The sequence below is a fragment of the Amblyomma americanum genome, chromosome 1, assembly GCF_052857255.1.
Source record: "Amblyomma americanum isolate KBUSLIRL-KWMA chromosome 1, ASM5285725v1, whole genome shotgun sequence".
Taxonomy (NCBI): domain Eukaryota; kingdom Metazoa; phylum Arthropoda; class Arachnida; order Ixodida; family Ixodidae; genus Amblyomma; species Amblyomma americanum.
Window position 1 is genome coordinate 95,893,208 of NC_135497.1, and position 144,179 is coordinate 96,037,386.

Consider the following 144,179-nt stretch of genomic DNA (forward strand, 5'->3'; position numbering starts at 1 on the left):
GTTCTACTCTACATGTATGTTTGTTCAATATTTTTCATCTTAACCTGCCCGAGGCTATCCTGCTACATTGAAAACAGCATGGTGGAGGTAGCGGCTTAAGTACAGATGATGCTTGAACTTTGGGGGATGTATCTAGATTGGGCCCTTAAAAGAACTTTTCTGTCTCCCTCTGGATGAAGGAGTGGCAGTAAGAGCTGTACTACACCTGCAGCACCTTCAGTGCACCCACTCCCAAGCCCACCTGGCTCACATGACCACAGGTGGAAGCGTATTCCACAGAATGCCTGCATTCTCTTGATAGAGCAAAAGGCTTTATCTACAAAGAAAAATGTTCTGTTATGTGTCTCTTCTACAATGTACCAAACATTGCTGCACTGAGCAGTGACATAAGTACATTTTTTTTTTTTCACCTTTCTAAAAACTATACACAGAAATTTACAGACTGTTACTGGCTTGTCCTCTTTGCAGGTAACAGTGAGGTGGGGGAACTTGGGAAAGCTATACTCTACAGAACATGCAATATTCTACTGATTATTTATTGCATAACTGATAAAAAGTACATTGGCATTTTAAACATGGGTCTAAAATGTTGTTAAATGTTGCTACATTTGTACCATTGACTCTCGTGGTGATGAATCGCAGTGCATTGTCATGTTGCATTTTTAAACATGGGTAGCTGATATGTGGCAGCTGGTTATCAAGAAACGAAAGGCCTGTCTCGCTCTGGGTGGACACGTGAACAATGCCCTTGGCAGCACCAAAATGTCACAACCAGTTCTTAAAGTCTGGCTCTGTTGAAGGGGGGTCTCTAGTCATTCGAGCACAGGTGGAGAGGAAAATAAGAAGGGGGAGAGAAAGCAGCTGACGGCCTGTTTTACACATTATGTTATGCAAAGGGGAGAATCATTTTTAAAGGCCGTTGTTTGCTCAGTTTGTGCCACGGACCTGCAAAAATGATCCCCACGCTCTCCCAGTGTGCTCGTTGCTGTGTAGCCTTGGAGCTGAGTGGTCAGCTCTCGATTGACTCATGGTGTGAGGGCACGGGTTTTTTTTTTTACCCTTTGTGTAGGGCTGCCAACTTTGCATTTTTATCAGTCCCGTGTTTTAGAAAACACGTTAATGATTCTTAGTAAAAATCATTACAAAATTTTTGAAACGATAGAGAAGAAATGTTCCGGCCACCACTGACAAAAATAAAAATGGTTGCTTGCTTTCGATAGTCCAAAAATTCTTTCAATGAAACGTTATTTATCCAGAAGGTACAAGGCACTTGTTGGGAGAGCGTTTTTCAGGAGAACTGTCCTGACAGGGCGTACTCGATATTTTTATCAACAATAACAAATTATATCAATGAGTGCACAACTCATGTGTCCTTTCAGCAAAGATTCTCGTCTCCCAGAAATCCATGGATTACAAATGCGTTGCTGCGCTCTATAACAAAAAAGAATAATCTTCACAAAAAGGTGAGACTGCAGCCGTTCAACACAGCTTTGCGAACTAAATTTAAGAATTATAGCAATATCCTTTCTGGTATCCTTAAATGCGCAAAACGGGACTATTATGAAAGACGGATAATTCAGAACGGAATGAATACCAGACGTAATTGGGAGCTTATTAAAGAATTTCTTAATATTACAGAGTCTAACACGGGCATTAAGAAAATAATTTACGACAACGAGGAATGCATAACCGAGGCTGACATATAAAATGCTTTTAGTGATCATTTTGCCACTTCCCAGAACACGCTATCGCCTAGTGTTTTACGCCATCTCCCACGTTGCCCTCAGTCATTTTTCCTTCGACCGGTTTCTTCCGAAGAAGTTTTAAAGGTAATATCTTCTCTTAATGTCACTGGACCTGGCCTAGATTCTATTCCGCCTTCTAGAATAAAACTGGTTGCGGCAGACATATCATTTGTTTTTGCAGATATCGTTAACAAAACTTTTAGCACAGGCATATTTCCTGATTTGATGAAACATGGTAAAGTAATCCCTGTGTTCAAAAAGGGTTCTCGTGGAAACATTAATAACTACCGCCCAATTTGCGTTTTGCCGTTTTTTAGTTAGATTATTGAAAAACTTATTTACACTCGTCTAATGCACTATCTCAATAAATTTAATCTTCTTTCTCCACTACAATTTGGTTTTAGGCAGAATTATTCGACGGAATTGGCATTAATTAATTTCACGGGTAACATTAAACGCTTTATTGACGAAGGGTTTGTTGCAGGAGCCATATTCATCGATCTAACAAAAGCCTTTGACACTCTAGATCATTCTATTCTTCTGTATAAGCTCGAATCTTTCGGTATTACTGGCCCACCTTTAAATCTTATTCGCAGCTACTTGTCTAACAGGCCTCAAGTATTGTATCTTAATGACCAATTCTCTTCTACTAAAGTAATTAACTGTGGCATTCCCCAAGGCCCATTGTTGTTCTTATTATTTATAAATGATCTACCTAATGTACTTACCAATTGTAACTGTTTGTTATATGCTGATGACACGACCATCTACTGATCACAGAAATCGCTTAGCGCACTTCAAGACACACTTAACACTGATCTTAACAATGTGTATTCCTGGTGCACTGATAATAAACTTCAAATCAATCCCTTAAAAACAACCTTTGTACTATTTCATAATCCACAAACGTCGATTTCTTCTCCAATAACTGTCTCGTTAAATACTTATGTTATACCGATGTCTGATACTGTTAAATTTCTGGGTATTACTCTCGACAAGCACCTTAAGTTCAATAGCCATGCCAACTCGCTAATAAAAAAGGCTTCATTTGGCATCCGCATTATCATTAAAACGTGCGCATTCTTCCACCCTCATATTATTAGATCGTTGTATCATGCTTATATTAACAGTCATTTATCATATACTTTTATCTTCATGGGGTAATACATATGCCATTCATCTCAAACCACTTCAACGTCTTCAAAATCAGGCAATAAAATTAATGACCTTTAGCTCATTCCGCTGCCGTTCTTTACCTATCTATCAATGTCTTAACGCTTTACCCATTCAACAGCTGTTCTATCATAAGTTATCACTCATTACATTTCGTCTCGTTCATCGTGAAATAACCTTAGACAGTTTTTTTTTTGATAACCTCATGAACAAAAATAATACTAGGTTTTCAGAATGCTTCTATTACCTAAAATCAGATCTAACTATGGTAAATTTACACTTCGTTTCTATGGTATTTCACTTTGGAATCGCATCCCTGTTAATATTAAGTCATCTCTTTCATTGCAATTTTTTAAACACAATATGAAAAGAATACTGTTAGCAGAACTATTTTTTCATTTGTCATAAATACATTTATTAAATTTTCTTTACATTATTTCTGTTATTGTATCGTTAGGCTTCATGTTTCTGTAAAACAATTTGTATTTTTCTTTGTTTGTAATATGCAAAAGAGCCAAATTTTTATTACAGATTAGTAGATATTCCTGCTTATGATTATTTATTGTGATATTACTGTATAACGCTGTTTTTAGTATATATCTAATTGTCTTCTATTTATTTGCACTTGTTCCCTATGAATTGTATTTCTTGACGCGTTTATTTCTTTTTCTTTTGTTTCGTTTGTTTGTTCGCCCTATACTTGCTGCTCTAATACTCTTATGCACTCACTAATGATAGAAGGTCCCCCTGGCAGTTTCTCACTCTGGGACCTCCTGATGCTGTATATAATATGTAAGCCCGTTTCTTGTACATGCAATAACAATAAACTTGAACTTGATTCATGCAGTCTCTTCATTCTAGTACGGAGGTCTCAGATCCCTTGTCGACGTCAATATTCGTAAGGGTCTGAAACCTCTTGAAGACCCCTCTGACTTTAAACACTTGTCACAGCAGTTACTTTCTTGTTTAGGTCAAATGGTACTATATATTGTTCTTAATGTCCTTTTTGTCCAGCATTTGTGAAATGTTACAAGTAAGCTTTGAAATAAAATCACCGCTGTGGTTCAGTGGTTAAGGCGCTTGACTACTGATCCGGAGTGCCCGGGTTTGCACCCGACTGCGGCGGCAGCATTTCGCAAAGGCGCCCGCCCATGCGCGGTGTGATGTCAGTGCACGTTAAAGATCCCCAGGTGGTCAAAATTATTCTGGAGGCCTCCACTATGGCACTTACTTCTTCCTTTCTTCTCTCAGTCCCTCCTTTATCCCTTCCCTTACGGCCAGTTCAAGTGTCCCCTGATATGCGAGACAGATACTGCACCATTTCCTTTCCCTAAAAACCAATTTTCAATTTTCAAGCTTTGAAATTACATTTTCCTAACCTCACTTAAACATCTAAACAACATATAATCTAAACAACATATATGCAACATTTGCTATTTTGCTAAAATGAGAATAATAATAGTAATTGGTTTTGGGGGGAAAGGAAATGATGCAGTATCTGTCTCATATATCGTTGGACACCTGAACCGCGCCATAAGGGAAGGGATAAAGGAGGGAGTGAAAGAAGAAAGGAAGAAGAGGTGCCGTACTAGTGGAGGGCTCCGGAATAATTTCAACCACCTGGGGATCTTTAACGTGCACTGACATCGCACAGCACACGGGCGCCTTAGCGTTTTTCCTCCATAAAAACGCAGCCGCCGCAGTCGGGTTCGAACCCGGGAACTCCGGATGCTAAAATGAGAACAATCATTTTCTCTTTACAGACAAAGAAGGTTGTGAAAAATTTAGAGGAGCAGGCACCAAATAAGAGTCATTAAACTAATGATAATACTTGGTTCTTTGAAGGTGTGTAATTTTTTTTTCAGCTTTTATTTTTTTCCGGTCAGCTCGCAGTAGCCCTGCAAGACCAGACCCACCGATTGTGACCTACGCCACAACTTCAGTCAGCACTATGCCAGTATCATGATGCACACTACAAATACACCACAATTCTAATATGTGCATCTCACACACCACCTTCCAATGGATAGCCTCAAGCTTAAATGGCGAGCCATGAAGGCTGAAGAGTGCCATCAGTGACAGTGGCAGATGGATACTGCACTAAGTTTTGCAATTATTTGTCTGTGAATGCAATTTATCACAGGCATCATCTATGATATTTAACTACAATATTTTGCTAGTTAAAATCATCACTCTGCATGAACAGTGAGAAAATTTCTTAGATGCAATATATGCTTGAAAACACTGGCAATTCTCTATTATGACGTTGGTTTGAACATTACAATAACATTTTAATTTGCAGTCTTGGTTTAATGTTTCAAGCATTTAAATAGGATTTAATTCGGGCACAGCATTAGTAAAATGTTCAGATTGCATGTTAAAGTTTGGTTGATGGGGTTTAACGTCCTGAAGCGACTCGGGCTATGAGGAGGACTCCATTGTGGAGGACTCCGGTAATTTCGACCACCTGAGGTTCTACTGTGCGCTGACATCGCACTAATGTTTACAGTGTAACATATAACATTATATATTAATTTTTAACATTAGCATAACGTTTCAAAATAGCATGTAACGAACATTCATCAGCAACTTACATGACAATTTTATTACGATATTCTAATGTTTGGTGCTATATGAACTGTGGGGGATGAAGAAGGAATTGAAAGAGCTGAAGAAAGAAAGAATCACTGAACAAGAGGCATTCGAATACTTTGTTCTCTGTATGGGTGTATAATTTTTTTCTTCTACAGTTCAGCTCACAATGTTCCGCTCACGCAAACTTCATTAAAACTTGTTAACTTCACAATTAGCTGCCTAGCAAAAAAAGAAAATTATTTTTAGGAAAGGAAAGGTGCAGTAACTGTCGCATTTCTCGGTAGACACCTCAACCGCGCAGGTATAAGGAGTGAAAGAAGGTAAAATAAAAGAAGCACTGTTGTACTGTGGCGGAAGGGCTCGGAATAAATTTCGATCATGTCGGATTCTTCAACGTGCGCTGACATCGCGAAATACGCACGCGTCTTGCATTTCGCGTCTATTGAAATATGGCAGCCACGTCTGGGACTGAACCCGCATCCTCATGCTCTAGCCAAAGAGATCTGTGGCTCTGCTGCCTAGCAGTGACTGAGGAGGATATAGCATATGGTCATAGGTACCGTAAGCAGAGTGAGTGATTTTCTAGGATAGTTTTCGCGCTCTTCTTACTGTGCAGGGCAGTATACCTGTGCCAACTGCGCTCATTATCGCAGAACCTGCGGAAGAGTACTAGTACTAGTACAAGACTTTATTTAGGCAGGCGCCTAAGACGTGGATGGCCTACTGCACGAGCAGGCGCTGTTCTTCTTCCCCTTCAGCTCCAAGCCAGTCCAGCCAAGTCCCAACAGTATGGGAGGGGGTGGAAAAGAAACCCGGCCGATTGCAGAGCAACCGGGCAGGAGAATAAACAGTGCAAAGGTTGGCATAAGGGGCAGAGGGCGGGGCAGTACTTGGGACATGAAGGTTCGCGACGAAATTTGTACATATAAAGCCGCGCAGGTTAAGTGTGTTGAGTTGTATCTGTCGAAGGATGTGAGCCTCCCGCACAGGAAGACTAGGATGAGGGTCAGGTAGAGTTTATGGTCGAGGCGGAGAGCGTCGTAATACTCTTTGATGGGTGCAAGGGGACAGTCTTGGCCCGCCCTCCGAGGGCCTTGGCCAGGGGTTCAACGGTGCCCACATAAGTTTCACGGGCGAGCTGGTTAGCCAGCCCATTGCCGTCAATTCTCAAGTGCCCAGGGATCCATCGTAGGAAGACGGCCGGGCAGGGCTGCAGCGACGAAGTGCGGCCTCGAGTTCCGTGGACAGATGTGGTGGGAGTGTTTTTTTATTGTTATTATTATTGAATGACACGAATGGCTTCCTGGGAGTCAAGTGGGAGCGAATGAAAATGCTGAGTGACGTGGACGATGGAGAGGACCTCGAGCGAGAGAATGTCTCAGAGGGTTGTAAGAACGGGCCGCTAGTCTGAGTAAAAAGGGTAGAAAAAAAAAAAAAGGATGAAAGAGGAATTGGCGACTTGAACCGCGAGGAGCCACGTAAGAGGCATCCGTGTACACCACTCCATGATGATGAGAGGCAGCAGAGGTTTATCCATGATTCTAACTTTTGGTGCGCGTTTGAGAAGTGTGTAGGCGCGATTCTCAAAATTCCCGCGGTTATAGTGAACTTGAGGCGTTTTCCAACTCTGCGACATTATGCAACGGATTCGTCTGCATACTACATGATGCGTGTATGTGACACGCAGCAATGATTTTTTTTCTTTGAATAGGCTATCGAAACGTAAAAAAAAAACTAAAGTAACTAAAGCGCTAAAGCCGCTAAAGCGGCAACACTGTTCAGCGCCTTACCTTTTTGTTTATGTTGCTAAGGGCTGCAGCAGCGGCGCGCGGATAGCTAGTGTTTCCGTGCTCCGATCGAGTGTCCGAGAGTGGAGTTTCGATGTGGAGGAGACAGGAGACGCACGGTAACCTTTGTGTTAGGTTACTCGTGAAAGAATTTTGCAAGATGTAGTGCCGTAGTTGTGCGGATTTCGTATTTCGGTAATCTAGTCGAACTTGGGTGGGATCACCCACGGGCGTTCGCGAGAAACTGCGGCAATGCCATGACCAAGCCGGACGCAAAGACTAATCAAAATTCAAGGATCGTTGCCACAGAAATTTGTGAAAATTTTCAGTCGCGAACACAGTTGCCTTCTTATTTGAAGAGCCACTGCTCGTCGCAGCGTTGTTGCGTTGCAGGTGCAATCCTGCTCACTGGATAGTTCACGTAACTGTGTGCCACTGGCAGTGATGGCTGCGTCCGTTCATCAAAACGGCAGCGTACCTGTTGCGTTGTCATGTTTGCCCGAGATTGAACAGGTTATTCGTAAGTTGGAACACGGAACTTCACTCATAAAGTTCTACCAAAAGGGTCGGCCCGAGAAGAGGACTTTCTCGATTAAGCTGGAAACTCGGCAGGTCATTTGGTGGCGGCCAGTCACCGGGCGAACGGTGGAAGAAGGAGCGGGTGAGCAGCTTCTCTGTCATTCTTGTCGCTTTAGTTATTATTTTTACTGATGCGCTGATGCTCTTCCGTTTATGGTTGGCTAACATTGATTCTAAAAGATTGACACTTAGCTGTTCTCTAGTGTGTCAACGAAGACAACCGTTACGAACTTGATTCATAAGTTCAGAAGCCGGGTTCTTTGGAGCTAGTTGGAAGTGATTCGCTGCTACGCCGTCATTAATTTGTCGCCAAGAAATACGTCGATGAACGGAGTAAATGTAGCTACGGAAATGAAATTTCAACAATGTACCTTGGTCAAGTAACCCATTAATATTATATTTCAGTTGACCTGCGAGAAGTGAAAGAAGTGAGGCTGGGACGCAACTCGAAGATATTTGACCGGTGGCCAGAAGATGCTAGGAAATGGGACCCAGCCCAGTGCTTTGTTATATTTTACGGCAGTGCCTTTCGTCTCAAGACATTGTCTTGTGTTGGTAAGAAGTGAATGAAGTACTGTGGTTTGCAAGTGGTTTTCAGTCAGAGTGGTATTTGAAAGCTGTCTTTAGTTGAATTAATTGCTGCTTATGTTGATGGGCATCCAGTGCTATAGGCATTGCAGCTAGTAAAGTAGTTGACAAAGTGTTTCTTTGGTTAGCAAAGCCATTGATTCAGCTGAATGCTGGTGGCTTAGCTAGCATTACCCCCAAGCCTTCGTTCCTTTCTCCCATGAAAAGATTTGTGTTAAAAGGTAGGGAGCTGCGGGGAATGAGGCCAGCAAAAAGAGAAAAAAAAAAGAAATGTCAGTTTTATATGGAATTGATAATACTGCATCTTTACCATCGGTGCTTTGCACCAGTATATTGTTGCAGTAAACTGCTGTATAGTAAAGCACAGCTGGAGGTTAAAAAGATCTAAGTGGGCACAGCTGTTAAAGTGTTAGTTTTTTTAAAAAATTTTCTTCAGAGCTCTCTCACTCTGTTCTAGGCTTTGGACTTGTATTTTGTATTCGACAGGTGCTGTACACATGTTGGCGGACTTGCTATCTATGTTCTCATCAATGATTTGAATGGCTGACTTCAAGGGACAAGCCTATGCTATGGGAAAACTCAAACGATTTGTGTTGTGGATACTATAGTTGAAGGCACACAAGCAATGAGTGGCAGATAGACCGATCAGTATGCTAGACGCTGCTTCTCATAGCTTATGGAAAACAGCACTACATTTTGCTCACTTATTAGGCCAGTAGGGACAAATCTTGTTGATGCGAACAGTACTCACTGTAGTGTCTTGCTAGCTGATTAGAGAAGGTGAGCAGAACAGAGAGTAATCTCAAATACTCCAGGACAATCACGTAATTTCCGGTACGCAGTCCGTACTTGATATCTTTGTGCCAGTGCGGGTCCATCCAGCAAAAAAAAAATGCAGAAACGAAAAACTGGCCAGGGGGCAATCATAACTATAATTATATCACTACTCCCTGCCACCTTTAGATCATTAGAAGGTGGCAGCACCCTCAGATAGAAACTCAAATAGTAACCTTGGCTAGACTTTAGAAAGGGCTGTATATCAGTATCATCTTTGGCAGAAAAGTGATGTCTGGATCGTGGTGTTTGAATAGGTTCTAACACCATGGTCAGGACATTAACCCCAATATACCATATTTACCAGAAAAGTGATGTCACTCTCAAAAAGCAGTCACTCTCTAACCACTGCCAGCAGGGGTTCTGGCATGTAGAGAAATATCAGAGGTACAGCACCAGTATTGCAGGCAGTTATCAGGTGATGATGACACCTGGTTCATAATCTAAATACTGATTTTGTATTTTTTCTTGTTTTATGTGCACGTTTCTAGCAGTTGATACATTCTTTGTTTCAATAGCCAAGTGGCTTTGGCATTTGGCTGCTGATCCGAAGGTTGTGGGTTTGGCCCCAGCCACAGTGGCCGTATTTCAATGGAAGCAAAAAAAAACTAAAAAGCCTCTGTGCTGTGCGATGTCAGCCCTGGTGGTGTAAATTAATCCAGAGCCTTCCACTACGCTGTCCCCACAGCCTGTATGTCACTTTGGGAGGTTGAACAACACCATTTACAATTTTTGTTTTAAACCCAGCTACATCAGCCAAGGATTGTGAGCAGTGGATTCATGGGATTCGGTACTTGGTGGCTGATACGTTGTCTGCATCCTACCCACTTCAAGTTGAGCGATGGCTGCGTAAAGAATTTTACAGCATGCAGAATCCACGAAATGTGTAAGTTTGTAAATGTGTATTTGAACATACGAATGTCTGACCAGCATTTTTTGGCAAGAAATAATTGTGGAAAATGTGAAAACGAAAAGAAAGGGAGCTGTGAAGGGATAAACCAAGCTTTCTGTCTCTCTGTTAGTCATCTGATGCATTTTAATCAAGGTGTTTTTTTCTACCATGGGCATGTGTTATTGAAACTGAATTAACCTTCTTGCTTTCCAAAACTCACATTTCCTTAGAGTAGTTACCATGTAGAGCTTAGCTAGCAGTATCATTTAAATTGGTCTTGGATGAGCTTTGTGTAAATGATAGGCTGCATGGCTTGAAATGCGACGCTTGTGGCAAGAACCAAAATTTGCTTACCAGGTGGCAATCCTGGACTTGACTAGAGAAATTCCTTCCCATTTACCTCTTAAGCAACCAGCCTCATCCTGCGTAGCTGCTAGTGTACATTGGCTTCTGAGTTGGTTTAAGTACGTGTGAAGTTTTATGTTTCAATACTTTTGCCTTTAAACATTTATATAGGCATAGTAGTGCTGAAAATTAACTCTGAAAGCCAGAGCTCAGCATAGCTAATTGCAAGCCATTTTTTATTGTCAGTTTTGGTATTGGTAAACAGCAGCTTGCAGATCTTGTGGGTTGTCACCTCCGAGCTACTACAGCATAGATGATCACATGGGCTCTGCTATCTATGATTCAATGCGAAATTCATAGGCTCTTGCTATTACCACACTCCAGCAAGCAGGCCCTCAGGTTTTGCGTCACTGATCACAAAAAGATGTGCACAGAGACGCCATGATATCCGGCCCTGTTTAGAAAGCACCAGATGGAAGTGGTGAGGCTGTTTCCTAGCCAGTTTTGAAAATTGTATTAAACTATGTTCTGTTCAATGCCTACAGTTGAATCTGACTGAAAGGCATCCCTGTACACCAGTGAAACAAATGTCATTTGTTAACCTTTGAAATTTCGTGTCTGTACTTCTTTAGTGCTTGACCCAACTGGAAGTGAGCCTTCAATACCTTACATGTTATCTTGATTGTATATTTTCACTCTGGAACCACACATGAGCATGATGGCATTTATAAAAACTTTCAATGTCAGTAGCTTGTATTGCAGATGTAACTTGAAAAGAATCCAAATTATGGGTTATTTCCACAAAAGTCTAGTTTCTTCTAAATGTAATTTATTTTTTTATTTATTCTTACAATACCCGGAACGCCACTAGGGAATTGTAGCGGGGGGGCACAAAAAACTCCACAGTGTTGCTGCAAACCGGATCCTCTAGTAATACATTCCAGTCTCTAATGGTACGTGGAAAAAAATAGTGTTTAAACATATCTGTGTGGCTGTAGTATTTGTTGACTTTGGCTGGTGAACAATGGGCCAAAAAAAATGGAAGCATACTGCTGAGTATGCATCCTCTTTGTGAAATTTCAGGACAACCTTACACGTCGCGTCAGGATCTAAAAAATGAAATTTGCATCATGGTCGGGTTTAGTGTGAGCAGGCTTGACTGTGTGACTAGCAAAGCATAATGAATTTTGTACTTTGAAAATCATTTTTCTCTTTTCAGAATAACTTTGAAAGACCTCAAGGCATTTTTTCCCAAGGTCAACTGTAAACTGTCAACAAACAAATTGAAAGAGTACTTTCAGGCAAGTGTCTCTTGTTTTTGCTTTTTTTTTTTCTCTGAAGCTTACATAAGATAGTGTACTGAGCCTTATTACGTCTACTTTCCTCCATTAGCATATTCCTTTGGTTATTTTCTTGTGCAAATGAGAAATATCCTGTCACTCTTCAATGTGATTCCGCTACAGCTTCGTTGAGTGTAAATGGTTCTGCCTTCGAACAGAGTTGACAAAAAGTAGCGTTGAATGCTTAACAAGTTTTTTATTTTTTCACAGGAAGTTGACACTAACAGAGCTGGTGAAATTGGCTTTGAAGGTTTTGCATCGCTATATCACAGCTTGATACATGATGAAAAGGTAAGCTGCCTAAATGCTTTCAAGTTTTTGGTAGCTTGTTAGGGATTTCTGCATTTATTGCAAGTAATTAGTCTTGTTTAATAGAAATGTGAAGCACAAGCAGCATTCATAGCTGGCAGCATGAGAGCTAGGTGCTACATATGCGAATTATCAACTGAGATCTTAATCCATAGCCACACATTAGGGCATATCAGTATAGAGTTTCACATGTCTTAAAGGGTCCCCGACTTTCTTCCTGTCAAGAATTTCGTTATCCTGCATCAGTTGTGAGCTGTCATGCTGGGAACTCTCTTCTATGAAAATTATATGAAATGGCTGTTTATAGTGGAATTTGCAACTATTGCAATGAAGCAATTTCACTGCACTTCTTTGAGCTGTGCCATCTCTAAGATAGTTTGTCTTGCACATCAGGTATCTAGCCTCTGCAGATATTCTCTTACTGCCGCTGTCTGGGAAAGGGGTGAAGATGCATGTCAAGTCTGTCACGTAAGCCTCCATTTGCATTGTGCCAAGCATGCATTTTCACATGTTGCCCAGATGAGGTGGGTCATAGTGGCATAGTACATATTACACTGCATTAAACATGATTACGACAACAGCAGAGTGGTAGACTGTCAGGGGCAGATTTATGGATCATTCTTGGAGGGGATCTAAATTTAACGTGTTTTTCTCTGGCTTTTTTTTTTTTTTTTTGCCAAAAAGGGGGTGAAATGTCCCACCCTTAAATCCACCCTTGGACTGTGGTGATGTGCCGGTAGTGTATTTCAAGTGGCGATATGCCAGCACTCACCGGAGAGACTGTGCACCAGTGAGCACATGATAAAGCTGTGTCACAGAAAAATGCAGTGTGCACAGTACACACGCATGAAGCAAGCAAGCTCTGAAAGAAGTGAAGTGAAGGAATGACACAATATCTGCACTTCAAAGAAACCGATAGAGACTAGAAGGTAAAGATAAAGTGCTTCTTCCTTTGTGCGGAAAAAAATAACAGCAAATAAAGGGGAGAGGGCATGTATAGTGTGCAGGCAGCCAGGTGTGGGGAAAGCAGGTTACCTATTAGGATGATGGACCAACAAAATACTTGGGTGCCTTTTACATTCTGTTACGATGTACCCGGGCGGCGATGTACCCGGGCGGCGGCACCGCCGCTTTAGTAGTGAATGAGACGGTCGTGCCATGCAGAAGACACCAGGTTTATTCACACTCGTGAATATAAAGGAAAGTCAAGGGGAGAGGGAAAGCATGATAGCGATCAAGGAAAGAGTGCCACATGCGCACTAGAGGGAATGGCTTGGTCGTCCAGTTCATGGATTACAGCATTTCTTCACCCTTAGTAGCCAAAACGCAGGACAGGTTTCTTTGATCGCGTGGAGCGCCGTAGCTGTGGGGGTTGCGCTTCTGGTATTCTCTCGGATGTGTCGACCGGCCTGGGGTCCTTTATAACCGGGGAACCTGGTGTAGGAGGCCTCGACAGGTCGACGGCTGCAGGGGTCTCAGCTGTACTCCGTTTACGAACTTGATCCAAGTGGCGGCGGACAAGCCCGTCTGGAGTCTTAACATCCAGGAGGCGAGCGCCGGAAGTAGCTTCCACAGTGCCCGGGGAACACTTATCGCCGGCGCCGTAATTACGCACGTACACAGTCACCCAGTGCAAAATTCCAGCCCGAGTCATTCGCTGCTTTGACAGGGCCGGCTCTGGAATGAAAAGACTTCTCCAATCTTGTACGCAAACGGTACCCTAATAGCATCTCTGCAGGAGAAGGGCCTGCTTGGTGCGGTGCGTTTCGATAATTGCACAACAGCCGGGCCAACGACGTTACGAGGCAAACGCCTCCTATGTTCTTCAAACCTTCTTTGACTGTGCGCACGGCTCGCTCGGCTAGGCCATTACTCTGGGGGTGATAGGGAGGTGTTCGAATATCTGCGATTCCATTGCGCTGCATAAACTGCTCGAACTCCCATGCTGTGAATGGCGTCCCGTTGTCAGACACCACCGTGTGTGGTATGCCGAAACGGCTAAATATTGTCTTCAGGGCATTTATTGTGCTGTGAGAGTTCGCCTGCGACACTGGAACCGCCTCAATCCACTTTGTGTGGGAATCGACGACAACCAGTATCATTTTCCCCTTGATTGGTCCGGCATAGTCGATATGCAAACGCGACCACCTTTCTTGTGTATCGGGCCAATTTATTGGTTCTTTCGCCGGAGGCATCGGTGATGATTGCACGCAGTTGTGGCATATCGCAGCAACAGCAATGTGCTCGATGTCTTGCTCTAAGCCGGGCCACCAAAATAATGACCTGGCTTTTGCCTTCATAGCGGACACACCCTGGTGAGCTGCATGTAGTAGTCTTAGCAGCTTCCCTCGCGCATCTGTTGGCACTACAAAGCGATGACCCCAGTAGAGAATTTCCTCAGTAACAGACAGCTCATGCCACTTTTTGTAAAAATCTGCAATTTCTGTCGTTTCCATGTCAAAACTGTGCGGCCAACCTTCCCGTGTGTACTTGTGTACCTGTGCTAGTACCTCATCATTGACGGCGAGTGCTTGAAGTTCCTTTGATGGCACGGCTGGCTGATCCCACTGGTCCAGGGTCAGTACGATTTGGGCCTCGTCTTCCTGGTCCGCTTCCTTCTGCAATGGTTGAGGTAGACGGCTCAGAGCATCGGCATTGCACATGAATTTTCCAGGCTTATGTTGCAACCGATATCGGTAGGCCCCGAGTATGATGGCCCATCGCTGAATACGGGCAGCGGCCATAGCCGGCGCTTGCCGGTCTGCTCTTAGGAGACCCAACAATGGCTGATGGTCAGTTACCAGTGTGAATTGCCTGCCCAGCAGGTAATCTCGGAATCTCGTGACACCGTCGACAAGAACCAATGCCTCCCGTTCTATCTGTGAATAATTCTTTTCTGCGGCAGTCATCGTCCGAGATCGGTATCCTAAGAGCTGATACTGTCCTTCAGTTCGATGGAGTAGGGTTGCTCCCACACCGTAGGGTGACGCATCACACTCCAAAAATAGCTCTCTTTCAGGGTCGAAGTGAGTCAGTACCGGAGCGGAACATAAAGCGGCTTTAGCTTTCCGGAATGCATCATCTGCAGGCCCATCCCAAGACCATTTGGATTTCTTTTCCAGAAGTTGGTATAAGGGGCTGAGAAGCTTGGACAGATTAGGCAAGAATTTGTTATAAAACGTCAGCATGCCCAAAAAGGACCGCAGCTCCGTAACATTCCGAGGAGTCGGAGCCAGCTGAATTGCCTCGACGTTCTTCTCCGACGGGTGCAAACCTGCCGCGTCAATTCTATGTCCTAGATACGCAACGGACGCCTCGCCTAGTCGGCACTTGTCTGCCCGGAGCTTGATGCCGTATTCTCTGAAACGCTGCAGAACTGCTTGCAGGTTTGTATTCAGCTTGTCCTTCGCATCTGCTATTAGGACGTCGTCCAAGTAGGCTTGAACCACGGGAAGGCCTTGCAGGACATACTCAGTTGTTCTTTGAAAAATCGCAGGTGCGGATGCAATTCCAAATGGCAGTCTATTGTAACAGAAGAGGCCCTTGTGAGTGTTTATAACCACTAATTTACGTAAATCTTCGTCTAGAAGGATTTGGTTGTAGGCATTGCGTAAATCCAAGATGCTAAACTGCTGTCCTCTGCGAAGTGTAGCGAAAATGTCGTCTACTACGGGTAGCGGATACCTTTTCATTTCACAGACTGGGTTCAGGGTTACTTTAAAATCACCACAGATGCGAACTGTTCCATCGCTTTTCAATACGGGAGCCACCAGGGTTGCCCATTCTGCATAGGAAACAGGCGAAATGATGCCCCTGGCTACGAGTCGGTCTAACTCGGTGGAGACCTTATCTAGCAGAGTGAATGGAACGTTTCTTGCCTTGCAGAACCTTGGTGTTGCTCCGTCCTTGGTGTTGCTCCGTCCTTTATATGTAGCGGTGCGGGTGGCCCCTTGATAAGTCCCACGCCCTCCGTAAAAAGATCAGCATACTGGTCCATCACGGGTGCAGCTCCTTGACTTTCCAGCTTCAATTCGGCTGACTGCGACATGATGTGAAGAAGTGGTGCCCCTTGTATCTCGAGTTTCTGCAATAAGTCACGGCCGCAAAGGCTGGGACCTTCGCAGTTTAACACTACGAGCTTGCAGTCAACAGTCACTGACTTATAGGAAGCTCGCATTTGCAGAACGCCAAGCACTGGTAGTTTTCCAAGATAGCATGAAAGGGTCAACGCAGCCTCACAAAGCGGTGGCCATTTATGACGATGGGCTTCGTATATTGCTTTGGGCACCACGCAGACAAGCGAGCCTGTGTCGATTATCATCTTCAGTGAAATTCCATTCCACGTGACAAACTTCCGTAGGGGCGGAACCATACATTCATTACGTTTCACGGACCATATCTGCAATGCATTGCTGCCGCTATCTTCACTTTCTGCTGAACCTTCGGTTATCGCCAAGGATCGGTGGATGGAAACTGTTCGAGAGCATACTCGCGCCAAGTGACCTTTTCACCTGCATTTGTAACATCGGCGCATTCGCAGCGAGCACGCAATGGTCTGATGCCCTGGTCTGCCACAGCAGCTACATTGTTGTGACAACATGCTTGGCTTATTCCTTATTATTGTGGGCTCCCCTTTCCACTGAAAGTTGAGCCCACAGACGGCGTCACCTTGCCTGTCCATCTGTAGCGAACCAAGCTCTGCGCTTTCTGCTGCTAGAGCAAGTGCTTTGGCTTCCGAAAGAGTCAAGTCCTTCTTCGCTAGCAGCTGTTTCTGCAAGTTTTTCGACCGCACTCCGCAAACGATGCAACCCCTCAGCATTCGCTGCAACATCGACGAGAAGTTGCAGTTATGGGCTAGCCTACGAATCTCGACGATAAACGCCTGCATAGACTCTCCTTCTTGCTGGTTTCGGTGAAAGAACTTGAAACTTTCCGATATCTCGTTAGGTGACGGATCATAGTGCTCATTCAATGTTGAAACGACTTCATAGCTCAGCGAGCTCGGTTTCCTCAATGCTACTCTACCGCAAAGAATCTCAACGGTCCTTGATCCTAATGCTGCAACCAACAAGGCCCTCTTCTTGGCGTCGTCTGTAACCTCGTTTGCTTCAAAGTAAGCGTCGACTTTTACGAGATACACTTGCCACTTATCTGTGTCCTCTACGAAATCCGGAAGCTTGAGGGCCATGACTGAGGTTGGGCCGATGGGTGTCTTCGTTTCGTGGCTGGTACCCAGCAGCTGTAGCGTATCGGTGGGAATTCTCGTCGCCAATGTTACGATGTTCCCGGGTGGCGGCACCGCCGCTCTAGTAGTGAACGAGACTGTCGTGCCATGCAGAAGACACCAGCTTTATTCACACTCGTGAATATAAAGGAAAGTCAAGGGGAGAGGGAAAGCATGATAGCGATCAAGGAAAGTGTGCGCACTTGCGCACTAGAGGGAATGGCTTGGTCGTCCAGTTCATGGGTTACAGCACATTCCTAGTGGGCTCATTTTGCCACTGCCAAAAGATGGTGTGTATGTGGGGACTGCATGTGTATATAGGGCATGAGCAGGCTTTGGTTTTAATTTTTACTGTCTTTTGCAGTGCTCACGGCATAAATACTTTGGGAAAATGATCATGAGTGCCTGATCTAAGCATTTCGCTTGTGTATTCGAAGTATCTGAAGCAGGTCAGAGGTCCTTTAACGCAAATAGTTAATCTACAGTAAAACCTTGTTAATTTATAAATTCAGATAATTTGAACTGCAGGGCTCGCACCAGTTTATTTGGACAGGTTCCCAAATGGGAGGTTGTGTTGAGGAACAACTGGCACTGCATGCAATTGTTTAGCTATCCCTCCTCAACTCTGAATTGCTTGGTGCATGAAATTCACACACCTCTGATGTGCATGCAGCAGCAGGCGTGACAATGATTAGAGGGCTGTCATTGCTAGGCCAAGGAATAGTCCAGTCACAAAGTTTCATTTTGAGAGCCAGCCTGTGGCGACGATATCTATTGCATCAACGAACCAGCTGAATACATACATCTTCTTGTGTTTCGGACGCTGATTGACGTGTGTGTGGACTTCCCGCCACAGTGACTCAGTGGTTAGGGCGCTCGGCTGCTGATCCGGAGTTCCCGGGTTCGAACCCGACCGCGGCGGCTGCGTTTTTATGGAGGCCAAACTCTTAAGGCGCCCGTGTACTGTGCGATGTCAGTGCACGTTAAAGATCCCCAGCTGGTCGAAATTATTCCCGGAGACCTCCACTATAGCACTTCTTTCTTCCTTTCTTATTTCACTCCCTCCTTTATCCCGTCCCTTAGGTCCATGGATATGTGAGATAGATACTGCGCCATTTCCTTTCCCCAAAAACCAATATTCATTTCAGTTTTCTTTCCACTTAGCTTTTAGAAGGCGTCTCGCTGTTCTGAAGCTGAAGCACTTTTCCCTTACTTCCATTTGTGTGGATCTTTTAGTGCCCCAAAAGTACGCACTCATCAAGTGCTATTTGTTGTTTTTGTGGTGAAGCCTCCCCATATGTGACAGCGCCACTGAAGAGGCTTCACCTCCACTACATTACTCTGTGAAAAAACCGCGGAGGCTGGTGCCATTTTCGAGCTGTTCTGCTTTGACATTCCTGATAGTGTGCACGCAGTAAAGCATTTAATGGAACTGCTAAAAATTGTCGCTGCCATGCAGTTTTCGTTGCAGAAGCACGCAACTATTGCTCTGTTTCTCACCAAATAAGTTTACTGTGATGTGAACTGTTTGTGGCATTGGGGGGGGAGGCAATGATAATTGTCAAATAATTCAGACATGTCTTTTGAAGTCCAGAATAATGAGGTTTTACTGTATTTACCTGGAGCGATATTTTTGCCATGAGAGTATTGAAACAGACAAACAAACAAAAATGAACACAACTGAAACATGCAGTTGCTATGTTTGTGTATTGTATAAGTGCATCACTATGCATACATGTTTTTATAGATATAAATAGGCTAGTCTGTGCTTGGCTCTTTGGCTTGTATTTCACCACATGAAAACAGTGTTCGAAAGCCTTGTGAAAGTGAGCTTTTAAATTTTTTAGCCACCAATGTTTACATTTCTTGCAGCTTTTCAACGATTTTTTCAAACCGTATGCTGATGAAAGTGGAAAGGTCACTTTGAAAGCTTTTCAAAAGTTCCTCTCTCAGGAGCAAAAGGTAATGACACTTTTTATAAATTAGAGTTAATGAGCTTGGGTCTAGTATGTAAGGTAGTAAAAATATTTGGATGAGTAGTAATAAATTCTAAAACTGATTTGGTGCTCTTGTAAAGTGCAATTAGTTGCTGTATACTTTATCAATGGCTGCTGCTTTTGAACATGCATGGTATATGGTTTCATATCAGCTTTTCAATGCTCAGTACTCTGTTGCGTTAAATTTCACTTGCAACATTCTACCATTCTAAAATTTGTCAGTCGCCACATTACATTGCAGTCATGACAAAAGCTTAAAGAGAAACTTGATTCTCGCGCAAGTATCTTTTTCGAGTGTAGTGTCAAATTCTTATGATCTGAATTTTGAATATTTGAACGCTAGTTACCAAGAGACCTATACAGTATTGTGCATTATTATCGTGAAGACTTTTTAAAATATTGCCGCCTCAATCGCTGGCTTGTTTGCAATGAAACTGTGTGCAGAAATTGAGTATTGTGGAAACGTTTGTCTAGTAGTAAGTTTGACAGTGGTACTTACCTGGCTCAGCCACGCATGATGCAAATGCATAAATGTCTGCACCAAGATTGAGGAACCGAAGGCCGCCACTGCCGGGTTTTCACCGAAGGGCAGTGGTGACGCCTTCTGTTGCCTGCAGAGGAAAGCGCCACGACGCGAAAGGCGCAGAGGCGAGAGTTGCAATTTGCGCGGGTCCTTTGATGGCGCCACTGGCACCCTTGGGTGGCAACCTACCACTGGTGCTTTCAGTTCGTCAGTCTTGGAGGCGATTATGGGTCTGCATCATGCGTGGCTTAACCAGATAAGTACCGTTGTCAAACTTAATATGAGACAAAAGCTACTGCAATACCTAAGCTGTGTGTGCAGTTTCACCGCAAATGAGCCAGTGGTTGAGGTAAGAAAATTTAAGTCTTCGTGATGAAGATGCACAGTACTGTATATTTTAGATACTGAATCTTGATCTGACTTCTCTAATTATTATTGAAAAAGTGTCTGCTTTGTCGGCATTTATGGGGGGAGGGGGGAGAACAATTTTCTGCATTCAAATGCATTTTAAAGTGCATTGTTGTTCAGTAGTACTAGGTGAAATAAGCATCATGGTCTAAATGGCCTGTGCTTTGCAGTTTCCTGTTGTTTTTTTTCATCTTTCATTACTTGATGACCACATGAAATGTTTAGTCAGTTTGTAACTGGTTAGGTGTACAATGATTAAGAGCAGTAAGATGTTTCTGACTGGTATTGTAAAGCATCTCAAAGCATGCCTGCATCATTTCCATTGCCCTTTTAGTAATACTGGTGTGCACCAAATGTCTCATGTGTTACAGCATGGTTTCTGAAGCTGTTTTTTCTTTCTTAGGGCGCAGTGTTTGATGATGAGAGGGTAGTAAGCAAGTTTATGCGAGACTATCTGCAGGACCCTCTCCGGGATGCCCAAGAGCCATATTTCACTGTGCCTGAGGTTTGTCAGTCAAAGCATGTGAAATTTTATTTCGATATCCTGCTGGACAGCTGCCGTCTAGAGGGCTGTCAGAAAAAGACACAGGGTGCAGCCCATATATATGACCAGATGTGCACATTTGTGGGACTGGGTATATTTCATGTATGCAATCAGACTCGTGCATTCTGAAATAATTAGGGATTTTAGTTTATTTTCAGAATTGTGGCACTGTCACAATGACTTCTAGGAGACATGCTGAGTTTTCATCTAATACATTGTTAAAGCGCTTCCTACAAAACCACATTTTAGAATATTTCTCTGTTTGTTACGACCAGGCGATTTTTGCAGTGATTTTGTTTTTCTCGAGCAGTTTTGCATGTTTTTCTCAAGCAGCTCAGTGAGCGATTTTTTCTCTTGCTGTGGTACTCGTGTATAACAGTGGTTCTCTCTGCTCATTAGTCACGAAATTGCCAGTGCAGGAGAATAGGGTGGCCTCATTGATTGTCGTGGCATGCGTACCGGAGTAGCAAGGCTAATCGCAGTACTGAGAGAAAGGCATATGTTATGCTGTTGGGTTAGCAGAGCAACAAATAAGTATGTTTTTGCTGTGTATCAGATTCAGGGAAGTACAAAACATGACCTTTGGCCTTTACATGGGAAAGGCAGTGTTTAAAGGAATGTGGACATGCCAGCCCTCCACTCATGGTGTGGTGCGTTTCTGAGGCTGCCTTTTAAATTGAAGGCATCTATATTTTCTTCCTCTTTTTCTTTTTCCACTAAGCATGGTTATGCATTGCATGCTCCTGTAGGGAGCGGTTCCTGTGTCTGTGGCAGAGAATAGAAATATTTGGATAAGTTTATGGGAGTGGGATTCTGGAGTGTCTAAATTCAGTTGCATTTTTCAAAAAGTTTGATAGGCTGCTATTCACCATCATTTATTTCATGCACCAAATAGTAGTGATTTAATGTGTTATCTTGTGTACCAATGAATTATACAGCTGTTTTTTTTTTTGTTTTTTTTTTCTGTGTAGTTGTACACAGGACACTACAGACACTTTTATCAGTGTTTTGAAGCTATGTCCAGTAAGTGTACTGGATGTGTGTTAGTTGTGCCACCTGTTTGCCATTTCCCATTGGAAGCAGCTGTCATTCAACTGTGAGTTTGTGGCTGCCTCTCTATACAAGCAATCAAAGGCATTGATAGAGCTGTCATTTTAGCACCTGATTTACGGTTTGAAAAATATTGCTCTCATGCAATGAGACATGGTGCACTCTATCTTGTTTTTGATGCAGGTAAGGCATTACATTCTTTCTGAGGATGTGCATTCCAAATCTGCCTTGTACTCTTGGAAAACTTCTTTGGGTTAAGCTTTTATTTTATTCTGGGCTAATAGCAATATTTGGCAACCTGGAGTTATTTATGCACTCCAAAATCTCAGTACGCAATTGTTATTGCATTTCACCTACATCAAAAGGCAGCTGTCATGGGTAGGTGTCAGCCTGTAAACTTGTGCTCAGTAGCCAAACACCATAACCACTGAGTATTATGGTGTCAGGGTCACATTTAGCAGAACCTATGTTTTTTGGCCTTCGGTGAATGATTTAACAAAGTTTTGTAGTGTGACATCATGGTGCATAAAAGCACTGGCACAGTTATTTCGCACCTTGCACCACATTGATGACCATGTGAACCTATTGAGCAGATGAGGGAAGGGAAATGCGGGGATCATTATGACATACATATAAAGGAAGCCAACTGTCATCGAAACGAAGGAGCATAGGGAAATGTTTTCTCTTTTTTAATTTTTGGTGTTGATCAGTGGAAAATTAGCAGTGAAATTATTTTATAGCTCATTAGAAAGTAGAATTTTAAAAACAGCTGCATGCCACCGGTGGGATCCGAACCAACAGAGGTCGTGGATTCGGATCCCATCAGCGGCATGCTGCTGTTTTTTCTTCTACTTTCTGATCAATTACCTTTGAGCTATAATATATTACACTGTTAATTTCCTATTGATCAACATGAAAAAACTAGAAAAAGACATTTTCTTATGCTCCTTCATTTCGAGGACTGTTGGCTTCCTTCATACGCATGTTTGAACCTGTTAACCCTTATACCAGGATGTGCAATGCTATGACGCATAGTAGATCAATGCTGGATTTGGCATCAAGAGCTGTCAGTCATGTCAAATGTTTAAATAGTTAAGTTTTTGCAAACCAACTATGTCTCTTAGGCACTTGTTAACGAGGTGAATGTTAGCAGTTCTACTTTTTTTTCTAATATCATAGGTTTTGACCTATTGACGTTTTGCCACGTTTCAAAGCACATGAAGCTCAAGACCAGCACTGTGAGCTACCGTATTTACTCACATAATTTGCACACCGTTTTTCCTAAAATAAGGCTTTAAAAAGGGGATGCACAAATTGCGCAGAGATTTCGCGAACACGTCTTAAAAAACTACAAATGTCATAATGTGCAATGTATACAGTATATTGCCACATATAAGTTGACCCTGGACTCGTGCCCCTCACTGGCCAAAAAAAAAGTTGACCCAAATTTAAGTCGATCTATTCTTCTTCCGATCTTCTGAAGCCTGCCCTGCTGCTGGTGCATGCATGCTGGTGTGTTTGTGCACCAGGGAGCGCAGAATATGCGAGTAAAGGCTTTTTTTTTTTTTTTTTAAATGCGAGTAAAAACTTGTGGGTGCTCAAATTACGTGAGTAAATATGGTATTAACTATGAATAAGCAGCCTGTGAGCTATTGATGCAAAGCCCTTCATATCTCGGTGCTTGTTGCAGTGTTCTGATAATCTTTTGTTAATGGACATTCATGGACTTTATTATTGGCTTTTTTTATCCACTTTTAAGAAAAATCTGTTAATATGTGGCTTTTTGCAGGAGTACTGATGCTTTGGTCAGTGCTGAACCATGGAGTGGCAGTGTTTGGTTTTGTTTATGTAGTTCTTATGAGCTCACTCTGTCAGAGCCTACACAAGCAGAGTTGAGGATTTTTCACCTTACAACTGAATGTTCTGGGGGACAGCCAGGCTAACATGTTTCGGCATAGTGTTTATCAAATGTGTTAACAGTCTGTGTATGTGTTGGATATAACACTCAGTGAGGGCACAGTTTACACTTCTTGATGAGACCATTGCAGGAATGCATGTGCTTGACCTCTCCTCATTGCCACCTCCTCCTCACAGTGCTAAGTGCTGCCAAGTGAGGTGAGGCAGAGAGCTTTGTGCAGCAGTTACTGATCCTTTCCTCTGCGTGTGCAGCAGTTACTGATCCTTTCCTCTGCGCATAACCGCCTATCGCTGGCAGTGCTAAATATGAGAATGCTCAACTGCCTGAGTGCTACTGTGCCTTTCCTCTGCTTGTTACTCACCTTCAGAGGATGACCAACTTTTCTGCTCCATCTGAAGTCTCAATAACTGGCTGCCACCTGTTAAAAGCTCATCATCAATCATCATAACACCAAAAGCATGTGACCATCAGCTCAAGGGCCATTTTTTTTTTTTTTACTTAGGCCTTGTGGAACTTTTTTTTTTTTTTTACCGGACATAGAAGTTAGCCTGTGTTCAGAGAAAATTCCAGCCTTTACAGATTGGGCAGTGTTGTTAAAATCTTGTGATGGCATTCAAGGAACAAAAAGGCTGTGTACTAGCAGCTGTCTTATGCAAAATATTTGGTGTGACATTCGAAGCTTAAGTTCTTGTGCTAGTACAAAGAACAGCGGATGTAGACACCGTACCGCAGTTGATCACAAGTACTTGAGTGCACTAGCACCTGTAATTTGACAACATTAACGTTGGAGAATGAAGAAATAATATTGTGTGAGTTACGAGAAAAACAACCAATGCGGCAAGAGTTCTTTGTCTATTAATATGGGACTAAAGCCTGGGAAAGGAGAAGAGAAAGGCATCTGGCAGTTAAGGAACTCTTAAACTCTTGCTGTATGGGTGATCTTTCCAGCGACTTGTACATTGTCATTTGTTTATTGTCCAATGTTTATGTTGTGAAATTACAGCTGCTAGTGCACTCAGGTGCTTGTGTTTCGTGTGTCTGTGGGTCTGTACCTGCTGTGTTGTGTAGTTGTGCAAGGACTTTGGGCTTCAGGAAGCATGTACTATCTGTTACAAAAAGTAATGACAAGTGCAGTCATGGCTGGAGCTTGCCTATATCCTGGAAGTGATGCTGCACACATGTGCATGCAGGGGGCACTGTGTTTGGAGCAAATAAAACATTACCTTGTTCCTGTTTGGATTAAGGTTGCACAGAACAGAGCTGCATGTTGCTTTGCCGATGATGCTGTAGGATTCAACAGAGCGAGGGTGCATTGGGTGAATGAGAGCTGAAATCAGAGTAATATGCTTGGGAGGCGAAGTCACATTGCACAGGCAATTTAATGTCGGGTGGGACAAAGCTTATATGCATCTGAGGTGCTTTGTGGCTAGTTTTTCCCTTTCGTGTGCAACAGTTGTGCGAGAAATTCATTGTCTTGGACAGTGGTATTGTTGATTGCCATAGTTGTTTTTTTTTTTCCAATGTATCTGTTTCCAGACTCTCTTGCCACATTATGCTGGCAGTTTTTTGTTATCAGTTTTCTGTTTACCCATGTATTGTGCCCATTGACATTGGGTATAATAATGTGTTCGACTTGGCTCACTTTTGTTTATTGTGCTAATGGGCACACAGAAAGCACATTTGACACCTGAAACCCAGAAGCATAATGCTCTTAAAACTAAAGAAAACTGGTCACTGCAAATAGCTCTACTGTCGGCAAAGGTAACGTTTGCTAGGTTGATCTCAAGAATGGATGTTATGAGCCAGTGTAGAAGCTTGGGCATGTTGGTGGTAGGTCATTTTTAAAACAGTGCAAAAAAAATACACAGGTGCAGAGAAAAGACATACACACGAGCGCTGACTTAAACTGATGACTTATTGCGAAGGAGCCCACTTTTATAAGCAGGTGGCGCAACAAACAAGAAAACATTGACAAAAGGCACAAAAAAAGGAAAAAAAAAGAGTAATCAAAGAAAACTTATCGTCATAAAGGTTTCACCTCTTAGCAGAAAGAAACAATTTCTTTCTTGGAAAAAAGCACTGATGGCGCATTGACGCACATATCCTTATTTGATATTATGTTGTAGGCCCCAGTCACTTCTCTAGTGAGCTGATCAGCATGCGAACCTATGATGCCACATTGCTCAAAATCTGGATGACACAATGAGCAATGAGTGGTCAAAATGTGGCCCAATGTATGTTCGGCCATGTTTCAGTGGAATTTCAAAGAAGTGACTTATGAAAGTCCTCTGAAATGTGGCCGAACATATATTGAGCAAACCGGCAGGTGCCTAAATGACCATATGTGTGAGCACGAAAATGATGGGAAGAATGGTGTGAAAGGCCATCTAGCCTCTCATTGCGAAACATGTAGCAAGTGTCATCCTGATTTTGAGCACTGTGACATCATAGGTTCGCATGCTGATCAGCTCACTAGAGAAGAGATTGAGGCCTACAACATATCGAATAAGGACACGTGTGTCAGTGTGCAATCAGTTCTTTTATCCGAGAAAAAAATCTTTCTTTCTGCTACGAGATGAAACTGCTGTGATAAGTTTTCTTTGATTATTCCTTTTTTACTTTTTGTGCCTTTTGTCAATGTTTTCTTGTTTGTTAAGCTCAACCTACCTATAGAAGTATACCTATATATATATATACAATAAATCACGAGTTTTATATCAGCATTTGTGTGTGCATCTCTTCCCTGCGTTCGTGTCTTTTTTTCACACTATTTCAAGAAGGAATAGTGATTGGGCTTTGTGCTGCATGGCTTTGAAGCTGCAGCAATGCAGTAAGACACAGGCGCATGGACAATTCACTGCCATGTTAATGCTTTGTTAGCATTTGCAGCATCTCATACACCCAACAAGCATTGCGTTGAGGCTATTGATAAGGTTTAGTGTCAGCCTGAAGTGGTTCATATTCCTGCTTTTATGGTACTTTCTGGATATAAGACAAGTCAAACACCACATAGACGAGGTTAGGTTTGAGTTATTCTGCACCCTGGAAATTTCCTGTACTTTGGGAGAAATTGAGTAACTAGTTTTATTAGATGACAGCCTGCTAGCCTCTGTTAATTATTCCTTTGAAGGAGCAAATCATAATCCAAATGATGCCCCACATGCACTTAATATTAATTCCTGCCCTATTACAGGAGCACATAATGTTTTCCTGGCCTCTTGCATGCTGCCACTGTACAGGTTTACTTTTTTTTTTTTTACTAGTGAAAGGAGTACGCTAAGTTCGACTTGTAGCAGATGTGATTCAGAGTGCCTTTGTTGTGCAGTGTGAACCTTTCCTGCTTGCCCTTGAATAGCTTGCACAGGAGAGCACAGAAGCAGTACCACACTTGTACGGAAGCGCTGACAAAACTTAGTCAGTTCCTTAGCACTTCGCTCATTTTACCTCTTGTTCATATGGTGTATTCTCGCTCTGTAGAGTCCTACAACGCTGTCAGTGAAGAAAGTGACCAACTTTGTTTTGCATGGCCTTGTTATGAGCTGGAACAAAAGAACAAGCTGAATGTACTTCTCACTTTGAAAAGCTACATCACAAGAAGCACTGGCAAGTACAGGGCTAACACCCACCCAAGTTGTGATCAAGTTAGCTTTTACATCTCATTTAGGCTTCAGCTTGTGGTGCTTACAAGGTACTTAGTGCTGTTTTTGATCACCACTCTCACACTTAATAGAATCCTTCTTGCTGTGCTCATGGTTGACAGGAAAAACAGTAAGATAGTTAATCGATTCTTGTTTATCCACTAAAAAACAAATGCTAGGGTAGTTGTGGCTACTTAAATTTACAGGTACCTTTTAACACTAAATGCACTCTAAAAGCTTCTGTACACACACCACTTTGTGTTATTTGGTCTCTCTGGCTCCTCAGCACTTGAATATATAGTACTGCTAGTTGTCAATCCCTCGGATGCCTTGCTTAAGGCTTGCTCTCTTGACTCAGTAGCATATTCTAAAGTCATGATTACTTGATAAGGCTGTAAAAGCGTCTTGTGTTCAGTGGGGTGTAGTTTGCTAAAAAGCATCTTTCCTCTCTGGCAAAAGCCTCTTCTTCAGGCATGGCATCAGGGTAGTCTATAACAAAGTGCAGTTCACAGACAATACGTCTGATGTGACTGTGGAAAGGTTTTTTTTTTTTTCTGCTTGTTTAGTGCAAGCAGCCACTTGCCAACTCCCTGTGGCCTACCACTGCACTTTCTGGCTTTTGACCCACATCTTACTACATCACACCTGATGTCAAGAGTTCAGGTTCTATGGTGGAAATAACAAATTGGTTGATTTAACCCTTTGGCTCGCCATCTACGATTGTGCACGCCACTTTGCAGACTTCTTTTTTTTTTTTTGAGAATTTAGAGCTGTTTTCACAAAATCAGTGATGCAGGCTACATTTGAAATTCCTGCCATACAGAATGGTAGGGCCATTTCGTGCCTAGAAAGGATTGCTTTTCAAAAACAAGGAATAATGATAGACGTCATGAAGTTCTATGGTGCACCTGAGAAGTGATGTGTCGTGCTGTAACTTTTTTATTCTCTGATGCCGGGGAATGCTTTACCAAAATATACAGTAGTTGAGTTGTTGTTGCGGGACAGGTTCGAATGGTAAAGAAAATAATTAATTGGGCATAAATGTATTTTGTGAAAAATAGGGCTGCAATTCTGTGGGAGTAGAAGTGTGCAACATGCGTGAATTCCTGAAGTTTTTGAGCCATATTGTGGGTGCCAAATATATGCAGGCCAATTTTCAGATATTTCTCAATAGTGCAATGTAGTGCATGTCTGAACGAAAGGGTTAAGTTTGGCTCTTTGGTTTAGAAAATGCTTTTCCACACAGAAAATGTGTGTAAGCCATTACTAAGTAAGCAGTTATGTGTTAGCACTAAAGAAATTAAAATTTTCAGGAGTTAAGTTGGTTCTTTTAGGGGAGCTGATTGACATGCTTATCAGTGGCATGTTTCCATGTGCTCATCGTTTTGAGTGATGTATTGCTGTCCACTACTTAGATATACATGGTTGGAGCCATTTCTGAGCAGGTGGCCTTGTGCGCAATAACGTGTCCATAGATCTGCTTGTGAGCAGCTATGTGGTAGTAGCCTGATCGTGTTACCTTATTGGTCTTAACTGTGTACGTAATGTTCATAGTACTTATGTTACATGCATTTTGATGAAGCTGAAAATTTGAAAGTGCAGCCAGTCTAAAACTTCACTTAGCGGTCATGAATGCAGGCACTGCAAGGAATTAGTCACTTCTGATTATTTATTTTTAAAGTGAGGTAATTATCTCTATTAGTGCATCACAGTTATCTTAATAAACAAACACTTAACACCAGTAACGTAAGTTGTCAGCTTAAACTGATTGGAAATAGCAGACTTGCTAAATTTCGTTTAGGCTGCCTTTGAGTGTTTATAGTGATTTCTGATTATGAAAATGATGTGTACTGTTCTGATAGTCTTCTGCACATGCTCTCAGTTGTTTGGTAAATTATAAGGATAGTGAGACACTTGGCTGGGTTTCTTGACATATTACATATTTCAATTTGCACTCTTGTTTGTTTAAATGAGGTATTTTTGTGGGTTGCTAAACTGGAAGCTATGTCTTTAGGCTTTGTGGGAAGTGACTGGGGCTTCTTATGGCTTAGACAAAAAAAGTTTTTTGGGAAGGCTTACATAACATGGAGTAATCTCTTCATTTTCTTCGGATGGCCCAGAGTAGTTACAAAAACTTCACATGCTAGGCTTGAACGCTAATTGCTTCTCTCTTGACTGTTCCAGTTCCTGGATTACTTGTTTTCCAAGCAGAATGAGTTGTGGGATAGCCAGCATAACAAAGTCAATCAAGACATGACGCGACCACTGACACACTACTGGGTAGCCTCCTCACACAACACGTAAGATTTATCTTACATTCTCTCTGCTCTTTTGGCATGTGCTCAAGGGTGGCAAAGAATAAATTGCATGGTTTGCAAATTTGTACCTAGGTACCTCACGGGAGACCAAGTGAAGAGCGAGTCTTCAGTTGAAGCTTATGCAAGGTGTCTGACAATGAGTTGCCGATGCATTGAATGTAAGTAGTGATACTGCGTATACGCTTCCTTCATACCAGAGAGACCTTTGTTATTTTGCTGGGGGCTTTTTTTTCTTCTAAGTAATGTTTAAAATAGCCAAGTTATTTGTTGTTTTGTTTGATACCAGTGGATTCATTGCAGGTTAAGAACACTTCTGCATGCCTTTTTTTTTTTGTGTGGAATCGTGTACAAAAAGGATAGGGCTAACCGCCTCGGAAACATCCACTTATTATTGATGTCCTGTTTAAGTTTTATAGCAAAATCTCTGAGGAAGTGAGCAGTCTGCAGTAATGTTGTACTTGATCTTGCCATGTGGTGATTGCTCACTTTTAATGTTGCTCTCTTCCTTCAGTGGACTGCTGGGACGGACCGGATGGTATGCCTTATGTCTACCATGGCCACACTTTGACAACAAAAATCAGGTTTATTGACGTCATCAAGACAATCAAAGACCATGCATTTGTCGCTTCTGAGTAAGTAGTTTTCTGTTTCCTAAGGGGAAGAGTGCGTTACTAGTGCTACTGCATCTGATTTGCTGAAATACAGTAGAACATAGTTGAGACCTTTATATGGCTTCTAATGGTGTCAATAGTCAGGATTTAATTCGAAAGTGGATGTAGTTTCATGAACAGCATGTTTTGCCGATGCCTTTAGGATATGCGGTGGGGGCCTTTGCAAATGTCTGCATTTTCTTAAAAAAGCTTTCTTAAGTGAGAAATTACCATAAAAGTGCATAAGAAATGATCTAATTAGGATATGTTATCTTACCATATACTTTCTTCGAGGTTGCGTACTTGAAATGTGAATTCATATTTGAAATTAGCATTCTACGATATACCTACTTGCTAAGTTCCAGCAAGCTGTGTTGACAAATAAAAAATGTTTTTAAGACCCTCGTCCTCTCTTAAGTGGAAACTTACATGTAGTCGGGGGGCTATATTTCATTAAGTAAGAAGAGAGGGCGTATTTTGGCTGCCTAGGTTTCGCTCTTTTGCAAAATTTGTTGCGGAGTATAGGCAGAGGTGGAGCTCAGCCAGGGTAGTCTGTGGTAAGCAGAATGAAAATCCTTATTCTCCATGCACGAAAGGATTGATCTGCGAGACCCTCTTTTCTTGTGGCCAGTTTTATGTTCGACAAATCGGCAGTGCATCAATGACCGGTTAAGAGAGCACGCCACTTCTTTTGCTGTTGGTGGCAGAGCACACGTGTGAGCGCATCGGAAAACTTGAGTCTACGCTTCAATCTCTGGTGACACAGATTTTAGGAAAGAAGAAGACTGATTAGAAACAGGGATATTTGAGGGTGCTGTCATACCTCGCACAGGATCTGATGCATGTGGGAGTGTGCCATCTTTCGGGCTGCCTGGCACAGATGTAGTTCCTTTTTGACATCCAGGGTTTTTTTTTCCCCTGATTTTTTTTTTTTACATGCCTTGCTTTCGCTATCATTTGCATAATTTTTTTTTCTTGTTCCAGCATCTTTGTTTGCCTTGGCACACATATAAAAGCATATATTTGGGGAAAATATCAGGAAAAAGAAAGGTGCTCTGTGCTCTGTTCTCAGTCTTGTCCTGTGTTGTGATACCAAAGCACTCATTCATGAATACTCTGAATTTAGTCTGCAAGGTATGAATTCCATTGCACATGTGTGCTGCAAAGGACACAAGCGACACACACTACTGGCGCTGGTGGTGTGCATTTCTGTTCTTCATCCCTTGTGTCCTTTGCGCTATGCGTATGTCATGGAATACTGACATGCCCAAGCATCCATCCTTGGTATGAATTTTACGTGCTGAATTCATTATGTGAATTTTCTGCAGGTATCCAGTAATTTTATCTATTGAAAATCACTGCACCTTGCCGCAACAAAGAAAAATGGCAAACTTGTTTCAAGAGGTGTTTGGAGGTAAGCAGAATGCTAACGTTTGCATAGTGCTTTTAAATGTGGTAAGGACATGTAGACTGGTGCTGCTAAAATTAAAGTAGGCTCAAGATTGCAGGTTTTTCCACTGGGTATAACCTAGATGGCATTTTTATTCATTGAAGTCTTTATAAGATTACCTGTGCCTTGTGGCATTTATTAAAAAGTAAAATGTCAAGCAAAATCCAGACTGCACCAACTAATTTTGAACCCTGCTAAAGTTGAGATTATTTGAGCTTTCTGCTTTGTTCTGGCATTCATTATGTACATTATTTATTTTTAATGCACCTCTTAAATTGCAGAGATGCTTCTGACTCAGCCTATTGAACGAGAAGGCACGAAGATGCCTTCTCCTGAGCAGCTCAAATGGAAAGTTATCATCAAGGTAGGAATTCTGTTGGTATGGGTGCTGGAACTAAATGATAAAACCAAACACAGCTTGCCCTGTAGTAACAAAGGTTTTTCTTTTTATTTTATTTTTTATTTGTTTGTTTCTCTTATGATATAGCATAAAAAGCTTCCAGAAGGAACTGATGACAAAGTCATTGTCAACAGGAGTGATGAAGGTAAGTGGCAGATGTCTATGGCAGCCCACAACTGCTTGTCTTTGTTCAGCTTAGCAAATTTAAAGGGAAATTACTTTATTTATACCTGTGCAATATTCTTAACAGGTAGCCAAGAAACTGATGTCAGCAATGCTGTGAAGAATGGCATTCTTTATCTTGAAGATCCAGTTGATAAAGTAAGTAGGGTAATTTAATGTTTTAAATGCTGTGTACTGTAAAGGATATTTATATCATTTTTTGAGTGTGGGAAGTGAGCACATCCAGCTGGTGGAGCACATGCCTATAAACATTTTAGCTAAGTTGTATTGTGCTTTGTAGTGCAGACGCTCACAAACATAATACAAAGTTTTCCTTTGTTCTTTATAGTGATAACCTTCCCTGGGCTCGTGCTCCTTTTTCTTTTTTGATACCACTATTGCTGCTGTGGCGGTTAAATGTGTTTGGACATGACATTGCTGTTTATTCCGGATGTGGCTCCCAGAGGTGCATTCAAGAGAGAAGGGAAGAGAGATTTAAGCTGAGGAAAGTGGTAAAGGCCAAGTGTTTCTCCAATTGTCACCACGGCTTAAGCACTGTTCTTTTGGGAAGACATGGCTTCTAATACATAGTACTGCTTTTAAGTCATTCCTTAAAATAAAGATAAGTTGCGGAAGATGTATTGCAGACTTGGTCCACATGGTGTGGACTTGCCCTAGCCTTTGAGAGCCAAACAGAACTAGAGATTCCTAGGAGGCACTGCTGCTCAACCGGGAACAAGACTGGTGTCATATCATCTGGCCAGGTCTGGCCATGGCTGCCGCCGCGATCCAAGAGATCCTGGCCGGCGGCTAGGGAGGAATGATTGGGAATTAGAGTGACTTGACTCCCCATCAAATTCTCAGACGAGTGCCAATAAAGTTACTTCATTTCTCTCTCTCTCCACACGAATTTTGTTCGTTTTGGATGGTACAAATACTTTTTGTGGCCCCGTGAGGTTTGTATGGTCAAGATTCTACTGTATCTATATGATACGGGGCCAGCAGCTACTGTCGCTGCAGGCTTGCGACAAAGCTTGTAAACCGAAACTATGCTGCTGAACTTTTTTTCAGCCTAATGATGGTGTCCCTTCGGTATTTGTCCTGCCTATCATTGCACGCACCAGGCGATTCAGGCTTGAGTTCCAGTAGTTAGACCAGTGCCTGCTGTGCTGGTCATAACTCGACACGGTCCCACTTTAAGAGCCAGTCCAAAATAACCAGTATGAACCCAGCAGTGTCCAAATTGACGAGCGTCTGACGCCATACGCTTACATGGCATTGGCTGGGACCATGCTGGAATTTTGATTGTACAGGCTTCCAAATTAATTCCATTTGAATTAATGAGGTTTTAGGTTAACATGGCTGATAGAAAATTAACGGAGCTACCGTATTTACCCGAACATAATGCTACCACGATTGCAACGCAAGGGCTGGCTTTGTGGGCTTGAAGTGGGGGGGGACAATTGTAACATTAGGGGGTGTGTAAAGGAAAAAAATACAAAAGAACATGAATGTAACTTTGGAAACGATGCTGCAGTATATGGAAAGATGAATGGAAGGTTACAAACAAAAGTACCTCAACAAACGGTTTTCATGCACCTCCTCTGTCTCAGGAGAGCTGCACGAAAAATTAAGTACGAAGATAAGTTCCCGCCGTGCCATCGCCTCATCAACTGTGTGTTTTAGATGCCTCGCCGTAAAAACCAAACTTTGCTAGTTGCTTAACCGAGCGGCGACTCGTGCCTCCCAAACGTTGGTGGCTGCTCTTGGCAACATTGAATTGAACCGTCAACTTGCACGGAGCCATCAGAAAATTTGAGAGTTCAGTGTTGCTGAAAAGTAGTGCAAATGCCTTTTTGCGTGCAATAGCAATGGCAAGCTTTCTGTGCACCTGGATCGGTTTAATGCCATTAGCGTGCGACTTCAGCAGCATTCCGAATGTTGAGGTTCGTCTGCCGAACTTGCAGAGAATGGAATGAAATTCAGCCTTTTACGATGCCTTGAAGTAGCTTGTATTCTATCGCATTCCCTCGGGACAATGTGTCGAGTCCGTGCTCAATACGCAAGTGTGCAGTCTCTGGCAAGGAGTTTGACTGCTCGGCCGCTGCTCCGATATGTGTGGATCAGTATTCGTGGCTCAGACCTTCTGTATTCGACCGATGTGGCATTCTAACTTTTTTTTCCCCCCCATTTCCCTAACTTGGGGGCTGACCTGCATTGCGTATCAACGAGTATGTGAGTAAATACGGCATAGTTTGCTTTTGTCTCCTTGTAATATTTAATTTTAATGCGAATATAAGTTTTTTTACCAATAAAAACGCGCACTTATATTTTTGGTTAAAAAAAAATCTTGTCGCATTTAAGTAAATACGGTAATATTATGTCTAAAATCTAGCATTGTAACAGTTGCATAGGTTACATGCTTTTTTTGTGAAGAAAGAATAAAGTAGCTTTCTGCATGAGAACCATGGCAGAAAGCTCTCATAGAACTGTTTGCTTTGATGTGACCAGAGCTGATCTGGTGAAGCACTAAGTTGTAATGGTAGAGATTTGAGCAGTCAGTCTTGAATGCAACAGCTCCTCGTTGCACACTTCATTCATTCTTTCTTTTTCTTCATTTTCTCTATTGAAGAACTGGCCAATTTTTTTTTCTCTGTCAACAGCACTCCACGTTGAGGTGGATTCATGATGGAAGTGGCATGAACAACGAGGACACGAGAAGGGTGACATGACACAAGCGTCGTCCGTATTCTTGTGGCCTCGTTCTTTGCACTACTTCCATCATGAGTCAGTTCAGTTTATTACCTTAAAGGCCCCCATTTTTCTTGGGTATTACCAATCTGACTAGCCCAGCTTTCCACATTGGGGTGGTACAGGTTTCTTGAACCTTTGTTAAAATTCAAGATTGCTTGCAGGACAGTGGACAGTATATGTGTGTGTGTCTGTGTGTGTCTTCCAGGAGTGGCGGGCACATTTCTTTATGCTGACACAAAATCGGATGTATTACGCTGAAGAACAGCAAATGCAGGATGAGGAGGAGGAAGGAGATGGTACTGAGCTGCAGGAGCAGCGGGAGGTAAGTTCCAGGTGTATGGTCATTAGATTTGCACCATGAGATACTGTAGAGTAGTTATCTGAGATACAGTATAGAATACATGAGATACAGTAGAGTAGCCTCATTGGTGACAGCACCTGCCATCACAGGGCAGTGGTGCATACCTTAACTGCCGCACCACTGCACCAGGAATGGTATGAGGACTCGCAGGGATCTGTGGATGTAAAGTATAGAATTACCAGTTCCGCATATATGGGCGTTATTATCGCGTCATACCCTCTAGGAGAAGCATAAGTGACCCCTGAAGTTTCATTCAGATTTTTTTATGTATGCATAACATTTTCATTACTAAGTGTAATTCTTTGCAAAATCATCCTCATTTCGACTAATGTTGTTATTCATGTTAAAGATGGTCCTCTTGGTAGCATGGTTTTGATCAATTATTTGGGTCTCAATGCATGATATTTTGAGTGCATCATTTCTTAAACAAATAAAGGTGCCTATTAGAATTGGGTAAATGCAGCAGGGTATGAATGTTTTAAAAAATTTTCATTTCAATTTTAAATCACGTAATTGATACTGACTTATAATAAGGCCTTTTGGAGCTTTTCTACCATTTGAGTGGTGTTACTTGTATATTGCAGGCAAATGAGATTAGGAAGTTTTTGGGGACAAGGTGGTTGCAGGTGATGTGGGACAGGGTTCACTGGATGTCGTTGGGAGAGGCCTTCGTCTTGCTGTGTACATAGTGAGGTAGCTGCTGCTGGTGATGATGCTTGTATATTTTGAGATGAAAAAAAAAAATTATTTCTACACATGAGCGTCAGTCATTAGCATTTCTGTTGCTGTTTTTGATCGGTCAAGCTACGTGGCAGTAAAATTGCACAGAACCAGAATTTAATTAGTATATTTGATTTTGTTGTATCATTAGAAGTGTTTTTCTTTTTTTTTTTTTTTTACTGGTGAGAATGATACCTTCTTTTCATTTGGTCAGGGTGTGCCCAGTGAAGAGCTGCACTTTGGAGAGAAATGGTTCCATGGCAAGTTGGCTGGTGGTCGTCTCAAGGCCCAGGAACTGCTCCAGCAGCATGCTCACTTGGGTGACGGCACATTTTTGGTGCGCGAGAGTGACACCTTCGTTGGTGACTACTCCCTCTCTTTCTGGTTAGTCATTCTGCTGTCTTTCTAGGCTATCCCAAGGATTGTCTTGGTGCAGTGTGCACTCGCTGTAGAGTTAATTCTGCCTCTAGTGAGTTTGTGCCACATTTTCCTATTCATTCTATTCCTCTGTCATGCAGCAGATTTAATGCAGTTTTCAGTTAAGGATATCGTTATGTTGTTTGTTTACCATCACAGTGTATTTAATGTCAATTTTCAGAAACTGCATTCATAGCACATGTGTTTGAGAAAGCCATTTTATTCTTGCTTGAGAAAATTGCTTGAGAAAGCCATTTTTGAGAAAAGTCATGATTATTTTGAGACAGGATGTGCTGTCTCAACGGAAAAGCTAAAGCGGTACTCAAAAATATAAGAATTTTTTATTTGCGGTTGAATATTTCAGTTTTAAATAATTCAGTAATAGGCAGCCACATATGTAAACCAGATTTGTTAATGGCTGGTATTGGATTAGTGAGTAACCCAAATTGCATATAGTTATTGCACAAGCATAACCTCGAAGGTAAATGTTAACCATGTGGCAAATCTCCGAGGTCATTAGCTTGCTTTGATTTTAATCTGCCTGAAGGGGTGCCATGTATTTTACCTCTTTTCTGAAACCGTGGCAAACGCAATGTTCCTTAATGTAAGGTAGTCAACTCCAGAGTCTGCCTTTATAATGCATTGTGCATCTTGCAAGTTGCATTACGATTGGTGCGCCCAAAGCATCTGTTTCCTTGTGGCCATCACAGAGCAGAAAAGACATTCCGAGAGGAATCAAGTCACTGAAGGCACTAATGGCCCATTTTGTGGGCAAAAATGCCAAAATACGTGTCTTTTCCTGCATTTGATACTGATTTTTAAGAACTTGTGCAAATGATAAGCTTCAAAAAACCTTTGCAACCTGGCTCTGAAGCCCTCCAGGAGTGCAGCACCTAATTAATTAGCCTGTGGATCTCCATGTGTGCACATCACACATACTTTTCTCATTTTTGTTGTCTCAGAAGCTAGCCAAGAGGCTAGAAAAAATTTTGGTAGGTCAATATGTGCTTTATCAGCAGAATGTACTATGTAGGCAATCATTGTTTTATCTTACAAAATATATTTGGATCTGTGCATGAATCACTATATAGTATTCCACAGTACTTATTATGCAGCAGTAGTAAGAGTATGACTCCTTACAGCCAAGAGATGTAGGGCTTTTTTCTATACAAGCTTTCTTATGCTTCTACTTGATCCTGTGCTAGCATGGTCATGTCGTTGGCTGTTTATTTCTGCTAATTATGTTGTCTGGTGGTTTCAGTTGTCAGATCCATTGGGTTAGGCTTATTTCTCTGCTTGTGTGGTTTGCAGTGAATGGAGATGTACATTTGTTTCCAAGTACCCGCTTTGTACGAATCCTGACGTAGCGGATATGTCTTGTGTGGGCTTTACCTGCCAAAACCTGATGTACCTAGACTCCAGACTGCACAGATGTATTCAAAAGGGCTGGTTCCCAGAACTGAAAATTTTTAGTGTGGAAGCCGCACTCCCTGGGTTTCAGTGTGTGTGTAAAGCCTCTGAGTAGCAAGTGAAACTGGCTCACTGGGTCAGTGGACATGACAATCGCGCTGTGAGTAGGTGGTTGTGTCCTACAAATTGAGGCAGTTATGCACCTTTCCTTTTCTTAAAGTCAGCGGAAGGTTTAGACTTCCTTAATTTTGAGGAAAGGAAAGGAGAGGCACATAACTGGCTCCCTTGGTCAGTTGACACCACAATCGCATTTAGAGGTGCGTAGGGGCGATGGCCACCTGCAAAAAAAACCTTGCTTTCGCATAATATTTTGTGCTTAGCAATGCTAAACTGCCAGCCATTTTTTTTTTATGACAGCAGAGGACAGAAGTTCATACTGTATTCTTGAAGTGCGATAATTGCTATGACATTTCTTCTGTTTTGGTTGTGGCAGTGTCCAGCAAGTGTGTGTGTTGGCGGCGGGGTTTTGTTGACTGTTGGCTTCGTTCTTACAACCTTTGTCCGTAAAGTTCTGAGACTGAGTCCATTAAAAAAAAATGTGTAACTTTGAAATCATTTACGCAGCACCCCTTCAAAATAGTCTCCCTTGCAGTCTATACACAGCTTCCAACGCTTCTTGAGGTCTTGGAAACAGTTGGAAAATGCTTCTTTTGGCAGGGCTGTCAGCTCCTTTGTAGTGGCGTCTTGAATGGCCTCCATGCTCCCCATCCAGCGACTCTCTTCACATGAGGAAATGAGAAAACATTGCATGGGGAGAGGTCAGGCGAGTATGGCGGATGGGGAAGTACAGTAATGCTGTGCTTGGCAAGAAATTTTGTCACGCTGAGAGCAGTGTGCGGCCTTGCGTTATCGTGGAGAAGGCTCCTTTGTCCAGACGCCCATAAGTCAGGGGGACGGCGTCGCAGTGCATCACGCATGTGTTGGAGCACGTGGATATAAAACTCCTGATTCACTGTCTGCCCTTGTGGGACGAACCCGTGGTGTATGACACCTCTGGCATCGAAAAAAGCTATCAGCATCGTCTTTGATTTGCTCTTCTGCCGCCACACCTTTCTCAATGCCGGACAGCTTGTGGACCGCCATTCGGCACTCTGCCTCTTTGTTTGAGGATCGTATTGAAAACACCATGTTTTGTCTTCAGCAATGATGCTTTCGACAAATGCAGCATCCTTCCCTGCCTCGGAGAGCAAATTAGCGCTCACAGATGTCTGTGTGTCCTTCTGGTTCTGTTTGAGGAAATGCGGCACAAGTCTGGCATTCAGCTTTCGTTTCCCCAAGTTCTCACGCAAAATTTGGCGGCATGTTGTCTTACTAATGTTGAGAGCATCTGATAGCATGCGGACTGTAATGGTGCTGTCTTGCTGTACGATTTCCCTGATCTGAGCCATGTTAATTTCATTCCGTGAGATTGAAGGGCGCCCGTGCCTTGTATCGTCTTCCACCGACGTTCTACCTGAAACGAACCTCTTGTGCCACTTGAAAACTCACGCCCGCGATAATGTCTCGTTGCCGTAAGCGTCACGAAGGGGCTCATATGTCCTTGTGGCTGTCTTTCCAAGCTTCACACAGAATTTTATGTTTACACACTGTTCGAGGCGGACGTCCTTTTCTTCACATTCACTCACACTGGAATGCGTAGACGACTAGTGGCAACGTATTCTTCTACATGTAGTGCCATCTAGCGGCTGCCACAGCAATTAACATAAATAGCTTAGGTTAGCCCGAAAAGATGGCGCTACACATATGCAGCAACATTTGTTTTGGGGATTCATTTCTAGAGAAGAAAATAAATCAGTCTCGAAACTTTATGGTCAAAGGTTGTATGTGTTCACAGTGCATGCGGCTTCACAGTGGTCAACAAGCTAATGAGCATGCAATAAAAAAAAAATGGGGCAGCTGTGTTAATGGATGACAGTTGCCCTTATAGCTTGACACTATATATTTGAACATTGAAACATGTCTTTATTAAAAGGAAAATGAGAGGGCATCTTTGGGGGTGTAAGCTGCTTTAGTTGTTGAAAACCTCATTGAGCTCTTTGCGGTCGCTAGTCGGGCCTCTCCTGACAAAACAACATGGTCTTGTTTTTCCGGGGTTGAATACTGCGAGTTTTTCTCAGTACGGATGATGCACCATCTCTTAAATCAAACACTGCCTGAATATAGTTGAAAGACTTTGGCACATAAAGAAACACCAAAAATAAACTTTCCATGAGCTGTTCTTTCACAGTTGTCGTTTTCTTTCACAGTGCCCAAAACTGGCGAAATAGTCTCGGACCGCAGAGGGTAAACAAATGTTGCAAACCTTCAGTTGAAAGATCTGGTGAACTGGTTCTGATGCTGGAAGATTGAAGGTGGGAAAGGGCATTGACGGTGCAGGAGTAGTGTGAGTTGTAAAGGCTAGTGTGCTTAAGTAACCACAAAGATCAGTCTCGATGTGTTATTAAGTTATTTCACAGCAAGTGAAGTGATGTACAAAGGAAGAGTAAACGGATACAGCCATGGACAAAAGTTTAGGGATGTGGGTGTGCTATAAAAAAAGAAAATTTCTGTGTTGTCAGGCAAACGACCAAAAAGCTTGGAAGCATACGGGGACATGCATTCTCCATCCTTTGGACCAAATACCAGCTACTGGGTGGTGAGGCAATGCTGAAATAGTTCTTTTTCCATGCAACCGCATCTTGTAAAATTTTGTCCATGACTGGGTATTTCACTGGGCTGAAATGCGTGGCTGAAATTTATCAAACATTTTGTTACTTAATGAATGCACTTGATTTGCTAAAAATGTATGGGTTGCTGTGCTTCCAATGTTTTTCAGGCGCCAGGGCAAGGTGAACCATTGCAGGATAAAATCCAAACAAGAACGAGGCCAGACCAAGTACTATCTTATTGACACAGTGGCATTTGACACCTTGTACAATCTCATCAGCCACTACCAAACGCACCCACTACGCAGCCAAGAGTTCTACATGTACCTCAATGAGCCTGTTCCCCAGCCCAACAAGCATGAGGGGAAAGAGTGCGTTACCTTGCTTTTTCTCTAATGCCTATTTCAGTAAATCCTTGTTAAAAACCTACCTGCTGAAACAGTAGTTTTGTTTTAAGAGTAGTAAAGCCAAATCCCTGACTCGACTCCCATTGAACATAATGCATTTTGTATCTGCATAAATCGCGCCAGCTATCGCATACGTATTGCTTAACACTACTGTTTCCATACTTTCCGGCGAAATCGCGCGCGACAAAATCACGGCAGTTGCGTTGTCCCCAAGGGCGGACAACAACTATAGTGGCGCAACAAAAGTTTATTGTTTATGGTTTATGAGGGTTTAACGTCCCAAAGCAACTCAGGCTATGAGGGACGCCATAATGAAGGGCTCCGGAAATTTCAACCACCTGGGGTTCAATCGGCCAGTCAAATTGTAGTCAATGGGAAATTGTAGCCAAGCATAGCCAAGTGGAGCCGCAACAGCAATGACGAGCGCCATCCCTTTAGCTCTCTTTGCAAGAACTAACTGCAGTGGGCCGATGGTCGTGTCTTGCCAAAGCTGGGACAGAAACACCAGGTGCTCAGCATAAGAGAAAAGTTGGAAGATCGTGTTATCAAACGTGGCACGAGGAAATTGGTGTTGGCACACGAGAGAGATCCTTCCCTTAGGTATTAAAAGGGCATAACAGTGTATATTTCCATGTATAAGTTGACCTTTTTTTTTTTACATAAACATAAACAACCGTTCGAAATTGAAGGATCGACGTAACGCGGCGCCGGCCTATGCGCGGGGTCGAACGTAGCTTCGCCCGATGCCCATTCCCGGCTCGATAGATGGAGCTCTTTGTTTAAAAAAGGGCATTAATTCATTGATAAATTGGTTTCGCTAAAAAAAAAAGTTCTAATTGCATGCCGTTTAACACACTTGCTTGCGTTGGCGGTCACTTTACAGAATGAACTGTTGCACTTGCCTGAATCTGAAACTACCAAACCATTGGCTGTTCGGTTTGCCTCTAGTCAGCCGGGCTGCACAGGAGGGCACCGTTTTATTGTCTTTTATCTCCGTTGCCTCTGGCTGCCAGCTTTGCGATTGTATCGTTGCAAGTTTATTTTTTCAAGCTGCGCGTGCACAGTCATGCCATCCTGTGGGGAGCTATTTAATGTGCGGCGAGACGGGAGGTTGGGGCTAATGCATCAGCTCATATTTGGAGTCAAGTTTATTTATAGTACATATTGCACATTATGACCTTTGTAGAGTTTTTTTATGACGTGTTTTTAAAAATTGCACACCCCCTTTTTGAAGCTCTAACTGCGCGAGTTACGCGAGTGAGTAAATACGATGAGTGGGCGATCTTATGCCATCGCGGTTAAGCTGTACAACTATTTAGCACATACTTTTTCCGGGCTCCGGCCAACTACTGTTTAATGAGGTTTTACTGTACGTTGATTCTTTGTGCTTGAGCAAGAACATAAGTTCTATGAGAGATGGTTGTTCGTATCCACTGTGGAAGCTTCCTGCTTCTGTGACATTCGGGAGTAGGTGGCATAGGCCAAGAGGTATTCGATATACAGTTGAGCCTGCTTATAATTGCCATAGTTAATAATGAACACTTGCTTATTACAAATGAGGGCGGCGCCACCGTCAAAATATGCATTAGGACAATGGGAATGCGTCTCAGATACAACAAACAAGTGTGGCAGCGTAACTCGGTTGCAATGAACGAACAGAAGCTGTAAATTCGGCCCTGCAGTCAAAAAACTCGTGCATCTGGTAAGTGTGGATTCGAAGAGTGCCTCGAGCTCCCGTGACACCTCCCCTGGGAAAGAATGTGGGGGCCTAAAAAGGAAATAGGAATGGCGAGACACTGCCGTCAAAATGCCACAGTTTTACCAAAGGGTGCCATCAAAAATATGAATGCAATTGAAAGGCGACACCTGCACTGGTGGAAGGCACCGCAGACTTTCCCGTTAACGAGCTTCTGTGCATGAGGATGAGCAGCTTCGACAGGCAGGTGCCCTTTCTCATCGGCAAGTCTAGCAAACTGTGATGCTTTGAGAGGTACACTATTATACGATACAGGCCAAACACAAAGGACTGCATAATGCCTCACTTTTTGTTGTTATTTGGGGTGCATGCGGAAGTCTCAAAAGAGCAAGGCACTTTTTTCTGGTCGAGTGGCTTGTTGAGTTTAGCCATGACATAGCGGAAAAAACAGGCGCACCTGCTCGTGCTTGACAACTTTGTGACGCACCATGTGTTGCCTTCTCTGACTGTGGTGTGGTGTGGTGGCTCAAGATGTCCCAACATCAGCGCTACAATACAGTGCATGCTGATAGCAATTGATGGGGGTGTTCCGGTTCGGATATCTTTGTTCGCCGCTGTGGAAATGATTAAGGCCGTTTGGATGGTACTGAAGGCGGAGTGCTTGGGAAATTGCTTCCGTAAAGCATGGTTTATGGGCTAAGAAATGACTGAAAATGCTGTTGAACATCCGCATGATTAGACACATGTCAATTTGTAACAATGCATTGTTGATGCACAGATGGACAGACATGTTTTCGCCTGGGATGACTTCTTGACGTGCAGATCATGACGGTGGCATTGAAAAGTGATACACTGACTAAGCCATTGTACACGATATACGAGCACTCCCCAACTGCCAAGAATCTGATGACAAGGAGGCCGACCTGCCAACGATTGCCGTGAATGCTTTAACCGCAGTTAGTTAAATCGTGTACTGTAGCCTGCTTGTTGCTTGGCCTCGGCGAGAAACGTACGTCTGACTGCTCTGCAGAGCTTGGAAAGCACCGTGAAATGGTCTCCCTCAAAGAAGCCGACATGCATAACGAACTTTTCTGAAAAACAAATGCCAATTTCATCAGACTTCATATTTCTGGTTGTAAAATGAAAAGTCCACGTACTACAAATCTCGAATACATCTAACGCAATTCGCTTGACTGTCAGGTTCGTTAGGAGTGGGCTCAACTGCTTTGTATTCTGAATGGGATTGAGGTTGGAAGTGCTGAAACTTATGCCCTGTGTGCTGCAAACCGTATGCTTGTGCATGGGCTATGTGACACATGCACAGAATGACATCTGGTGTGATTATTGCATGGTGAGTTGGTGCTTGCAAGTTATTGTTTGTGAAAACCTAGTGCACAAACTTTACTAAAGCTGAACAGGTGCCTTATATAATTATATGCCTTACATATTTCTTGCCTGCATTGATCGAGAAACATGCAGACAAGGTGGAAAAATTGTCATTGTGTCTACCTTTGACCAGGATGCAAACAGAATCTCAATTGCTGCAGTACCATGGCAGTGACCGACTGGTTGAGCATCCGCCTTGCATGCGGGAGGTGCGGGATTCGATCCCCAGTGCTGTGCTATCCACCAGTGATACACTAAGTACTACAAGGTTTTCGCTGGCCTGGTTGGTGCTCTGTTTCGTTGGGGTGATATGCTCGGAAAATGGGTCTATGATCCATCCCACCTTGCGTAAAGAAAAATACCTTGTGCCATGGCACTCATTGGCCAAAGCTGTCTTGCACCATTAAAATTCATAGTAATAATCATCAAAAGCTGCTGCAGTATGTTAGTCTAGTGTTGAGTGTAGTAATACTTTCATGTTGAGCTTCTGAGCAGTGTTCTACAGTTGCGGCATATTTACTTGCTCTTGTTTGCTGATAAAAGAAGCAACTAGACAGACAACAGCTTTTTTTTTGTTACTGGAAGACATTAGCAGTTAAGTGCATTGGAATGTACTGCCTTGTGCTTTACTTGCACACATTACTCTGAACTGTTTTACATGCAGGTGGTACCATGCTAACATGACACGTACTCATGCGGAAGAACTATTGAAGCGTGTGAAGTATGATGGTACATTTTTGGTACGCCCAAGTGAAAAGGAGGACAACTGCTTTGCCATATCCTTCAGGTGTGCTTTGAAGCTTGCTTTTAACGTTATAATTGAAGTTGGGCATGCACTGCTGCACAGCACTGCATTATAATCTATATTTATATTTCGGCTGATTTTGGTTGGTTACATTAGAAGACAGTGGTAATTTCTGTGGTACCCTACCATAAGGTGCGAGCAGAAAGACAAATTCGAGTTTTATTTTTTCTGCCGCTGCTCTGAAGTAGCCTCGCCCTAGTTATCAGCGCACATCTCTTCAGGAGTGGAAAGTTTCTGTATCATGAAATGCACTTACTTTGCTGATAGCTTCAACAGAGTGGACTTCTGTGTACATTGAATATAATTTTTGAGAATTTACTCTGACTTTCAGGAATAGTGTTGAGGTTGCAGCTGCCGTGCAGTTTCAAGGTATATATTCCGTGAAAACAGGTGGAGATAAGAATAGCCACTGGTTGGGGACCTTAGTCAAGCTTATTTTGTCTCTGCAGTATGGTCATTTGAACAGACTTGGACATGCTTGTCATTCCGGTAAACAGCTGAAAATTGTTGTGTTGGCCCAGTGGATCATTCTTTTAATTAACGATAACAAGAATACTCAGAGGCTACCTTACCAGTAGAAAATGGAGTAGATAAATTTTTTTTAAAGAGAAATTACAAAAGATGCAGAGAATGCATTTTAACGCAAAACTTACATTCTTATTGTTCTGACTTCCGCTGGTTGGCTTTTCACTGCAGTTTATCTCAGGTGCCAACAGTAATAAAAGTTCTTTTTCTACACAGGGCGGAGAACAAGTTGAAACATTGTCGCATCAAGCAAGAAGGACGCCTTTTCGTCATTGGTACAGCACAGTTTGAGAGCCTTGTTGAGCTTGTAAATTATTATGAAAAACACCCACTTTACCGTAAAGTCAAGCTCAAGTACCCAATCAATGAAGACATTATTCGAAGAATTGGAACGGTAGGTTTCATTTCTGTTCTGTTAGCATTGTGGTTTAATATTTATGTTGGCTGCAACTTGCACTGCTTTGTGCTTACTATTGATGTGTGGCCCATCACTTAGCAAGCACACTGGATATTTTTCTTTGGCTTTTGCTCTTACCAGAAGCTTTCAGTGATGGCTTCACACTAAATATAATTTTAAGGTACTTTGTTTCAACCAGATTCACTCATAATAGACAGTTTTAGCTGTGCGTAAACAAGTACTTGCGTACTCAAAGCGCTACGGTGCTGCGTGCGTTACGGTGTCCGCTACGGTATCCGCTCCGAAGTATAGTTTTAGTTGGCCGAGCTGTAGCGTCCCTCAGGCGCACATAGCGCCATCTAGTGACAAGACGTCAAAGCACATCAACGCTCGGTTGAAGAAAATTTCATCCATTTCATCCGTAATTACTTATAACTAGTGTGAGTGCATTGGGAGCCTTTTTTTTTTTTGTTCCAGAAAAACTATGCAAACCGAAGAAAATGTAAGAACTGGCTAAAAGCTAGAAAACTGCTTCACCAGGTGGTTGCTACGAGGAAAACACACTGCATTTAGTTAGTTAGGCCTACGAGCTTGAAAATCGCCAAGTTATCTGAAAAACAGGGGTTAGTTATGGCTTATACTGCTACGTGTGGGCAAGAGTAGGCGAAATAAAAGCGAACCGCTACCATTTGAGTGAGCTATTGTGTCGGAGAATCCAACGGTGACATGTATTTATTCCGAAGCGGGTGAGCAGGGCGCCGCCATCTTGTCAACGTTAGTGTACACAAGCCACGCATGCGCCGCAACGCTAACTCCGCTGGCCAGCGTACGCACACAAGACGCAGGGCTTGCGCTTACGTTCTGCGCATGCGCACTACCGTCCCCGCAAACTCCTTGCATACGCTAAGCCGTTGCTTACGCACAGCTAAAACTGTCTAATGTTAACCTTAGACCCTGTCACCTTTCTGCAATGCGTTAACACGTCGAAGGTTTTGTGGCACTTGGTAGTGTCATGTGCATTTCTGAAATGTTGCCTCTCAAATACTATCAATGTATCCGTTGCCTTCATATTTTTGTGTGTGTCTGTTTTTTCCGAGCCCTCAGCTACAGCTTGCTTGAATAGGATGAGATTGTGTTCTAATCGTAATATTTTTTTTATTTTTCATATTGATGAGGTCTCAGACTCCCCCCTCGTTATATTTTTGTTCGCAATGTATATGTGTAAATACAGTATTGGATTGTTTTCTGTTAAATTAACTAGAAATTTCCTAGGCTTATTTTGTGAACGTCTTATATAGTGAAGGCTTTTGAGTATTTTAATTTGGATTTATTTTTTAGGCTTCGGCACTTTTCTTGGGAGGCATTTTTATGTTGTGGTGTGTAGCTCTATTATTTCATGATTCAGGATCCTGAGGACAGTCCACTGCATGTGGGAGGCCCAGCAGGGACTTATATGGATCCAGACAGCTTTTCGGGTGCTTTCCGTGCCACAGTGAAGGCTCTGTATGACTACCGGGCTCAACGAGACGATGAACTTTCGTTCTGCAAGCATGCCATCATCACTAATGTGGTGCGCCTGGACGGAGGATGGTGGCGGGGCAACTATGGTGGCAAGAGGCAGCACTGGTTCCCTGCAAACTTTGTTGAAGTGCTTGAAACGCAGGATGCATCCGACGATGGGGTGAGCCTGTGTGCTATGCGACATTTTGTATTGGAGATGAATATGGTGTTTATTCTTGCCTTTAAGATGCTTGCTTGTGATGTTTACTTCTTTTTCACTTGCTTTCTAGTCTGGAGATGCAATGCCTTTGGGTACATTGCAGAAGGGCAGTATTGACATTGCAGGTTGTACTGTAGGTGAGTACTTTGCATTGTACAGTGCCCTTTTTTTTTTGTTTACATATGCACTTCTACATGTACTACATTCAAAGATGTGCAGCTCTTGACTGAGGCATATAAAGGCAGGAATGGAATACGCTAAAAAAGCCGGAAATTCTGGGCTGTTATGTTATCTGATGTCTTAACATGCAGTTACACATGGGAAATAAGAAATTGAAATGAGTTGATGGGCTACTGAGCTAAATTGGGCCTTGAGTACATTTAGAAGGATATCTGTATGACAGGCTTTCTCAAGGGTAAGTCTTGTCACGGTCTGTTAGTGCCAGCTATGGTGTCACGGTATGTTATAACCAAAAACTACCATATTCACTAGCTGCTTAAAAATGGAATCATTGTAGTTCTCCGTTTCTTAAAATAAAATTATATTGGAATTGATGCCCGCGCACCAAAAACCTGTTTCTGACTCTGATCCCATAGTGGCCAGCCAGAAGGGACATTCCCACTCACGTCTCTCTCACAGGAATGCAAGTTTCACATTTTTGCGCTGCATCTTTTGTGTACCATAAATGACTTAATTTTTGTGAAGGAAATTTTTGTGCTTCCCATGAATCACGCACAGTTTGTGGAAAACTAGTCCTGCAAATAATTTGGGAGAATACCTACTTATAATTGTACAAAAAAAGCCTCTGAGATAAGCACGTCGTTCCTAACCGTAGCTAAAAGTGGAAAATGCGGTGGTAATTCTTGTGCGTTTCCTTCCTGAAGATTATGCTCTGCTGGTTCTAGAAAAATTTTATTTGGTCATCATGGCAGACCCATTCGGTGGGAGCTGAAATGGAAGTGTTTAAAGGTTATCTTCCTAATCTGCTGCACAAGTTTGGCTGCGTTATGTTTATTTGCTTCTTCATGTTGAGCCCCTTCTCTCTGTGTGAAATGTTTGGACACTGACTATGAGCAGAAATGCCATTACAAATTTTGAGATTTTGTGTTGAATGATGTGAATTTCCGAAGAAAAATATATTTAGGTCCTGGCTGATGCTGCAGAACTTGGAAGGTGGTCAAATTGCTACCAAATAAGTCCTTTGACAGGAATGGCAGTCATTAGTGTCATTGTTACGAGAGTTCAGTACAGTGTGGCACTGAACCATGTTCCTGCTTTTGCAGTTTCTGAAAGCTTGCTCACCTGCAGGGAAGAGGGAAGCACTATGGGGCCTATGGCTACCTTTTTGTGAAATTGAGTGCCTGCAAAATACGTTCCAACCCGCATATATCAAACTTGCGAAAAAAACGCCCACGAGTTCGATGCAATGTTTAATTTGATATAAAGTTAGCAGTAAACAACACACAAACTCATTGATATGTAAAAAAAATTATTTCTGTGATAGCCACTTACTGCACGCAGATTATCGGGTGAGATAGTCGTGAATTTTTTGTTTCATCTTTGTTGCTTCTGAGCAAACGCATTTTTCAGTGTTATTGATGGACTCCTAACAGCTGAGACCGCAGCCTTCTATCAATGCGCAACAGCTACGAACCAGGCTGAGTGCACAGAGCACGTCGAAGCACGTGGGCACAGGTTCTATCAAGTCGTCACAATTCGCATCAGTGGTATCCAGGTTATCCTCGATGTCAGCGATGTCGCCTTCGTTCGTAAGCTCTCCCGCAGTATCAACATTGTCATCCATGGACACCAAATCACTTACAGCTGCCCCTTCAGAAATAGCACCAAGAAATTCTGACAATTGGTTCCACAAATCATCAAGACCCGCGACGGCTCCGTGGAGCTCACCCGAACTTTAAGTTGCTCTATCTTCTTCAGGAAAGCAGAGACGAGAATGTCGGGAGCTGTTCTGTGTAGTTTCATTTTTGAAATTATCCCATGACCCACTCAGCATAGACAGGACACCTAAGAGGTTGATTTTTACGTCTGTTCCAGTCTTCAGGTTATGCAGGAGCCGTTGAGGCAGATGTTTTCTACAATCAACTTTCACCACGCGGATTATCCCCTTGTGCACCAAAGTAGCATTTGACCTATGTTGGTCTGCGTGCACTACGTAGCACATTAGCATCAGCAGCAACCGGAGGGCCATGTGGAAAATCTAACATCCGGAGATTTGCTGAGGGAAAGCCAGCTTCTTGAGCCGCCTGGTGTTGCCCGAAGTTCTCTGTATGACGGCAAATTTTTGTGCTATATAGCGGCACATTTTCATATATATTCAAGTTGTAGCTTTATGGTGCTCAGAAATTATTTAATCTAACCGAGTTCGATATAATCGGGTTTCACTGGACTCTCCCAGAGCTTAGCACTGTAAGCTTGTGATTATGAAATGAAGCAAGAACTGGCTCTAATGGGTCTTTGTTTCACTTTCTGTTTGTGCAGTATACAGAAAATATGCAAGCTTCACGTGAAAATATTTTTTTGCAGATATCCTGCAAAATTGGCCAGGCAGGGGACAGGACTCGGTGTTTCGCATAGTGTCACCCACCCAGCTAGTGCCCATTGAGATTGCTGCTCCCTCTAGGGAGGAGATGCAAGATTGGGTGCTCAAGATCCGAGAGACTGCCCAGTCTGCTAATGACATGGTCAGTGCCATAGTGTTAATGTTTGTAATATTCTTGTTTGATGTGCATTTAACTATGTTTATTAGATGAAGTGTTCTTACTGGCTTGAATAACTATTGCTTTGCTATGAAGCATTTACCACAGTCTTATGAGAAGCCCTGTTTCCTGAGAAACGCATGTTCAGTGTTGCATGGTCTTCGTTGGTAAAAGTCTCTCAAGCAGCTTCCACGGTGGCTCACTGGTTATGGTACTCGGCTGCTGACCCAAAAGACACGGGTTTGATCCCGGCCGCGGTGGTGTCATTACGATAGAGGCCAAATGCTACAGGCCCATGTACTGTGCGATGTCGGTGCATGTTAAAGAACCCAAGTAGTTAAAATTATCCAGAGCCCTCCACTACGGTGTCCCTCATAGCCTGTGTCATTTTGGGGCATTAAACCCAGTAAAACCAAACCAAAAGTTCCTCAAGGTTTAGGCTGTTATTTTAAAGGGACTTTGAGGACAATGCTATCAAATTTTTTTCATTTTGTGGCTTTGTTGCTGCTTGTCCGGCAGCGAAAGGTGCATTTATTGCTAAGAGATTCGGATTGGAAGTTGAAAACTTCTTCCCGCCGCTACGATTCAAACTCCGGACTCTGTGATGACAAAATAGAAGAAGCGTGCGAGGAGAATAGGAGAGGCGGCGGAAACGGAAACGAAGACTACGTGATTGATGGCGGTGAGCGCTGCACTCCTGCTGCTGCTGGCTAGCAGCAGCCGAAATAAAAACAACTGCCAGCCGGACGTTGAAGGCCTCTATCAGCCATCGTTGCTTCGTTCCCATTCCCGATTCCGACAGTGAAGTTCTCGCAAAGAACTGCTGCCTGCATTCAGTGACTTCAATCCCACACAACATGTGATGCTTTTGAGGGCTGAGGCGACGGGTCTAGGAAGAAAGTCGTAGTGCCGAGGAGTCGGCAGCGTCGCTGTCGTCGTCACGCCACCGTCACGATTGATGGGTAGCGACTAGTACATGCTGGCATATTTAAATTTTGTAGTAATCGTCCTCGTAGGGCTGGTTATGCAGCCCAGTATCTTGGTACGTTGACGAAGTGAACACGCCGAGCGGTGCGTTTGCCAACGTGTAGGCATGTTGAACATTGACTATACACAGCTCTATTTCCTTGTTGCAGTTACGTGCCGTTACACGAACTTCGTTCGAGGAGCACTTAGAGAGGTACTTGGAGGTCCTCTGCTGCTCCGCCTTTGTAAATCAAAGCACATAAAGAAAACCTGTGGGAACGCAGAACACATAGCTGCAAAGCACCCCTAAACATACTGAAACTCAGCTGGCCGCCTGTTGCGCTGCCAGTCGCAGGTTTTCTTTGACTTCCAATATTCAGGCTGTCTTTTTTCCGTCTCCCTCATGTGATAAAAGTGCACTGGTGGCTTCAAAACAACACATATATTCAGTATCGATCAAACACGTAACCTTCATGCACGTTTGTCAGCCTCAGAGATCTGTGTTTTTTTTCTTCTCCTATATCATCATCACGCTTGCACTTGTGACATTGGCCTCTGGCGGCAATACATGCATTTTAGTCCTTGCTCTTTTCTACCTTACAAGAGCGTTGTTTTCAGGAAGAGTGGTGTTTTTGTGTTTAGGAGCTGATATTTTATCGATACAAACCAACTTCAATTTCTACTCGGTGTTCCTTTAAACTCTTCACTTGAATGATGTGTAGTACACCTAAAAGAAATGTATTGTTTGTGCAGATCCAGCAAAGAAGAGAAATGGAGCGAAGCTTGAGGCTTGCTAAGGAATTATCCAATCTCATCATCTATTGCAGATCTGTTCAATTCTGCCCTGAAAGTAAGTAACTTAGGTGATGTCACCAATGATGCTTTGTTGTATACATTAATTCCTGTTAAAGGTGCACTAGAGAGGATCCTGAGCTCCTCTTTTTACTGTGGGAACTCGACCTACACGCTCCAAGCATTCTTAGCAACTTCGAATTATTGTCCTATGCGGCCGATTTCACTATTAAAATCGAATTAAATGTCCCGACTCCCGCCTTTTTTTTTTAACTCGCCTCCGAAAGTAGGAGGAGTCAGCCAACGCGTGGAGTGCCTTTCAGCCAGTCGCATGGCGGCTTGCCGCTCTGCCATCAACGGAGTGATACGTAAAGCAAAGAGTCTACTCTTATTTTTATTTCCGTGGGCCTAATTTGCGGCTATGTTGTCTGCAACTGAAACTATTTATTCATGGAAATCTAAAAAACTAAATAAAAGCAAAAGTGAAGTCACCACGCGACTTGCTGAAAGGCACTTCATGTGTTTGTCGACTCCTCCTAATTTCGCAGGTGAATTGAAAAAAAAAAAAAAAGGCGGGAGCCGGGACGTTTAATTAAGTAGGGAAATTGGCCACACAGAACAATAATTAGATGTTTCTAAGAATGCTCGGAGCGTGTAGATTGTGTTCCCGTCATAAAAAGACAAGCTTAGAATCCTCTTTAGTGCACCTTTAAAGCGAACTTATTTCCTCTGATTTCTCGGATATAACCAACAATGTGAGTTTATTTGATTAGTTTTCTACGTACTCTCATAAAATAAACCACTTCATATGTGCTTCTCAGTTAAGATGAACTTTTACAGTTACCATGAACCACAGCCACTCTAAGCAGGGATGCTCGAGCGCATCCTTGTGCCACTCTTGAATGAAGAAAGCACAGAGTAAAAAAAACAATTCCCCCTTTTTTTTTTGTGCTATTGATGTGTGCTTGTCACCTGCTGTGCGTTGCCTCCACCACACGAAAAAGCATGTAGGCTATGTTGCATCTGCCTGTGGACTTGGAATTGGAAAGGTTAAAGCATATATGAGAGTCTAATTTTCAGCTAGTATGCATCACAGTATGCACTTTCACATCTGCCTAAGGCAGATGCAGAAGATGTAGATCATGTCGCACAAAACAAAGAAAAAATAAACAGTCGCTGCTAAAGAAAGGGAGCAAAAAAAGAGATGGTGAAAAGAAGAAAAGGAGAGCAATGCTGTTTTCAAGTAGGATAACATCACTTTTGTTTCATGCCCTCAATGTTCAACTCACTTCGTGCGTAATGCCATGTGCGATATGTACTTGCGTAATGAACCCATGCACATGATAAACCCACCCCCGACTTTTGTCATTGAGAATTTGTTTTTTGGAACCTTTAGCGTTTTTTACTGCGTTTATCAGTTTTCACTCCATCCGCACCAGCTCAGACCTTGGCAGTGTGCCAAGATGCTGCATGCCGATAACATCACTGTGTGTTTGTAACGAGAGCTTGGGGGTGGTGGATAGAGTACTAAGGTGTATGCCTTTGACAGAAGCGCCGGTGGTGCTGGCTTGCTCAGTATGCTGCTGCACCCGGCTGCTCTACTGTATGCTTAGAAAGCACTAGAGATTTGAAAAGGAGCATAGCAGTTTAAACCAGAATCCTATAAAACATTCTCTATACTGAAATGCTGTGAAGAAAGCAGGACCTTCAGACCCCCAGGGGCCTTGGCGAGCTTGAGATCTGGAGCAAAAATGCCGAACCCCTCACCACAGCTCACCACATATATCATCATCATCATCGTGTTGTGTTTCCATAATTCAGTGCATGTATATACATAAAATTGGTATTACAGGAGGAGGTCCTGAAGTAAACACTATCCAGGGGACCTCCTGTGAGAAATTGCTTAAGTTTAGTGTTAACCTACAAGACAGTTAAATAACAGAGGAGCAATCAGGAGTGCAAAACTGGAAACTTATAATACAATGCTAACGAGAAAAAAGATAGAATAGAAATTCAAAATACACAACGCTGCAACAACATTGTTTTGAGACATTCTCGTTACACACTCGTAACTATCCTGTTTTTTTTTTTTAACTTCACATAAAAACACACTTGACCTTCAGTGCCGGTGTTCAGTATGTTCGCTATATTTCATGCCGTCGGCTACTATCAGAAAATAGTCGGATCGCACTGTAATACAGCAAACACCTTTTGAAGTGAACAATGCTAAACACTGGCGAAAAAAAAAAATGTGTCTGACTGGATGCTTTTCTTGGTGTGCATGCGGATGGACGTATGGTATGAAATTTTGACTCTGCTAAAAAAAATCTGTTTCAACTTTCTTTCCCGTGTATTGAACCCTCCCCCCAAATTGATGTTTCTGGAAAGAATTGGGTTCGTTGCGCGGTTATATATGGTGTATGATCCATTTGCAATCATCTTCTCGCTGCAAGGTCATTTCATTTATTGTTTTTATGTCACATATATTTGGACATGCATAGCATGCTTGCATATCTTTTTTGGAGGAACTTCTGATAAGACAAACAAATTTTCTGGTCTCTTCAAGTTTACCTCAAAGGTAGTCTACTGTATTGCCTTTTTTCATGTGTAGTAGTGCAGTAAAAGCTCTTTTTTACTGCCGCCTTCTCATTGCAAGGCTATTTCGCTCCTTGTTTTTATGTAATTGATATTTGCGTGCACCAGGAGTGCTTGCACATCTTTTTTGGGACACCTCTGATGAGGCATGCAACTCTTTGCAGTTTCTTCAGTTGATTTGAGGGGAGGGAGAGAGAGAACGAACTTTATTTAATAGCAAAGATAAAAACCCTACTGGGAGTGCTGCTCACTCCAAGAGCCACCTGGCCTTCCCCTCCATGGAGCCTGGCCCAGTCAATCAGCTTGGGCTTTCCACCAGTTCATGTGGCCAGAAGGGCCTAGGAGGTTGGGGTGGGTGAGTGAATGGGTGGGACACGGATTGGGTGTAGGCATTCCCAGATTAGCGATAGAGGATTGACTGTAATAATACAGGTCATTCATTTAATGTTTCATTACACTTCTCATTTAGGGATTGGGAACTTCACAGAAATGTCATCATTTCCGGAGACCAAGGTTGAGAAATGGATGAGTCCTCAGCATTGCTCTTTCTTCCTCAAATATCCTTTCTCCTCAAGGGATTATGTCATGTTGTGTGCTGGTAAAACTGGTTCCATTTTTCTTTATGTATTCTGTACAGAATAATTACCCATTAACTATTGATCGACTGATTTTTATCATTGGGCTATGGAAAGGAATGCTCAAGCCTGTAAAGTGCATATAGTCTAGAGTTGTCGCTAAAGGCTAACCCTTTGCTGGTTTTTGCCATTCTTGTACACTGGCGGATTTCTGTCCCGCAGGGTTTTTGCCATGCAATGGGACATTATTAAAAGCAGAAGAAAAAACAGCCACATGTGGTTGTTTTTTATTCTGCTTTTATTAATCTCCCATTAATAAAAAACTACACAATTAAAAAAAAGAAAGACATCCGCTATGCTCCCTGGTTTCGGTGACTGCTGGCTTCGGTCGTTTATGTCAAAACGAGCACCTCTTTCCATTCCCATGTCTGCTGAATTATTTTTAGTTGGTTTGTCCATTTTAAATTTTATGCCATGACCTTTCAATAATTTCTTTGCCAAAATTGTATAAAAAAATGTCATGGTACTACTATGACATATCGAATTGGACCTGGTAGTCTCTGAATAGCAGTGCTATGAATGGGGTGATACCAGAAAATGCAACCACTGGGAAAATTCCAGTGGTTCTGTGTTCCTTTCACATGCAATGAAGGAAAATTTTCTTAAATTTGTCTGCAGTCATAACCTGGGAGTAGGTAAATTCTCACATGAAACTGCCATATTTTTTTGGTGTTACTGTTTCCTTCAAGATGTGACCGCACATAGCTGCCTGGCTTTTTATGTGTGCTGGGTTGAGTGCAAATTGATGTAAAATTTTCTTAACAAAGCTTCACATACCACCGGCTACAGTTCAGTCGTGTGTATCCAAAGGGCAGTCGCATTGACTCCTCAAACTATGATCCTGTGCACTTGTGGAATTGTGGCTGCCAGATGGTGGCCCTCAACTACCAGACACCAGGTGAGGTACATTTTCAGTATTGAGAAATTGCTCTGAAATATATGAATGTTTTACAAAAACTGCTGTTGCATAGTACTATTTTCTTCATAGGGGCACTCCTTTCTTAGTTCAGGCTTTATTATCTCCTGTTGACCTTACTTTTCATGTCACATTATCAGCCGTGGGAGGCTATCACTTGCAGGTACTGAATAAAACAAGACAGTGAAAAGAAACAGTGAAGCCGTGTTTGAATTAATGAAAGAAACCGGTTAAATACTGGCCAAATAAAAAATGAGTGAAGAATTAAACCACAACATGCACACAACACAACAAGTGAGAATAAAGCGCACCAGTCACTGAGCATCCCTGGCAAAGCGGAGATCCAACTGTGGCTGGGTAGGACACAGGTCAATGACCTGCAGAGCATCTCTGGAGAAACCTCGAAAGGCCAAAGGGCATGGCACCGAAGGACCCAAGCGGCAGGTGGAGTGGAGGAGGAACAAAGAGAAGCCCCATAGATGAAGGCGGTCATACACCAATGTCCACAGGAGGTCGGTGGCTGGTGAAAAGGCATTGAACGATCTGGGAACACGAGCAGGGCATGGCAGCGCTGGACGCAAGAGGCCTTGCATTAAAGATCCAGTAGAGGCCCACGGCAGCACGGACCCGCTGTCCGTCAGCTGCCTCCTCCACTCTTGAATGCCATGTCCCTTGCTGCGCTGCCTTCCTCAGTGCCTCGTATTTGCAACACATCAGGCCTCCGCTCCTTATGCCACACCACGCTTCTTCCTCTGCACCTTTTTGGATGCCATTTGCATGTGCGCTGCGCAGCATAGCCGTCAGGTGTGACACTCGGACACTGTTGCACCACACAACGCTTTTCTTGTGCTTGCGCACGTCACATCACACTACAGATTGGTTTTATGCTGACCAACATTTGCAAGGATAGGACAAAGGATGCTGTCTCTTTCTTGAGGAACTCCTCTTAGTTGACAAGGGAAGTGCCAAGGGAGACGCTCACCCTTACCATATTAGCCAAAAGGGCTGCAAGCCTTGTCCTATAGAACTTTGCTTCCAGACACCTTACTTTGCAAAGTAGTTGTCATTGAAAGATACCATATGGTAGGACACAGAGTGTAGAACTTCATTGTCACAAAGGTGTAATAAGTAGACAAAAGACATCAATGTGGCTTTTAATATGTACACGCCCGGGAAAAAAACATCAACAAAAAACATTGGGTCTGGTCGGGCATTCCAATTGCACGCAATTGGAATCAAATGGACAGCCATTTGCACTCCTGAATCTAATTGGGCAGTCCATTTGGTTCTATGATTTGAATTGCATCGTCCAATTTGGAGATCCAATTTGAGCTTCCAAATGGCTCCAATTGATCCTCAAGATGAAAACAGTTCAGCAGATTAAGCTGCTAATATCTTCTTTCTAAGAACCCCGTCATCTAGCTGTTCTTTGCTTGCACAGAGCAGTATGCTGGTTTTAGTCACGGAAATCATTGGCTTCCAATTGGAGCTTCCAATTGGTTCCCATTGGAAAGCCGAATTGGAAGCCAGTGATTTCCGTTACTGAGACAAACTGTTTTTATCTTTCCATCATCTTAGCAGTCATGGTGAAATATAATAACTTCACTCAATGGACCAGCGCCACTGGCTTCATGAGGAGGGTCCAATGAAGGTGTTAATAAGACTGAAGAAAAAAATTTTTCAGTGGACATATATTGAACACTCTGGTTTTGTATCACCTGTGCAGGATTTTAGTGTTCCTTTGGTTTATGTGTCATGCGTTATTGCCTGTGACATACTTCGAGCTGCCACTCCACTTGGGAGCCAACAGTTAATAAGCAGTCCTTATAGACTCCAATTGGTTGCAAATACACAATTTGGCATTCCGGTTGGCTCCAATTGGTCTCAATCATATACAATTGAAGCCTGTTGTATGCAGCTGGAACCAATTGGAATGTCGAATAGGAATATTCGATTGCAATGCTCCAGGCATTCCCGAAAGACGTGGGTTTGATCCCGGCCGCAGCAGTCAAATTTCGATGGAGGCGAAATTCTAGAGGCCCGTGTGCTGTGCGATGTAAGTGCACGTTAAAGAACCCCAGATGGTTGAAATTTTCGGAGTCCTTCACTACGGCATCCCTCATAGCCTGAGTTGCTTTGGGACATTAAGCTCCCATACTCCTATTGAACCCAATGGTTTTTTTCACCCAGTCAAACCCGGATATAGGAAAATTAAGAAAAGTCCACTATTTTTCTTTACATGCAGGTTTTCATTACTGCATTGACGTAAAGACTTGGAAGGACAAAGCAGGAACTAAAGCAAAATTTGAAACAAGTACAGTTGATCCCGGATATATCGAATTATTGCTTAAGTCGAACGGTGAAAGCATTCCCTAGAAAACCTTGTACAAAAGGATAGCACTTAGCACTACTGCAAGCATTTATCGAACTCCCGTCAACGGAGCATACGTATTGAACGGCTTGCCACACCCTTGCATGCACGGAGCCGCTGCGGCTACGGGGCTATGTGTTGTCCTTTTCGGCGCTACAATCCTTTTCTGGAAAGATGCACCAACTAGCCCCCCAACAAATATTACTCAGTTGCATATCACTTGGTGTGACGCTACAAATGTGAAATCTATGGGGACTACTTCATGTATCATGAAGTGACGCCAACAGTGCTGGAACATGGTACGGTGTGTCAACTACATTCACTCACTGTTATAGTAGACATTCTTGTCGTGGCAATTTCTTTTATTGTTGTGAACCTTTCGCGTGGTTTGGCCGAATGTCAGATAACACTGCACTAGCTAATAGATACTAGTTTGTTTTATCAAAATGAACCTCTGCAACACCTTCATTACATTATGTTCACCAGTACACGCTCTTGAATGGGAATAGTTCTGGAGAACTGGGAAACTTAGTCATGGTTTATGGTTTATGGGGGTTTAACGTCCCAAAGCGACTCAGGCTGTGAGAGACGCCGTAGCGAAGGGCTCCGGGAATTTCGACCACCTGGGGTTCTTTAACGTGCACTGACATCGTTATATTGAGGAATTCACTACATGGTGGTTCATTACATCCAGGTTTAACTGTATTTGAAATTGCTAATTTTCGCATTACAGATGACAACAGTAGAAAGAAAGGGGGCAATGCCATGCACAAATGGTGCAACAGCATGTGCTGTTTGTTTATATGTTCTATAAATTTTTTTTTTTTTTTTGGGAGGGGGGGGGGGGGGGGGGCTTTATTAGAAAGCTGCTTTCTTTCATGTTTCTTACTGAACAGTCATTCACATAAAAGCATACCTTTGTCTTTCTGAACTTGGGTATGCTTTCATGAGAATTTAGAACAGTTTGCTGACTCTGTGTAGCTTTTGTGGGCATTACATAGGAGGACGAAAGAGAACCGTAATACATAACATAGCGAATCATACGTGATTAATCACATGACTACAACATTAGCAGCCAACGCGTGCCGGGAACTGGAACGGCAGGGAGCGCTGGCAATGTGAGTCCATATCAAGAGTCCGTTTTCGAAGGTAATGATGCCTAACTAGACCAAGAGAGGGGAGACTCGCAGGGAGAGGCTGGTGCTGATTTTCAGTAATATGTTATGTAAGTCTTTTGCCAAGAGCCTATAAGAAATTTTGCTGCGGGGAATTTGGTAAAATTCACGCCATTGGTTTACCTTGACATCAAGGAATGCAGTGAGGGTAGAATGATCAACCTGCCTATCATGGGTATTGAGTTCTGGGGTTTTGAAGTTGCAGCTTCAGAAATGGCAAGAAAAACTTTTACCCAAATATGTGCTGTAGGGAGTAGAAGTGGTGTATACCAGCAAAGCTTTGATTAAACTGTATCACACCTCCAAATTTTTGGTGTTTTCGATAAGAAGTCTGACTGGTCCAAAGCAGGAAACTGACATACCTGCAGATAAAAATAATCCTCCTTTCAGGTGTCTCAATACCAGGTGCAGTCAGCACATGGCAGTACTATGCAGTGCAATTGAACCTCATGGGGTAGGCACCATTTCTCCTTATAGTCCTTTAAGGACAACTTTGGGGGTCTTTCGAACATTTTGAGCTGATAGTCGCATCACGTTCCTTAGAGTCCCCCTTCTCCACCACAACAAACCGTTTTTCCAAGTAGTGAGAGTTGATCTGTTTTAAAACACCAAAACCATAAAATGAAAATAAAACTCAATCCATGGCTAGGAACGATGCTTACCGTGACACACCATGGTGTCGGAAAGATTAGTAGAAAAACACTCGTAAGTACATTGAATGGCCGAAGTATTGACTACAAACAAAGAGTCTTACCATAGAATGCCCAAGATGATTTAATACACACCTGAAATGCCCCGAGATGATTTAATACACACCTGAAAAGTTTGCTAGTGAATCAAAGAGCTGGTATTAACGTGCGGGGAATGTTTGTGACGTTTAAAATACAGTGCTGCCCCATAGAAACCATCTGAACTGAGGACACGACACGGCAAATGTTAAAATCGATTTGCACCGGTATTAAATGTTTCATGGTAGCAAAACTTCGTGGAAGTAAACAGGAATGAGAGAAAAGCCTAAAGTACAAGTTTCATTAGAATATGGTAGCTTCGAAAAATTTCTGTAGTTGCCCTTGAAGAGGGTCCTTGAACTACACATGTACTTCATCAATTCTAAGCTAAGAAGGTTTGCAGTCTTGTAGTTAGGGATAATTTTTCTAACTACCATTCTAACTATGGGAGGCTCATGGCTCTTTTTGCATTATTAGTCAGTTGCAATAATTTTGAAATGAACTTCACATAGTCTCGGTCATTGGTTGTTTGCAAGCAAACGCTGTTATCTGAATTGTGATCATACGACTACGCTTATATATTTCCTTGTTGTTTATTCTCTTTTTTTTGTGATTTTGTTTGTATTGCCAAATGCTGTCCTATGGCATCTCCACAGTATTTGTTCTTGTCATTGTCACAGAATCATTTTCCTTGAATGGCTCATTTCTTCTGTATATTGTGTACATTTTCTTAAGTTACCTTTGTTCTGCCATTATTATTAATATTATTATTTGCAAGGCAGTTAAGAACAAATCAAGTTACTGGCTAAAGTAGTAGTCCTATTTAATGAAAAGTGTTTATGCTAAATTTTTGTGTTTGTTTTGTGAGTTTCTGTATTTCCAGAAAACAGTGAATAGGATCTGCCCGTCACTCCTGGCGCTTTCATCTTTCAGATCGGCCAATGCAGCTGAATCAGGGCAGGTTCTTGCAGAATGGACGGTGCGTTTCAAAATTCGAAACTTTTGAAATTGTCCTTGCTTGCATGCTTTTTTTGGTTGAGAGCATGTTGTGAATCACTGTTGTAATGGGCCTCACATTTTTAAAATAGCTTTCTTCTTTTTTTTTTCTTTGACACAACTTTCTACAATTGCACATTTACAACCTGGAAAAATAATCTGTAATTTTAAGAATGTGTTTTGCAGGTGGCTAGCATGAATTTCAACCCTGTGCCCTAGTGTAGCCCTGATGGGAGATGCACCAGTTGCTTTTCCCATGCATCGAGATCTGTGCAATTATGCGACATGGCTAACCTTGTACTTTATACAAAAAAATTTATTGACGGTGCAGGCATCTGCCACCTTTTTTCTCACATGTCTGGTACACTACCCAATATTTCAAAACACTTTCAGCATGAGTTCATCCATCTTTGCTGTGTCAATGTATGGGGAAGAATTTCACACATGGTCTGTTCTAAGGGTGTTAAATAATATTCAAGAATTCATGGCAGGTAGGGACCCCTTAGATAAGGTTACAATGGATTGTATTGCCCTGGGCAATAAATTGTAAAGGAAACATTTAGTTGATTTCATTTTTTTATTTCATTGTACTTTATTATGAACCACTGCATGGGGAACTGAGGGAAAACTTAAATAAAAAAAATTGCATAGGAGCTGCATTAAAAGGTGGCAAAACAGAATTCTAAAGTGAAAAATGTTTGGTACTGAATGACATCTAAATGAAACTTAAAGGGAAAAGAAAATTCATCCTGGTTGAGAGAAATTTTTGTTCAGCAATATTTCCCATAATGTTGAATTGCTGCTTTGCTTTCACTTGAAAAGGATTGGGTGCAGTGGACGTGAAAGGAGTTAGGTGCATTTTAGTTCAATTTTCAATTATTGTGCATGATGTGTGTACCTGAAAGCTGATGCTGATGACTCAGTTTCACTTGACATATCCATTATCATTATGGCATTTATCATGGCATGTTGTTTTAACATTTTTTCCCGAAGACAATGAGCCGCCGCGGTGGCTGAGTGGTTATGGCGCTCGGCTGCCGGCCCGAAAGACGCAGGTTCGATCCCGGCCGTGGCGGTCGAATTTCGATGGAGGCGAAATTCTAGAGGCCCATGTGCTGTGCGTTGTCAGTGCATGTAAAAGAACCCCAGGTGGTCGAAATTTCCAGAGCCCTTCACTACGGCGTCCCTCATAGCCTGAGTCGCTTTGGGACGTTAAACCCCCATAAACCAAACCAAACCTAAGACAGTGGTACTGATGAAGGACATGGTTACAACATTTAAAGTGATTGTGTCATGTCCTTCAAACGAAAAGTTTTAATGTACTCAGGTAATCTAATATGATACCATAGTGGTCATTCTGCACTTACTGCTGCGTACTATTATGGAGTTGATTTGCAAAAGCTCGGACACTGTCACGGAGCTAAGCCCACTTTATTTAACATAGAGCACTGAGCATTCTAGTGATAATGCAGTGACTAACTTTTATTTAATATTTGTATATTCAAGAAACTGTGCCACATTGCACAGACAGATTAAAGATTCCATGGACCATAGAAAATTCAGTTTCTCTTTGCCACAGGTGGGACAGATGTGTCTGTGTGACATTCACATTAAGTAAGGTCACCTTTGCTTTCCTGGCATGTTTTTTTGATGATCTCTGTATGTTTCTTATTTCAACCTCTAGCGAAATGAGGGTTAAGCACCAAAAAATTGACAGCTTGTGCCATGTTTTCTTTGTTTTTTTTTCTCTTGTCACCCTCAACTGTTTGATGCAGATGGACACCACTTGTGGACGAGAGACTCATTTCTCTTATAGTCAGGAAACCACTATAGTTTTGACCACTGCATTTAATTCACTTCCGCACTTATGGCAGCTTATCTCAAGGAAGGCACCTTTTTTTGGTAGTTATAAGGGAATGATGCCTGGATAAGAACCATTCAAAGGCAGTTCAGTAAGCACACGAGTGTGAATAGGAGTGGGGACCAAAAATTAGCCTATTGTTGCTTGTAGTCTCTGAAAGATCTAACACACATTCTTCTTTTCTTCTTTTTCTAGGTGTGGTTATGTCCTTCGGCCTGATTTCATGCATGATGATGATTATGACCCCTATGACAGGACAACACTGAAGTCTGTCCATCCAATCACACTGTCAATCAAGGTGACTTAATAATATAATAATAATAGTAATATTTTATTTAATTCAGGGACATAATACAAGATGCGGACACACCAAAGCCATAGTTGGGATTGTAGGGTACCGTTCGGCAGCGGCACCCTTTGTTTCTGTCACACTTAGTTTTTGTTGAGCACTTACCACATTGATTCACAATAGTTCGAGCGTAGCAGTGGCATCACATAACTGACTGCGAGTTGAAAACATCATTGGGCAACTCATTAAATATATATGGTATATAATATGACTTTATGTATTCATCAAAGTGGGTTAGCACTCTAGGGGCAACATATCGTCGAATTTTTCGCAGTGGGACTGATTTAATATTTTCCAATTTAAAATCACATTTCCAGAAATATCGTAGTGCAGTAATTTGTTTGAACAAGATGTGAGCTGCCGTGGTCGCTTAGTGGTTATGGTGCTCGGCTGCTGACCTGAAAGACGCCGGTTCGATCCCAGCTACGGTAGTCGCATTTCGATGGAGGCGAAATGCTAGAGGCCCATGTACTGTGCATTGTCAATGCACGTTAAGGTACCCCAGGTGGTCGAAATTTTCAGAGCACTTCACTACGGTGTCCCTCATTGCCTGAGTCACTTTGGGACATTAAACCCCATAAACTAATCCAACCATCAGAGGAAGGCAAACCAGAGGAGAGAAATACTATTTGTGAATTTCTTGGATGATGAGTATATAACACTTTTAGCCATGCTCAGAAGAGTACGGTTTATTCTGTTTTTCCACATAGCAGAACAGTTAAAGAAACACCACATGCCGTATCTAAGCAAAGAATATCCTAAAGATTGGGCTATTCAACTGCTTATTAGCTTCTTATTAAACGGCAGGTAGGCCTTCATAATATATAGAAAGTATGCGACATCTTTATGCTTCTTGCTCAAGTAAGCCATTTGTGTATTCCAGGATAAATTGATATATATATATATACCAATATATTTTATAGAAGGAACATAGGTAATGAGGTAGCAAGAACATAAGGTGCATCCAAAACTGTGCAAAAAAAAAAAAAAAATCTATTGTTCGGGATCAGTTTGTATGGATTTCTAAAGCACATTAGCTTAGTTTTCAGAGGATTAATCTCAATTAAGTTAGACTGGAACCAATCATACACCTCAATAACATCCTGTTGAAGTTCCTGGAGTGTGCATGAAAAATTGGAGTTAGTTGAGATGAGCTGGGTGTCATCTGCATAATGATAAATTTGCGATGAATTTATAACACCGGGAAGGTCAATAACATAGTGATTAAATAAGATAGGTGATAAGATGGATTCCCGGGGGACACCACAATGTAAATTTATAATTCTGCCTTGAACAGGTCTGAGTGCCACCATTTGCGATTGCTCAGACAGATAGTTTCTTGACTTCAGAAAAGGACCACGAAACTTGTAGCAAGACAGTTTTTTGCAGAGGATTTTATGCTGTACAGTATTAAACACCTTTTAATATCAAGAAAAGAACAAATGATACTTCATTTTTATCGATACTGGAATGAAGAGAATCCAACAGCTTTTCTAATAATGTTTGGGTACCAGAAACCGCAACAAATCCATATTTATGCTGGCTAAGCAGATTGTGCTTCAACAAAAGTGCTGCCATCAATAAAATGTGTTTTTCTAATTTTTGTGAAATTCATGGTACAATAGATATTGGGTGATATTTCAAATATAATTTCTTTTGCCACCCTTGTGAAGTGGTATATTATGCGCTTGTTTCAGGGAATATGGTATGCAGCCACTCTCAGTCATATTCCTTAGTCGTTATTCCTCTACACCTATTCATTTGATGGTTGTTAATTTTTCTGTGTTTTCTTATTGTGTTGTGCATATATGCTCAGTCCTGAGCTAGAAGTTGATGCCTATGACAGCCTTTCTTTTTAACATACCCAGCAATTCTGGACAAAAGCATTTTTCAATGAGAAAAAGTTCATGAATGCAATTTTTTTGTTAATTGTAACATTTCACTATAACAATTAATATATCTGCAAATCTCCCCTTGGCAGGCTTCCATTTTATCGCTATTAACTTTTTTGCTATTCATAAAAACATTCCCCGTAGATTTTCTATGGGAGTCTTAACTGCTCAATGCGAGCGAGGGAAAAAATTTAAAGGATTTTGCTGCATATCGGAAGAACAGACCATTACCTTCAATATTTCCATATCATAACCTTACAATATTCCATTATTTAAAATTTTTGACCAAGAATGTTGGACATGATGAAGACCATACTTACTAGCTTAACATTGTGTGACCCTTTTATCTGATGGTTTAGACATAATTGAAATTCAGCATAATAAATGCCAGGTTGAAGGGTTAAACTAGAGTGGTGTCTTGACGGGTTGGGTATGAATTTGATGTGAAGATGTATGCATTGCAAAAATGAGCTAGGAGGGCAGCAAGGACAGTGAAAACTTTTTACTCACTTGTGATGTGTGAAACTTTGTGCACTGTTTGTAGAAAGCATATTAATTACAGCACGGTGCATATTAGGCGTACAGTTGATCCCGGATATATAGAATTGTTTATATCAGACAGTGAGAACACCACTGAAAATCCTACGCAGCAGTATCACACTGATGTTCACGCTTATCGAATTCACTTCAGTGGAACATCTATTACATCAGAAGGCATGCTGCACCCCTGGAAGTGGCGCTTCACCTATTTACACTCGTGCGTTTGCGCTTCGAGTGCGGAACGGGTCAGCTGTGCAACGTTGGACGCCTGCTGACAAGGAGATTGTGTGGTGTGCTTGAGGGTAGCCGTTAGTCTCGTACTCTTTTCACACGACACCGCTATCATGCGAGGAAGCAGACACTCGGTACACTGCTTGTCATGCGGTGAAGCCAACCTAGCAGACCCAAGGCTAGTGGCGACTCTCGCCTAGCTAGTGCTTTGCTGCCAAAGCAGAAACCAACTGACCTTAATTTTAATGTGAGATTACTTTATTTATGGTGTACTGGTAACAGGATTTGATCTCTTGTGATAGGTGGTGGCTAGTTTCAAAGCACCATCCGTTGTAGCCTCCTTGCGAAGTAGGCTAGGCCTAGCGACACCTAGCAAGTAGTAGGCTGCTATTTGCTGCAAGAAGCGCGTCGCTTCTGTGAGTGCACTGCATTTTTGCATCTAGTTTACAGATAAACTAATATAGTGCCATGTTTTATATATTAAATTATTGATATATTGTACTATTTCATGATCCCCTTAGAGTTTGGTTTATCCATGATTGTGTTTATACTAATATTCTGTAATGTTTTACAAGGCAGCTGTATACTAAGTGAGTGCTTATGTTTACTTGTGCTATAATTTTTTGTTTGTCCTGATGTATTCCAGGTCATTGCGGCACGTCACCTAATGAAATCCGGTCGAGGCATTGTGAGCCCATTTGTGGAAATAGAGATTGTTGGAGCAGACTATGACAGCTGTAGATACAAAACAGGAACAATACGTAAGATATTGAGCATTTCATTATTGCTTAGAGTGTGTATTAGATTCTTCCATGCCCAAGCAGCACTGTGGGCTATGAAGCATGCCTTAGTGGAGGGCTGTGGATTGCTTTTGGCCACTAGGAATTCTTAACATGTGCCCATTATTTAGAGTGGCATTGCTTTGTGATGTTCGAAAGCGTGTTATAAAACAACTTATGCAGTTAGTCATATTGCTTTAGTGTAACAGATTTCTTTCTAAATTTGTCTTGACTAAATGGGCAAACAAAAAACACTAGGTGCAGATATATTTGGTTAAGTAATAGCTTTCAGAGCGGACGTGCAGAATAAATATGAAAGATTTTATGATTGCATGATCAAGCTGTAAAAATCATATCTTTGTGGCTTGATAGGAAAACCTGTACATAGAGTGATTTTAAGCATGTCTTACTTCGTAATGTAGTTTTGGCAAAAATATGGCTGTTCTAGTGATCTTTGTTTCACCTTGCTTTGCAGTTAAATATTCTGTTTTTGGTTGTATTAGTGGCAGTGATTAAAATTTTCAGCAGGATGGTCGTGTAGCATGTCGCACACATTTGTTCTAAGACCTTTCACTGGCTGGGTACTTGTTAATTGTTGTCCTGTGTCACTGCTAATATTCTGGGATGCTCACATCATTTGGTACAACCAGAGTTCTTCAGTACTCCTAATGGTCGTGAAACTCCCGCTGAAGTTTGGTTTGCGGACAAAAGCAGCTGCTTGGGACAGAACCGCTGATCGAGGAGCCGCGAGTGGTAGATTGTGCCAGCAGCTTATCATGTGGTTGCGTCAATAACCTTGCTTCTGCACTCAGGTTATTGTTACATCTTTTTGTAATATTTTGTGCTAAATTGAAGTAGAGCCTGTGACCGTTCCGTAACCCTAGCCCACTTTACGCTTATATGGAGAAGCAGTGCCATGGCTGGCTCTTTACCTGGGATCGTCTGGCTGCTGTGTGGAGACTTTTCATTCTTAATGGCACATTAAAACATTGCTTAAATGTGTGGTGTATTCATTAAGCTACACTATAAAGGTGATCACAACACAGTGTGTGATAAGGCAAAGTCCACATTAGCGACAGCACTCACTGGATTTGTGCTGCGCTTGTGTCGCTTCCCTGGCTTCACTGGGCACAACTGCAAGTTTAACAGTACGCTGCATATACTGGGCATTTATTACTATCTGGCATGGGATTTTAATGGAAGGTTTAATGCAAGGCTAAACCTTTGTGGCTTTATCCAACAAACGTGTCAAAACGTTGCGCTGTCTGTTGCTGTGCATGTCACCACGGCGTTCAACTTTTGGAAGTACAGTGCATTCAACCTTTCTCGCGATACTTGCGCAGCAGAGGGCACTTTCACTTTTTCATCTTTTGAGCTTATATATTGTTCGTTGCGGCTGGCGTAGCTTTGCAGTTTTGCCAGCAGAGTGCCACTATTTGTAAAGTGACAATGCTACGGCAAGGCTCCGCTAACCGCTCCGATCCTGATCGAGTAATGCTGTTCTGAATTGCAACATGCTCAAGTACGCATTACCACACTGTGCCGTGGTCTTGAACATACTGATATAAAATATTTCCGCAACTAACTCATTGTTGTCTTCACCGATGTACATACACTAAATGAACAAGTCAGCATCTTGTACAGACTGGAAAATTTATTTACATATACTACTAAGAGCAAAAAGGAAAGGCCATCATAGCAGCTCTTAGTGGCTCGACTTTTTGCCTCCATGGGCTAGGCATTTTGCACGTACAGTCGCAAAACTGCGATATAAATCTGTGCTTAGCTTGGGATTGCGCCACGGCTTTACATTTTGGCTAGCTAAATCCAAACAGGAACGTGTACTTCCTACTGCATCTGAAAAAACTGACACGACGGTTACTACTGTGTAACATGAGTTTCAGCAACAGCTGTTAAGGTATTTGTATTTTACGATATGTTCAGGTAGAGAATATGAAAGCAACTTCATATCTGTATAGTTCTGTAGTGCTCTTTTTAGTTTTCCACACATACTCGCTTTTTGACTAGCTCTCTTTGGGAGGCACGTTTCTCATGACTCACCCTTGGATCCTTCCACAGTAACCACCCTCCAGTTACGAATTCCTGCGCTTTTGCCATACCTTGCTCCTTCCATAGTCACCACCCTCCGTTGGGGGATTCCTTCGCTCTTGCCATACCCTCCTTCTTCCAGGGTAACTACTCTCCAGCTAGTTCCTGTGGCAACCACCCATCGGTTGCGCCTTTTCATGCTTTTGCCATACCCTCATCCTTCCATGGTAACTATTCTTCATTTGGGGTTTCCTCCACTGTCGCCATACCCTCCTCCTTCCAAGCTAACCCTCCTACTCTTTCCAGGGTAACTACCCTCCGGCTTGTTTCCGTGGCAACCACCTACCGATTGCGCCTTTTTATGCTCTCACCATACCCTCGTCCTTCCACCGTAACCACCCTATGGATGGTTCCATTGATAACCACCACCCACCAGTTATGCATTCCTCCGTGGTAACCACCCTTTGAGTGGTTTCCATGGCAATGCACCCACTGGTTACACTGACGACCACAACATACTACTACTATGACGCGGAACCCAGGAAGGGGCACTTAACAGCTGTCACTGTAAAAAAAAAAAAAAGGAAAGATGTCATTCCAGCCGGTGCCTTCTTTTAGCATTTCAACTTATGCTGCATTGACACTAGCAAGCTATCTGTGTTGACACCGATCCTCGCCATCATTAGTTGCTTCAGTAGCATTGTTGTTGGCCGGGTAATTCGGGAACAAGTTACCTGAACCATCCGCTGCTGTACAGCATCTGGTGCGATATGGTGTCGCTTTGTTGATGGCCGAGAAAATGAATTGGTCTTGTTTACTAATCATGGGAGCCCTTCTAGTAACCTAGGAACAGCCTGAGCCATAAGCTTGGGCAGCTCACTTCGCAGTGGCACAACGTCCCTATTCACTGCGAACTGGTTTACGGAATGATCTCCATCATTCGAGACTTCGAGCTTATTTTGTTATTTATTTAATGCTCATTTACATTTTCTTAATATTCTTTATTTTTCAATTTTCAAAGGTTGATGCAAACTGTCACGTTGTAGTGACGACACTCCAGCAGTCAGGAAGACAACGAAAAGGCTTCCAAAAGAAACTGTTACGTGGCCACTAAGAACTGAATAACTCTGCAGCGGCGATAGCCACAAGCATGCTCAGCGGTCATCGAACTGAATGCCTGCAGTTTTTGGCTGCACTCAATTTAAAGTTGGCAAGGAACCTTCGAGATAAAGAACCAAAAGCAACTACAACAATCTGGGAAAATGAAGCATTTGCATGTGATCAGTGGATAGGCCTGATCGCGTCTTTCATTACAAAACAAAAAGGATAAAAGCCCTCTGCCGGCGGTTTTGAATGCGATCAAATGGTGCAAAGATTCAAGGCGATATAAAACGAACTAAAATGGGCAGCTTTATAGATGTATGCACGAGGAGTGATCAATTGCGTAAAAAGTTTGTGCATAGTTTGTTTAAATTCTGCTAATCATGATCATGTACACGGGTCAGACAGTCGACTTCTGTTGGGGCATGACCGGTTCAGGCACCCTCTTTGCCCCCCCGCTCTGGGGTCCCTGCTTTCTTTTTTTTTTTTTTCAATATACCTCTAAAGCTCCTACTCAAGGGTATTACATGGGGGGCCCAGAAAAATTCGGAAAGCAGCTGAAGGAGCTGTGGGACCAGAGCCAGTGACGATGGCGAAATGGATGTTCCCTTGAAGCGTTTATTAAAAGAATGTTTCCTGAATCACCCCATAAATGGTCGAAAAACCACCGGCTACATTGATGCCACTGTGGGCGAAGCAATGTGCACACATACGCAGGGCATGCACTCATTCCTGGTGTTCAGCCCTTGTTGTAATGGACCGATGGGCGTGGCAAAATGGGGTAAGCTTCACAAGCTATGTGTAATATACCACTGAACTTGTGTCGTCAGTGTCATGATTGCTGGTCATCATTAAACAGAAATGTGTGCACAGATGCCAGGCCTAACTTCCAGAGCTGGTTGTGCATGAGAGATTCCGGTGAGCTGCCTGCTGGAGCATGTTTGTGTTTCGCTGGTCGATTAGGATTAGGTTGCCATGTGGCAGATTTCATCGCTCTAGTGCGGTTGCGGCACCCTGTTCCAATTCGACCAATGAAGATCGCTATAAGAAAGGTACATGTGCTTGTCAGCATGCCTAACAGCAACTTTGTCTATTTGTACATGAAACAAGAAAGCTGTCCAGGTGTGTAGTAAATCATCTTGCTTCAGATATTTTTTGCCATATTGTCCATATTACTGTTGCCATGCCAATTTTTCTGAGCTGCTGGTGAAATTGATTGTCACTTGTATGGTAGAACATTTTCACATGTATGACACATTCAGATTAATACTTTTTTCATTTCCTTTTTGTTTTTCAGCGGACAATGGTTTGAACCCCGTGTGGAATGAGGCATTTATGTTCGACATCTGCAATCCAAGTGTGGCACTTTTGCGTTTTGTAGTGCAAGATGAGGATATGTTTGGTGACCCCAATTTCCTTGGTCAGGTCACTTACCCAGTATGCTGCCTGAGAACAGGTAGGTCAAAGTGCACTATGTTGCCTTATTATAATGTGTAGAGGTGCAAATGGCGAGCAGGAAGCCATATACTCCTCTAGGATTTAGTCATAACAAGTCACCGTCTTGTAGCTGACATTGTTTCTAACCACAAACACTAACCATTACTGGATTCAGGATTCTTACGTGCAGGTGTTATTTGCTTCTTGTAGTGAGCACTGTGGCTTGTAACATGCGACACTTGTCTGTGCATTTATCTTCTTGAAGTAAGCCACGAGAGAGGAGACATTAAGGGGGACACAGCTTTGAACACAAACCTTATTCTTTGATGGACAATGTTTTATCAAACATTTTCTGCTCGTTAATAATGCTTTCACCCTTAAGTGCACAATATTTCAGCATTATATCTAAGGAACTTTTTTTTCTACACATTTTTTCCTTCCACACCTCGCGGAAAGCCTGCAGACTTGGCAAAATGCAGTAGAAGACTGGTTCAGCTTTCACTGATAACAATCTGACTTTTTTTCACAACACAAATATTTTTGTTTTCATTCTTTACAAAGCAGTTGGCATAGATGTCTAAACTGTAAACAACATGTCACACCAAAAAATCTGCAATTCATCAAAATGAAAAACCAAGATTGTCATCACATATCTGTGAGTGCAACAAAATGAACGGGGTCAAAATAGACGAAACAGTCTTGCAAGAAATCTGCTCCAGAAGGTGAGCATCTGGTCAGGAAACCAGAAGGGGACCCCTGGTTTACAAAATTTTTTTTAGAGTATGTCCTGGTGGATTTCAGCAATGAAACATTGGAACCTCAGAGACAACCAAGATTATGAGCGGATACAGTGATTTTCAAAGAATAGTGTTTTGATCAATTTTTGTAATTTGAAAGCCGCGTCCCCTTTAACCCTTTCTGCAGCAAGGGGGACACGTGTCCCACTTGCTTCAAGTGCTGGCAAACAGAAAACGATGCACCTGCATATCATATTTTTGCATGCGCAATACTAGTACTGAACTATCAAAGAAGCCAGTCAGAGTGTTTTTTATTTCACTAATAGGCCTTCCATGGTGTTACCGTATTTACACGATTGTAAGTTGCCTCGAATGTAAGTGAACCCAGCCCCATATCACATTTCAGAATAAAAACAAATAAAACTTGGAGGTCGTTTAAGCTTGGTCTTTAATAATCGTACGCGATAGCATTATCCTCGGGCTGCCGCTTATCGCCAGCCGCTATCGGCTGCCGTGTGCGGGCGTGCCGGGCACATTCCAAAACGAAAATGTATTAATCACTGGACTACTCGTCCACACTTGCGCCATCCTCCTCACTAGCGCTGCCATCGTGATCGCTGCTGTGGTCCCAAAGCACGTCGTTCTAACGTCACCGTGCAGCGAAATCCTGCACTTCACAAACAACCACATGACGACATCGCGTGGAACAGCTGAAAATTTTGCCTCGCTGCAGCTTCCACACCTGCATCACCCATTGCGAACATCGAACTTGCAGCATTGCTGCGGCTTAAAGAATGACAGTCGTCTTGAATGTAGCCGTGAACGAGCATGAATCGTTTACCGGACCAGGAGCACAAATGGCTGCTGACAAAGGAATACATTAAAACTTGTGAAATGCGGCTGGTAGTAGTCAAATGCATCATAGCCAAAGAGAAACTACACGTGAGCGGCGTTGGCTCTTCCGTTGGCTGCAGACACTCCCCGGCACCGCTGCCGTTCTGAGTGGCGGTGCCGCCGCAATTAGAACAGCAGCCCTTTCATCAACTATCAATGCTCCCTTGAGCGCCGAGTGCGCAGTTGAAATTAAAAAAAAAAGAGCTTGAAGAACGCCTATTATGAGCAGAACATGAATGTGTTATCGGCCGCCGCCGCTTATCAGAAGCCCAATCTGCAGCCACATATGGGGAGTGTGTGGGGTGCTGGTTTGCTGCTTATCGACAGCCGCCATGGGCCGCCACGCGCGGGTGGAGGGGATGCCGGTTCTGCGCTTTAACATAGCAGCTGCTCAAGGCCAGCGCCAAGAGCGATGTGACGGAGCCGCACAGCAGAAATGCAACCATGCTGTAGTATGTCGGATACCTCATTTGTCTCCCGCGGTAAAAAGACGAGTTCAGATTCCTCTTTAGTGCACCTTTAAGACAGCCAGGACACACAGTTGGCAGTGGTGCCATGTATTGCAGGCATTTATGATATAACTTCTGTCTTGGGGGATCTTGACGTTGCTGAATTGCTGGCATAGGGAGCCTGTGTGCTAGCACCTCCTGCTTCTAGAAATTTTTTGTGAAAGGACATTTTTTGTGCAGCACTTTGTAAGCATCAATGTGATAAACGGATTTGGCTCCAAATGATTATAATACAAGGAGTTTATCATAATTCAACTAGCAACACTGGAACTTTGTGTTTACTGTGCAGAAAGTGTGACATTCTAAATAGGAAGTTACCTCTGGTGGCTGAATGTTTCTATAGGTTACCGCAGCATTCCTCTGAAGAATGAGTACAGTGAAGAACTTGAGCTGGCATCTCTGCTGGTGCACCTTGAGACCCATGCAACCAAGGCAAGTGCTACTTTTAACAGTGACAGTATTTTTAAGAGCACGCCTCCTGGCTGTGACTTAGTCATCTTTGTGGCCTCAGTTTGCATGTTTACTCCAAGTAAAGGTCTCTGCTGCTCTTGTCCCTCCTTCTTGTGGGTGCACTTAGAATGGGGAGCTTCAAAGAATTGCCTAAAAGTAAATTACATAAGATGTAGACTTTACTTCACTGCAGTGATATAATCCAATGGTTCTTCGCACAGTTGCTACTACAGTTAAACATTAATTTAAATGGAAACAAACCTCAAAACTGCTGATTGACCATCTGGAATGCTAGTGAGCATGGGGTAGCTTGAGAAGTAAAAAATGTAATGGATTCAAAGGAAAGCTGTGACATTGTTGCAGTAAGGTAAAATGCTATTGGCGTAGCAGCTGGTTGTCAGACTGAACTGTTGCAGAATTCTTTTGCATGAGCTGGAACTGAACCAAACAAATAATTTCCTCACTGTTTGAACTGAACCAAATTAGAACAAATGAACTGTTCCAAACTCCTGCAGCACAGATTGCCAACTACACTCTTGAAAAGACATATATACTTGTTGACAAACTATGAAATGGCACCGTTGCTCTATGATCATGCACAAAATTGGCATTCAAACAGTCCAGACATGATGTTAGGAAGCCAGCTTGCTGAGTTCAGCATAGAATTTGACTTGCATGAATGAGGAAGTTTTTAGAAATGGGATTTTTATCATAATATTCTGCACTCCACTAGTAGTTCACTTACTCGGAATAACAAGATTGATTTGTCCTATGGAACATCAGTGTATATTTTAGGTGCTAGCAGAACTAGGACTCGTTGCATAAAAACCTGCATTTAATGTCAGCTGACTCACTGCTTGAGAAAGACCTCAACCAGTGCTCTGTGTTTACCGCTATCCTGTGCTAAAAGAACATGCCTAACTTATATCTGCAATTTTCTCAACTTGATCACTACATCTGATCTTTGCCACTCACAGCTGCATTTCTTTCCTTTGGTATGTACTGTGTAGCTTCAACGGGTGTCTCGTTATTTGGTTTCAATCTTTGTGCTCTGCACAAGACCACTAGTTTTCTTCAGTCTCAGCTAGAATATCATCAAAATGCGTTGCTTCTCTGAGCCTTGCTGTTCGTTTTACAGCGACAGCTGTTAAGCTCCTGTTCCTTGGTTTCGCGTTGTAGCTGTAGTAGTAGTATGTTGTTGTCGTCAGCGTAGCCAGTGGGTGCGTTGCCGTGGGATCCACCCTGTGGGTGGGTTACCATGGAAGGAGGAGGGTATGACGTGTGGAGGAACCTAACTGGTGGGTGGTTACCACTGGAACCATCCAGAAGGTGTTACCGTTGAGGGAGGAGGGTATGGCGAGAGCGCAAGAAGGTGCAATCGGGTGGTTGCCACGGGAACCATCCGGACAGTATACTCCGTTTCATACATCAGGTGCAACGCTATGAAAGGTGGAGAAGTCCGGGCAGGATCCGGGCAGGAAAATAAAGGGAGGTGTGTTACTCCGCTCTTGTTCTGTGCCCAATTGGTCTATGGCATGAGGAAGCGACAGCGTGTTGTCAGCAATAACAGTGCATTTAATCAAGATCATGACAAATGTGTCATGTGGTAAGCCTACAGGCAATACATTTACTATGTTCCGCTCACCACAAATAACGCACTACTATTTGGTCGCGGATGCAGGCAACGCAAACAAGAGTGCTAGCTTTGACAGCGTTGCACATGATGTTTGAAACGGAGCATAGTCTCCCTGAAAGGAGAAGGAGGTGTACCATGGAAGGAGGAGAGTAAGGCAAGAGTGTACGAAGGTGCAATTGGTGGGTGGTTGCCACAGAAACCACTCGGATGGTAGTCACCCTGAAAGGAAGAGGGGGCTTATCGTGGAAGGAGAAGGGCATGGTGATAGCATTAAACCACACACACACGCACAAGAAATGTGTGTGGTAGCAAGCCACCTTTGTCAATGCACATGAATGAGCACGCTTTTATTGATAGCCTCGCACATTAGATGTTCTATCTCCTGTTATTGCTGCTGTTTTCTTGTGGCATGCTTGGCCAGCTTTACATATTCCGTTTTCTTTTCAATAAAATCTTAGTTATGAGTGCAGCACTGTGTTTTCTTCCCTGTGTGTTCTTTTTTTCTGCATTCTTCAGGCACTGTTTATCCGCCATACCGAATTACCGCCAGCTAGCCCAGATTGCCATTCTCGGCTAGTCATAAAAGACTCCAAGAATCATATAGAATTTCTGAGGCGTAGTAAATTTGGGGTAGTTTTTTTTTTAACAAGGTAATCTGTACCAACAGGAAGAAGACGAAGCGTATGTGTGCATTCAGCGCCTGCGGGATGAGAGCCGTGAATTGGGCCGAGCTTTGGAAGAGAGCGAACGCCGAGGTGACATGCAGCAAGCGCAAGCTTTACGTCAACAGCTTACCACCACACAGGAACAACTGCGCACAAAACGTGAGGAACGCAGGTAAGGAAACACATTGGGTGACTTTTGTGCATTAGCTTGTACAGCCATGAACAAATATATATAATGTATCCGTCGCTTATGGATGACGATGGCGCTGGTGAACACTCTCATGGTTAGTAAGTAAGTAAGTAACTTTATTTGCAGGAAGTAATACAATTAATCCCTGCGGGTGGCGTAAGGCTAAAGGCTCGGAAGCCTGACGAGGCCTTAGCCCCCAATTGTGTACAGCCTGCAGCAGCAGAATCACATTTTCTTTACATAAAACACTTACGCACGTCACACGTAAACATAAATACCCCCGAAAAACAGAATTTGATAGCCGTCGCCGTAGCTCAGTTAGTAGAGCACCGGACGCATAATTCGCCAGTCGTGGGTTTGGTTCCCACCGGTGGTATATGGTTGTTTTTTCTTCTGTTTTCTAATCAGTTATCTTTAAGCGATAAAATATTCACTAATAATCTTCATTGATCAGCACCACAAATGTTTTTGAAAATTCCCGATGCTTCTTGGTTTCTGTGGCTGTTGGCTTTTTTCATATATACATATATGTGCACAGTGAGGTGAAGCAAGTCAGTGAAAGAGCACAGGAGCATAAAGGAGACATACGCATCCAGAAAACGTTTTTTCATGACTGTACAGACGAACGCAGCTAATCACATCATCATGGCTGTGGGGAATAATTGTCAGTTTTTGTTATTTCATGATTTTCACAGCTAAGTTTTTCGACAAAAATTGACCTTAGTGAACCATTTAGATCGCAAGCCTCTAGTATTGCAGACACACTTGCTACATCAGGCGGGCTGTTCCAGAAACTGCGCTGTGATCAGTGCTGCTCTTCACGCAAATGTTGGCTCTTTTCTTGCAGACCATTTGAATGTAATCACTGGTAATTAATAATCTTGGGTTCTTTTTGCCAAGATAAAAGCATTTTTTTTCTTTAGTTCTTTTGCTTATGCACAACATTAACGAGGTTTTACAAACCTTGTTGTGGTTTTTTTCAGCATGTGTCAGCCTACTCCAAAAGTATATAAAAATGCTCTTATATATAACTGTGCCATCTGGCAGGTAGCTGAGCCACCTTACTTTCATTTTTGGTTGCATTTTCTATTCTTCTGCGATGTGCCAATTCTTTAACAAATGTGCAGTTGCTGTGCAAATGTTATGGTGGGTCAAAAAGAAAAAGAATTAAAAATAAAGTCCAGTCAGAGAAGTCCTCTTATGTGGCGACTTCTTCAAATGGCATGCCTGCTCAGAAATATGCTTCTTCTCACAATTCCACTTTGTCCGCACTTAGTAAATACTTCACCACAGAGGCAGGTGAAAGTCACCAGATATTCTCTGTTCATAGTTTTCTGTTCCCTTAGCAGTAAGCTGTTTAATTTAAAAGCAGACACAAAACTAAAATTTTTGGAATTGTTTTTAAAGGGACATCTAAGCGTTTGAGTACTTTTTTTTTGTAGTAAAATAGTTGGGCCATTTATCATTACATTCATGTCTGTATGGTATGGAGAACCATCTTTTTTGGCCAGTAAACTTGTAGTTGCATGAACAAATCTGTGTTTCACATTTCAGCAATTGGCTTCATACCCTGAGAGGGGTGTCATCACACATGACTACTTGATTGGGGCTTCTTTTTAGTTGTTTCATGCTTGTGGTTTAAATGTAATTGTTCTTACTTCAAACATTCTGTCCAGTCGTTATGAATACCTGGTATTGCACCATTTCTTTCTTAACAGTGCTTTTTGTAAAATCTGCATATCTGATATTTTTATCAACCTGGACTCACTTGCATACATGGTGCTTATACCAGGTGTTTCAAGGAAGGTGATCACTAATTTTTAAAAATAGGGTTTTTGAAGTAAAGAGAAGTTTATTGCAGCATAGTAATACCAGTGATAGGCGGACGTCAAAAAACAGGCGAATCACGTTAACTAGTGAAGTGATTGATATAACCAGTGTTGGCGGACGTCAAAAAACAGGCGAATCACGTTAACTAGTGAAGTGATTGAATAAATTCTAATAGTTAACTATTACTCATAGGCCCCTGATTACAATTAGACATTGGTAGCTGGCCGTTAATAATAGCGATATCAGCTTTTAGAATTTATTACCCTAGAATTACCCTCGCCACTGTAGCTGGACAAGATCTGGCAGCATCGGGGCAAAATACATGCGCTTTCAAAAAGCATGCAGGCAATGTAACCCCTCCAATGCTTGTAACTAGTCGAAATATCCAAATTTTGTCAAGCTACAGCGCCGATGGTAATTGTGTTTTCGAAATTTTAAAAGCTGATATGGCTATTACTAATGGCCGGCTACAAATCTCTAATTGCAATGAAGTGCCTATCGATAATAGTTCAAAAATTAACTATTGGAATTTAGTTAATCGCATTACTAGTTAGCATGACTCGCTTGTTTCTTGACATCCGCCAACACTGGTATTACTGTGCCACAAAAAGCTTCTGTTTAATTGAAAAAACCTATTTTTTAAAATTGGTTATCACCTTCCCTGAAACACCTGGTATGCTCTATTTGAGACAAACCTTACTGGACCTTGTAGCACCTTGAGCTTATGGGCTCAGCTTAACAGAGGCTCTTGAAAATATACGAATGTATATAAGCAACTAAGCACTGTTTGTAAACAAAAAAAAACATGAGGGAAGCGTATATAAAGTTTGCAACAAAACTCTCAAGCACTGTGGAAATAAAAAATTTTCACAAATTTTAAACAGAGGCTGCAGTCATCCATCTGTTTTTGGTTGAGGTTTTAGCGGTTCTTTATGACAGCAGCCTATTTATTTAATTGTAGGGCACGTGCCCTATGTTTGCTGAAGGCTGCTTACAACCCTCATACCGATGAAATAATTTTTACTGTGGTTGAAGAGCAAAACATGCTTAATTATGTCTCTCTAAGCCCACCTGCAGTGTCACAATTTACCACAACCTCACTCGTGTGCGTGGGAAACTGCAAGCGTTTACCTACTGTGCACAACTCAGGGAGAAGATAAACAGTCTCTGAGGTCAGATATTTAGGGGAATTCCCCAAGGGGTAGTACACTTGTAATGAGGGAATAATTACTTCCTTATTACAGTCTCTGAGGTGTTCACTGTATCATATCATTCAGTTTAGCCAAGTTTTCCTTAAAGGACTCTAGTTCCTTTAAATATTATCTTACTGCTAGTTTTCTTTTTGTTTTTACAAATTGTTTGCAAATTTTTAGCGCCTTGTTTGTCTCTCCCTGTATCCTTCTTTGCTCAGGTGATCAAAACAGTTTTAGTGAAAACGAGATTAATAGTGGTTTCAATGCAAGATCTACTGAGTGAAATCAGAAAATGTGTTCATTCTTTGAAGCTTGTACCTGTTTAGAAGCTGCATTTCACAGGAAATTGGGAAATCATGGTCATGAAATGAAAAAAAAAGCTAGTGAGGAAAGCTGTGATTATTTATGAAAATAAACTTTTTGAAATATCATCTCTTTGCCAATATAAATATAACTGCCTATTAGTATGTTGTAATGGTTGTCAGAGAAAGATAAGTTCATGGGCCACTTACATACAGGGTGCAGCAGGTATTTGATGTCCACATGCAAGCAGGCACAGTGACTGCAGATAGATCATTTATGATCATTTAATGTTTTGTACAAGTTGCGTTGACATCATTCAATGAAACAGCCATCAGCTGCAGTAACAGCAATAACAGCTGTCGAAATCAAACACGGGCAGTGATGAGATGTGTCTTGGGAATGTTGAATGTTTCATCAACAACAGCTGCTCTGAGAGCCGCTATGGTGTTTTTTGGGTGCCTGTTGGACTCCCTCACAACCACGCTCCATGTGTATTAGTCCAGCGGGTTGACATCTGGGGAGCTAGGAGGCCACATGTATGGAGCAACATGGTCATGGAGATTTTCCGCCATCCATTCTGGAGTTGTATGGGCTGTGTGAGATGGTACGGAGTCTTGCTGAAAAACAATCATCCACGTGCTACAGCAGGGATTCACAACTGTGTTCAACACCTCAGTGTAACCAACGACACTGACGCTGAAGTTTGTTCAGGAGCACTTCGCTCTGGTTAGGCGGCTCTCCTTGGTTTTCTTGGACAAAAATTTTCCTCTCCGCCTAACATGAGGCTTGTAGTACCAGAGGTCCTCATAACCAGCATGTCTCCTAGTGGCCTCATTAACCTCTACCTCCCTGGCGTCCCCGCAGGGGGGCGTCTGCAGCTTGCAGGCGTTGGTGAGTGGCGACACCACGCGTTCCCGAGCATCCGCAGGGACATCCCCGCAGAGGGATGATGGTGAACGGTGCATCACCACGAACCCGAGCACCCGCGCCTCGCTGTGCGTGGCATCGCCGTGTACGGGGAAAGGGGGATCCTGGTGGTTGAGCCGATGCCGAGCGTTTGGACCTTTAAGGCCCTTCGGTGGAGGCAACACACCACTTTGGCCCCAGCTTCCTGTAGACGGCACCTCCGGCCTGACCCGACCGGGGGAAATCGGCAGTCGCCTTTTCCTGTCCTCCTCTCCATCTTTTACTTTCCTATCGTCTCTCTCACAACTCTCCTGTCTCCTCCTCTCTTCCCAGTTTTTTTCATTTCTTCATGGGCGGCTAGGGTTAACCTTGTGTGGCGAACTACCCTGGGTTTCATCATATTTGGTTATAGTTGAGGTGTACAGCTGGTATGGGCAGGACTTGCGTGCAAGTTGCTGTCCCGTCCCCTTGTTGGGCTCCGTGGTGGGTGGCTGGCACCGTGACTGAAAAACTAAATTTTTTTATGGCTCCCCTCCGTTCCCAACCTGATCGCTCTCTAAAGAGAGGGCGGAACGATGAAGATTTTTTTCAAAAAAGGAAAGTGTCATTCCCAAAATTTCATGTTATTCACAGCAAAGCTGAAGAACAACAAGCAAGACTGATTTCCCCATTCCTGGTAGCAAAGTGCCTGACAGATACCTTGGGCTTTGGGTACAAGGTATCAAAAATGGCTAGTGGCGACTTACTGCTCGAACCACGTGACACCGTCCAGCACTCGAAACTTGCAAACACTGTATCGATAGGGGAAATTCCTGTCTCCATCACGTCACACTGATCTTTGAACACAGTCCGAGCGGTCATATCAGAAATTGATTTTGTTCACCTCTCTGAAAAAGAAATGCTTGAAGGCCTTGCCGACCAAGATGTCATAAATGTTCAGCGGATAAAGATCCGGAAGGATAACAAGGAAATAGATACGAAACACATGATCCTCACTTTCAACACCAGCACACTACCTGAAAGCATTGAAGTCGGGTACCTGAAAATAAATGTAAGGCCATACTGTAAGGCCCTAACAAGCGTACTTGCCAAATCCTTCAAAAGCGTCGTTAACATTAAATTAATGTTTATATTACAATCCCGTGATCTTCTTGACATCCATCAGTGTGGGTTTAAAAAGGCGTGCTCTACAACCGACCATCTAGTCCGCCTAGAGAACACAGTCCGAGAAGCATTTATACACAAGCAACACTGCCTTGCAGTCTTTTTCGATTTAGACAAAGCCTATGACACCACATGGAGGTTTGGCATACTGCGGGACCTTGGAGACCTTGGAATCCGTGGTAGAATGCTATAATGCTTGAGTGACTTTTTGACCAACCGTTCATTTCAAGTACGCCTGGGTGCCACTCTTTCTAAGAATTTCATTCAAGAGAATGGCATGCCTCAGGGGTGCATTTTAAGCACCACGCTTTTTATAGTAAAAATGAATTCCCTAGCAAAAATAATTCCAAAGTCTATCATGTATTCTGTCTACGTCGACGATCTCCAGATTGCTTGCACATCCTCTAGCGTTACATCGTGTGAGAGGCAAATACAGATGACAGTAAATAAACTAACAACATGGGCAGACAAAAACGGTTTCAAGTTTTCTACGCAAAAGTCAGTAGCTGTTCTTTTTTCGCTTAGAAGAGGACTGCACACTGATCCCTCCCTATATTTAAGTGAAGTCCCACTACCAATTAAAGATGAGCACAAATTTCTAGGAATAACTTATGACAAAAAGCTCACATTCCTACCACACATAAACATACTCAAAAATAAAGCTTCTAAATCTCTGAATATACTAAAAGTACTTTCACGAAAACATTGGGGTTCCGATAGGACTTGTCTTTTACAGATTCGTCGCTCTGTTGTACATTCTACATTAGATTACGGATGCATAGTTTATGGATCAGCGAGGCAATCGTACCTTAAACGGCTAGACCCAGCACACAATTTAGGCTTGCGTCTTTCCACCGGTGCATACAGGACGTCACCGATAAACAGTCTTTATGTGGAAACCAACGAACCATTACTTACAGAGAGAAGAACCATGCTCACATGCTCGTACGTTTTAAAAATCCGTTCACTACCTAAACATATCTGTCACCAAATAGTCACAAAGTGCCCATCTAGAACACTATTTAACAACAAACCATTAGCTATGAGGCCACTTCTCCTGCGTTTTGAAGATATGTGCAAAAACCTCGGCGTAATGGATGCATTATACCTGGCGTTGCTCGAAGACATGGTCCACTGCCTCCATGGTTCAATTTTCCTGCAATCTGTGACCTCACTCTTGCACATTTCCGTAAAAAGCGAACTCCACAGCAACATATATTACAAGAATTCCATGCCCTTGAAGAAAAATTCAGTAGTTTTGCAGAATTTTATACTGATGGATCAAAAACAGATAGTTGCGTAGGAAGCGCAGTGGTGCGAGGAAATTCGGAGCAAATAGTAAGACTACCACAGTGTTCCTCCATCTTCACCGCGGAGTGCTACGCAGTATGTATGGCCATAGAAAAAATACTAAGTGAGAACCTCAAAAATGCTATTATTTACACAGACTCCTTAAGTGTACTTAGAGCTCTCCATTCTAAAAATGCAAGCTCCCCTCTGCTTGGCGACATCATACACAACGTAGTAACTGCCACAGCTCAAGGACAAAACCAGTTTTAGGTGAATTTAAGTCGTGTGTGCACCAAGAACGTTTCAAGGAAGTGATCTTATGCCGTCTCCGAATAGGCCACATGCACCTTACGCACAACTTCCTACTAACAAAACAAGAGAAACCTGTTTGCCAAGAATGCGGAGATGAACTCACGGTTAACCACATTTTATTCTCTTGTGTGGAACTGGAAGAACTAAGAAAAAAGCATTTCACTGAATTTTATAATAAATGCATTCCTTTTCATCCCGCACTGCTTTTAGGAGATGATGCTATTGTTGATATATCATGTGTTTTTAACTTTCTTAACGAAACAGGATTTCTCAAGAGACTAAATTTTTTACCCACTGGTTTGTTTGAATTTTAGTACACCTCAGCCACTTTCTCATGCCTGAGAAGAAAGCTGAGGCTTTTATTTTGATTGGTTGGGAGCCTCGATATCCTTCCGCAGCCAAGGAAAGCTACTGAGGTTACCCGGCCCTCTTTAAAGCTTTTATTTGTAGCCATTTATAAAATTTGTGTATGTGTTCACTGGGTAATATTAATGTTTGAGGGCCTCTAGAGTAGGGATGATTCTTACATTTCTATAATATTCAACAAAAGACTTTTCCTTTACCTTGTTCTTGGCGCACGATGGCCTCAGTTGCCTATGTGCCATAAAACACAACACAACACCTCCCTGGCGAGGGCCCTCATCATTTAATATCTGGAACATGACTGATTAATTCCGGCGGAATAAGAGCCGACAATGTCATTTCCTGTGGGAAGCAGCACCCAGGTCACCCTGGCAGCCTCTAATTCTTTCCATACTTAAAAGACAAATGACTGGGCAACCTTCAAGAATTTAAATCTCTAAATGGGAGTGGCCTGCAGTCACGGAGATGATGACTGCATGCCTCTTCATTTTCTGAGTTAGCCAAAGTTCTACACTGCTTACCTGCAGCAAAAAAGGATTTGTAACTATGATGTGTAGGATGGTGTGTCGCCTATAATGAGTGTTCTCAAATACCTGCCGCACCCTCTATGACAGGAGCATCTGTTTCAGCAACATTTACTGCATTTAGCGTTGTAATATTGCGTCAAATATCTTTCATTTGCATGTGGTTACCTTTGTTTATGCAAGATGCTTAGATGGCTTGATCATGTGAAAGCTTTGTTAAAAGCATATTTCTTTTATCATGTGTAGTGTAACGTTCTAGCAGACCTAGCAGTAAAGAAAGTTCTAGCTGGTTTCGCTTGTCACTTATATTCTTTTTCTTCTTCTCGGAACTTAAACGGCAATGTCTGGGCTAGTTGGTTGTGCATTATAGGATTGTAAAAGCATTCAAAAGACTAAGACATATGAAGACGGTGATACGAGTCAAAACGTTTTCTCTCATAACTGCGCGAAAAGCATGTATTCGTGAATAATACAACGAAACAAGCTGTTTTAGACGGAAACGAGCTAAATCTGAACAAATCGGTACGGACACACACTGTGTGTACTTTCTGCATCTTCATGTTTTGAACGCTTTTACAATCCTATGAAGAACTCAACCACTTCTCTTGCTGATTGGAAAGTTGGAAAGAGGGATGCAGTAAATGCAACAAACAAGGGAAGCATAACAGATATGGTACTCTGTGTTGTGCTGCTCTTGTTTGTTTTATTCAATTCAATATATTAAGATGCAGTAATTTCTTGCCCATGCATCACGACAGAGGGAAAAGCGTCTGTGCACAACTTTTTGAGTAACACTGAGAGTACCTTATATCTAAGTTAGCAGTGTGTCTGCAAATCACTGGCATTGGCCATGACTCCTTTGTATTGAAGAGCAATGTTTCATTGCTAGTCTGTTCGTGACTACTGCACCATGACTACCTGGTTACATAAATTATTTTTGAGATAGACTAATGCTCAAGCACATTTAGTTTTTTCTCTTATGAATACTGTTGGCCAAGAGGCCGTTACAGTGGTAAGAGACAACACAAAGAGTGATATAATCAGTTCCACATATTATCCAAAAGGTACTGAGTTGACGACATTCCACAAATTAATCTGATGGTCAGGCAGAGGCCTGAGGTTTCAGAGGTAGCTGTGTACACTATAAAATGTTGTAATGGCTTTTTCTGAATAGTATTCTAAACAGCATATAGTTTTTGTTATACCTCTTGAAAAAGCAAACCGAGTTTAGTTCTTCCTGTTGCCACATGTATATGTAGAAAGTGGCTTGGACACTATTCACATGCTATTATTGTTTGCCTTCTTGATGGTTTTAATAACTTTGTGTCGCATTTGTGGTGTCTGCTAGACTTGCAGGTGATTGCGCTGCCACAAAATGAGTAGTGATTCAGGGGAGATGCGGGTCTTGAAATGATAAAAAAAATTCTAAAATTTTGATTTTGCAAAAATGGCATATTTGCGATCAATATACACTTGTCAAGTTCCTGCCTAAAAAGTCTAAGGTCTCAATTCGACCTCCAACTACTAAAATATCTATATATTTCGTGCCTACGAAGCCTGGAAATGGCGATTTCGGAGCGAAATGCAGCAGGACTTCGCATCCGTCAGTTTTCACGACTGCGTCCACAATGGCTGCCATCTTTGTTTTTTTTTAAAGCTGGGCCCCTTCTCCACTACCTGGTATTACTCACTAGTGTGAAATATTTTTGGAATGTCCGCATTCTGCTGTTATTTGAGGCGTCTACAACGGCCTGTGAATGGTTGGCGCGTGCACTTCAAATGAGATTTTCTCAGCTTCGCATTTTTTGCCAGCATGACTATCCTTACAGAAATTTTTGTTCTGTTTTTATGGTGCAATTTTAGTTAACCTTATACCGTTGAATTCAGAAAGAACTAAACTTTGGAGCTATGCTGTTTTTGTTTAGCTGAGTCAAGCATTTGAAATTTTGTGAACCATATTGTCACCTAACTATACTTCATAATTATGGTGCTTAGACAAAATATAACACTTTTATATGATTATTACTTCAACAACAATAGAATTAACATAGCTCCAGATGGCTCCAATATAAATAGCATAGCTACAGTCCCATTTCAATCGAAAGCAAAAAATATAGAATAAAAGTGTCTTAACGGCTCGTGAGAATTTAACTAATTAGGCTTCAGTTATTTTCCTGTAGTATGGAAACTAATTGAGATATACTGGAACTAATTATTTTTGAAAACATGAAGAATAAACACATATACACACCAAATTTCATTACGGTATCTTTAATACTAAAAATATTCATTTAAAGACCCACGTCTCCCCTTTAAACGTTTGTTTGGTACCCATTGTGTAGTACCTTTTTTGTGATTTTGTGATGCAGCTGTCAGGTGCAGCATAGGGCATATTTTCAATATATATTGCATTCCCGCAGTAACCCTTGACAGAGATACAATTTTGCCTTGTACCAAACAGTGCAGAAAAGGATAATGGGCAGAAGAATGACTAGAATGCAGTTCTTCTGTCTGTGTCTTCTTTTCTGCTCTCTTAGGTGCCCCTATGCCCCTGCACATTTTTTTTTTTCTCTTTTAAATTATGTCGTTAATAATGTATATTATGTTTAGCTTCACTTCTCATTTCTATTTTTGTAGACATAATCCTTATGAGCATCTGAACTTGCATCATCTGTAACTAGTTGCAATAGAGTTGCAACAGCAGTTGCAGTAGAGGAGACATGTGTTTAATGCTAACAAGTTTTCATAGGCTGTATTCATGTGAAGGTATGTAGTGCATTTAGTTTAGTCGAAAGTATGAGTCAGTCACACTGACACACAGATCCACTGCACAATGGGTGCCTTGATGCACCTAAATGGCTCCAGCTTGTTCCAGTGGACCACATCTGCTCTAAAGCAATGGCTTTTCTTGAGCACATGCTTACATTGTCTTCAACTTACTGTTACCTAATAACCTACACAGTCTAATGTAGCTAATGTGAATGCACCCTTCATGTTTCAGCATGTTTTTTTTTTTTTTTTATGCAAGGTATTCATGTTCAATAGCACCGTTGTTTTCTTTTCTAAATTTTGTTTATGTACAAAGGCAAAGTGCAAGGTTGTTGTTCCTCTACATTTCTCAGTTTTCATTCATGTCTTTCTCTTTCTCTCTTCCTTCTGAAGGACCACATTCACTGCACTTTAATGACATCGATGCCAAAGGTTCGTGGCCTGTTGTGGTGCTCCAAATCTTTTTGTGTCTCTCTGTTGCATTGTGTAACTTTTTTTTTGAACTCGTATGGTTTCAGATGTAACAGTACCTGCAGAAATGTTTCCAGTTAACTCTGGTACCTCAGAGAAACAAAATTAAATTGGAGATAAAGAGGGAAGAATTTATTGAAAAAGGTCGGCTTGGGGGCCCAGCTAGGGTAAGGAAGGTAGAGTGGGTTCAATGTATCAAGACCTTCAAAATAATTTTGGTGCCTCCGCAAGTATTCATCTTTCTAACACTAACAATCTTGCAACTGCAATTACTGTGGTCATCATAAAGTTAAAAGGCATCTGCATCAGAAAATATATTGCAAGTAGTCACAATTAATGTTAGGTTGCACACAAGTACCATGTATGTCAACAAAACTTAGCAGTGCAATACACATTGTGGGTTAAAAGAGTAAGTGCATTAATTGGCGCACAATGGGTACTCTACTTAAAAGGGTCATTGCCTTAGATATTTCTCTAATTTTTTTTGCTTCATGCTTTTTAAAAAGCTATGTATACATTTGGTTTATTATCGTTTCACCCAAGGAAGAACCAACATCAAGGCATTGCTCATGTGCTTGAGGGGTGAAACTAATGCACAGTTTTTGGTGGCCATGTCATATAAGTAAAAGCAGCTTAATTTAGCACTTAACAAAACAATAAAAAAATTTCCCTTTTCGTTACTGGCGGTGTAGGAAAAAGTTCAGCTAGAATTCACTTAGTGCAAACGAAACATCTTATGGTGTTTCCTTAATAGCATTGTCTTTTTTTAAACAATTTTTTTCTTGGCACTAAAGAAATGGCTAGAAATTTAGATATTTGATGGCTTGAATGCCACATTTGAACTTGCCAGCTTGGTTATCAGTAGCCTGCGTTTAGCCATTACTATGTTGTACTTTGGCTGGCTCGGTAGCTTTTACATGCAACGCATCAACAAGGCCATATTCTTTTCTTCCTCCAGTTTTTCATATGCTTTGAGTGAATGGTGAACAAGATTTCGAGTAACGATATCTTTTTGGGAAATGTGCAACTTAGTACGTGTTTCGGCACTCTCATATTTTTAAACAAAAATGTGCATATGTATCTGTAGGTGGAAAATTTTGAAATATTGCAATATGACTCATAACAAAATAAGAACTGTGTAGTGGTGCTCCGTGGCATATGGCAATGCTGCCACATCTTTTTGTCACTCCAAGAATTTTGGCTGTAGTTAGTGGTGTCATGACAACGCTTCTAATAGTAATACTGCAGCAGAAGCAAGATGGCATAATTAATAATCTTGGTCACAGTTGGAAAAATATTGGATGTGAATGTTTACGCTTAATCATTTTGTAGTATTCATGTTCTGTAAAGTGTATTTTTGTTATAAAGTTTTGTATATCTGTGCTGTTTGGTGATACAAGAAGATTCCCACCCTAGTGGCATTAAATACAAGGTGACAGCAAAAAACCAGTGGCACATCCTCACTGGCTTGTCTGTTCTACCACTACTTGGAATGAGCACTAATTTTTTTCACTGCAAGTGCTGATGCATCCAGCCGTAGCACCTCACTTGGCACACTTGCCACTAACCTAGCGATCACGTGGATCACCAAGAGTTGCCTTTCATTTGTTGCTGAATGCGCAGCTATGTGGCCTTTTTTTTTAGGGCTTGTTTTTTATTTCCATAGCAGCAGCATATTTTAGTGAATGGCGCTCGGCATTTTGATTACATGTCTGATCTCAAAACCACACGGGATCACTTGATTGCCGTGTGTTTGAGTACATTTGGCTTGCAATCATCACAAAGCCTGGTTGTGGAGTGGAGCAATGTACAGATGCTGGCTTCCTTTCACATGATAACCTGATACAATGCCAGTGTGTGATTTTTGCTCTGTTTCATTAATGATCAATGGATGGTTGTTTTATTTTTATGAAGTAGGCTGAACAACTGTTGCTTGCATCGCTTGACTCTTACACAGTTTTGTACAAATGGCCCATGATGACAAGTGTCTTGTAAAGTAATGGCAGTCCCTGGTTCATCTCAAAATTCAAATGTGGGCTGCACTACTCATCAAGATAGGCAATAACAAGTTGCAGAGCATTTTTAGTGCATCTTGATGTACATTACTACTCTCTATTGATAACATCTCACCATGCCATATAATGGTTCTTTTATTTTTCTCTAAATTCACAAGTGACATTAAAACATTGATACATGCACTTATAGATGACAAAGTAAGCATGCAGTAGTAGAGGAAGAAGTTGGTTGCCTCTCATGGTGCACAAACCTGGGAACTCAGTAACGTCGTGGAGGAAGGCAACAGCTTTACCCTTGACACGGTGCTGAAATTTGTTTGCAAAGTTGGTCAGGAGGGCGTGGGTACGGCTGTCTTGTAGTTGGACGAGACCTCTAGTAATGGCAAGTCCCCCACTCAAGCAGGAGCAGAGTATGGCCGTCCACCAGGCCCTCGTAGCCGTGAAATAGGTCGGTCCACACGAGTACCAGTACACTGCACCATGACATCATTCTTAACAATGCATAGAGCATTGCTGCAGGGATCTGGGGAGTCAAAGCGGGCCATGGCCCTTTTGGTTGAGAACGTGGCACGTGCGTCCTGCAAATCAATCTCAGCGCCGTTCGCCTGCGGGAAGTCGATGCCCGGGATCGAGTCTCTGGGTCGTTCTGGAAGTGCGACAAATTCACCGACGTATGTGAAACCAGGAATGCCAACTCTAGCTGTGCTCGTGCCCACAGGGTGAATTAGGTGGCCGTCAGAAGTGCTGACATGGGTCCCCATCCACTGTGTCAGGACCTTCTCAAGTTCTCGAGCAAAGGCACTGCTCATTACATAAAATCAGCACCAGTATCAAGCAGCACGGTAACCTAAATGCCATCAATAGTTACGCACAAATCAGATGCAGCGTATCGGATACTGTCGCTGCCTGACTCTGTCCATGTATCGTCGGGTGGGAAGGTGGGTTGCGATGGAGATTCTTGACACGTCCTGACATCAGTGGTCTTGCCTCCAGAGGTCACTGGTGTCAGTTTTCCCGACGCTTACTCGGCGAACGATGGCCAGCAGAGTTGTTCTGGGGGCTGGGGCTGGAAGCGCGGTAGTGGAGAGGCAAAGGCGAATAGGCCTCACACCATCCAGAGTAGACGGGGTTCTGGCACGTCCAGAGATGCTGTTCAATCACATAAGGTCTTTTGCCATTTTGAGGACAGGATACATCGGGTCGGAAACCGCGAAAACCCATTTATCGGTACATACATATTCGGTAGAGAAGACCGGCCTCCCCACAGTGGTAGCAGAGAGGCCTGTGGTCCAGCATACGCCACAAATCCGAAATTCGAGGGTGTGACACAGCCGGAGCAAGTGCAGTAGCATGATATGGGCCGATGTTGCTCACAGCAGACGTCAGAGTAATGGAACCATAGCCAGACGTGCGGTGTACAGCAGATGTGTACATAGGTCTGTCGTCGCAATGGGGCGGCTTATCGGGGACATGAGGTTCCTGTGCAAGCTGCCGCACTTCGTCTCTGGTGACTTCGGTCAGCGCTGCCAGCAGCGCATCCTGAGGCAGACGGGACTGTTAGTTTTTCCCGGACAACAGACCGAATGAGTTTGTGCAAGGCGTCTGCACTGCCGCCGAGGCATGACGAAAAGGCTTCGGGCGCCATGCTGTTGATGTCCTGATTGTATTGCAGGGCCTGTTGTTGGAGTGTTGTCTTCATGGTGATTGCCTCTGTAAGAAATTCTGCAACAGTGAGGGGAGGGCTGCACACTAGTACCGCGAATAGCTCCTGCTTAGGTTCACGCATCAGATGGCGAAGCTTCTTTTTCTCCGCCATGTTGGGATCGGCACGCTTGAAGCCATGTCTTGAAATGCGTTGTGCAATGTTTGTGTGCTGGTTTCTGAAGTCCAGGGCAGCTTCAGCTTTCTCTCGGCAGTCGGCGTTGGAGAAGGTGGTCAGGAGATTGCAGCAAAACATCTCCCAGGTGGGAAGGGTACCCTCGTGGTTTTCTAGCCACTTCCCGGCAGTCTCTTGAAGTGCGAAGTACATGTTATTGAGCTTATGCTCATCACTCCAGCCGTCGTGGCAGGCGACCCACTCGAAGGTCTCCAGACAATATTCAGCGTCTTCAGACATGTCACAGTGAAAAGATGGTGGTGTTCGCGGCGGGTGGCAAAGGATTGTTGGCGGGGGCCTGGTGTCAGTGGCTATGGCAGTGGGACTTGACGGTCTAGGCTGTGTCGTCCTTGTGGGGGTGGGAAGCGGCCCGAATCCAGGCGACTCTTCCCATAGGCGGCGGACAAGTTGCTGGTGAACCTGTGTCGGTTCCATATTTATGCTAGAAGGCTTGCACTGGTCGGGAAACGTACCCAGCACTGCTCCACCAGAATGTAATGTACAGCACTGAAGCAGAGCAGAAAGAACTGCAGTGGTCCCTAAGTGATCCAAGAGCGCGAGCGAGAGGCAACCAACTTCTTCCTCTACTAACGCGTGCTTACTTCGTCGTCTATAAGTTCACATATCAATAGTATATAGATTTCTGCTGTAATGTCCATGCACATACAGTCGAACCCGGATATATTGAACTTGAAGTGGATCTCAAAATAGTTTGATATATCGATAATTCCGTATATAAAACACTGCAGTAGGCAAGCTTATCTTTAACCTAGAAGTAAAAATGCACTGCACCCACGCTAGTGGCAAGCTTCTTGCCATGGCATGCTGCCCGGTGGCATGCTAGCAGCCCACAAGCTGTGTTGCTAGTCCTAGCCTTCTTCGCATTGAAGCTTCAGCAGACAGTGGTTTGTAACTAGCCACTGCATAACTTATGGTGTCTAACCCTGCTATGAGTGCACTATAAATAGAACAATCGGTCATTAAAGTTAGGGTGCAGTTGATGTCTGCAACGCCTTCAGCAGCTAAGTGAGCAACGCATGCCAGGCAGGAGCTGCCGCTAGCCTTTAGTTACAGTTACATTGGTTTCACCTCGTGAGAGCGATGTAGCTTGAAATGAATACAAGTGATCGAAGGCTTACCCTCAAGTATACCCTACATTCATTTCATCACACGGTTTTGCAGTGCCAGTGCAGCCACCAGGTGCTAAAGGCTGTGCAGCCAACTTGTCTCCACCTGTGAAAAGTGATCAAAGAGCGTTGTTTAGAGAAGCACCATTTGCATGGGCATGGCGCACAGTTCGATACATTGAACGACTGATGAAACTGATTTCGATATATTGCGTGACTTTCGTATTAATTTACACAGAATTTTCGAGGGGATAATCTATGTGTTCGATGTAGCCAGCAATTCTAATTGTACAAGTTCGACATATTCGGGCTGGACTGTACTTAAGATGCATGAGCGAGCATTCAAGATGCAGGAACACCTATTTATCACCTATTTAATTAGTGCTTATCATGTAGACAGAGTGTGAACAACATGAGGAATGCAAGGCATGATATGTTTATGCATATGAAGAGACTGCTGGCTACAGTATGCTGCTGCTAGTATTCTGCATGAATCAGCTGTTAAAAATTATAGAAGAAATAAACCTGTGCCATGCATCAGTTTTACAAAAAAAAAAGAAGAAATGGATATTTTGCATCACTTGAGTCATTTGAATGTTTTGGTTGAAGAAGAGAAAAGGGTGAGTCATCCATTTGGTGAAAAAAAAGTTCAGGGGAATAGAAAATTTTTCTGATAGTAGGGATGCATTTCAGCAAATTATGTGCTGGCTTTAACTGTTCAGTGGGATAATATAAATGTAAATGACTTAGATATACAGCACACTACCATTTAGACAAACTCTCTGGTAATACGAACAGTGCAAGACCATTTGGTTGGTTTTCCACAGGATTCAGTGTAAAAAAAGTCCACTTAAGGCAGGGGTCCACAATGCGGCCACTGGCCATTTTTGACAATGTTTGCGCAATCGCTGTACTACTCCCGTTTACGACAGAAAACAAGTTTTAGCTCATTAGAAAGATAAACATATTTATGCTTAATTGGTGTGCGTTGCTAATAGCAATAATTGTTGGTATGATTTGAGTGAGCAAAAATGTAGTACATAAAACAATTCGACTTTCCTGCTTGCGTGCAGTGTTTTGAAAAATTGCTGCCCCCCAAAAAAGACAGTGATGCTTCTGCAGCGTTGAAATGAAATGTTAATCTCGGTATGTTTGTAGTGATCAAAAATGACAAAAATAAGGCATGTTAGAGGCCTAATAGGTTTCCGTCAAATTGACAAAACACATGCCTATTTAACACATGTGTGGCACATCCACGTTTCAGTGCATGAAATATTTCTTTGAGCTGCATGTAGTAGTTCTTTAGTTTTCAGCGTTCAAGGTTTTCCTCTTATTACTTGATTTATTTTATCTCCAGAAAAAAAAACTTAATTGTACCTAGAACTCTGTGTGTTTCACGAACATTCAAAACAACTTTCACACCTTTTGCTGTCACGGTGTGCATTTTGTAAATATGTCTTAAAAAATGATAGCAGGCATCAGGTGCAAAGAATACATTTACTGAGTAGTTTTTGCTTGCTGCAATGCTTTCTTTGTTAATTCAAAGGTGGACACTGAGTTTGCACAAATGAACACTGGCTGACCGTTGCATCTTGGCCTCCAGCAGCCCTCCCCTTTCTTGCTTTACACGGGTCAGTGTCATACACTGTCCTAGTGATTTTAAGTATTTGGTGTTGTGGTTGCTGGTGGTCTCTTTTTTTTCTCAAGTTCAGTTTGAACTGTAAACAATGATCGGCCCCTTTTCTTCACCAAAGTCTTTCAATTTGAAAGCAAAGGTTGCTTGCGAAGGAAGACTTGAATGGGAGAAGGTCAAGTTGCTTTTTTGTTGGCACGCCAACAGTATAGCTGCCCCGGCAATGCAGTAGCCAGGCGTTAACCACTGCCATGGCCACGAAGTGAAAGAACAACCAATTGTAGTCTTTCTTAGACGTCAGAGAAATCCTGCATTTCGACATCAGTTCAAGTAAATCAACACCACCCATGTATCAGTAGTATGTGGCAGCAGTCGCTGGCTGGGGCACATTACGGGTTTCTTATTCCTTCCTACCATATGCCTTGCACTGTCCTATTGGGATAGCACTGCCAAATGTACTGGATAGTGTTGCTGCTTGGCTTCTGAACTTCCCCTTCCCTTTTTTTCATCTCAGCATCACTGGCAAGATTGCTGCTAGGAATATATGTCAGGTCCCCTGAGTTGATGTCCTCACTATCAGTAACATCCGTGTCATGAGGATGGCTGCTGTCATAGTTGCTGTCGTTATCACTAAGACAACTTTTGTTTTCACAGCCCTTTTTCTATAAAAATTGTTCAGGTCCATCTGGAAACATTAAAAAGGTGTCTGTTAGCTAATATAACGCAATTTCTTTATGCTGCATGACAATTCAAGTAGCAAAGAAACCGCCTCAAAACAATTCCTTATAGCCTGTTGATGCAGAAAGTGACATGCTGTTCCCAACATAGTTTAACCACCAGTATTACGACACCACTTTCTTCTTTTAACTGATCACGTTATATAGAAGCAAATGAACTGAAATACATTTTTTTCTCACAATTCATCAGCTTACCACATTCCTCAAATGATAAAAGTGGACAGAGACGAGTGGGACTCGTGCTCTGTTTCCTCCATGCAAACAACAGCGTGCAGAACTTAGTCTATCAGACATGAGTTTGACCCCTGCTGTTATGTGGTTGCCAGGCACCTACAAATATTGTCTGAAGCCAGCATATTGTTATTCATGCATTCTAGCCTAATGAAGAAGCCCACAAACGGTTCATAGCAAATTCGCTCCAGCAGTCTATGCTATGCTATGCTGTTCAACACAACAGCTCCTTGTTGTCATTTTCCGTTTACACTTGCAATAGCTGCACCTTCAAAATTTTATTTTACAAGTGCGGCCATAGCTATTTTCAGCAGCTGAGTCGATGTCAGTGCACGTTAAAGAACCCCAGGTGGTCGAAATTTCTGGAGCCCTTCACTACGGCGTCTCTCATAGCCTGAATCGCTTTGGGACGTTAAACCCCCATAAACCATAAACCGTGTTCACTTCAGTACAAAGGCCTCTCCCAATAACTTCCAGTTACTCTGAATTTGTCACAAAACTTGATAACATGGCCAGCTTCAGCCATATTATTGTACCGAAATTTTAAGCTTGTTACTCCATCTGACTCTTGGCTGCACATGAGTTGAAATGCACATTTTAACACATGGTTGGAGCATAATGAGGACCATTACTGAGTCCTTTCTGCATGCGAGCAGGATACGCCGAGCAGAAAAATTAATTTCCCAAGTATTCAGGACAAAGATGAGTAAGGGATGAGGAAAAAAAAGCTTTCAGGCTTGTCGCCCTCCTCCGGTGCAAAGAAGTGAGTACAATAGTTGCACTGTGCCCCTTTGTACCACTCACAGGTTAAGATGGGTCACGTGAGCACGCAGGGCACATTCTGAACAGCTCCCACCTCCCAGAACTCCTGATAACCTCATTGGCCAGTGGGTGAACACTGTAGCTTTTGGTGATGACACACTGTGCCAACAGTGGTCCTGTTTACTCTGGATGAAATCCCCATTCCTCTGTCCCTGTAAATACTTTGCATCCTATAGTAAAGTTTGGATAGAGAGGATAAGTAAATTTCACTTACTGAAGGCAGGGTAAAGACCAGGTTTCGGTATGGGAGATGAAAACCACAAGTAAGGGTATTTGCCAAGCTCTGGGACAGGGTGGCCGCAGCTGGCACAGGACAAGGGTAATTGGAGATATATGGGAGAGGCCTTTGTCCTGCAGTGGGCATAGTCAGGCTGATGATGCTGATGATCGGTATGATGGACAGTGTTGAACTGAAGTGCTTTCGACCCACTTTTCATTTCATTTCAAATAAGCAGTTCAGTTCTGATTAAGCTCTGAAGGTAAAAAAAAGTTATTGTGATTGTAAAGGTAGAAGACTTAGGTGCACTTATTTGAATAAAGAACAATTTTCTAATGTGATGTTTGTTTTAAACTTCATAAAATAATGAACACTGTACACTTTATGTTGTACATGTGAAATCTTTCAGTGCAGACAGAGAAGGCTTGCTTTAGCTCGTGTATGTGGAAAGTCTACTGGGTGCGACTTGCTGGAATCAGGTGGATTTTTTTTTTTTTCTGCAGGACTTTAATGTTCCTTGGTACTGGTTGCCTAGCCATGTTGCCTAACATTACATGACTGACACGACTCACAATGCATGGAAAGAAAAACAGAAAAAAGTTTTAATGATATTCCCTGCACACACTAAATTGGTGCACTCAGCATTTACCACTGCTACAAAATGTTCAGTTTTTTTTTTATATATATATGCAAATTATAGCTCAACGTGCTTCTCATGTCATCTCACTAGGTTTTGCAAGGTGATGCCAAACATGTTGCACATCACCTTGTGCTCATCATATATGCAGGTGATGTTGCACAATGCTGCAGGGTTGTGCCACAGAACGAGAAAGAGAAAATAAAGTTATTGAGAAAGGCAGAGAGGTCGGCCTGTGGAAACATGACCCTGACCGGCTACTCCACATGTGGGAAGGGTGAAGGAAGAAAGGGGGAGGTAAAGTGCAAATGGAAAGTCATGATGTCATAATACAATGAGATGTCCACGCTCACACTGGCTGACACTCGTCTCTCGCGGAGGTTTTAATGCATAGCACTCGCGGACCATGTCTTGTACACACAGACACACATCACTTAGACATAGTTCAGAGATGGGCCTCCATTAACATGAAACTTAGAAGACTCTCGTATGGTAACACAGCTTGCGTAATGTTACTGGTACAGTCCACGTAAAGCTGCAAAGACGGGCTGTTGCCACACGCACATGTCCTGGTGCTGTCTGCAGTATAATTCATGTAGTCTATGCACAGCACCCACGCATAATTCAGAGTGGTGTCTAGGCCTTTGTCAGAAAGAAACTTGAGAACAGCCTTCATCGCTTGCCAGCCAGTTTCACCCTTGTGCCTAAGAGAGTTCCCTCAGAGGGCAAGAGTCCAACCATTGGAAGTTAGCTTCCAGTGCTCTCCTCGCGTCAGTGTTGTGAGGGCACTGGCAAAGATTGTGATAAATTGTCTCTGGAATGTCGCTGTGCAAGAAATTTGGACTAGCTTGTTGAGGTTGTGTTTGGTGTATGCGACGCCAAGTTATTACTGATGGTACAGAGTCCCTTGGCACCACATGACCTTAAATGGTAGGTGAAGTCTAAAACCTGCACCAAGTCTAGAGATGGCCCACATCGTTCCTGTGTAACTGCATGGCAGCTTGCATTGAATGCGCCACTAAGGCTGCATCGTTGCTTCTCAAAAATGCTACTTTGATGGAAGCGTCATTTAGGTTACAGGTGTGGTCAAAAGTGACGAAAGAGCCAGCAAATACATCTTTCTGTTTAACTTTGAGCTGCTCTGCTTTTCCAAAATCTTTGGCCCCAGTCAGTTTGTATAATTCAGGAGGGAGGTTGCCTGGAGACCCTCTTCCTGAATTTTGCCACAAGGCCTACCTTCCTTCAAACTTCTATAAATGCCTTAGCATTGCAGCCGCCTGCTACCTTACAGGATGGCAGATCTCAAAAATGTATTCCCTTTTTTACAAGTGAGGTCACACGGTTTGGACTCATTTGGCTAATGCATGGACAAAAAGAAGCTGTGTAGAATGTTGACTTGAACCAAAAACCTTTACTTTTTCTTTCGGCTTTGTTCCAGAGTAAAAGGTTTATAACATTCAGGTTTTTGATTTACATAAAACTTCTCTTTTTATTTGATTCTGGTTCGATATTCTGCACGTAGACTGGAGCCATCAACATGTGCATCTAGTACTGACACTTTAGCTTATAGTTAAAACTAAGATTGTTTTAATGCGAAAGCATTAGATGGCTATGTTGGCACCAGAAGTGTCAGCAAAATGTGTTGCCAGAAGTTAGCCCCCTGTGATGTCACTGGGGTCCTTGTTCACCAATTCTGATATCGTTAATGGTAGTTGGTGATAGCGATGATGATGATAGCAATAGTGATAGTCGGTGACAGTGGCGATGATGATAGTAATTATGATGATGCGATCGCAAGAAATGTCGTGGGTTTGAGTCCCGTGAAGTTCGTGGGAAATGAAAAAGGGAGGAAGAAAAGGAGGGAAGGGAAAGGCTTTCGCATTTCCGGTCTTAGGCAGACTTAAGTGCAATCCTGTAATTTTTAATTTCTGTGCTATTTGAAGACATTAGTTACAAAGCTTTAGTTGACGTTTTGGATTGGCAATTGTCTCTATACTACCAGGATCAGTTTTCCTCTGCAATTTACAGTTAAACAAAGCTTACCTGTGTATAATTAAGAGTTTTTTCATTTTTCAGTATGTATATTGCTTTTGACTATTGCTTGTACCTGGGAAACACTCTTTCTCATAGTAATGACTACCTTCTGGCTTTCTCTCTCTCTTATTTTGTATTTTTGATATGAAGGGGATCACTCAGTAAATAATAGATTTCACTCATTTTATGCGCTCTATTCAGTGACTTCATGTTGACAAACTATTCATTGCACTGGCTCAAGTACTATGTAGTTTCCGCCAAAAAGCACTTTTATAGAGCTTTGCAAGCTGCAAAAGATGAAAAAAAAAATCAAACCAAAGCCCACTCATTGTTTGCCTCAGCATAGCCAATTTCTGTTCCTTCACTAGTGATGGCAAAAGTGCATGCATGCTACTCCCAGGCCCTGAGTATTTCTTCTGCCAACTATCTCAATTGATTGGCTCCCGCAATGGTTGGTTACCTGTGCTCTGCAGCACTCTCTTTACCTCCACCACCTATTTTAAAGCACGAAGAAGCAGTAGCTTTGCTTCGTCTCTCCACTTGTTGGCAGTGGAGTGGAAGCTTCGAGCATGAGGCAACCAAACCTGTGTGGTTGGCTCATGAGCACTTATTGCCCTTCTTGTTGTTTGCTATATTAGTATACGGTTTCACTTGGTTCATTAGCTTGTTTAATTTTGGTCACAGGTTCATCCTGCTTGCCCATGCACAGTCACTGCAGAGGGAGCATTCTAATTCATTGCTTTGGCGGTATCATGCCCAACAGTGCTTTTGCGGTAATAATGTTTCAGCACAGCACTGAGCACCGTTGTGATTCGACACGTCCAGGCAATGTTTTGGCACACGCACACCAGGGCTCAGAAGGACTGCACAACATAGACTCTCGACTTTGCTTGACACCTACCATGTGAGGAGAGGAGAAAGGGAAATTTTGCTTGTGGTGGCTAGTTGCCCTGGCATACAAGAGAAGCAGTCTGTAAAGGGCATGGCCGAGAGAAAAGAGTAGCAAAATTGCTTAGTTACAACAACTCAAACTTCACTCTTTAACAATAGCTAGTCAAACTAGTCTGTTTCCATTCATCTTCACAAGGAAGGCTGCATGCATTATCAAGGGTGATAGGAGAGACAGGCACCAGCCCTGAACTTACAACTAAATTGACATATTTACACAGCAACATGCAGCAACATAATATACACTCCTTGGTTAACAAAAAAAGAACTGGAAGGAAAGTGAATAACAAGTAGAAAAGCTTGAGGCAGAGGCAGAAAGCACAATTCATCTCTCTCATGATATGGATGTATCAGTGTAAGTAGCCGCTATGCTAAGCCATGCTGGCTTAGTGGTTATGGCGCTCGGCTGCTGACCCAAAAGATGCAGGATCGATCACGGCCGCGACGGTCGAATTTCGATGGAGGCAAAATTCTAGAGGCCCGTGTACCGCGCGACGTCACTGCACGTTAAAGAACCCCAGGTGGTCACTGCACGTTAAAGAACCCCAGGTACTATTTTAATATATCTTTTGATTTCAACGCAATTAGTTAGGTTAAACAGCGAATCCATCCTTGTTTTGCCTTTAAGCGCGCCTTCGTTCGCCTGTACTGCTTGGTCTCCTGGGATCTTCCTTGTATGTTCGCCGGAAATTTCTTTCAGCGGGTATTAATGTTCTTAAATCGCGCACACGGCCATCGGAAATGATGCGCCATGCAAACTGCGGGAGCATGATGGTTCATAAACATCGTTTTTTTTTTTTTTCACCGCTGTAAGTACAAGCTATGCATCTATACAAAGTATTGATATATAAATGCCAGTAAGTACGGCAACGGCACTACAAAACTGTAGAGGTTAGTATGTGTCATAGGATTAATATTCATATTAGCAGTATTTGCGCACAAACCACTTATACAGCGCACTTGTTGATGAAAATAATCGGGTAATGTTCAGATGTAAACGTCACCTTGAGGTGTGCTATAGACAGTCTGTAGGCTGCTTATAGCCTCTCGTGCCCTCCTATAGATATTCAATTATTTTTGTCTATTCATACTTGTAGTATATAGACTGTCTATAGACAAAAGATTAATAAAAGTGTATGGCCATAAGTATATAGATTGTCTATAGACTATGTATAGGATTTGTATTGCCTTTAGACTGTTCTCTAGGGCTGTCTATGGAGAATCTATAGACTTTATAGACAGCAGTCTATGGATAGACACTCTAAATCTTTTGTAAAAGTTGACCGGTGCGCGGGTATGTGTGATCTGCTTGAGAGCATGCCAAGCTGATGATTGGCGGCAGAGTGGTCAACTAGAGCATAAACCCGTGCCTCCTTGTTCAGGAATCCCTGGCTGCTAGAACAGCGTGGCGTCCGGCGCTCATGGGCATAGCCTCCACTGGCCGTTGCATAGCCTTCTTTATACTAGGCTATGTGCTGTTGCTGCTGGGCTCTAAACAGAAAGGAGTAGAAAGGGAGTAAGCTGTCCTCCAGCTCACTCCCTTTTATAAAAGGGTGTGCACTAGGTCTCAAGCTTTGGCAGCTTGCAGCAGCAGCGGCAGGCGAATGCATGGCTAACGCCTACCTGTCTACTACTTGCAGACCACACTGGCTGTGTACATACGCGCCGACTTTCGAGCTGCGTCACTGATATGGCTCATCGACTGCGTACCATCACTGCATCCTGACTTCGCCTCAAGGAAAATCACTCGCCACCAGGACAATGCTTCAAAAGGCCGTTCACCTCTCCTGCGGCGACCACTTGGCAGCAGCAGCGGCAGGCGAATGCACGGCTGATGCCTACCTGTCTACTACTTGCAGATCACACCGACTGTGTACATACGCGCCTACTTTCGAGCTGCATCACTGATACGGCTCATCGACTGCGTACTGTCACTGCATCCTGACGTTGCCTCAAGGAAAATCACTCGCCACCAGGACAATGCTTCAAAAGGCCGTTCACCTCTCCTGCGGCGACCACTTGGCAGCAGCAGCGGCAGGCGAATGCACGGCTGATGCCTACCTGTCTACTACTTGCAGATCACACTGACTGTGTACATACGCGCCTACTTTCGAGCTGCATCACTGATACGGCTCATCGACTGCGTACTGTCACTGCATCCTGACGTTGCCTCAAGGAAAATCACTCGCCACCAGGACAATGCTTCAAAAGGCCGTTCACCTCTCCTGCGGCGACCACTTGGCAGCAGCAGCGGCAGGCGAATGCACGGCTGATGCCTACCTGTCTACTACTTGCAGATCACACTGACTGTGTACATACGCGCCTACTTTCGAGCTGCATCACTGATACGGCTCATCGACTGCGTACTGTCACTGCATCCTGACGTTGCCTCAAGGAAAATCACTCGCCACCAGGGAAAATGTTTCAAAAGGCTGTTCACCTCCCCTGCAGCGACCACTTGGCAGCAGCAGCGGCAGGCGAATGCATGGCTAACGCCTACCTGTCTACTACTTGCAGACCACACTGACTGTGTACATACGCGCCGACTTTCGAGCTGCGTCACTGATATGGCTCATCGACTACGTACCGTCACTGCATCTTGACTTCGCGTCAAGGAAAATCACTCGCCACCAGGGCAATGCTTCAAAAGGCCGTTCACCTCTCCTGCGGCGACCACTTGGCAGCAGCAGCGGCAGGCGAATGCACGGCTGATGCCTACCTGTCTACTACTTGCAGATCACACCGACTGTGTACATACGCGCCTACTTTCGAGCTGCATCACTGATACGGCTCATCGACTGCGTACTGTCACTGCATCCTGACGTTGCCTCAAGGAAAATCACTCGCCACCAGGGAAAATGTTTCAAAAGGCTGTTCACCTCCCCTGCAGCGACCACTTGGCAGCAGCAGCGGCAGGCGAATGCATGGCGAACGCCTACCTGTATACTATTTGTTGCAGGTTTGCCTTCACTTTTGTATTACTGTAGAGAAATTCTTAGCAAACTTTTACATTGCTGTTGTTGCCACATTTGTCGTTTCATGTTCCCGCTTTTTCTTGTTCTCACTGTTTTCGTGCTGCAATTGTTGTTTCATTGTTAGTTCACCAGAGGCTCCTCTACTATGTCTATTTCTCATGCGGAAGTGGAAACGTTGATAAAGGGTTTCCGGCAAGAATTAGCCGAGATGCTCCAGTCTCTTGAGAGGGAGCTTCGTAAAAAGAGCACCGCGAAATGAAAACAACTCTTGATTAATTCAACAAGGCTTTTGAAGAGATGACTTCTCGTTTCAAGCAATTAGAGGAAGAAAATGCTGAGTTGAAGGAAACAAACAACTCTCTCTCGACAGAATGCGCGCTGCTAAAGAAGCAGACTTGCGAAAACTAGCTAAGAATCACAATGCTCGAACAGTACTCAAGAAACTGAAATGTTGAAATCAAAGGGATTCCAAGTTTGCCTGCTGAAAGCCTACCACAGATCCTTGCTACAATAGGAGATGCCATAGTTTGCCAAAATGACGTGGAAATCTGATGGAAAGATGACTCATGCTACAACATTTATGTTCAGTTCCACAGTCACTCAAAGTGCAACGCCCTTCATGAAAAGGCTCGAAAGAAACAGCTCTCCACCGTTGACCTAGGCCACGAAGATCCTCACCCAATATATATAAATGAGCATCTTTGTCCAGCACTGAAAAAACTCCTCGGAACAACAATAGCCAAAAAACGTGAGATGAAGTGGAAGTTCGCTTGGTCAGAGATGGAAAGATATTTGCAAAAAAGGGCGAATCATCAGGAACACTGCACGTTCAAGGACTAAGAGACTTCGCTAAGATACAGTAGCATACACGGCTAGAAGACCGCAGTTGTAGCCCCAAAGCAGCATGGAAAACTGTTCCTTATCACCACATGAATTTGTAGCTTTATTAAACAAAAAGAAAAATTCCGTTTGATTGATACATATAAATGCACAATCGGCTCGCAAAAGTGCAGACATTGATGACCTTCAAATCTTGCCAATTAAGCGTGCAGTACATATTATTTCTCCCGCACTAGGACATATTATAAACTTAATTTTCACACACGCGGGTTCGATCCCGGCCGCGGCGGTCGAATTTCGATGGAGGCGAAATTCTAGAGGCACGTGTGCTGTGCGATGTCAGTGCACGTAAAAGAACCCCAGGTGGTCGAAATTTCCGGAGCCCTTCACTACGGCGTCCCTCATAGCCTGAGTCACTTTGGGAGGTTAAATCCCCCATAAACCATCATTTTCACACAAGCAACCTTTTCTAGACGGCTCCAGGTAGCGAAAGTGACCGTTCTGTTCAAAGGTGGCGACAGAAATAACATCGATTTACTGACCTATCTCCATTTTGCCTGTTTTTTCTAAATGTGTTGTAAAGCTACTTCACAACCGCATGACCAGTTTTTCCAACGTGCACAATTTAATTACTCCCTGTCAATTTGGCTTCAGAAAGAGGTGCTGTACCTAAACTGCCCTCCTAACCCAGAAAGAATGCATTCTAGAATCGATCGGAAAGGAATGAAATGCTTTAGGTATATTTGTTGACTATTCCAAGGCATTCGATTGCCTGAACGCTAACACTTCATTAACAAAACTGAAATACTATGGTTTTCGAGAAACATTCTTGCACCTTTTGGCATCGTATTGTGAACATCGCTGCCAAATGGTAGCAATACATGGTTCTGTGTCTGAAATAAAAGCTGTACATGCAGGCGTACCACAAGGTAGCATGTTAGGTCCTTTGTTATTTAACTTTTTTATTAATGCTGTGAAAACTGACAGTACATCTAAATTTATGGTCTATGCTGATGATATGAGCATATTTCTGAAAGGAGCGAACCTGTCTGAGTTAATGAGAAGAGGAAATTCGCTATTAGAAAAACTGCACACCTGGACTAATGTTAACTCTTTAACAATAATTACTGTTAAAACAAAGGCTGTACTCTTCTGGCCAAAGCAACGTGTCATTGATAGCAACCTGCATTTGAAACTTGGTTCTACAGATATAGAGTTTGTTCCCACATATGAGAGCCTTGGCGTACTTTTGTACAACACATCTCGTGAAACAAACAAGTAGAAGCTGTACTACGTAAACTTTCTAAAACAGTTGGAATGTTGTGCAGATTATGCTTCTTTCTGCCAGAGAACATGAAACTATTAATTTATAAGTCTTTGTTTTTGTCACAGCTGAGTTATTGTTTCCTGGTGTGGGGTACCGCGACACAAACAAACAAAGACAAACTATACAAGCTGCAAAAGAAAGCGGTACGTATTGTCACCAACAAACCCTAGGACACCCACATTGAACGCATTTTGAAGGCATTAAATCTGGCACCCGTAACTGCTATGTACGGCAATACGCTGTTAAGCCGTTATCAGGCAACTCTTAAACACAATGACACATTCCTACAGCATCTTTCAGGCTTGAGTGCGAAAGAACATGTCCGCTCTTTGCGAATGATTGCACACTGGCAAGTTACAAGAGCCCGCACTATGGGCACCAAATGCTGTCCTTCATATTACCAACACTGCTGAATTCTCCTGCTGTATAACTGCTTTCATATGTTTGTATTGTACAATAAACGTTAGTATGTATATAGCGTGGTCGGGTATTTGTCAGCTACAATGATCTTCCATCTGTGAATTGTGATGACCTAATGTACCTGCTGCGCTGTATGCCTTGTAAGGGAGCGCAGACCTCATCAAGCCTAGTTTGGCTTTTTTTCTGCGTTTTCCTCAGTATCCGCAATACTGAAATGAAATTTGATTGATTGAAATGCAGCAGTAACTGCAGCAAACCTCTTCAAGTGCTGCACTTTCACAATGCTTTGTGCATGTCTGTGTGTGTGTTGTGTGTGCACACGGGTAGCCTTTGGAAGGCACGTGAACAGGCGGGCGAACGCACGCTTGTGCATGTGTGAATGCTTCATCCATCTTGAATTCATTGTTTCATTGTGCCTTTTCGTGTGGCCACACAGACTGGGATTATGCTCATATGTTTAAAAGAAGCTCTTTCTTGCAACCATATTGTTACTGTTTCAGTTGCCCGATATTCTCCCCTTGCATTCTTTATTTTCCTTTTAGATGTCATTTCTTGTTGGGAAAATCTCTATTTAGTGCGCAAAGCAGCGGGCATCTAAAAGACATAAATCATCTTTCAGCAAAATTTTCATATCCTGTTTTAATGCTGTTGCAGGTTGCTACTGGAAAGATCTCAGCCAGCGTGATCTGCCCATCATACGCCTGTAGCACACGGACGGAATTGAAAAACCTGCCATCCAGAGCTTGCTGATAATAGTCTGTATATTTACTTTGTTGAGCATGACTCTTGATGTGATATTTTACACATCAATGCCTTTGAAAAGTAACTGTTTTGGGGTCAATTATGTGTGCTACTCTTGCCAGCCACTCAGCACAGATATTTTGGAGCATTTCATCTTTCGAAAGCTATATGTATATAAAAGTGCTATTTTTGAAGCCAAATGCATGAACAGAATGTTAGCTACATGAAGAGGAGGTCACCACAGGAATATTCAATTGATTATTGTCTTTCTGTAACTGTTGTTTTCTTGGTACCAAATATTCTTTCAAGTGTTTCATTTTATACGTGATTTGTGTGACTGTGGAAGTTACCGGTGATTGTGCCAAGCTTTTTGTTGCGCAGTTTGTCCATGTGAGTATGCACCCAGTAGATGTGCCATATGGGATCTGCACATTGCTTCAACAGCAATGCCAACCAGGTGCAGAATGGAGCCTGCCTAATGACAGAAAAGGATGCATGTGCCCATGTATGATTGCTGCTTCAGCTAACACCAATCCTCCTCCTGTGACAGCTATGCTATAAAATTAGAATTCATGGCATGTGCAGCCTTTTCGGTGTGTAGTCAAGCAGCATGCAAGCATTTTTGGAACCTGTATTTCGTGCAGCTAGGTTTTGTTGTGAAGTGGCTAGCTTTGCTCTGTGTGGCTGACTTCTGGCAGCCTAATTTTTTGTGTGTCATGAGCTCTTCAATGAAGTTATGCTTTCAGACTTGTCATTTTATAGACTGTCAGTCAAGTTACTGTCAAATTTCACAGTAATGGATTGGAAGCTGACGGCATTAAATCTTCCATGTTTAGGGAGCAAGCAGGGAATTTTCTTGCCATTATATGCCAAGTGCCATTCGTAGCACCACATGGACAGTCTTTCAGCATTTGCCAGTGGCCACATTGAACAACCTTTGGCATGTACATGGCATGAGCTTCCGTGTAAACTTAGGCCTCATGTTATATATATCGTTAGTAATGAAAGTTTGGTGCTCGTGCAGTAGTTCAGTTTGCTGCAGTAGTTCAGCAAACTTCAGGCCGTTAAAGGCATAGTATGTGCATGTGCATATTTTATATGGATTGTACATTTGGTCTTTCGTATTTAATATAAAGTTGATTATCAGGAAGTCTATAATTAGTATTTGATAGCATGTAATGTCTTGCGCATTGGCTTCCCGAATATCAAAAGAAAAATTGTACCAAGTTTTTTTTTCCCTCAAAAGTATTGAAGTATAGAAAGACAAATGGCTGTTTTATCAGCAGCCACCATTGTTTTCTTCAGTCATGAAGGAAATGTAAAAAGCCTAATTGTTGGTGCAAAAAGCTCTGCAATTGGCACTTCACTGCAGAGGCATTATTGGTTGTTGGCCAGTGCAGCCTGCCTTTTTTTTTTTGTTTAACACTGTGTGGTGTAGCATTTCAGTGTCGTATCTGAGTATACTTTGAGAATAGTGTGTTTGTTTCAATGGTAAATGTTTTCATCTGAGAGAAAACCTAATCAGCATTAACCTAGCTCATTAATGGCTGTGCCACTTGTGTTCACCTCCCTATCCTCATGCATTTTTCTCATTAAAGTATAATGGTAAATTCTGATAATAATTATGCTGATTACTTCTTACCTTTTCTGTTATTTGCCATCCTCTTCTATATTGATGGGCTGGTTGTAATTTCAGTCAGGAAGGCAACCTGCTTATTGAAGATATTAAATACATGAACTACTCCCCCCATTTTTTTTTCCCCTTGAAGCTTGACCAGATGTGTATATTTATGTACAACATGGAGAAAGAATTGAGTGACTTTTTCATCTAAAATGACTGTTTAATGCTTCCAAGTTATGTGTGCATTGGCAAAGGACATGCTGCAACTGCACTCTCTACTGTGTTTATTTACACAGGCCATTGTGCTCTATGATAACTGGCTGTTGATGTTTGTGAGGTAGTTCTGAGTTGCCTCGTTGTTGTCTAAAGGTCACAGAAGCCATTGCACAGGTCATGGAAATGAGTCATTATGGTCACAGTTGTGTTTTGCATTGCAGTCTACTTCTGCATTTTCATGATGCTGCATTGTGTGACACTACATCAACATGGAGGTGCTGTGCATGCTTCCTTTAAAAAAGGTTTGCGTAATGTCTACATGTTCTCAAATTTATGAGCATTTGAAACAAGTTGTTTAATCAGTTTGTGAATATTTATTGCAATGGTATTTACTGAGTTTATATGCTGACATTTAAGCTTGTAACAGTGGGGCATTTGCCAAGTTCATTGATAGATTTGTGTGGTTGAAGAAATTGTGATGTGCAATCGAGTTCTACTAAGAAAATGCTTAAAGCTCCTTGTTTGTACAGTGTTGCAATATGTCAAAGGAAATTGTGTCACTTGTGTGGAGCAGCTAACTGTTTTGTGGGCTTGTATTCATTGTCTGGCTGGCAAAGCTTAGCATTGTAGCTTTGCCCCCTTCTTGCCTCTTTTTCAGCAGTCTGTTGGTGCACATAGTGTTTTTTGTGTAGAATGGAGGAAGGCAGCAAAACTATTAGGTTCTTCCGAATGAATATTAAAGCGAGACTGAGGAAAACTCTACCTAGTTCTCATTTTGACTCCCTGGCTCTGTTGTCGTTTGCCCGGCAGCAAACGATGCATTTATCGCTGAGAAAATGGGATTTATAAATCTTCTTGCCAGTCAGTTCAAGCTCGTTATGCCCTTACCAAAAAGGACAGGGTTGCGACCATTTTGAAGTGAATGGCAATGAGCATAGCCTCTGGGATCTGCACATAAAAATTGGTGTCGACGCATGTATTTTACTTGCAAAAGCGGCCAGTGGAGGTGACCCTTGTATTTTTTTTTTTTTTCTAGCTGTAAAGGCTCCATTTTCAGTTAGAGTGGTCTCTTTCCCATTAGAACCGGGATACCCTAAATATTCAGGTCAGCTTCAATTTATCCTCATTGTCCCTTTAAAGTGTGGCATGCAAATTGCCTCAGTGTAACTGCCTTCTAGGGTTGCACGAATAATTTCTTTTGCAGGCTCCAGTACATAGTACTGTACATTGTGCTTAATAGGAGATGACAGAGAGTTAGTGAAAGCACAGTCCTGCTGGTGTTTAGTTAATGGCAAAACTGAATGTAAATGCTAAGGTGATTGTAGAGCATCATGAGCCTGTGCTATTCATATAGGCAAGGTAGTTTAAATTATGCAGCATTTAACGAATACTCAAAATGTAATTTATTTCATGAAAGACTTGAACAGGTACTTATGCTTGCGACTGCATTTAATCAATCAGATTGTGGTCTTTTGTAATTCCTCCATCAATTTACTATTCACACAGCCCTGTTGGTTTCAGAAACTTTTGATAATAACTAGGAGTTATGCCCTTCATGCTTGCCTATCTTTTGACCAGTCCTGTACCACTTAATTTTTCATGTGTGTCATCAGAGGAATTTATTTGCACTTGTTACTGCATGGCAATCCCGTATGTGGTATGATGTAATAAAATTATCTATCTTGTGTCAAATCCTCATTTTTTTTAGACATGGAATGTGATGGTATAGTCATCGAATCCAGGAGCTATACTCTTTATTGGCACGAGCCTACATGCTTTATACTTGTTCTTGAAACATGCGATACTTTCAAAACTTGGATTTTAGATTTCAGTTCAAGGTGCAAGAGAAAAATTAACTTAACCTGTACAGTGAAATTGGCTTTGTCGTTCAGATTTGAAGGATAGTGCATTCTTTTTTTTTTTTGCATTTGTGTCCTAGTGCAAGCCAGTGATCTAAATAACATTTTTAAGGTTCAGGGTTACTCCATTGCTTTTATACGCATACATTTTTGTTCAAATTCCAGTGATGTAAAAATTGTTTGTTGTACAACGAACTTGTATGAGTAAACGATATTTTATATTCTAGCTAATTAAGAAACCGTGAATATATTGTAGAGCAGGACCCCTCAGTTGTTCTACGCTGGTTGACAAGCTCTGTGAACAAAAATCACAGTTTATGCTATGTTCATATTTGGTTTATCAAAAATAGTTTACAACTTAATTTTCAGAACGTAAATGTACGAGTACTTTTGCCAAAGCTTCTTTCATGTATTAAAAGCATGTTGAACTACTATTTGCACTAGTGGCCTGGAAACATTTGCTTCTTGAAAACTTGCACCTTTCTTAACATTGTTTAGTGAACACAGATCTGTAAAATGGATCATAAGCTTGCCATTGCACTCCTTGCTGGCACGGGTGTGTTTAGGGGAACCTAGGGTGAGGGGGACACCGTAACTCCCCTGTTCCTTCCCCCGAGTGGCAAATTTTCCATGGAAAAAATTTTGTTTCCAGTGTTCCAGTTTTGGAACATTGGCAAGTTAAAGACTAAAGAAAGCCCACTACTAATTTTTAAAAACAGGCTGTTTGAGGCATATGATATAGGCAGCATAATAATGCCTGTGTTGGCATACATCAGAAAACAGGTGAATCATGTTAGCTGTAAGGTGGTAATTTCTAATAATTAACTTTTTAACCATTACAGTTATAGGTGCCTGGTTGCATGTGACCTCTGTCCCCCCCTGCACACTGTGGTGCTCGATGTTTGAGTCCTTTTTTCAATGACTAGCTTTTTCAGCCCAGATGGGTGAGAGGTCGCGACACATGCGCCACTGAGTGATGTCCACTAGTGGGCGTTTCTGTGCATGTGCCAAAGACGCACAGGTTTTTAGTGCAAAAGTGCTCCTTGCTGCACTTTCCAGGTTTCAGCGGTGTGTGTCTGTGTGAAGCCTCTTAGTAGCAACTAAGTGGCTCACTGGGTCAGTGGACACCTCAATCATGCTACGAGTATGTGGTGGCATCCATCTACAAATTGAGGCAGTTATGTGCCTTTCCTTTTCTCAAAACCAGTGGAAGGGTCAGACTCCATTGATTTTGAGGAAAGGAAAGGTGCATAACTGGCTCCCCATGGACACTACAATGGTGCCTCGCGGTGGTGTCCACCTGCAAAAAGCCATGCTTTCACACAATATTTCATGGTTAGCAATGCTAAACCGCCAGCCATTTTTTTTTTTTTCTTACAGGCATGAGAGATGGCCAAATCTGATGACCAACTGAAGCGATGGCCTTGTGGTAGATTATCTGCTTTTCATTCAAGAGGTGTTTGGTTCGATCCCAGTACTGCTGGGTACCCACCAGTTTTGTAATGGGTACAAGGTTTCCGCCGACCTGGTGCTCAGCTTTTCTTGGGTGAAATGCTCAGGAAAAGGGTCTTGTACCAAACGATCGATTCACACAACGTCGAGGGTAATTGCGTTTTCGAAATTCTAAAAACTGATTTGGCTACAGTCGAACCAGGATATATCAGATTTGAAGGGAATTGCGAAATAACTTGTTATACATAAAATGGCAACAGAAAAGCTTTTTTGTAGCCTAGAAGCAAGAATACATTGCACCCACGCTTTACGCATTCTTGCAGTGATGTGCTGGCAGCGTACCACTCGCTAGCGCTTCTACACCTAACCTGCTTCACATCGAATCTGCAGCGAAATACGGTTTGGAACTAGCCACTGCCTATGATAAAATGTTTGATCCTGTTAGTGGTAAACTATAAATGCAATAATCTCATTAAAACAAAGGTACAGTTGGTTTCAGCAACGACTTCGGCTGCGAAGCATGCCAAGCGAGGGCCGCCACAAGGGCTTAGTTAGGTTGGCTTCACTGGACGACAGCAATGTGGCATGGAAAATGAGTACAAGAGAAGGTAGGTCACTCTCAAATACTCCTCACATTCATCTCTTCATGCGGTTTCACAGCACCAACACTGCCAGCAGTTGCCGAAGGTTGCACGATCAATCCATCTCTGCTTGTGAAAAGGGCTCAAAGAATGCCGTTGGAAGAAGTGGTACCTAAGGTGCGCAATGCACAGTTAGATGTATCGAACGTTATGCTGAATGCGAGTTCAATATATGCAAACAATAGTGCTATACTTTTGCTTGGGATTTTCAAGTGGATGTTCTGACTGTTCGATATAAGCAATAATTCTGTATATCCGGGCTCGACTTATTACTAATGGCCAGCTACAAATCTGCAACCAGGCACCGAACTAATAGTTAAAAGTTAGCTATCAGAAGTTACCACTTACATGCGTGTAAGGGCTGCTTCCCCAAACTTAAAGGCATATAGGTACCGGATTTTTGTTTTCATGTTTTCTTTTTGTAACGAAGCATAAGGCATTAATATACCTTATACCTTATATATCTTGCGCCAACTACTGGCCTGATTGGGCTCGGCTACTGACCGCAAGGTAGCTTATGATAGTCTGCATTTTTCAATAAATAAATTAACATCAGAATTTGCCTGGATTGTCCAGAGCCGACGAAAAGTCGCAGTCAGCTGCAGCATAATTTTTGTTCACGGCAAGCAGAGCAGCCGATTTGAAGGGCTGCACCCTCTGGGGAACTGCAAGACCCCCAGCTATCTCCAGCTCCGAGCAGGACCATTGGTTCATTCACAGTTCGCCAGATGGTGCAGCCTTTCTAATCTGCTGCTCAACTTGTTGCGAAGGAAAATTCTGCTACAGCCAACTGCAGTTTTTTGCCGATTCCAAACAATCCAGGCGAGCTCCTACGTCAAATCATCTGTCAAAAAATGCAGATTATCATAAGTTGTCTTGCGGTTGGTAGTTGAGCCCAAATAGGCCTCTAAGTTTGCGCAGGAAAATTTTTTACAACCCGGACAGATAAATACAAAAACGTGGTATATTGAACACTGCTGTATTCTCAAACGACTGGTGATTAATTTAGAATCTACTCTACTCTCTCACCTGTATCGGTTTCAGTTTCAACAGCCATGTGATGGCTATGTCAAAGGTCATTCTACAACCTTTGCCTGTAAAGTTAGAAAAATGCATTTAACATTGAAATCATTTGTGCAGCACCCCTTCGAAATAGTCTCCCTTGCAGTCTATACACACCTTCCAATGCATCTTGAGGTCTTGGAAACAGTTGGAAAACGCTTCTTTTGGCAGGGCTGTCAGCTCCTTTGTCGTGGCGTCTTGAATGGCCTCCACGCTCCCCATCCAGCGACCTTTTACGGCTCTCTTCACACGAGGAAACAGGAAAAAATCGCACTGGGAGAGGTCAGGCGAATATGGCAGATGGGGAAGTGCAGTAATGCTGTGCTTGGCAAGAAACTGTCACACTGAAAGCAGTGTGCGGCCCTGCATTACCGTGGAGAAGGCTTCATTCTCCAGATGCCCATAAGTCAGGGCGACGCCGTCGCAGTGCATCACGCATGTGTTGGAGCACGCGGATATAAAACTCCTAATTCACCGTCTGCCCTTGTGGAACGAACTTGTGGTGTATGACACCTCTGGCATCGAAAAAAACTATCAGCATCGTCTTTGATTTGCTCTTCTGTCACCATACCGTTCTCGACGCCGGAGAGCTTGTGGACCGCCATTCGGCGCTCTGCCTCTTTGTTTGAGGATCGTATTGAAAACACCATGTTTCTTCTTCAGCAATGATGCTGTCGACGAATGCAGCATCCTTCTCTGCCTCGGAGAGCAAATCAGCGCTCACTGATGCCTGCGTGTCCTTCTGGTCCTGTGTGAGGGAGTGCAGCGCAAGTCGGCCATTCAGCTTTCGTTTCCCCAAGTTCTCGCGCAAAATTTGGTTGCATGTTTTCTTACTAATGTCGAGAGCATCTGATAGCATGCGAACTGTAATGGCGCAGTCTTGCTGTACGATTTCCCTGGTCCGAGCCACGTTGTTTTCATTCCGTGAGGTTGAAGGGTGCCCCTGCCTTGTGTCGTCTTCCACCGACGTTCTCCCCGAAACAAACCTCTTTTGCCACTCGAAAACTCGCGCCCGCGATAATGTCATGTTGCTGTAAGCGTCACGATGGAGCTCATACGTCTGTCTGGCTGTCTTGCCAAGCTTCACACAAAATTTTATGTTTACACGCTGTTCGAGGCGGATGTCCATCTCTCCACATTCACTCACTGTAGAATGCGCGAACGACTAGTGACAGTGTATTTTTCTACACGTAGTGCCATCTAGTGGCTGCCACAGCAATTAACAAATAGCTCAGGTTAGCCCAAAAAGATGGCACTACACATGCGCAACAACATTTGTTTTGGGGAATCATTTCTAGAGAAGAAAATAAATCAGTCTCGAAGCTTTACTGACAAAGGTTGTAGGTCAAAAGTCAGTATCATGTGGAAGCATGTGAAACAGTTATTAGTTGAAAGGTGAACCTAACATTTTCAACCAAGGAACACTGGCGGACCTTTGCATCCTAAGGGCAGCGCTACTGTTTTTTGCTTATGACTAGCCAGGATCCTACGCTGCCCTGACGAATTTCAATATTCAGTGTTGCGGCTGCTAATCTTTTTTTTTTTTTTTCTCAAGTTCTGTTCAAACTGAAAATGCTGGTCGGTAGCTTTTCAGGGGGAAGTCTGTTCTTGGAAATAAAGGCTGCTTGTGATAGAAGCTTGATTGCGAACAGGTCAAGCTGAACTTTTTTTGGCACTCCAGCAGCAAAACTGTCCTGGCAATACAGTAGCCAGGTGTGTACCATGGCTATGTCCACAAAATAAAATAACGATCGGTGGTAGCCTTCCTTTGACTTCGAAGAAATTCTGTGATATGCCATCAGCCTGCCAAGTAAATCAGCAACACCTGTAAATGAGTTGTATGTGGCAACGATTGCTGGCTGAAGCTCATTACGAATTTCCTTTTGCTTCTCATCATACTTCTTGAGCTGACCTATTGGCACAGCAGTATAGAGTGTGATGTCAAGTGCTGCATCTTAGCTTGTCTTGCTATTTTACCACCTCCACATGTGCTCAATTGACAGAACCTTTCCATTCGTAACTTCCCTTTCCTTTCTATCAGCATCACTGACCAGATTGCAGCTAATAATATGCTCTCAGGCACTCTCAATAAGATGTTCCCCCATCAGCAGCATGAGTCTTGTGAGCAGGATTGTAGCATACTTTACGATTGTGGCCCGAACTGCTGTCACTATCACTAAGATAACCGTCCTCGCTCGTCTTCACACGGCACCCTATAAAAGTCTTCGGGTTTATCTGGAAATTTAAAGAAACTGTCTGTTAGCTAATGTAACGCGATTTCAAGTCAAGTAGCAAAGAAACTGCCTAGAAGCGATCCCTTATGGCCCGTTCATGTGAAAATGCGACACACTGTTCCTCATGTAATTTAGCCACCAATGTTACAACACATTTTCTTTCGAATCAAAGCTTTTACGTAGAAACAAGTGAACTGAACTTTTTTACAAGTCATCAGCTTATCAAATTTCTCAGATGACAATGAAAGTGCACAGAAACAAGCGTGGCTCCTGCAGCATTTCCTCCATGCAAACAACAGCGTGCAGAACTTCAGTTTTGGGTCGTTTGATAACATTTAGCTATGATGTGGTTCCCAAACACCTTCAAATATCTGAAACCGCTGTATTGCTGTTCATACATTCCAGCTCGATGGTTTGTCGCGAATTTGCAACACTCTCTGCCATAAGAGGTTAATTGGCACCTGATAATTAAAAAGAAGTCTGCGAGGAGTAGCTGCACTTTATGTGTGCATAATTTTCCTCGCACAGCACATTTTGTGTTGAGCTACCAGACGGCAACAGCTGCCTGCGAGATGTGGTATACAAATGTCGACAATGCGTCGTTTCATTCAGACTGTGCCTTGAATTGTCAGTGCAAGCTGTTCCTGCCGGTCATCGTAATCTACTTTCAATGCTTTATCTCATGCCATTATGATGGACCCATAAAGGGTCCACCATGCCCATGCTAATTCATCCTAAAATGCGGGTTGTTGCCCAAATGAGGTATGCATTATTTGGTTTCCTCTGTAGTCTGGGAAAGGTGGAGTGGGAAAATGACGCCATCGTGCAAGGGCCACACCTACCCTCTACGGATATGACACTTGCCCGCCTTACTAGTTAACACGTGTCACCTGTGTTGTGATGTTCGCCATTAGTAATATTGCTGTGCCACAAAAACCATCTTAACATCTCGGAATGCCTGTTTTTAAAATTAGTGGCTGGATTAGCTGCAACACCCAGAACAGGTTACACAAAGCAGCAATCTTGGGAGACTTCCAACTGGGCCTTTTTCCTGCACAGTTCTTGGGAAAATTAGTCAAATGGTAAGTAAGTATTCCAAGATTTCTGACTGTGTGTAGGCTGCAGCACTACTGCATCTTTTTAGAAATTTTAGAGTGAAAAGGAAGGCACTGAGGTTAACCAGAAGGGTTTTCTGGTTCGCTACTCTGTGCTGGGGGAAAAGTTAGGGGATACAAAAGGGAAGGGATGAGCACATTCACAGTCTGTCGCACAAGCATGACGCCATCGGGTATCATGTAGCCTTTGAGGGTCATGGTTTGCTGTGGCCACGGCCTGAGGAAGAACTATACTGTATGCATGGTAAGATGTTCTTGCTTGTTATAGAAATGGAAAAGGCTGATTCATCACATGCTGCAGTCACTGATAGCACATTGAGTTCAAGGACAAGCCAACAAGCTGCTGTGCATGACAGGAGCTTGGCTGATCACCTTGACTGCACAGAAGTAATTGGGCTGATGCCTAGCGTGGCTGTTCTATACTATTATTAAACGGGCGAGTTGGTTATATATTCTTGAGGGTAACAGCACAAAAGACAGGGACAAAAGAGGGAGGAATGCAGGACGACTAAAAACCAGAAGACCAATCATTAGCTTGTGGAAAAGTTGGTCTTTTGTGTAGCATGAAACAAAAATCAGCAGAAACAAACCTCAATGAATAAATGCTTTATACCTAGGAGTTGGACTTTTTGGTTTTTATTTTTGAACATTCAGGTGGCACTTTCTTGTATTTAAGAACGCAGTGTTTTCTTTTTTGGTGAATTTGTCTTCAAAGAATATTTTTTTGTGACATAAGTGACACTCCTGCAAAGTCAAAAGCCACATACAGTTTGGTTGTTAATAATAGGAGAATGTACCAGTAACTAATGTGCAAATGGTCAGGTTTACAGCAATGGTTTCAATATAGAATGCTATTGCCACAGGAAATAAGTAAGTTAGTAAGAAATAAGTTAAGCAATAAGTTAAATGAGCAGGCCACAAGATAAAATGTATATAGAAGTTAATGTCTAAAAACTAGGCTGTGTGAAAACCAAATAAATGAAAATAAAAAATTAAGCACCAGCAACAGGCAAGCAGCGTGCACGCTTGCCTGTTGCTTTCATTGCACACAAACACACACTCACTCTCTTGCCTCACTAAGGCAAGTGGAATCTGGCACATCTGTCTAGTCGCCTTCATGTCGGAGTAAATATATTTGGCTGTGGAAAATGCAAGTGTATTTCATGCTTGCGACATGCTACTCACTCCTTCACTCATTGAATGAACTGTGAAAGCAGCAAATACTTCGGAAAAACTACGCTTCAATTGGACACAAAGAAGACTTGACCACAGCAGAAATCCACAAGGAGCCAGAGGGCCTCGGATTAAGAAGTCCGCATGATGATGGCTGCGACGGAAGTGTGACTGGACCATTGTAGAGCTGCACTCTTTTGGAGATGCTTGTGCATGGTTTTGTGTCGACAGTGGCTGGTATGGTTACAAATGTTATCAGTGTCCTTAAATGCAATGAAAAAACTCTAACAAAGTAATGGCTCTAAAGAGGCGATGACAGTCTGTGAGCAGCAGGCGCTATGCTAGAAGATGAAACTTAAGTTGAGGGAGGAGACTCTCTGTGTACACCTGGAGTGTCTGAAGTAGCAGAGCAATGCTGCAATGCTTCAATAGACATAACTGAGCTACTTAATAATTCCTTTGTCTTGCCGGGCTCTTAGCTTCTGCACTTTGCCGATTCTCACTTATGACTAGAAGGAGGTCCCGAAGTCAAAGACTGCAATGGGACGTGCAGATCCTCATGCACATTCTTTTCCAAATTGATTGTTTGCGAGCTACTGATGAAATGTGGCTGCTCCGAGTCTTTGGCTTGCTTGTTTCCCAACCGCTTTAGCTGTATTCCAACAAACATTCACTTCTGGGGGCCTTTGTTTTTTAAGCAATGCAGTGCTCCTTCATGTCTAGAAAGCTTGCAGACTTCATGGAGGGCCTGGGATAGCACACAATAGGTTGTGCATGGTTTCTTTTAAAAGTAGCCAAAATATCTTTGCATATTGGAGTTGCCACAGTTGTGAAAGGTGTTCCAATTACGAGAAAACACTTTTTTTTTTACTCTCTCTTGAGTACTGCGGCTTGCCATTGTTTGCGAGCCTGTTTGAAAGATCAGCAGAAAATGTTTCAGTTTCAGTTCTCTACTAGGTGGTGCTCTTGTGTATAGAAGGCATTTTATGCTTCTGAGAAAAAAAAAAGGAAACGGTGAGACCAAGAGAGGGGTTAATGTTGGTACACTCAATGTTTCCTGGCTGTTGGATACTTTAGCACATATAGTCCCCTCCTGCACTACAACACTTTCGCATAAATTGTGTGTGGCTTTTTACATTGCTTTTATTTATTTATTTTTATTTATTTATTCAAAATACCTTACAGGGCCCAGAAGGGCATTGAGTAAGGGGGGCAAAACAATAGATTAAGCAAATAGGAAGAATAAATTAAAAACAACGCGTGATACAAGGCAAAAATTAAACACAATTATAAATATACAGGGCAAAACGTAACTAAAAGACATACATCACCGCGAGCAACAAAAATTAAATTAGTAGCAAGAATGCATCGCAAGTGCCCAATAGGCATCAAAAGGAAAAAGCAGTAGTCATAAAAAACATACAGATGGCTGAAATTGCACAAGAAACCAAAACTTTGTAAAATACCAACGAGAAGAAAAGGGGACCAAGGACACAGAACAACCTGAAACAAGACACAATGTCGTTAAAGAAAATGTTTGTGCAGTTGGTCTTGAAATGATTGGTGGTTGCCGATAGATGCGATACAGTTGGGAAGATCATTCCAAAGAATAATGGCACGAGGAAGTGCAGATGAATTGAATGCTAAGGTTCTTCCGTAAATGCGTGTAATGCTATACTGATTATGTAGGCGGCGTGAAATGCGTGAAGGCTCTTCGAGGGGCAAGGGAGATGGCCTGGTGCTATGACGATATTTATGAAGTAAGCATAAAAGAGCGATGGAGCGACGAATATGTAATGGTTCGAGGGAGATATCAAGTTTAATCTTAGTGATACTGGACTGGGGGTGGTACTTTTGTGTGATGAAACGAGCGGCTCTATTTTGTACGGATTCAAGCATGTTGATCAGGTAATTTTGATAAGGGGACCACATAGGTGAAGCAAATTCTAGTTGAGGACGCACGATTGTTAAGTAAGCGACTTTTCTCACGTTATTAGGGGCGTTTCGCAAGTTCCGGCGCAGGTACCCAAGTGATCTTGAAGCTTTGGCACAGATGGATTGAATGTGTGTGGCCCATGAAAGATTATCTGTGAGGTGAATACCTAAATACTTATAAGATGATGCCCGAGACACTGCGGTACCTTCAATGGAGTACGAGAAATTAGAATTAGTACGCTTGCGGGTGAAAGAGATGACCTTGCATTTAGATGAGTTGAGCATCATTTGCCATTTACTGCACCAATTTGAAATTAAGTTCAGGTCAGTTTGGAGGGCAAGGTGATCATGCATAGAATTAATGGGCCGGTAAATGATGCAGTCGTCAGCAAAGAGGCGTATAGAAGAAGATATGTCTGTTGGCAAGTCGTTAATGTATATTAGAAACAATAAGGGGCCAAGAACACTACCTTGGGGTACGCCAGACTCTACATCACTGAGTGGGGAGGTGAAATTGTAAACTGTAGTGAACTGCTGGCGAAATGAAAGAAAGTTACGTAGCCATGACAGTGTTAAAGAATCTAGGCACAGAGCAGACAATTTTGAGAACAAGCGGGAATGTGCAACACGGTCGAAGGCTTTAGCAAAATCTAAAAAGATACAGTCAGTTTGAAGGTTAGCATCCATGTTGAAATGCAAGTCAGTCGTAAATTCTAGCAGTTGGGTGTCACAAGAAAAACCTTTTCGGAAGCCGTGCTGATTAGGAAAAAAGAAAGAGTTAAGTTCCAGATGGCAGTAAATGTGAGAAGCGATAACATGCTCGAGTAATTTACAGCAAATGCAGGTTAGCGAAATGGGGCGGTAGTTTTCCGGTGAATTTCTGTTTCCACTTTTGAACACTGGAACGATCTTAGCAATTTTCCAATCTGTAGGAAGTAAACCGGATGATAATGATTGCTGATAGATGAGGCATAGAATTTCACTGGAGATCGATACGGTGTTTTTCAGTATTTTAGAATTTATGTTGTCAACACCTGCTGATGAGGAAACCTTAAGATTAGAAATGAGACGAGCGATACCTTCAGCGGAAATGGTAATAGGGGCCATAAATTGGTAATCATGATCAGGAACAATGGGTATGTTGGAATGATCTTCCCGAGTGAACACTGACGCAAAGTATCTGTTAAATGCTTGGGGACATTCACTCTCCGAAAGCTGCACGTGATCGTCGTTGCATAATGGAAATTGGTTGTTAGTACTGTCAGGAGATATCACGCGCCAGAACTTTTTGGGATTAGATTTTAGGAGGGCGGGTAGGTCATGGGAAAAATATTTTTTCTTTGATGCCCGGAGGGCCGAGCAGTAAGATTTCAGACAATCGTTGTATTTTTGCCAAGCACCCGATGTAGATACCAACCGAGCCTTTCTGTACAAACGCTTTTTTTTGTTTCGATGACGACGGAGAGATCTAGTGAACCATGGATTAGATTTGTCGTTTGAAATTGAAACCAAGGGAACATATTTGTAAACTAGATTGGACATCATGATCTTATAAAGTACCCAGTTCTGATCGACGGACCTGTCCGCAAATGAGGGCAAGAACGTTTGAATAAAAAAAATCGTTAAGTGCAATATTCATATCTCTATAATTAGCTCTATTGTAATCGCGAATTTTCGTGGATGTAAGACCTTGAAATGCTAATGGGACATTAAGTTGTAGATGAATGAGCTTATGGTCACTAAAACCGTCAAGGAGCAAGACTTCGTTAATCGTTTCGGGCGCATTGCAGAAAGCTAAATCTAAAATGTTTGAACCGCGAGTAGGTTGGTTAATCATATGAAAGAAATTAAAATCTAACATAATGTTGATAAGTTCTGTTGAGGCGCGGCAAGATGACGACAAATGTGACCAATCAATCTGTGGAAAATTGAAGTCACCAACCAGGTAAATGAGTTCAGTTGGGCATATTTGCATAGCTGAAGTAATACTGCTATGGAGTTTAGAAACGAATGAGTGATCTGAATCAGGCGGACGGTAGCAAACACCAACCAGTACCTTCACCGATGCCAAAATACAAGCAGCCCAGACTATTTCAAGTGAAGACCCGGTGTTAATGAGGAATGAATTTAATCCTTTTTTGATGGCGATAAGGACACCACCACCTTTTCTACCGGAGCGATCACAGCGATATACGTTGTAGTTATCTTTACTGGGAAAAGTAATGCTGGGAAAGTAACGCTTAAAAAATTTCTTGGTGCCTGCACTGTCTTACGACTAAAACAATTATAAATGTATTCACTAGCAAGATGCTAGTGAACATGCATGTTTCTACCACACAAGAAATGGCTGCGGATGATGCAGCTTTGAGCTTGGAGGCAAATTTCGGCAAGTAATGGTTATCCCTTAAGTGCGCGACACTTCAAGTGTTCTGTTGATGCCAGTATTCAATGCCTGCTTGTTTCATGTGGCACCCAGCACCAAAGTGCATCCAAAAGGCACTGCAAAAAACATCTTTACTACTACCCAGCTATGCCCTTCATGGTCAGGCAATAGAGCCACAAGGAAGCTTTGAATGACAATGACTGCCTTCAGAGTGCATTGCATATATTTTACCAGCTGCAAATTAGTAAGACAACAAATGGAACTTGTAACTTCACTACGTGTGAGATGATGCTTCAAGTGCAGTACTTACTATGAGTGTCCACACAAAGAAATTGAATGCCTGTGGATATTTAGTGCCTACTTCATATTTTTTCAAAAGTACAGTGTAGTCTTGCCAACAAAATATGAACTGTGCAAAAAATGCATGCTTTATTTTTGTGCCAAGTTTAATTATGCTTTCACGTAAAACCTGCTTGTTGCAACTATAATTTGAGGTGCCACTTAATGAGCTAGAGTATTTATAACTGCACAACTGCCAAACTTAATTATGAGGTATGACTGCAGATTTTTTCTAATGAAGCTTAAGTGCAAACAGGGTTATTTTTCATGAGGGAAAAAATGTAAGCAATAAACACTCCCTAGAGCAGAACAAAAAAAAAGTGATTTTATTGACCAATCTGCACTAACATACATAAGCCAGCCCAGTGGTTGTCTAGCTCTCTAGCACATCAATGTCATCAAAGCCAACCATGACATTGTAAAAGGCCACAAAACGAAAGCGCTCCTCAACTACTACAAACCTCCGCCACCCATTTCTCACACGCACATTGCCAAAAAAATCCCTTATTGTGATGTATTTGGTTTCCGGCACAACCTCTAATGCCCCAGGTTTAAAAGTTTCTTTTCTTCGCAGTCCAGGCACTGTACTCTGGAAGACGAAACAAAACATTTGCTTTGACTTGTTGTAGTAGATGCGCACTGGCATATGTCTTATCAAATACAGACATGCAAGCATGTACATGCTAATGACAGATACAAAAGCTCCCTTCTGAGCAGAAGATGGGCTCCAAATAGGCTGTTGGCCATTTGAAGGCTCTGGCCACAAGTTGAAATAAGTGGCGCCGACGTAGCAGACGCCGCCGGCTGCAATGCTTGTAGCTGTGATGCTAGCTAAAAGCATGTAATTATGCACGCCACTCGTGTACACAAGTTGATCCAGAGTTGGATTCAGACCATCGTAACGAGCGTATGCTTCGGGTGTCCTCCGTCGGAATAGGTTCCACCGAGTACTTGCTTCTCGTTTTGTGCCATGTAATACAGTCTGCTGAAAAATACCCAGATGCGCAAATCAGTACGCTCTTGAACGTCACTGGTAAATGTAACTGGAAACCATAATTCTGGCTTACACAGTAGTTTGGCTTCAGCAGCGGCAACCTTTTCCCCACAGCCAGCAAGCACCCGCTGGAACAAAAAAAAAGAATAAGTAAACAACAATTCCTTAGACATTGCTCCAACGCGTATTTTCGCAACCCCCGTAATGTCAAGGCTCGGTTATTTCACCACATTGAGTGGTGGCAATAATTTGCAGTTATGACTACGGAAGGAAGCCATAGCTCATGAAGCGACTTGTTGGAACTTCTGCAGCAGTTCTTGGCATGCCATATCTGCATCAAGAAATTTTAACAGCACATGCGATCTCACTTCGCACCTTAACATTCTTGATCTGGAGTTCAGCACATGCCTTACAGACAGCCGAACCACCGCCACCACATCGCCGCCGTTACCGAATTGGCTGAATTCCGCGGATTGGATTGAATTGGATTGGATTTAACACGGATTGGTTCTCCCTGGACTTCCAAGCAATCCAAGCAATGTTGTCCGAAGCACCGTTTAAAAAAATGTTTGCTCTATATACAAACGATGGTCCCAAGCGCGACCCAAGCAACGTTTTTAAAGTATATTTAAAAACGTGGTCCCAAGCCCCCAAGGCGGCGCTGTCCTTCATCTGCTTCAAAGGGACGAAGTGTTACCGTAGAAACAGAAATGAGAGACTTGGAGAAAGACAATTGAAACTGTTATTTGGGGGGAAAGGAGACCCGCCGCGGTGGCGGGTCTCGACTACTGATCCGGAGTTCCCGGGTTCGAACCCGACCGCGGCGGCTGCGTTTTTATGGAGGAAAAACGCTAAGGCGCCCGTGTGCTGTGCGATGTCAGTGCACGTTAAAGATCCCCAAGTGGTCGAAATTATTCCGGAGCCCTCCACTACGGGACCTCTTCTTCCTTTATTCTTTCACTCCCTCCTTTATCCCTTCCCTTACGGCGCTGTTCATGTGTCCAACGATATATGAGACAGATACTGCGCCATTTTCTTTCTACCAAAAACCATTATTATTATTATTATTGGGGGAAAGGAAATGACGCAGTATCTGTCTCGCATCTCGGCTGACACCTGAACCGCGTCGTAAGCGAAGGGATAAAGGAGGGAGTGAAAGAAGAAAGGAAGAAAGAGATGCAGTATTAGAGGGCTGCGGAATAATTGCGATCACCCTGCACTGACATCGCACAGCACACGGGCGCCTTTGCGTTTCGCCTCCATCGAAACGCTGCCGCCACGGCCGGGTTCGAACCTGGGTACTCCGGATCAGTAGCCGAGCGCCCTAACCATTGCGCCACCAGGGCGGCTACCTTATGGATTCCTCCATGGTTGTTGGTTATGACCACCATATCTTCCGTGCTCCTCCATGCCGTCCTTGTGCAACGTTGCCCTGGCCAGCAGGAAACCAAGGAAACCTTGCTATCTTCCTATCTTCAGGCCTACACGTTGAAAAATATGACGCGAACGAAACGGCTTACAAGCATGAAGGGAAAACACGTGCCATGCATATATATGCTTAACAATATATGAAACCGTTGGTAAATAAACCTAGATAATCGAACCAGTTGTGACCTTTTCACTGTGCAAGTTTTCACTGGCCCGTTGAGCAACCCCGACTGCTTCCACATGCTGAACAATATAAATAGTTAAGCCAGTTAATTAAGTCATATGCTATACTATATATATAGCTATATATATAACTATATAGCTATATGTCTTGGATATACCATACACTGCAGCGGGCATGCATAGTAGAGACATATATCAGAGGGAGGAAAGCGCGAGCTACTTTCGTCCCGGCTAATTGAAAAACCTCCGCTGAAGCCGTAACCTGCCGTAACTCCGTACACTATCCGTTGTGAACGTATGATGAACTGGCGCTAGCGCCTGTAGTAAAGGACAAGATGTAACCACAAGAAGGTTTTGAAAGGAGAAACGGTCTGGCGCTCTCTATCCCTTTTGAATTTCTGACCCGCGCGGCCGTTCAACCGCCACGCATCCTTTCCGTGTTTTTCGCGAACACCGTCATTCGCAGGTTATCTCGAGTGCTGTCGCGTGCTTTGCGGCGCCGGTCATAGACACCTTGGCGTCGTGTTCTTTCGCGCGTTGGTTGCTGCGACAACGTTTCGTGCTCGTGACCTTCGAAAGTGCGAAGAGTGCAGGCCTGGGAGACGTAGCCGCACGGATTCGACGAGAGCCACAACCTGCGCTCGCTTTTTTGGAAGCCACCGTTCAACATCATGAACAATGCTTGTCATTGCTGTTGAAGAAGCAGTCATCGGGTTTGGTCAACACCCTTTAGAGGGTGTTGGTTTGGTCCGCAAGAGTCGGTACATCGTGGGAACCGATTATGCAACTGTATGTTAACTGAATTTTATTGGTGTCGTATATATATATATATATATATATATATATATATATATATATATATATATATATATATATATATATATATATATATATACATATATATATATATATATATATATATATATATATATATATATATATATATATATATATATATATATATATATAATATCAGCATGGGGAGTGAAGGCCATTGCGTGATAGCGGTTTTGCTTTCACGCGTTTACGTAAATACTAAACTTTTTTTTGCAGTTGTCTATGATTGTAAGGTACGATCATGCATACATTAAATTTCGTGCGCTCACTGTGCACAGACAGATCCTTCTGTATACGTTATATTATACAAGAATGATCGCATATGTATGAATGATGCACGAAATCATATACTGAAAATGTCAGTTGTGCCGTTTCAGATACACTTAACACCACTGGTGCGTCCGCACACATTCTGTATCTGTATTATACGGAATGCCGTGACATAGACATGTAGTGTATTTTGAGAAATCTAACGTGAAGGTATATATGTGCCGATAAAACCATGAAAAATATCTTCTCTGTTCTCCGTACATTTGCCCAGCGTTGCGGTTACCGTTGTTGACCAGCAACGCAACCAATTTTCACATGACACAATAGCAAAGAAAGGGTGTACGAAAATCCAAGCAAAACGCGGCGCGCGGCCGCGCGCAGAGCAGGCGCGGACAACGATAAATCCGCCCACCTCCTCTAGAGGGCATGATTTTGGGACAGTCCAGGGAGTCCGGGCGTGAAGCACGTGCCATGCAAAACCCCCTGTTTCGGTAGTCCGTTGTCATGGAGGTTAATACGCCGTAATTAACTGCGCCGCCAATCGATATGAGCGTAACTGAAGGAAGAATTGGCGCTACCGTCTGTAATTCGTGGCCATTGGTAGGTATACGAAGTTTCACCCCCGTGCTTCAACTTTGAACCTCATCGAGTCAATTAAATCTCACTCTGACGTATGAGGTCTCGCACCGCCGGCTCCCTCCCTAACCTTAAAGGGGCCCCGAAACACTTTTTCAGTGCATTGTTTTGCCTGTTGGTTGCATAGAATGAGTTATAGTGATGTTATTAGCATCGGTCGTACCGCGTATACTCCGGTTTTTAATATTTTAATTAGCTCGCAAAAACAAATTCGTGGCGCTGACGGTGTCACCATACAGTGGCGGTTTTTAGCAGCGGATATGACATCACTTTGCGCTAGCATGATGATTGGACAAAGAGTAAATATACTGCGAATTGGGTTAATAACTAGAGATAAGTTTTGTCAAGTTTTTGTGTTTTATACTACATTAACAAAACCAGCTTATTTGCCCTAGATAAAAGCACTGTAAATCAAGTAAAACAAAAACACGCCACCAGAAGCACTGGCTACTTTTTACATTTTAGATGAGAGACTAGCAGTAAGATAGCATTTGAGGAACGATTGAGAAAAATGGAAAAGCAGTGGGCTAGGAAAGTTTTCAGATACCTGTAGTTAAGTTGTCGAGCTGTTGCTCAGGGACCGATCGCGCGCGCACCCCGAAGCCGGTGGCTTGGCCCCCTTGGTTGATGTGTGTTAGCTGTTTTTGGGGCTCCTCGAGAAGCCGCCATCCAGGCGCCGCCGAAATGGGTTTGTTTTGAGACAAACGCGGCAGATGGCGGCAACGACGGTTAACCGGCAGTAAGGAGGCCCGTCCTTGCAAAGTCGCACTCGGGCCGCAAGACGCGGCCGACACGCGGACCCCTGGGGTTTCGAGAGGGGGTCGCGTGTAAATTTATTGCTTTCAACGGCGAACCGGCCGCGGGACGGGCCGGACGCCTCGGAGCAGGCAGCAGAATTGGGGAGCGCGACCAGGGCAGTGTGCGTGGTTCGGACTGGGTGTTCGGTTTCCCTGAGCTTCCGCTGGCGTTTTTAGTGATTTTGTGTCTCTGTGCTGTAGCCAAGCGGAAATGCGCAACGTCTTCGTGGAATTCGCGCGGTGCCCGCGCGACAACAACAACGTGAGCATCGGCGTGCTATTGGCTTCTTCAGTTTGAACGAAATTCTCCTGATTGGCTCCGAGAAGCGCATTTCCTATTGGTTACAAAAAGGGTCCCCAGAATGCTGGGCGAAGGGATTTAAGGGCGAGTTTTTGGCGCGAACGGGGGAGATTGGAGATCGGAGGGCAGGTCGCCTGTGAGCGCCCGTACAATAAAGAGCTGGTGTCCCGAAGCAGTTGTCCAGTCTGTTCCGCAACGTGTCGCCGGATCACCGAACCATCAGAAGACTTCAAGATCAACACCATCGATCTGTCGGTCACCAACATCGATCGATCAGTCACCCAACATCATCATCAAAATTAACTCCTGTATACAAACAATGTTGACACGAAATGGAGAAAGCGAACTAGAAAATTGACAAGCAAATATCTGGACAGCAGTAAGGGGGCAAATCAGCAATTATAGGTTAAAGAAACAGAGAGAGCTCTGTGGAAAACAGGGATACTGACGAAATCGACACTGGGAACATACCGGACCTTTAAACAGGAAATTGCCAAAGAAAATATCTATGGTAATTGTAGGGGAAGCGCTTTGTTATTTGAGGCCAGGACTGGAGTTTTGCGGACTAAGACGTATAGAGTCAGGTACCACGAGATAGACACGTTGTGCATTTTGTGCAGAGAGGAGGAGGAAACGGCTGAACACTTGATACTTTTCTGTAAAGGGCTTCACCCGACAGTGGAAAGCAGCGGGGCTGATTTACCCGAGGCATTGGGGTTTAAGGATAGTGAAGGGAAAGTAGATTTTAAGCGGGTAGAAGTAACCAAGCGAAGGTTATACGATTGGTGGCTAAACGCAAGACAGGAGTAAAATTTCACAAGACATGGCTAGGTGGCTTGAGCCACCGCCCGATTTAAAGGGTTCAGCCGTATTCACCCATCCATCCATCCATTCCATCGATCCATCCATCCATCGGTGGACTTTGCGCCTCTCTGTAAACATCCTACGACCTAGCACTAAACACTTATGGCTAATCTCTATGTATCTGAGAGCGGCTTAGCGGAATCGATCTGATCGAGCCATTGCACTCTATAAGCGTTCGTGTCGGTCCCATGGAAGGATGTGTTCGTTTCACATTTAGCAGGCAGTGCACATCGTCAGTTTGTGGCGCCAGATGGCGCTATATTCCTGTCAACAGCGCGCGCTCCTTGCTCGCCGTGGCCAACCAGCGCGCTAGGAGCGACGGGCGATGGTTGGCGGTAAGCAGTAGCGGTACGCGCTATGCTAAATGTGTCTTGATATCTTGTGCAGGCTGTCACACCGTCGCAGTATCTCGCGCTCGAGTTCGGATTCATAAGTAAGGGAACGTCACTGATCAGCGTTCCCTTCTGCGCCGTCGACGCGACGGTGAAGCATCGCTGGGTCAGCTGGGCGTTGACATGGTTGTGGTAACCATGCAAACGGCGCTGCCAGCCTTGGCATGAACGAGTTACAAAGGACAGGCAACCATGGAGTGCAAACTTCTGCCACGTGCTAAGATAGGCTGTTTTGATTGGTCGCCCTGGGTTCCGTCATTGGGAGAGTGAAATGGGAATGGGAAGCTGCGCGAAAATCGAGTGGAGGGCAGCATTTTGTTTGCTTGTATTTTGAAATTTCTTCATTGAATAACTCCAGTTCCTATGCATCGATTCTCGTAATTCTTTTTTAGTCAGCATCTGTGTGGCATAAAGAATCCATCTGAAGCGTAACCGGCATCCGTTCAAGCGGTGTTTCGCAGCCCCTTTAACCAAGGCATCCCACTGGCGCCGACTCCAGACCCGAACTGCTCCCTACCCTATTATCCTTCATGCCCACTACCCCGATTAGTTCTCCTGTAAGCTCTGCGGGAAACCAGGAAACTTTCTTCACGTCCTCCTCACATGTCCTACCTTCCCACACCCTCCATCCCCAACCACGGCGGAGTCATACAGGGAGACTCACCTGGCCAGCTCCGCTGCTGCTGACCAGCGCCGGATAATTACCGACGCCCTGAAGCGGATAGCCCTCCAAGGGCTGTTCTTTGCCCTGTAAGGGTAGCTCCCTCGCCTCGTGCCATCTAGGGGGTTTGCCCCTTTGCCCCCTATGTACTGCTTGACAATAAATGTTTTCTACTCAGAAGTACTTGTATTTGGGCGTGTTGGTTCATATCTTTTCAGGAGGACACAGGGGCGCAACAAAAACACACGGACATAGAAGTAGACAGGGGCGAGCGCTCGTCCCTGTCTACTTCTATGTCCGTGTGTTTTTGTTGCGCCCCTGTGTCCTCCTGAAATGTTTTCTACCACCACCACCTGTGGACACATTTTGCGGACAACTTCCGGTGACGGCTTTTCGTTCGCATGAGCCATATAGTATATACAGGGTGTCCAGGCTAACTTTAGCCAAGGGTTAAACAAAAAGATATAAGGTTCTCTCCAACTTTGCTATTCACATTTTCTGTCTAAAGTCAATATTTACGCATTTAGAAGAATTATCTTAATTGCTAATTAATTAATTGCAAAACAAAAAATTGCCTATGATGCGCAAGCCGGTTGGTAGATGTATGTAAGAGGTTTTCCTGGCCTACCTCAAATATCTTATTCTTTAACCCTTGGCTAAAGTTAGGCTGGACACCCTGTATAATGCTTTCTCATTATAAACATGGACATTCAAACATTGCTACAAACAATAAGAAGTTTAGTAATTACTTTCGAAGGGGCTTCATTGATTGAGCAGGCTCTCAGTTATTTGAACAAACAATTCAAGTGTGCCCGCATTGAGATAACCCGTGGCAGTCTATTCCACGCTTTGATGGTCAACGGAAAAAAAAATATTTGAACGTGTCACAACGGGATGCAGTCTGCTGATGCACTTCTCGTGATTAGTCCTGCGCGAGTGATGATAAGTAGGTTTCAGATTCACGGTTTTATATATCTGTGCTTTAGAGTAACTCCCCAGTAAGGCCCCGTGCATGTCATTTTCTTGTCGGGGTCTACCGTGGGGCCTGTACAATATACCTTATAAAACTCTGGCAACCATGTGGTTTAGGTGATATTCGTCAGTACAGGCTATCAGCAAAGAACGCCATAATTTCCTTCGGGCTTTTAATACATAAGTCAGCTGCCGAGTAACGGAACCTTTTCGATCACTTGTGCTTTTGAAGCTTCCACTGTCTCTGTTTTCACTACGCTACGTTCATTTAGCTAACCCAGCAGCTCTTTTGTGCCTAGCCAACATTTGGCTTCCTCCTTCACAACATTCTCCGCGCCCACTACAAATATATCCTGGCGCCGTCCGTGGTCCTCACATCGGTGCGACTTCAAATTCTTCCTCGTCCCACATTTAACCGCTGCACCGCTGCTGCGTCAGTGCTTACGTCAGCTGGAACACGCACAAGCGCGGGCGCACGCGCTAGCTAACATCCTCGATTGATTGAAAGTCCTTTATTTTGAGAGGAAGGCCACTGTGGAGGCCTGTGGAAAGAACGTTAGTCACACTCGAGGTCCGAGTCAGTATAATGTCCATTTTGCTATTCTTGTTTTGTTTTTTAGATGATGAAGATGAATACATCGCTTTTTACAGCTCTGTCTATTTTAAGGGTGCAGCTCGTAGTCTGTCATTGAGAGAAACAATATACTGCTGGCGGCACACCATTATCCGGATCCCCCAACAAGCAAACGAAGAAGCAATGTAAAGACGGACACGAGCACGTCTGCGGCGCAAGTTTGTACATCTTCAGAGGGTGTGAGGTGTGTGCATCCGCTGGGCTGCGCCGTGCGCGGCGGCCCGGCGCCGTCCCACCTTAGCTTGACGCCGATCGGCGGCGCGCGCGTTTGCAATGTCCAACCGCTTGCTCTGTGCGCACGCTTATAATTTGCTCGATTTTCCGCGATCACAATTGGTACTCTTTTGGTTTCGTGCCTGCTAGATTGTGACAGACTCTCATCTCAGCGAAAAAAAAAACGAGGATGAAGGTGCGGTCGGGAGCTCCAGGGCGCAACGTATACAACGGTGGACCCTCGTACTTTAGGCTGGAACGAAGCACAATATTTTCCCTTTCTACTTTCCGATATATAGTATGCAGCCAGTGTGACCTATGCTTGTGTTTGATACCATGTATTAAGAAAAAATCTGTTCCAAATGAGGCTCCAAGAAAACAATTTCCCTTATATTTTCCTAATAAAGTTTAATCCAGGGAACCATTACGGCCAAATCTTGCACGAAGAGCCGGATAGGAGGCTGCGGAAGTTATTTATTTGCGCAATGCATTTCAACTTTTTTGTATAAAGAAAATGGGGGGCGGGGGGAGGACGTCTTGTTCTCTGCGGTCCTACTCTCCCACATAATATCTGCCTAAATCCACCCTAGTAGAAAACATTTATTCCAAAAAGATAGGATAGAGAGGCGAAAATACAGATTTTGGGTGGAGTCCTAATTTCAGGACCCCAATGTCCACCGCAGTTGCTCTTGCTTGGGATATCAGCTTTCGCTGCGTCGCCAAGTGAGAGCTGAGCACGGCAGACTCCCATTGTTCCTCGGAGTGATGTTTGTCTAGTTCGGGGAGCTTCGGACCTGAGCAGCCCCATGTTACGTGATATATGTTGTTGGAATTCCGCCACACCAGGGGCAGATTCTGTCATATCTGTCGGGGATGATGATGTAGTACTTGTGTAGGTTAGGAAAGGTGTTCGTCTGTAGTTGTCGCCATTCCCTCGCCTCTGCCGCCGTTAGCTTAAGGTGTGGTGGGGGATGGACATGTCTTTGTGTTCGGAGAAGGAGGAGGCGCTCGCCGTACGTAGAGGGGTGATAGGTGAGGTCGGGGAGGTTAGTCGCTCGGTTAGTATATCCTCGAGCTAGACTGTCCGCGGCCTCGTTTCCCTCGAGCCCCTCGTGCCCAGGAGTCCAAGTGATTTGGTGCTTGCATGCGGAATTTTGAACTTGTGGGGTAGTCAAAATGGGAGCGATGGAGTGTGGAAGTCTGCCAGAGAGGAAGAGGCGACACGCGGAATGGGAGTCGGTAATAATTTTGGCTCATTTCCCGTAGCATCGCCGTGCTGGATTGCGAGGGCAATTGCAGCAGTTTCTGCTACTGTGGGAGAACAGTTCCGTAGGAAGGCGCTGGCGATTTCCTTGAAAATGGTGTCCAAGACGACCGCCACCGCGTTTGTTGAATCGGGGTACATGGCTGCATCGACGTATACAGCATTTTGTGCCTGTCGATGTGTGCGGCGCAGATAGTCCACTCGCGCCTTTCGTCGAACCTTTTGTGTGTCCGAGTGCATGTTCTTCTGGAGTGGAGCTACATACACGCGAGTTCGCAGAGTTGAGGTGCTGTGCGATGCCAGTGCACGTTAAAGATCCCCAGGTGGTCGAAATTATTCCGGAGCCCTCCACTACGGCACCTTATTCTTCCTGTCTTCTTTCATTTCCTCCTTTATCCCTTTCCTTACGGCGCGGTTCAGGTGTCACCCGACATGTGAGAGATACTGCGCCATTTTCTTTCCCCCAAACTAATTTTCATTTCCTTTTTCTAGCTACACTGCAGGGAAGGAAAACGTTATAAAGAAAAGTCGAGACACCTTTCTTTGTGGTAGGATGAAATGAGTGAGAAAAGAAAGTGAAAGAAATGAAGCAAATGCACAATACGCAAGGGGTTAAATTTAATTGGGCAGACCTCCACTGCGGCCCCTCTTTCCTACTTCCTTTTTGCCGTCCCTCCTTCCCTTTCTTCACAGCGCTGTTGATTTGACTACTGAGAGCGACGCAGATTGAACCTTTCCATTTCTCAGAGCATGCGGCAGCGCTAGTCGTGAGGGCCAGTAATGGCTGATTACCCTAGCGCGCTGCTCAGTCGAGTCCACTACAGCCCTGGACTGTCCGAGGAGGAGCATACCCCCTTCTGATCTAGAACCTTCGACTAATAATATATGTAAGCCAAGGACACTGTAACGGGGGGGGGGGGGGTCGAGGGGGGCGGTCGTCCCCCCAACATTCCTCCAGAGTGGTAAGCCCCCCCCCCCTCCCAACAGTCTCCAATTGCCTGCACTCAGGTCAGATTTCTGGCAAACGGCTCAATTCAATTCTAGGACGTTATTTATATAGAGCACAGTGGGGCCGCAGTGGGGCTCAGCTAGTTGGCTTCGTAGCCAATCGTAAAGCATTTCGTTTCAGTAACCTAAAAAATCCTGTCGTCACAACAGAAGATTGTCTGACCACTGTTCATGACCAAGATTAGCAGAATTGAGACAGACTGCCCAAGCTTTTTTAAAGCACCCCATCGCTCCTCGTTTGTACAACTTTATAAAGTTGCCTATTTCTATTGGTTTTATATGTATTGACGAGTACACCTTTGAACAATGAAAAATAAGAAAAATATAAACAAGAAATAGAAAATATATTACGGAAACAAGACTTTGAATAAATAATCAAATTACAATACAATCTGGAAGGCTTGCTCCACCCACTTAGAAATAGTTCAGTCCCTGATTCAAGCAAAGTGCAGCAAGCAACGTGCTAGGCGGCTGGTCCGCGTCAGAACCTCTCGCGCAGTAACGCAGTTATGGTGCTCCGCCTTGATAGCTTTACTGTGACCGAATATAAAAACAAGCTAGGCAGCCCTGACCCAAATGGGATCGGAGACTTTTTTTGTAAAGCAGTATTAACGGATATAATTATCGGACGCCTGTGGACGTGCTCAGGTGCCATTATACTATGTGCGGACAAGCGCGCGACGAAACGTTCACCTGGCGCATGTTCGCAGGTGCGTTCCAAAAATGGACCACCACTGCCCTTGGTTCAACAACTGCGTCTGCTTCAGCACCTACAAGTTCTTCCTGCTCACCATCTTCTGCGTGGTGGCCTTGTGCGTGTTCGGACTGGCCAGCGCCACGCATCACGTGGCTGGCGCCTGGTCCAGCAACACCTCCACTTACGTCACGCTCAACTGCACCTTCCTCTACGCGTTCGGCGTGATGCTGGTTCTGGTGCTTGGCTCCTTCCTCTACCTGCACTTCACCATGGTGTGCAACAACGTCACCACCCTCGAAGACCTGCGCCCCCATCTGTTCAAGGATGACAGGTATCGAACAAGCTGTCGACAGCCCAGCTTGTACATATTACACGTTTTGAGATGGTGTTGCTGACAAAAAGATTACGTGCAGACTAAGCCGATATTATTAGTTTTTATTAAACCTGGGTAGTATACAGTAGAAGGAATATACTTTATTCAGGCAGCAAATTAAGCGCAGAGTAGATGAACGGCTTGACTGACCAAGGCCTGGTGATCCTCTGCTAGAAAAGACATCAGCCAGACACAGCAACAGAAAGGGGGAGTGGGGGGGGGGGGTTTATGGGGGCTTGGATGGCGACAGGACAAAGAAAAAAATGGTTCTCTAGGTTAGCATACAGGAAGGTATCTTAGGCAAGAGGGATCGGGAGGTAAGTGGTAGAGGTAAACACGCGTCGGAGTGGTGAGGACATTGGCTTGAACCTTGTGAAAGATGCTCTGGTAGTGGGGTAGAATTCTGAGCATCCTGCGTGCTTGACTCACTGAGAGGAGAGGTCGCGAGGTACTAGAGCAACAGCGCAAAAACGGCTTCCGCGGAAAAAAAGTTATGCCAGAGACACTGCTATAGCACTGATTAGCGGGGACTCCACGCGCCTTGAACGTTCACACAAAAGAAAGGCGACAACGTACACCATCTGAGGACGCCATCGGTGCCCTTTGCGCAGAGACTCGTTCGACATTGGCTTCAGGGACAACATCGCCGAGGTGTTTGGCCACCGCAAGGCCCTCTGGTTTCTGCCGGTTTTCACCTCACTGGGAGACGGCGCCCGCTTCCCCACGCGGCTGCACCCGGACCATTACGTCTACGGGCCTCCCGTCTCGGTGGTGGTCGAGGAGCGCAGGCCCTCTGTTCCGGTCCCTCCGTTGCCCGTGGCGGACGAGGTCCCCGAGTTGCCGGTTTTGACCTCGTGCCGCCGGCCCGTTCCATCGACGGAGGGCCCGCTAGGGGGCCTCACGCTGACTCCTTTCGTGGCGCCGCCTCGCGGCAGTCTCTCCTTTCTTCCTCCGACGACGATCACCGTCGTGCCACCAACGGAAGCCGCGGCGTCTGTTCGGCTCTCTGAGAGCAAGAAGGATTTACCGCCGATAGTAGTGGCATCGGCATTCACTTCTATGGAAGTGCGGTGACTCTGTGCTACGCTTTCGTCTCCACAGGCTTCCCGTGAACACAGCTTCTACTGCGGCATGTGCTGTCCGTGGGTGGGGATTAAACCAGGTTTTTTGTCCTGTGGGAATTAGGGCTGTTGAATTGCTAGGCTTTTGACCATAGCTTCGACCTCCGCAAGGGAAGCTCCATCATCCTGGTTCGCCAGTGTGCGGTCTCAAAGCTTTCCTATGGAGTCTTTCAGTATTAATGGTTGCAAGGTGATCCCTGTGGCGTTGGTCCCTATTGGAGATGGAGCCATTGAACTCAAAAACTCTCGTATCATTCAGGAGCAACTGAAGCCTGTGACCAGCCGCCATCTGGAAATTTCAGAAGCAAGACCGTTTGGCAGGAGGGGTATAGAGTGCAAGTCTTCTGGTTTAGATTGTGAGGCGGTCTTGCTCCAGTACGCATATTTCACCTGACTGCCGGTGAGACCATTTATTCCTTAACAGCTTGCCTGCACTAAGGGTTTATCCTTGAGCTTCACCCCAAAAGTTTTTCAGAACATTCAAAATGCCGGTGTTAGTATTCTGTCCGTCTTCCGCTGTAGAAGGAAGGCTGGTGGTTCTCGGGTGCCCACAAAATCAGTTATTGCGTCTATTTCAGGGTCATTTGTCTTTGTGAACTAAAGATTTGGCCCTGTCTATAGCGTAGACTCACCGCAACCGCGGCCATTGCAGTGTGGGAACTGCCGACGGTTTGACCACAGCACCAAGTCATGTAAGTCGGCAACACGCTGACAGTTGCGGGGACAATCTTCCATCAGATACCTGCCCTTCTGATTCTTCCAGCTGTTGCGGTTGACGCTGTGCTAACCCAGCTGATGATCCCATATGTCCGAAGCGTGCAGATGAGCAGACTGTGCTGGAAATTGTTCGGCGGGACAGGTGCTCGCGAGCAGATGCGTACGCCCTGCTGGATAAAAAAACTCGCTCATATGCAATAATTGTCCGCGCAGCTGGTAATGATGTAGAAGCGGGATTGACAAAGTCAGCTGTTGCTGCTGTGGAGAAGGCTTTTGCTGGTGTCCTCGATCATATACGATCAGCACGTTCAGCAATGCCCTGTCCCGGGTGATCTCAGCACAGGATGCGTCATCTGTTTTGAGCAGCCAAACTCGGCCAACATGTCCTTCCTCCAGTGTCACTGTTGACTCAGCCGAACCTTCAACCTCTCTTACATAAACGCCAGTATTGACGAATGTCAATGACAAACTCCCTGTAACGCTTGCCGCTTTGACATAGAAATGTTATGTCCAACTCGAAAACGTCGCTCTTCGTCCCCGCCGTCAAAAATTGATCGTGTTCATGTCAATACCAGAAAGGTGTCATCGGGTATCACGAGAAAACCGACGCGTTGAAAGACTCTGTTGCCGCCTCTTTTCTAAAACAATAATCATGGCGGGATTAACAGTCCTCACGTACAACACGAGCGCTGCGTTGTACGTTTCTTTCGTCCTTGTCGTGTTTGCGCTGTTTCAGAAGGAGTACCAACTCGCCCAGGCTTCTACTTTGGCGTACTTTAAGAAATGTTCACTTATTCAGGTCCATTGCGTTTGAGAGCACGCGCATCCTCCACTATCTCTGAATCATAGGCAATTCCAACATCCCTGGAAGTTCCCGAACAAAGTACAGGGGAAGAGACAATAGTTCGTTCCTGGGGCTGAGTCCTTTCAGATATGGAAGGCTGGGCAAGTTGAGAGGAGAAAGGTATCGTGAGAGGGGGCCATGCTAGCATGCATGCGCATCCTCCACTATCTCTGAATCATAAGCAATTCCAACATCCCTGGAAGTTCCCGAACAAAGTACAGGGGAAGAGACAATAGTTCGTTCCTGGGGCTGAGTTCTTTCAAATATGGAAGGCTGGGTAAGTTGAGAGGAAAAAGGTATCATGAGAGGGGCCATGCTAGCATGCATGACACACATGCGTAAGCTGAGCTGCCAGAACGTCAGTTAACCATTCCGAGACATTTTACAAGGATTTTAGCGCCAAGAATACACACAAGAAAGAAGACAACACGGGCGCTTTGTTTGTATAGACACTATCCGCTCAACACTCTTAGACATGAAAGCTTCCACGGCAGCCGCAATCGCCTGAGAGATCGTCGAATCTAACGTGACTTCTTGACAAGTGGTCATACCTGCGTAACCGTAGGCCATCTATGTAGCTTCTGCTAATGCCTTTCAGCATGAGCAGCATTTCAGCTCAGTTATCTCAAGGATGAAGGAGCGGCAATATGAGCGGTGTGCATCGTTGACCCCACCGTAAAAGCAGCACTTCTCGCTCTGGTCTGTGCAGGTTGTTTGTACAAGCGTCCCCACAGTTTATGCACCGGAAGCTGGACTTGTAAGCTCCTGCACTATGGCCGTAGCATCAGCAGCTGTTGAACTGCAGATGACGACGTTAACAGCCACGCCTGAAAGGTTAAAGACCGTGCCTTGATTTCTGACGGGCAGAAAGCACCCGGATAAGTGGCTATAACAGACTGGCTTGGCATCCGCACGTCGTTAACATCCCGGCTGTAAGGATGCACAACAACACCTGCAGGGGGCAGACGTTGACGTTCAAGGGTCTGAGCTGGAGTTAAGCAAGAATCAACGCCTCGGACAAGCCCTTTCGTGCAGGCGAGATGGGAGGGAATAAAAGGTGGTCCAAGGAAAAGCAGTTATCTGTTACACAAGCGAGGTTGTAATTGTTGTGATCGCCTCTTCCCTCTAAGCGCGTAGCTGCTCTTTTTTATGCATTTTATTGGCAGATACTTGAGAGTGACTACTGTGTGGCCTACTGTCAGCTTTTGACATGGCGTAGACGTTGTGTATGTTTGATTAAAGCTGACTGGAGTCGGGTGCTATATCTTGGGCTTAAAAGTAAGACTGACTCTCCGCAAGCCATCTATCAGCGCCTTTTCTCTCGCAGTATAGATAAGTGCGCTCGTGATAGCGTAATCCATCAGTCAATAAAAAATGAAAGTTATAAATCCTTCTGCTCTCATCGCAAAAGCTTGAGCGCATAATCGCAACGTTCTGTCACAGAATTTACTTTTACTTTGTGTACTTTTTAAGATTTTCTTTTTACGCGACAGCGTGTACCGCTCGTTCGGTCGAAAAGCCGTTGGCGTAGTAGTTGTATAGTAGTAGTGGTCGTAATTGTCGGCACCGCGCGTCGGAAATAGTCCATTCCTTACGGCGCGGTTCGGGTGTCCACTGAGATATGTGAGGTATATATATATGCGTTATTTCCTTTCCTTAAAATGAATTTTCATTTCATTTTCCTTCCCTTACGGCGCGTTACTCACCGCGGTGGCTCAGTGGTTAGGGCGCTCGACTAGTGATCCGGAGTTCCCGGGTTTGAACCCGACCGCGGCGGCTGCGTTTTTATGGAGGAAAAACGCTAAGGCGCCCGTGTGCTTGTCAGTGCACGTTAAAGATCCCCAGGTGGTCGAAATTATTCCGGAGCCCTCCACTACGGCACCTATTCCTTTCTTCTTTCAGTCCCTCCTTTATTCCTTCCCTTACGGCGCGGTTCAGGTGTCCAACGATATATGAGACAGATACTGCGCCATGTCCTTTCCCCAAAAAACCAATTATTATTATCCCTTACGGCGCGGTTCATGCCCACCGAGATATGTGAGAGGGGCGTCATTTCGTTTCCTTAAATTGTCCAACGGGCAAGGCATCGCGCCGAACGGGCGATGGCGTTCCATGGACCCGTTGGCAACTCTGCAACACGCTGCGGCGTCCCACTCTTAAGGCTTAAGCGCCCTCCAATTTTTTATGCAATTGGCTGACGCAATATTTTCGGCCATTTCGTCGGTAGAAGGTATGAGCCACTAGATTTGCGAGGCCAACAACAAACTCTGATGACTGCCCATAAATCTGCTCTTTTTTGAACAACTGGAACATCACGTCGACTCGATTTTTTGCGCGGCTCTGAAGGAAGCATGCACGCAAGTTTCCTTGCAAGTATATAGTGTGTTTTACCTATGACTTCACACAATTTTTAATACTACGGTTTTTGTGTTAGAAGAGCGCTTTTTTCTGCATTGCGTTTCCAGTGGTGTAGTACATCAGAATATTTTATTTATTTATTTAAATACCCTAAAGGCCCAAGTGGGCATTACATAGCGGGGGGGGGGGGGCATGAAAACAACACAATACAGATTATTGGCACACAGTGGTTAACAAATACAAAGAATAACTATATATACAAATTGCAAGTACACATCACTGCAGTCGCTGAAAGATACATAGGTTGAGCGTATAAGACTTAATGCTTCAACAATACTGAAAATATCACGGTGAATTTTGTAGGCCAAGGTGCGATGAAAGTTTTGTTTGGAGATGTGATAACTCAGTTTCAGAAACTATGTCAGCCGGTAACGAGTTCCACTCTGCCATAGATAATAATAAGGGTGATGTTTGATATTTCAGTGTTCGTGCGAAGATGGGTTGCACTTTGTGGGAATGATCAGACCGGGATGAAACATGATGGGCAGGGGCGATGCGGTCAGCTGTGAACGGGGAGCCATCGTAGTACAAGGAATGAAAAAACGATAAACGAGAGAACTTGCGTAGAGTGATAAGGTCGGGAATACTGATAGTTTGCTTCAATAATGACACACTTTCATACGGTGAGTATGAAGAAAGGATGAACCTCACAGCTTTATTTTGCACAGACTCAAGACGGTTAATTAATGAAACGCTACTTGGACTCCATATTAAAGATGCATATTCTAAAGCTGACCTTATGAGTGTAGTATACGCGCGAAGCTTTGTCTCGGGGTTGGCAAGATATAGACGACGTTTGATGAGTCCCAGTTTCTTAAATGCATTGTTTGTGATGTGATTTATGTGGGTGTTCCAGCTTAAATCAGCACTGAGATAAACACCTAGGTACTTAAAACAATCCGTTCTTTCAACTGTATTCTCATTAATTGTGTAGACATTAGAAGGTATATTAGTGCGCGTGGAAAAGGTCATCAACATTGTTTTTTTATATTAATTTCCATCTGCCGTAGCTGGCACCATTCATTTAGGCGCACTAAGTCGGTCTGTAGAATAACTGCATCAAGGGGGGTGACTATCCTTCTATAGATTACGCAGTCGTCAGCGAACAGTCGCACGTTAGATGATATGTTAGATGCTATGTCATTAATGTAAATTAAAAATAGTAATGGCCCTAAAACGGATCCCGGTGGGACTCCCGATATGACTCGTGAACTTCTCGATGAATACTCTTTAATTTTGACGCTTTGGGAGCGATTACTTAGGAAGGAATTCTCCGATCCAACGGGTGATATCGCGGTGCAGTTGTAGGTTGTTAATTTTCTTCATTAGTCTTATGTGGGGAACGCGATCGAAAGCTTTTGAAAAATCTATAAATATGGCATCAGTATATATTAATTCGTGTACCGATTCATGAAGATCTGTTAAGAGCTCAAATAGCTGTGTTTGACAGGACTTTTTTTTGCCTAAAGCCATGCTGGTTAGCAATAAGCAAGTTATTGGCGTTTAGGTGGGCCATTATGTTTGAGTAGAGGATATGTTCAAGCAACTTGCAACAAATCGATGTTAGTGATATGGGGCGATAATTTTCCGGTGACGTGCTATCACCGGATTTAAAAACTGGGCTGACGTTTGTGGTTTTCCAGTCATCGGGAATGCATCCTGTATCTAAAGACTGCTGAAATATTAAAGTTAGTAAGGCAGCCGACACGTGCGCGGTAAGTTTAAGAAGTTTGGTATTGATACCGTCTGGACCAGGGCTACAATTAAGTGGAAGTCGCTCAATAGCTCGGGCAACACCAGCTGCGCTAATGATGATTGGTTCTGATGGATGAAGCACTAACGGTTGTTGAGGTTCACGGTAATTAAAAGGCACTGATTCGGTTGTAAAGGTGTCTGTAAAATGCTTTTTGAATAGGTCAGGCATTGCCTCTGGAGGTGCCACACGTCCGTCCGCATCTTTCAATACTGGTATCTCATGGCTGCCGTTAGGGTTTATCACTTGCCAGAATTTTGCAGGGTTGGTTCTTAACAAGTCGGGTAAAGTGTGGTTAAAAAATTTGTTTTTAGCCTTCTTTATGGCGATTTTGGTCGTAGCAGATATGTCTTTGTACTGTTGCCAGGCGCTGTCAGAGTTAACTTCCTTAGCTCTGCGGTACACTTTTTTCTTTTTGTTTAGACACTTCTTAACATCTTTTGCGAACCAGGGGGAGTCAGTTCTTGTTTTGACGTGTAATTTTGGGATGCAGGCATGCTCGATTTCCTTCAACTTATCGCGAAATAACAACCAATTTTCGTTTGCCGTGCGAGTTACAAAGGTGGTTTGAAAAATATGCGCAAAGTCTCTTAGCATGCGGTTTATTTTTTCATGATCGCATTTCGGGTAGTTTAGGATGCATTTGGTCGTAATATGCTTGGCAGGAACATACATGGGTACTAAACTGTGGACGAATCTGTGATCGCTTATCTCTTCGAGTACGTAGGTGCGGGAATGAGTAGGAAGGTTTGTAAATAACAGATCTAGAACGTGATCACCTCGGGCGGGCTCCTGTACCAGCTGAGTTAAATGAAACGCTGTCATTGTATCAAGCAGGCGGGAACATTCATGGCGATTCGATCCGGAAGTGACAGATGACGTTTTCCAGTTAATAGCGGAATAATTGGTCGCCTCCTAACAGTACAATGCTTTGGGGGTATGTAGCGAAAATGTATTTAGTGTATCCTGCAGGTGATCGACAAAATCGGGAAGACTGTTTGGAGGCCGGTAGCATGCACCTATGACATATGTGATACCTTTGAGCCGAACCATGACCCATAGCAGCTCAAGACACGTTTCAAAAGCGACGGGACATGGCTGATAATCGCTCCGTATGGCAATCATTACGCCTCCTCCCCTACCCTCTTTCCTGTCTTTTCAAAAACCAGTTAGGTCCACAGGAAGTGATAGTTCGCTGTTGGAAACGTCGGGCGTTAGCCATGTCTCGGTGCCAAGAATGATGTCTGGAGAGCACGTAAAAATTATGCCTTTCATGGTGTCAAGTTTGGGAACAATACTGCGGAAGTTTGCAAGAAGCACAGAAATTTCTCGAAGCGTGCCGGATGACCACTTGCTTTGAGTTTCCGGTCATTTAGGACTGCGCGCTTCTTGTTCGAGTACCTTCACAACTTGTTCCAAAGCGGGGTCATATTTGTAGGTTGCACCACGCAACTGCAGCTTATTAAACCGAATAGTAAATCGCTCATTTTCCTCCAAAATACTTTTTGCATAATCCCTCCGTTTTTTTCGTTGTAGTTGGATTTTGGGTGAAAAGTCTTCTTCCAACCACATTTTGGGCACGACATCTTTTAAGTTGAATGCATTCCGTAGTACTTCTTCCTTTACCTTGAAATTTAGGAGCTTGATGATGATTGGACGCTTGTAATCATCGCGACGCCGGCCGATGCGGTGGGCTCGTTCAAGGTCGTTTGCATCCAGTTTAACTTTTAGGTGGGTGGAAATGAATTCCAGTATTTTGCTTTCGGTATTTTCGTACTCTTCGCCTTCTGTTTCAGGCATGCCCTTTACCAACAGGTTGTTTCGCCTCATTCTATTGTTAAGATCGTCAACTACATTTCCAAGATCATTGCTTGTGCTTGCAACTACAGATTTGACTTCAGTAATCGCCCCATGAACAGAACAGACATTTTCCTTAATGCCGGACACGCCACCCATATTCTGCTCAATGACATCAATCCGTGATTTAATGTCAACAACATCGCGCTTGATTTCTTCCAACGTGGCTGTCGTAGCCTTGAAATTTTGGTCGTTTTCAGCAATGAAGTCTTTCAGCAAGTTAAGAA

General features: G+C 43.2%; 3 protein-coding genes across 7 annotated transcripts; 2 read left to right on the forward strand and 1 right to left on the reverse strand.

The window, feature by feature from the left end:
- The first annotated feature begins 7,296 nt into the window (after nt 1-7,296).
- sl (small wing phospholipase C gamma 1) lies at nt 7,297-110,217 on the forward strand. Of its 2 annotated transcripts, XM_077646263.1 has the most exons (33): nt 7,297-7,961; nt 8,285-8,434; nt 10,049-10,187; nt 11,758-11,839; nt 12,089-12,169; nt 19,284-19,373; nt 20,743-20,844; nt 29,674-29,789; nt 29,880-29,965; nt 30,319-30,439; nt 31,786-31,871; nt 32,189-32,271; nt 32,395-32,452; nt 32,558-32,628; nt 35,429-35,545; nt 36,519-36,688; nt 41,007-41,207; nt 44,990-45,112; nt 45,872-46,049; nt 47,458-47,733; nt 47,843-47,909; nt 50,317-50,474; nt 52,209-52,305; nt 55,312-55,399; nt 56,251-56,375; nt 61,601-61,646; nt 63,720-63,822; nt 67,183-67,297; nt 71,763-71,921; nt 74,386-74,474; nt 76,796-76,965; nt 88,031-88,069; nt 106,602-110,217. In XM_077646263.1, exons 1-32 carry the CDS (start codon nt 7,745-7,747, stop codon nt 88,050-88,052), a joined length of 3,786 nt encoding a protein of 1,261 aa, XP_077502389.1. In that variant the 5' UTR covers nt 7,297-7,744; the 3' UTR covers nt 88,053-88,069; nt 106,602-110,217. The 2 variants fall into 2 exon arrangements, with proteins under 2 accessions (XP_077502389.1, XP_077502388.1); XM_077646262.1 differs by lacking the exon at nt 88,031-88,069 and having other exon boundaries at nt 106,602-109,057.
- A 12,801-nt stretch (nt 110,218-123,018) lies between these two features.
- LOC144113278 (uncharacterized) lies at nt 123,019-124,307 on the reverse strand. 4 transcript variants are annotated; one of them, XM_077646267.1, is made up of 4 exons: nt 124,088-124,307; nt 123,786-123,840; nt 123,613-123,700; nt 123,169-123,307 (listed from the first exon to the last, which is right to left on the reverse strand). In XM_077646267.1, exons 1-4 carry the CDS (start codon nt 124,093-124,095, stop codon nt 123,270-123,272), a joined length of 189 nt encoding a protein of 62 aa, XP_077502393.1. In that variant the 5' UTR covers nt 124,096-124,307; the 3' UTR covers nt 123,169-123,269. The 4 variants fall into 4 exon arrangements, with proteins under 4 accessions (XP_077502391.1, XP_077502390.1, XP_077502393.1 ...); XM_077646266.1 differs by having other exon boundaries at nt 123,613-123,703; nt 124,088-124,269; XM_077646265.1 differs by having other exon boundaries at nt 123,019-123,700; nt 124,088-124,246.
- A 7,783-nt stretch (nt 124,308-132,090) lies between these two features.
- On the forward strand, nt 132,091-136,372 carry LOC144112687 (palmitoyltransferase ZDHHC20-B-like). The gene is made up of 3 exons (XM_077645516.1): nt 132,091-132,143; nt 134,883-135,200; nt 135,854-136,372. Exons 1-3 carry the CDS (start codon nt 132,091-132,093, stop codon nt 136,314-136,316), a joined length of 834 nt encoding a protein of 277 aa, XP_077501642.1. The 3' UTR covers nt 136,317-136,372.
- The last annotated feature ends 7,807 nt before the right edge of the window (nt 136,373-144,179 follow it).

Coding starts and splice junctions, on each gene's coding strand:
- sl (XM_077646262.1), top strand. CDS start 7,745: ATGGCTGCGTCCGTTCATCAAAACGGCAGCGTACCTGTTGCGTTGTCA. Junction 8,435..10,048: donor CAAGACATTGTCTTGTGTTG/GTAAGAAGTGAA, acceptor TTTTAAACCCAG/CTACATCAGCCAAGGATTGT. Junction 56,376..61,600: donor CCTCAACTACCAGACACCAG/GTGAGGTACATT, acceptor TTCATCTTTCAG/ATCGGCCAATGCAGCTGAAT.
- LOC144113278 (XM_077646264.1), bottom strand. Junction 123,704..123,785: donor TGCTGAAGCCAAACTACTGT/GTAAGCCAGAAT, acceptor GGTATTTTTCAG/CAGACTGTATTACATGGCAC.
- LOC144112687 (XM_077645516.1), top strand. CDS start 132,091: ATGAAGGTGCGGTCGGGAGCTCCAGGGCGCAACGTATACAACGGTGGA. Junction 132,144..134,882: donor GTATACAACGGTGGACCCTC/GTACTTTAGGCT, acceptor GCATGTTCGCAG/GTGCGTTCCAAAAATGGACC. Junction 135,201..135,853: donor CATCTGTTCAAGGATGACAG/GTATCGAACAAG, acceptor CCCTTTGCGCAG/AGACTCGTTCGACATTGGCT.